This window comes from Lichenostomus cassidix, chromosome 10 (genome assembly GCF_008360975.1).
Source record: "Lichenostomus cassidix isolate B80296 chromosome 10, HeHo_3.0, whole genome shotgun sequence".
NCBI lineage: Eukaryota > Metazoa > Chordata > Aves > Passeriformes > Meliphagidae > Lichenostomus > Lichenostomus cassidix.
In genome coordinates, this window is record NC_139491.1 from 8,137,206 (window position 1) to 8,239,257 (window position 102,052).

Genomic DNA, 102,052 nt, shown 5'->3' on the forward strand with positions numbered 1-102,052 from the left:
ACAAGTTCTTTAAATTACAGTGAAAGTAAAACACGGAGCTTGCATTTTCACCACAACTAGAACACAATTTTAAGAGCAGTAATGGTTTCTCTCTCCACTTGCCAGGGTTATGGATCTCCCCACAGATCTGGAAAGGCTCAGGACAAGATACCAGGAAGCAGTGTATTACAGATAAACAGAGAATAATTCCATTAATTTATGGATTGTTTCAGGGATTCTGAAAGAGTCTGCTAATACTGCCTATTAAGATAGAAAAGATGGGGAGGAGAGAAAATCAATTCATTCCTCAATCTATTTAAGTGAACAAAGAATTATGTGCGAAACTGAACAGCTCGAGTCAACAAAGCTCACACCAAACAAAAAGAGAAAAGCAGCTTTATTTTGCATAACTGTGTCTGAATCACAGTAGATTTGACAGAACCTGTTCCATTCTAAGCCCAAAGGTCTTATTTAGGCAGAACACAGTATCAAATACCCTGTAATGTTTTCTTTCTGGGCTAATCTAACATCTCATGGGATATCACGCAAGGGGACAGCACAGGCAGATGAGTGGTTTTCTTGGTTTATATTTAGTCTTTGTGGGACTTATTCCATCTGTCTGTTGAAAGCTATGATAGTGCACTGTCAGATCTCTCAGGTTTTTTTGGGGTGGCTTCCTTATCTCTAAAATAGGAACCAAATAAGAAATATTAGTGCTTTTCTGGTAAGACAGAGATAAGGCTGAACCTCTGAAAACTTGAAAAGACCTTCAGAGGACACTTCAGAAGTGCCTAATGCTATGAATTCTGGTTTTATAAGGTATTTTACTATCATTATAGTATTAGGAGTCTGACCTTTTAACCTTTATGCATGTATGTAACCTGACATAATGGAGGCTCACAGAAAACCTTTCCTGACCAGCATTACCTGCCCAATGTGAACACCAGACTTTACAGAAATCTAAAGGAATTGAGCTATGACTGCAGCAGGGCAAGTCACTCCAAACACTGCCTTCATCATAAAAGGTAAGGGTCTAGAAAAACTGTGACCAAGATTCGCTCAAATCACAATGTTTTATCTGAACGGAAAAAAGTTGCATTTACAAAATTGTTGATATTAACAGTCTAGTATTAGCAGGGTAAATGCCTTGAGATAAGAATTAAGATTGCCTGCTGAGCACCCAAAACTCTACAGCATCAGCAGGCACTAAAGCAGTAAGACGCTTAGAAAAACAGCTCCACATCTGATAGTGAAAAGCCCAATAAATCAAAGATAAAGTAAACTTTCTAGATAACCAGGAGCGTTTAGTGCCATTCTGATTAAACTCCTCTACAGGAAATGAGTAAACACAGCCTCCATGTTTTCCCCATCTTTCTGCCAATTTACATCTTAATGGATAAACTGGTTCAGGTTACTCACTTGGCAAAGCAAGGGATTGATTTGCAACTTTTCATTTTGAGTGCTCCCATCAACTTCTGCAGGGCTGTTCAGGGCAACCGAGCACAGCCATGGGCAGGCATTTAAAGATTAACAGGCCTTTGTGGCATTCCAGGGGGATGACAAAGCCATCAAAATTCATGATTTTTTTCCCCAGTATTTCACACACATTACATGTGATTGCTGCAGTTACTACACCAATGGGATTTCAGAAATCTTGCAGTTTAATTCTGTGATATTGGGGCTTTTTCACCTTGAAGATCTGAGTTACGAGATTAAGAGAAAAATATCCAATTTCATTGAAAGTATATTTTTTTGTCCTTGTGTTTGTAATGCAAAGCCTTGAAACGTGAGCTGTTACAAGGAATCAGTTGCTCAGTTTCACTACTTAGCGTGAAAGCATGTGCAGTGTGAGGCAAAATCAGATTTTCAGAGGAATACGACCATTCATATACTCCACCTGGAGGGGCACAGAATGTCTCAGAATTTCTGGATACATTTGTACACTCGATGAGTGTGAACTCATGGGCTCCGTACCCCTTCCACCTTTGAGGGGACATTGTCACCTCGGGGAGAGGGGATGTCATTGTCTGGGGACAACACAGACGGAAGTAACATTGTTCTACTGCTCCCCTTCAGCATCCCCTCAGCTTTGGTGACCTGCAGCTCAATCTTCCCCCTCAGTTTAGGGGGCAGCTGGCAGCACCCCAACCTTCCCCCTTAGTTTAGGGGATGATGGATAGCATGTCAACCTTTCCTCTCGGCTTTGGAGGTGATGGACAGCACGTCAACCTTCCTCCTCAATTTAAGGATGTCAGAGAGCACCCCAACCTTTCCCCTCAGCTTTGGAGGTGATGGACAGCACCCCAACCTTCCCCCTCAATTTAGGGGGTGATGGACAGCACCCCAACCTTGCCCCTCAGTGTGAGAGCTGATGGACAGCACCCCAACCTTCCCCCTCAATTCACAGGGCATTACAGAGCACCCCAGCCTTGCCCCTCAGTGCCGGAGGTCCCGGTCAGCACCCCTTTCCCCGCGCTGGTTCCGAGGGCTCTGGGCCGCACTCCACCCACGGCCCCACCGCCCGCTGGCTGCCCCTGGCTCGGGGAAGTTCGCGCCCCGGGGCCGCGGGTTCGAGCCCCGAGCGGGGCGGCAGGTCCGGGGCCGGGCCGGGGCCGCTGCCGGCGGCTCTGACGGAGGGTCCCGGCCGGGCAGCGGCGGCCGCGGGCCCAGCGCACATGTGCGGCCGCCCGGCACATGCTCACTGAGCGCGGCGCATGAGCAGAGGCGGCGCGGGGCCATCGGACATCTTGGGCCGCCCCGCACGGAGCGGGCAGCGCCGCCGGTCTCGGGGCGGGAGCAGCCGCCGCCCCCGCGCCGCCCGGCCCGCCCGCCCTGGCGCCGGCCGCCTGCCCCTCCCGCGCCTCCCCCGGGCTGCTCAGAGCATCCCTCCGCCCCTCTTGCATTTGTCTTAATTCTTCTCAGAGACAAGATGGCAACGCCGGCGGCGGTAAACCCTCCCGGTGAGTAGCTGCCGTCTCGCCCCAAGTGGCCCCGCCGCACAACACGCCCCGCCGCCGGCTGCCCCCGCCCGGCCCGGCCCGGCCCGGCCCGGCGCGGCCCCTCAGCCCCTCAGCCCCGGGGCGGTCCCGCTGCTCCTCCCGCCGCCCCCGGGGGATGCGGGCCGGGCAGAGCCGAGCCAGCAGAGCCGGGAGCCCGGGCGGTTTCTCCGGACCCTCTGGCCGCGGCTGCCGCTCGGCGCAGCCCTGCAGACACCAACAGTTGTGCATAAGCATTCGCGGCACAGCGCAGGAGAGCAGAGCAGCGGGACGGGCGGTGCGGCAGCGGGCAGAGCCGAGCTGCCCTGGGCACCATAGGAACATTGCCTCTCCCTGCCTTTAGCTCTGTCAGCTCATTGTCGGCTCGTGAAACCAAAACAGGCTGTGAAACTGACCGGGGCACCTCGGCACGTGCCCCGTGTTTGTTTTCTTTCCGAAGGATGCAGTAAATATTTGCTGTTAGTTCTGCGGTTATTGACAAAAGAAACTTACAAGAATTTTCCCATTGACTTTTTCATTCCCCGACGTTTTGTTACGTGGCTGTGAGATGCAGCATCTGTTTTGCTCAGTGCGTGATGGAATAAAGTGAGTTTGGATGAAAGGACAGAATAGTGCTTTGGAGATGTACTTCGGTCAGCTTGGTGTGGATCAACAAGTATTTGACACTAAAAATACCTGGGACAATGGATCTTGCACTGGGCTCAGTACTAAGGAAGAAAATTGCTATTCAGGGTCAATTTCAGTTTTACTTGTTTTAATATGTGCTTGCGTTGTGTCATTTTTTTGTAGAGTCAGGTTGAGTTCTGACAATTAAAGGCTTGCTTGAGTAAATGCCAACTAATGTTCAAAGCTTGTTCATTAGATTAAATCCTGCTGTAGTTGGTAGCGTAGTTGTCATACTGACAGTAAATATTATGATATAAACAATGAATTTGGTCCAGTAGGCGACAATACAGTAAGCAGAAACTGATAGTTGTCAGTCAGATTAAGTTTTAATATCAGAAATCTCCATATTTAATGAAAATCAATATTTAATGGAAGGTTATTAAATTAATACTATTTAGCTTCCAGCGTACCGTGTTGTGCATGATAACAGAGTTTCACTGCATGCACTTAGAGCTACAATCAATTCTGCAGACAGAGGAGGATCCAAACAGCATTTTTTGACTCGGGTTTGGTTTGCCATTCTCCCATCTGCTCTCCAAGCTACACGCTGAAGGAACAGCCCTGTCCACTTAGAGGTCAGTGCTGAAACCACTGAGTTGCAGCAGAGCCCAGTGCCCTTTTTGCACCAACCCTTTCCACTTTCTGCATCCACCTGCCTGTGGCTGAAGCCACAAAAAGATGTGGTTGCAGGAGGTATGGTAAGCACAGACTGCTCTTACCTCTGAGTAGGGCTTCACCATTCTCCTGTGACCACTCTGTGCATTGAGGGAGTATTATGAGATTATTGAAGAAATGTAAAAAAAGAGAGGGAAAGAGGAGCCAAGTGTGCTGTCTGTGTGCATCTCTGTGCATGTGACACAGCGAAAACTGACCTGCAGTGTGGTCCTCAAACTCTCTGAAGCACAGATTGGCAGTCTGTGGAGAGGATTAGGAAATCTGTTGGTTTCCTGAAGTGAACCGAGATCACCTTCTGCGAGGCTGAGGTTTCAGAGCATCATTCCACTCCCGTCTGGGCGGTTGGAGCGGATCTGAGCTGAAAGGCAAACTTGTTGGCTGTTAATGATCCTCCCACGTTTTCTGTGCATGAGCATTGTTGTCAGACACCAGAGGCAAAGTCGAAGTGGGGAGCTGTGGGGAAAGGAGCCCCTTGCATTTCTCTACCATGGACAGCAGAAGATGGAGCTGTGCAAAGTATCTTGATTTGTACTGTGGCTTTTTAAAATCATAATTTGTTGCTGTTGTTTTTGTTTGGTTTTTTTTTTTTTTTTAAGTAACTGCAAAGCAATGAAGAGAAACAGTCAAAATCTGTAGTGAAATGACTTTAATCCTGCTATTTTCTCTTGGGGACAGATCCTCAGCTGGAGTAACATTAAAGTAGCTCTATTAGTATTGGTGAAGCTGTGCCACCTTGCGCCAGTTGACTTCCTGATCTGCAATGTTAGGGGAGCACAATAGAGAGATTAACTTGTTAAGCATCTTTAATGATGATTAGAAATTACAATATGATTAAATTTTTATTAAGCAATTGTCTGGGGTTCTAATAACAGTTGGTAATTTAGGCAGGACATTAACTTGCAGCTACCACAATACAAATACATGTGATTTTAGTCATATTCTAGATAGTGGAATGGGGATTAGCAGAGGGAGAAAAGCTGGGTGTTCTGTAACTGTGTGAAGGTCTGGGATCTCCTGCAGAACCATGCACTTCACTGCAGCAACATCTTCTCTCTTGTGTTAGATGCAGATTTATCCTTTTTTTAATGGAGAGTTTCAGTTAGGGAAGGAAGTGCATAGGAGTGGGAGCAGTTTGCATCCTTTCCTGTCTTAGGCTCATGGGAACTGCAGTGTCAGGGACCGAATTTGTGCTGTGGGTAAAACTACCTCTGTGGGCTTCCTGGGCTGTGTTAGATCTGAACTGGTAGTTCTTTATGGTGAAGGTCTTTGTCCAGAGCTGCAGCTGGACATTGCCCTGACACAGCTGTGAGGCTCTGTGAGATGAGCTGTGTCGTCTTGCTGCACTCAGCCTTGGGAGCAGCTCTGGTTAGGAGTACTTTGTTGGTTTCTCGTACTCTGGGTGATGAACTGAAATGTGAAACACAATACAGGTGTGTGGGAAGCTCATCTGCATTGGCACAAAGCATCACAGTTAATTTATTTCCTCCTGAAATAAGATTGGCATATTAAATGGGATTTAAGAACAAAAAAACTGTGGAGGTGTAACAAGCATTTCATAAATTACTGCTTGCAGCAAAGTAACTTAGTGGCATGTCTGTTTTAAATGTATTATTTTTGGAATGCAAACTTTGTCTGTAACTGTTGCAACTTTGGGGTCAAATTTTGCTTAACTTGAGCGCAATACATGAAGTGGTGATTCTTCTGTTAACCAGGTTGGGATGAAAACATTAAACTCTTAATGAGTTCAGAAATTTTTTTTTCCTAAGACATTGCTTGGTCTTGGGTGATAAATTCTAGTCTGGCTCAGCCTGATGGGTGAGCAGCCCCTTTCTGCCATGGTCAGGTGATATAAAATGAATTATTTGCATCCTTTCAGTTCTTCCCAGAGAGGAGTCCCTTGATGGAAGGGCTAGCCCTGGTAGTACACACAGATGTTTTGCCAAAATGCCACAAACTCATAAGTCAAGTCAAGAGAAATCATGAGATTGTGGAGTTTATCTAGAGTTACTTTAGAGGGAAGTTCCCATAGGATGCATTTTAGGAATCCTTAGCGTTACGTTTTTATATTTAATTGAAGGAAAAAAGCAGCTAGGTTGTTCACATAATCCCTTAAAGCTCCTTTTAGTGATTTATTTTTAAGCAGAGAGCCCCAAATACAAAGGTATGGAGAACAACATATTCTCAAAAGGGCATCTACTAGAAATGTGTAAGAGAGAGGTTGTGACATGAGAGAAAGGGATTGCTGGAGCTTAGGACATTACTATTGCAACCACAGCAGATCCTGAGGGGTACTTCCAACCTATAGCTGATCCAAGATAGAAAGATATTGGCATTTTAACTTGAAGAAAGATTATTAAATAAGCTCTCTTTACTTCCAGTTTGTAATGAGTTAACAGCAAATTTTATATCATATTTGTGAAGAGTTGTAACTCAGCTCTTCATCTGGGCTCTTGGTTTAGGCAAGTGCATTGGATTCTGGGTGGTGGTTTTGGTTTTAATGTGTTTGTTTGATTTGGGAGTTAAGTGGAGATAAATCATTCTCCTGTTTCAACTAGACATTCTGAGAACCAAATAATTTGTTACCCAGTCTTACATTTGGACTGGAGTTACTGAGGTATTAAGTGCTGTGGAAAATGGTTTTTGATGCTGCCCAATCCATATTCCCAAAAGGAATTGGCTTTCTGAATTTGGCAATCTGGCCATTCTTTTCTTTGCATTTCATCCAGCTTTGAAATCGATGATTTAAAAGAAAAAAAATCTACTTCAGTGTTTTAGATTTCAAAGTTGTTCAGCTCAAAGCCCAAAAGTTGTGTTTTATTGCTGCCTCTCTGTCCTTCATTACAATACAGACTATCCAGTAAACTAAAAAATCAATTTAACAGCTTCCTGGGGAGTAAATGGAGTGTTGAAGTGATGGAGGTTATAATGAGCTCTGATGTTTCTGGTATGCAAAAAAGTAGTCATCATTCTAAGATAAAGTTAGAAAAAAAGGTTTCAAAATTAGAACACTCATTAGCTAATGGGAGGTTTACATTGCAGATGTTTTTCTTCTTGTGTTTTCATAGCTTTTGTCCTGTCCAATTCTGCAGAATTGGTCCTTAATTCAGTCAAACTGTGGTATGAGATGCCAATGTCTCTTGAATTGTGCTCTGGTAATGTTTTGTCCTTCAGGACTGTGTACTGAACAGTAACTGGAATTGAAAAAATGTCATTATTCCTATATTTCTAATACATCGGTATAGGGCATACAAAAGACTTTGGGATATCTCTTCAATCACTAAATAGTTATTTAAAATTTGCATATATAGCTTGTGGTTAGTTCCAAATATTTTTTCAATAGAATAATGTTTCCCCATGCTGCTAATAAAAACGCAAAACAAAAGAGATATTGCTGATTTCTATAATACCATATGGTGCTGCTGATATTTCTTACCAGTAAGGAAAATTGCAATAGAGATTAAGTAGAAAAGGAAAAAAAATAGCCTTTTCAAAATAGTCAAGGCAAAATAACCCTGTTGATGTAGTGATTATTGTTATTAAGAGGACAGAAATGGGGCTGTCATTATGAAGATGTATTCAGAGATTATGCTTAAATGGTTGTGAAGATCAGATATATGTGTCGTTCAGAGTAATTTTGGGGGGCTTACTGCTTCATAACTGACAAGCAAGAATGGAAAATGCGTTAATTCAGTGCTACCTGCAGAAATTACAATGTTATTAAAATCTGCAGTGGAAAAGAGAAAGAAGGGTCTTGAGTTTAAGAGATGGGAATTTAGATCGCGGCTCCTGCTGTAGATCTCTGGCAGATTTTCTGGTCTATCTATAGCAAAGTGTCTTTGGCTGGCCAGCAGTATTTAGAGATGGATGAATCAGCTCAGGATGAGCTGTTCTGTCTCGCCAGCCCTGTGGAGAGCAGAGATGCTGCCCTGGGTGCAGAAGTGTGCAGATGCCAACCCAAGCCACTTCTCAGACTTCTCAGACTCAGGTAGGGGTATGCTCAGTAGAGGTTATGTGGGAAAGAAATCTGCAAAGTCAGAGGTGCTCCTTCACCATTCTGTAACATAATTTGGGCAAAACATTACATTTGCTGGACGACACAGGCAGAAAATGTGACATTCCAGGAATCGTGGGTGGGTCTTGCTCTACAAACCATTGGTACAGTTTACTTCTTGCTAACAGTGTTTTCTTTGTTCAGCTCTAAAGCATTTCCTGTCACCCCATCTGCATCAATCATTCTGTCAAGTGAGGAAAAAGAAAAATTTTATGAGGCTTCATTTTTACGTTTTATTTACCTTCCAATTATAACCCCAGTAAGACAGATGCAAAGAAAAATCTTCAGAAAAATAATCCTTCATCATCTTCCATTGTTTCAAATAAAAATCCCCATGACAATTAATTGAATAAACCCACATGGACTGTGCACTTTTTGTCTGTTCCAGGGAGAGCTACTTTGTCACAAAACGCTACAGGATTTTGGCAAGATCTGGCCTTTAATGTGCAGAAATTGCATGATTTAAAAATGCAGGATGAAATGGAGAATGACAGTTTTTTAGCAAGAGCTGATTCAGAGTTTATTTTGGATAGTCAAAATTTCAAATGGATCTCAGTTTTATTGTTTGCATGAATTAGTGGCCATAGTCATGCGATGTGCAATGAATTAGAAGCTGTTTTCAAGATAGATGTAATTTCCTTTTTTTTGTACCCAAAGCACGCTGGTCTTCCTTGAGCAAAGCCATCTGCACAGGGAGAAAGAGGAATCCTTTGTTTTGGATACTCTACATATTGATGACCGTTTCAAAACTTTCTGCTTCCTCTGTCTTTTTTGTCAGTGTGTTTCTATTTCATGTATCTTTAGTAGTTCTGTCCTATGGCTTCAATCCTGCTTTTCACACTTAGGTGCCTCTACCTTTCTCACAACACTTGTAACTGCTGTATTTTCTCTGTGGAGCTGTGCTGAGCTGTGTATTGACTTCTCAGTGTTGTTTAGATGTAAATGAATCCTGGCATTCTGCTGCTGCTACTCCTAAGTCTTTCAACAGCTTATAAATTCAGATTCCATTCTGTAGGGAGCATCTGAAGTCCCCCTTAGAGAAAAGTGGTACTTTTTCCTGTTTTAAGTAGCAACTCTGCTGCCTTCCGTGTTACCCAGCAGGTACTGTGAGGTGTAATCAGCTGGGTCAAATTAGGAGCCTCAATTAGCTTGCATCTGCCCTGGATGTGTATGTGTTGCTGTTTTGTTCAAGGACAGCTCGCAGTATTCATTTCAAATACTTAGATTTCGGCTGCTGCAGATTTTTCCTCATCTAAATGTCAACTGCATGTGACAAGTAGAATAATATAAAATAATTGTAATTTTTTCTCTAATCAAGCAAAAGGAGTGTTGAATTGTTTAATTACTGGCTTTGCCAGCATGCAGATGGAAAGGCTTTTCAGGTAAGTTGCTCATACAAAATGCCTAAAATGGATAGTAATTAACAACTGGCTCTTCATTGGTATGTTAATTATGCTGCCATTTGTCCTGGTGCCTGTCGTTCTTTAAATGTTCAGTTACACTGAACTGAAGCGTTCACTTCCTGGCAAACACAGAATGTATCAGAACAGTTTGACTCTCAGATATATGCAAATATTTTATGGGAAGAGGCATGCCAGTAAATCACTGAGCTGCAAAGAACAAAAACACTGCATATTTGTATTCCTCAGAGGTAAAAGCAAAACCTGTTCCTGTGGAACCTGCAGGCCTGATTTTGAAAAATGGTCTCTAATACTTTCCCAGTACTAATCCAGAACACAATTCCATGCAAGTAGATGATTTTAGGATACTTGTTGGCTGTCTTTGCTGGCTGTTTCTATTAGTGAAGGTAGGTGGACATCTGGGTGCTGTTAAATGCCCTTGAAATGCAGATATTTTAAAGCTGTATTTCCTTTAATATCTGAATGGAAAATTCAAAGTGAACTGAAAATGCTTTGGGATAGAACCGATTATTTTGAATGCAAGAAGAGTTAAAGTAACTTGTTATGAATAGATCACAGCAGTAGTCTCAGATCTTATCCAATTTACTGTTTAATGCTTTTGAGAACAGAGACTGTCTTCTGTTTTCTGGACTGTGCTTTGCAAATTTTACTGCAATAAGAACAGGCTGCCTCTGGTGTGTCTCCAAGTCATTAAGTCATGCCCTGAAGAGGGGCAGGTTGCTAAAGTTATGTGGCAAGTTTGCTATGGACCAGCACGTGAATGTGAGGCTGGTATTTTAATTTGTTGAGCTGCTGCCACATGGAAAGTGGTTAATGAGCCCAAGACACAGTGATCCTCAACATGTGGCAGAAGTCAGCCCCTGAAATGAGGTGCTGATTGTAACAGTAGCCGTGGGAAGTGGATTATAGCCATAAAATTAGCTATTAAAGGCCACTAGCTACTGTGTGTCGCTGCCCTCTGCCTCATGTTTCGTCCTTTCATGGAGAAAAAACTGCGTTTATGTTGGTACTGCATGGCCATGGATGAGCTGCATTTCCATTGCATCGTGTCCAGTGAAGGTGCTAGCAAAATCCCGAGCTCAGTTTTGAGCCCAGCATTAAACACCTAAAGTACTGATAGCTAGAAAAGCTTCGTTTGAAAAGCTGAATTCTTGTGTCCCCAGCCACTGAGAGGTGGCTCAGTTAGCATCAGTCCTTGGAGGTTGCCTTGTGAGAGAGTTTGGGAAATGAGTGGTTGGTCTGTTGACCACTCCTGTCAGTCATGTTCATGTTCTAGTATATGAGGACACCAATGTTTTCCTTGGATTTAATTTTGTTTTAAAGCATCTTTAAGAGATACCCTGGCCCTCTGCATATAGATGACTAACCCTGAAAATGTTTTGCACTTTCTGTAATAAGTAGTGGTTTGACCAGTACAAAACAAGGCTGTGTAATAAAAACTTCCGTTCATTTTAATGAGATTTTCAGTGTAGGAATATAATGGCAAATTATTGGAGCTATGTAAGGATTTCAGTGTTTCAGAGATAAGAGTTCCTCTGCTAATTTTTGTTATGTTGTCATCTAAAATAGGCAGTATTTCTGGTTTATTGAAAAAAGAAAAAGTAGGTTTATTTTGCTGTGCAACCAGGTCTGTGGAAACAGCAATTGCAGTGTTTTTTTGCTTGCCAGTGGAGGCTTGAAATATGCATTTTCATTGTTGAAGTTAAAGTAAATGAACCATCACTAAGAAAAGTACAGGAGCATTCTCAAACTCTCACAAGGACTGGAAAAAAAGAATACTAACTGCTTCTCCAGTAAAGGGGACAATGGACTGCTGGAATTAGGACTGTCTTAAGTGAATATAATCTTCCTCAAATGCCACGTGTTGAGGCCTACAGAATCCAAATTTCCCAGTTTTCCAAAACAAGTCCTTAAAAATACGTAATGTCTCTGTAGATTCCCTGCCATCTATGAATTAGGGTTGGTCCAAGTGAAACTATTTCTCTGGAACTGGATTCTCACTAAGAACAAAACATTCTAGATCAGACTACATGGAACATCATAAAAAATAGCCCATTACAGACATTTTAAAATTAAGTGTAAAATTTCCATTATGGATACTTACAGAATAAGACACAATAGGGAATTTTCTTCCTTCTTTGTTATTGATAATCACTGTGAAGTACTTGGGTGTATATGAGTCTTTGGGCTCCTTTTAATTTATTCATACTTGAGACTTGGTTCTTGAATGATCACAGATGTTGGGTTGTTTTTCTTCTAAATAAAACTTGAGTGTTCCTGGACGTTCTGTACTCTCTGATGTCTTCCTGATACACTCAATTAACATGTGCCTTTCTGAGATGCATAAGTCTTTTGCTTAAATGTATCTTTCACTCTTCAGGAAAACTGACATTATACATTTCCAAACTGTTTCCTGACTCAAGAGTTAATCATATCTTGTTTTAGTGATGTCCTCTTTCTGCTTCATAACTCTTTGGTTCTGAACTGAAAATGGGACTGAGGCTTTTGATGGTCTTTAATGTTTTAGTGTGAGCTGCCAGTCTCGGGATCTTTGCTCTCCAAAGTGTTGCCTTTTGTCATTTGTGTTCCTCCCTCCGGGTTCCATGCATGTTTGAAAAAAAGGAGGCAGGTAAATACATAAATAATTGAGGTTAGGCAGCTGTAGGATGGCACTGTAAACTGAAATCTTAGTGCTGGTGTGCAGTAGCTGAATTAAAAGGTGTGTGGTTTTACTTGTCGGCATTTTGGTTGAGTAGTATCAGCTGGAGATGTGTGAGTGGGTGGAAAGAACAGTAACGTGAAGTTCATGCTGAATTATGTTTTGCTGGAGGAAAGCTATTCATTAGTCTCATAGCTGGCACATGCCTCTTTATTCCTTCTCTAAAGTAGTATCTGACGACTTTGATGAAAAGGTTGATATGACATTAAGGAATTGGTTCTGCCTCATCTACTGATGTGCAAAAGCCTTTCTGCCCTTGGCAGAGCTGAGTGAGACACAGGCAGCATGCCAATCCTCACTTTGCTCTAGGAAGGGCATGCATGTGGTAAATGGTTCAGGGTTTGAGGAGCCTTGGCTCCATCTCTCACTGTTCTGTGTGGAGGTTAATGATGTTGTATCAGAGTTCAGCTCTGGAGTTCACTGTGTCTCCACTTATGCCCCTCTTGGTTTCCAGGATGGTCCTAAGGACAAAATACTCTTTCGTCATTGCTAAATTTAAAATGAATGCAGTAATTATGAATAAGAGTTTCAGAGCCCAGTAAATTGTCGCTGTGCAGGAAAATTCCTGGCAGTTGCACGCTGGCGGAATATTTCTCATGTATCACTGGCTGACTGTCTGATGTCTGAGAATGGACCAGGACAAGAAGGCAGGCTCGTGGCACAGGCACTGCACAGGGCTCAGGTTTATTACAGTCTTTCTACTGAATCTCTGATAAGTAGTGTCCTCATGCCACAATTAAGTCATCTGACTTTTGTTTTCAATTATCTTACCAGCAGTTTGCAAGTCCTGTTTATAAGATTGCTTAGTTTGAGATGCTTTTTTCTTATACGTCTTTTGTAAAAATCACATATTTGTGAGAGAGTGTGAAATGCCTTTGCTGTAACAAGCAGAGAATGTGTTTCATAGTGATGTACTAATTGATAGTGTTTTATTAATAGACTTTTATTGCAGCCGCGTTTATGTTGGATTAGCAAAAAAATTTTCTCCCTTTGGGAAGAAGCAGAGGTAGAAAAGGAAAATATACAGCTTCTTTCTGTCTGGGAACAGCAGTTATTATTTATTCCAGGCACATGAACAACCATTAATTTGTATTTTCTTTACAGAGTAGGGGTAGGATATTTGGATAATGTGCTTTTTAAATGTCTTGAGAGAATATATGCGTGATAGATAGTTATTTCAGTGCTGAAGGAGCAACAATCTACCTGTCTTTAAAGTATTAATACAGATTTTAAAACTTATTTCCTCTTGTCTTATGGTTGCTTTTGGCACTTAAATTTGCCTTTGAAAATGCATTAGTTTATTCTCATCCAGTTACAGTTTGTATTGAGATTAAGAGCAAAATGTACATTGTTTCATACACCAAAGAAATGATCAAACTATATGAAAAACACAGTTGCAATGAATGAAAATTATGAGATAGTTTTCAGGTGTTCATTGTGCTTTTGCAAGTTGAATTTAAAAAGTAGGAGAACGTATTATATGGGGGTATTTGGTTTGTGGGTTAACTCAAACTGCTCTTTAAATCAAATCAATGAGCTGTCCCTGGAAGTAAATACATTTTCAGAAATAAAATCATGATTCTTTCTAATGTTGAAATATAATGGTAAAGTATTTTTAGTGATTTCTTGGTAAATGCATGTAGCTGCCACTGGCTGTTTGCTTTTTTGGGTAGAGTCCCTGTAGTAGCTGGAACCTGATTGCCAAGTTTGGAATTCAGACTAATCTCGTGTGTCCTGTGTACTTGCCTGTGCTGCTCTTCAGTCAGCAAATAGCAAAGCTAAAACCTTACTTTGGTCAATATTTACAGACAAACAATCAGCTTGTTTTTTGACAAACATCCAGTTTGTTTACAGTGAGGTTTTTTTCAGTATCATTCTTCACTTCTGCATTTGATATATCCACAGAACTGTCTGTATGCTTTTGGGAACAAGTGGCTTGTAATGGATGTCAAGTCATGTTTAATATGAATGTGGGGACACAGAAGAATAATGCTTTGTTGTTATATGCTTTTTTTTGTTTAGTAGTTCACTGGTAGAACATCCAGCGAATCTTATATTTTGTAATTCTGAAAAAGCAAGTAAGAGCATAGCCATTACTGCTGATCATTTCAGAAAGTCTAGCACAGCCTACATGGAAACAGGATTTTCTCTCTTATTTTGAAACTAGTAATTTTAAAAAATGAAGTATGAGATTCAGTTTTATAAAATATGTTCAGGAAGTAGCTCTGGGAAGACGTTAAGCAGAAAAAGTGTCCCAAAATTAATGACAAATTCTTGGGAGTGTAGTAAACCTAAAGTAACACCAAGGAATATTCTGCAGCACAGCTTAGTAGTATTTTGTACTTTCTACATGCCTATGAAGGTTTCCCTTATGCCACAGGGTGCCATTTGGAACATTTGTGGGAATGAGAAATTCTAGCAAGTAACAACAACAACAAAAAAAAGCAAATGCAGTTACTTTTGAGCACCCAAAAGCCTGTGAGCTTCTGGTTTCTGTTTTTTTGGTTTTTGGTTTTTTTTTAATTTGCAGACATGAAAGATATAATATGTGAAATTGCCTAAAAGGAAGAATGTTCTAAAAAACATTTAGTGAAGTGAAGGAGCAGTGAAAAGTAGAAGAATCACTAAGATGTGTATTTGAAATGTTGGGGGTTTTTTGCTTGCAGAAGAATTCAGGGTTTGGGAAACTCATCTGCCAAGGGGAGGGTAACTGCTAATTATATCAGATCATATCAGACATCAGAAGATATTCTGAAGGTTGTCCTTGCTGGGGAATTAAACTGAACACGTCCAGATTGGTGACAGGTGCCAGATGCCATTGGGGGAAGACTGGACTACTCTTTTCAGGTGGCTTTTCAAGGCTTAGTTCAATTTGAATCTAGAATTTTCTTATCCATAACCCTCTTCCATGGTATAAAGGCTGGACTGCAGTGTTTCATAAACTAGTTGTGGAGTTTGGAGAAGTAATGGCTGGATTACCTGAGCAGCCTGTTCACTTACACACCTCATTTGAGTAATATTTTTTGATCCTTGTTGCTGCTATGGGAAAGTGAGGTTGGCTGTTTTCTGCGATCTTTAGAAAAAAAATTTTTTTTAGTTAGAAAATCTCCTTTGACTTAGTGGAATTTCAGACAGGTGTAAAATGAACTTGGTATTTACCATGCTCAGGTTCATGCTGGATTTTTGAAATGGAGTTAAATGTGGTTTTCTCCCCTGTGGTTTTTAGGCAGAAAATGTTGTATTAGAAATTGTGAGAAAAGGAAGAAGCACTAGACCACACCCTATTTTTAGAATGTGTTTTGTGAGGAATACTGATATTCTTTTTAAGGTGTTTCACATAAATATTCTTAGTAATGAATTGGGGTGTGGAAACACCTGAAAGGCCAATTAATTATCATAACATCAAATAAGCATCATTTGCTTGTTGATCAAGCAGAACTGAAGCCATTAGTGCTATCAATAGAATGCTGTTTAATGAAAACAATAGCATTCTGATTACCCAACAGTGCCCAAGGACACTGTAAATTTACTGATAATTAAGTATTTGGTAATGCAAGTTGCTGTTCTGAATGAAATTTAAAATTAACATACCCTTCTGAGGCACACTTAAAAATCTCTGTAATGAATTATAAAGGCATTTGAAGGACATGAGTCAGTAATTTTCAGTGAATTATTTGAATCAGAGGGGTCCACATTTTACACCTTTGTAGTTGGACTGTGCTCTGTTGTAATAGACAGGTCGGGGCAGGATGACACTTCCGTTTTGGTCTGACTCCATGGATTTTCAAATTTTTACCTTTAGGATAAATTGTGTAACTACTTGCACCTGTGAACTTAGACAGTGCTTTCTCAATGAAAATGCTTTATAAGAATATTTTTATGGAACAATTACAAGAGGGGACCAAGAATTTATTAATTCACATGAATATTTCTGCTCATTATTTAAGAAATAACTTGTCAGATTTCCTCGGATGTGAACCAGAAGTTATAATCATAAATACTGCCTCGCATGCTCATGAAATCTGATAGTTGACTTCTGTAATTAATAGAAAATATGGACAAGTGATGCTGGCAATCACTTTCATGTGGATTTTGTGCATTTTTGGGTAGAGGAGAAACAGAAGTAGTTGAGAGAAGACATTGGATTTTTGGGAAAGCTAGGCTGCCCCTCATGTGCATTTAGTTAAAATCCATTTTGGTGAGTGTTCTGGACAGATTTATTACCAATTAGCTTTATTTCTTTGCATTTATACAGCTATTGACTGTGTTTTATGTAGTTGATAGGAGTTTAGTGTGCTGTCATCTTTTTATGTAAACTCTGGAGAACCACAGTATTGATCTCAGTGTGTTTTTTTACTTGTGTATACCATTGCAAGTATTTTAATAGCAGTTTCAAGATAATTTCCATAAATTGGCAGTTGCACTTGCACATGAAAAAAATAGATTTGTGATCAAGCACTGAAACTGCTTGAAATCTAAACCAGCTTCTATGGCTGGAAAATAATTGCTAGGTAGATAGTGAGAAGCCAGACAATTGATAGAAGATTGCAGAAATATTATTTTAAAAGAAATAGTTTGAAGATGAATGAGCAAAAATGAAGCCTCAAATGATGCCATAGTGCAGATAAACTATTGAGCAGTTACTGTTGTTATTATTTCTTTATCATAAAACAGTTGCATAGGAATTTATAAAAGGAAATTTGCTTGCAAGTGTTATTTGACAATTATAGAAGAAGGAAGGGAAACCAGATGAGTTTAGGAAAGCATAAATAGCAGTGATGGTATAAAACTAATAATTGGTGATCTAGAGCAAGGACATACAATGGAAAATGCTTGATTTCATTGTTAATGACATAAAGTAATAGTAGTAATTGGCTAATTTCCTGTCTTTCTTACCTTTGTAGAAGGATCACACTTAGGAAATGCTGTATCTGCTGCTCCTGATGTAAAAAAATGCTGTCTTGTCCCACCAGCAAAATTTTTCAAGCCCAACATACCTTTTCTACCACTGACCCGAAGCAGGTGCTTGAAGGAGTATAAAATCAGAATAAACACTTGAGGTGCTTCCCCTGGGTACTGTCCCACCCTCCAGCCATGTGTGACTCAGAGGCTTCATGAGCCAGGGATGATGTTTGATTCATAGAGCTCACTGAATTTCTTTCCCACAGTTTTGGATAGGCTCTGCATAAAATCCATATAGTCTTTTGGCATCCACAGGTACCCATTGCAGGGAGTTTAGGGCATCCAGAGGTAGTTTGGTTGGTCAGGAAGGCCTGGCAGAAATAATAAGGGGGGAAGGTGAGAAAGATGAGAAGGGGAAAGCTGTGAGACGGTGTGGCTGAAAGAGTTTGACATTGCCCTTGAGGAGTGGACTGGCTTGGTGTGGCTCCCAAGAGGGGACAAGCACTGCAGTGGGAGACAGAACCCAGGCTTAACTCTACTTTTTTGTGTGTATATATATGTATATGTATGTATGTAGTCATGAGGGTGGCCAGCAAGAGACTCAATGCTGTGCAAGGCAGGAAATGAGGATTTGGATGAGAGGGTTTTCCTTCTTATGTTAACACAGCTCAATCTCAATAAATGGTAGGAATGTAGAGGCAGATGCAACAAAACACATCCATAACTGAAGTCACAGTAAAGCTGATGGTGTGGTGGTGCAGGTTATTTTTCTTAACTTGCATTTCCTAGGTGAGTAACTCTCAATTTGTTCTCTTGGCTTGTTTACTGAGCAACAAATCTTATCAGGTCATTTTAACAGTTAGTGATAATCCTGTGGGCAGGGCCATGTGTGGATTTTTTGCCTAATTCAGTAGTATTGTGCCTGGCTTTAGTGTAGCTTTAGCTGGTCATGCAGCTTCCACTTTACCTCCTGATGTTTTAATGGACGAAATACAGCAAGTGCTCTGTTTTAAAAGGGAAAAAGTTGTCATGTACATGAATTTCTAATTGAATGCCAACCAAAACAAGCTAAATGAAACAGACTTGTTAAATGAAGAATTAATGGACTGAGCATGATCTGTCTCTGAGAAACTTGAAAGAAAGTCATTAGAGTTTATTATTTTTTTTCTGGTGTTTGTTTGCCCAGGCTGGGCGTGTGCTTGCACAGTTTTTGTGAGTTCATTAATGGGTCAGCTGTGGGCATTTCTACATAACAGAACAGCCATATATGCTATTTGCTACGTCTGATGCTAAGTAAAAAGTATGGAAAATAACACTGAATGTTACCTTCTGTTTCTTGCATATAACTTATAATTATGCAGTTACTTTTGGCAAATACAAAATGTCAGAGAAGGAGGGAGAATCACCATTCATTTCAAATGGAAATGATGCATAATTTGGGGGGCCTTGTTTTTTGGTGATTTGCTTAGTACTTTTGCTATATGTCACTAATATCAGCCAAAATAATGTTATTAAAACCAGGGCAAATTAATGCAGAAGACAATTAAGCGTGGAATTATGTTGTAAGAGTGCATTATCATGTCTATAATGGCTGTAGACCAGGTAGGGTCACATTCAAACACCTTAAATGGTCCTGCTGCTCTTGTCTGCTGTTTTACTGTGACCCTACATGTAAGCTAGGCACCTGCCTCTCTTCTTTTAATAATGTTTACATCAATCCTGAAACAGCCTTTCAAAGTCAGATTTTCACCCTCTATAAACTGGCCTTTTACAGTAGCTGCCCTACTTCCCTGCCCAATTTTTATATGCACTTTCCCACTTGTAACTATTTATACCTGAGACATTTGCCAAGTGTTGGAGGCTCAGGTTGTGTTTTCAATGTGAGTCTACCCCAGGTCCTTGGATTTGCTTCTGGCTCATTCTTCCATGCACTTTCAGACTTTGGATGTGAGAAGTACTTTTCTTCTAATGTGTTGGTCAGTCATAATCCTGGTGGAGATCTGGATGCTCTTCTTGAATTAAAGCCCCCACTTCTGCAGTGGGGAAAATTACCAAATTTTAGAGGCTGGGTGCTGAGGTTCAGGTCAGTTTTCACAGTTGTTCTGCAGTGCAGATACAAGCCTTGTTTTCATTCTGAGAGGATTCATAATTTTCCAAGACCTGAGACATGCTTTCAGAACAGGAGCCATTAAGGGTTCTTTTTTAACCTTTCCTCCCTGTTTTGCATTTCAGCAACCTCTTTTGAGGGAAATGGTCATAGTTTGGCAGGACTTGTCAGCAGCTGGATGTATTGGCTTATTAAACAGAGTACAAGAAATAGTTCACCTCAGTCAGAGGTTGAATAGGTCAAGAGGAGATAACAAGGAAGTATGAATAAGAAGTGGAAAAATAGCCAGGGAAGAATGCAGGGGTATTGGTGCCATGCCATTTGTCAGGAAGATAGGAAGAATGAAGAAGCAGCTACCCTTTCCCTGCTTCCCAGGTAACTTTAAGTAGCAAAGTGTATCTTCTGTCTGTGCTTCAAGCTTAATTTTTTGTCTATAACACCCTCTGCAGTAGGTGCAGACGTGTGACTCCAGGTCTTCTTCTGGACTGTGCTAAAGAGCATTCTGAGTTTATTCAGTCATGTATGGGTTGTGTTGGATGGGCAGTGGATATGAATGTAGTCCACATTCTTTCCTTACGCCCTGATGTCTCTGGAAATTTTTGTGCCTTGGCCACAAGTAGATACAGATGAATGGAATTACCAACACAACTGGAAAGAATAAGGTGATTAGCATGAAAATTGGAAATGCAAATAAGAAGTACTGTCAAAATAGCTTTCAAAATCCTATAGTAATATATGAAATAATTTTTTGGGTTTACAAATCATATGACTGATGTTTACACAATGGGGTTTTTAATACCATGGTTTCTGTATGGCTATTTTTGGATGCTTCAGAGGATCCTGGTTTTCAGTGTTGGCTGCTTATCCTGCAGTGACCTGTCTCACATTGTCCCTCAAGCTGAGCACTTGCAGCAAGAATTCCCCTAAAGTAGACCAAAACTCTCTTTTGTCACAGTTTACTTCCAATTTTGTGTCTGCATCCCACCTTCTTTTGCACATCCTGATGGTGTTGAACTATGGGGCACACAAAAAAAGTATGGATTGCAGCGAGATCCCTGGGCATCCCACATGGATGAGTTGTGTGAACACAACAGTCAAGTGTGGAGGCAAAGAGATTTCACCTCTTTGACTTCAAAACCTGCTCTTGCAGTCTACTGATGGGGCATGTGGTAAATACCTCTTATGTTTGTCACTGCCTCTGGCATCTCCTGCAGAGTCACATCAGAGAAGGCAGGGAGCAAGGTGGCTTTTGGATGTGGCCTTTGAAACACCAGTTAGGCCACTCTTAAATGCTTGATCTCAGTCTCTGCTGAACAGACAGTGCCCCCTCAACTGAGCAGCTGAATCGTATCATCTCCCCCCCTCCAACTTCAAGTGTGCTTAACATTCACCTGTGATGCAGACAGAGGATAAAGCTCTGATTTTCATCTTAAAAAAAGAGAACGTTTCTCTGGTAACTACTCACCATATGCCCTAATTTATCTTCAGGATGAGGGGTGGCCCCTGCACACACCCCAAAGCACAGGGCGTTGTGGTGGAGGGGAAAGTTTTTAGTTAATTAGGATTTTTATATTATTCATAAAAACCCTTCCTGTCTTAGTAGCTCTCTCCAGAACCTAAATGGTTAAAGTAGAAAATGTTAGTAATTTTGCTGCAAATAAATTGATCAGTATGCAAGACGGTTGTCACCGGCTGAATCATGGTCCACAGTTAAGGTAAACAGATCTGTGATGACATTTTCTGAGCAGAATACCAATGCTGCTACATTTCTTCCCAGAGGTTTCTGACTCTTCTTATATGCGGATAAAATTTCTCTCCAAGAAGGTTTTGTTCCCAGGAAAGAAATAGCATCTTTGTAAGAGTCTTCCTCAAAGGTGGGATTTCTTCTATTTTATGATTTATTTGTAGTCGTAATTCTGTCGAGAGCGTGGAAAGGAATGTTTTTGCTTTTCTGAAAATCCTCTCTGTACAGTAGATGTTTTTGATGTGGAGTCTATTTAAAGTGTCTGGCAACGGAATGCAAGTGAAACAATATTAACAGAGTTATCAGGAACAATGAAAAATGTTTTTTTTTTTAAATATTCTTTGAGAGTGAGCTCTGTTTTATGATCTCTGTAGTTAACACATAAAAACAATGGCTAAATATACAGCTAGTTTTTTAGCATTAGTGTTTCTGTGAAATATTTTTGACTACATGATGGCTTCGTATTTTTGTTGGCATATTCTAAAATAAGAACTATGATATAGTTTATTCTTAAATGTCTCTGTGCTAGGCAGAAAATCCCCGTTGCAATTGACTGCAATCAAAACCATTTAGCTGAGATGCATCTAACTCCCGTATGACTTCAGGGTAATGAAAAATACAGTTTCTGAAGAAGTTTTTGAAATCTGCTTTCTTAGAATTTTTAAAAGAACATTTTGAAATCATTGTGTATGATACTGTTGATGGTATTGGGCTCGTTTGTAATTCTGTGTTTAGCCTTAGATCCACATTTACTTGGAGGTGATTGACATCTCAGTCGTTCTATGGATTAGTGGCTGGAAATCTGTCGCATTTGTATTGATAAAAGTAAAAATTTCCTCTTGTTTAGTCAGTTGTTGGTATCTGACTTTAATCATGTTTATTAGAGTAGACGCTGAAGGATAAAAGAGCCCTGTGGAGAGCATGCTCAGTGCTACCTGACATGGAATAGCAAACCTGCAACTGGTCCTTGCAGCTAATGTCAGGGATTCAAAGTCTCTGGGAGTCGTCAGAAGCATTTCTCCAGTAGAATTTAGGTTTAAACCTGGCCCTGTCCATGTCTGCTGTATGTAGGTGAGGGGAGTATAGCTGGAGTGCCTGAAAATAATGTAGTTAATTGAACCTTTTGGGGGATGGACTGAGAAAGTCTTGTCATGCACAGTATGTGGTTGTATTTCAAAGCTTCCCAGCAGGATGCATGGCTGTGGTTTGTGGAGAGGAGCAGAGCAGGGACCACCATCTCGAGCTGTGTGATGCTGCCTGTGAGGATACCTGGCCAAAGAGCTGCCCTGCTCTGGGGGATACTTCAGCAAGTCACAGATTTGTGCCAGAGACAAGAAAGAGCTGCATTTCAGGCGGTGGATCTCGGGTGGGGCCCAAACTTTAAATCTTGGGCTTCAGAGCTGTGGTTTAATAATTCCCTGACACAAAAGAGAGGTCCAGGTTCATCCTGGCATGCTGCACTTTCTGGTAATTCTTGCCATGATTGGTGTTCTCATGCACTTCCATGGGTATCCTTGTGCAGCATTTAACTTGCTCTTTGTGCTTTGCTTTGTGAAGTGCACAGCAGCTATTTCTTTTGCAGATCTATGTAACAGCTTGAGATGAACATGGATTTTTTTGGGGAGTAAATCCCTGTATTTTATCCCAGCATTTTTAATGTACATTTGCAGATTGTCCTTTATTACAGAAACATCCATGAATATTTTGGGGTTGATCTACATGTGGCACTGAAGTCAAGTGTAATGTCCAAACTTGGGATGTTCAGCAGTGAAATTAAACTAAGCCTGGACAGAAATGAAGGGACTAATTCTGCTTTTACATTGAGTGCTGACATTGTTCCTGGATTAATGTGACTCCTCAGGGTTTTCCCCAGATGAACATCAGTATTAGTGCAGGATCTGGCCTGTGTGTTGTCCAGCTAGAGAAATGTTCACTAAAGATTGTGAGTGTTGTGCTGGTTTTTGTCCTAATGACATTTCTGTGTTCTTTGGCAGATCTCTAGGAGCTCTCTAACCTCCAGATTAAATACTGCATGCATTTTTTCAGCAAAAAAGTAATTTCTATTTGACACTACGGAACACCTTTAAACAATTTTAAAGAAATTTGTTCAGAGCACTACCTTGATCATTACAGATGATTTTCATGAATGCTCAGCCTGGCCTCGTTTTACTTCCTGAGAATTATACCCTTATGTTCATGTTGTAATTTTGGGTAAAGTAAGCAACAGTTGTTTTATTGCTGTTGGCAGAAGGAAAGTCCACTCTTTGAACATTCAATCTCAGAAAGAAAACAGCTTGTTTCCCAACGCTTGTTGCTGCTGAAACACTTCTGTGAACATCAGTATTAACATGTATCTGGGCATGAGTTTAGATAAGCCTGAAAACACCATCTTTGGTGCTCCAGCATGTCTTTTTTTTTTATTTTTTTAAATTTTTAATATATCTATAACCAACTTGACACCTTTGTCTGCAGCTCTGGGCTTCCATACTAATTTATGCTCCAACAGAGTAAGTGGGACTGCCCTAAATTTATGTAACTATACACAATTGTGGGCTACTCTTAAGACTGAAGATATTTTTTTTCTTTTGGTCTGTGTCTGATGCATGTTTCCTTTTTTTGTTTTGTTTATGCTAATAGGCTCCCTGGAATGCCTCTCTACCACAGTATTTCTATCTGAGACTCTGGTTTATGGGTGTCATTTATCTCCTCTCTTGTTTTCTTTCCAGAGCACACACAGACAGGTAACTTACAGATGCTTAGTCAGAGAAGCAACTGATTGTTCTATCAGATATTCCATTCGGCTCTGCTTTCCCAGGCTGGCCCTTGTTTTTGAGATAATGTCAAAATTTTTACTTTTCTCACTAGGTATATTTTGTAAATGCAAAAATATCATCAAGATCTGCTTCTTTTATATCCTCATTAATGTATAGAGATGAAATTAATTTGGGAAGCAGTTCAGATCCATGCATCTTGGTTTCTCCAACTGCAGAACTTTTAATTCTGTTGTGTCAGGAGAGATCCTGGGCTGCTGACTGCTTTTCTCAGCACTGTGTGCCCACCTTTGAGCACCTCACTGGAGCTGCAGTAGCAGCACCCATGGAATGGGTGGTGTCTGACATGGGAAGCTCTGAAATGGAAGGGCAAATTGGGTGTCTTACACACTGATACTTGTGCAGGTCTGTCACAACTTCACCACCCTGCTGTGAACCTTTCCTCCCTCTTAGCTGGGCTTTCATGTTGACGAGTGTCAGTGCATCCCTTGATCAATTTTTTTTTTTCTTCATGTGCCTGTATCTTGGAAATTTTTGAAGACCTCCTTTTAGAGCAGTCAGCACAGTGAGCTTGGTTTCATTCTCCCAGGACTGTAAAGATGTATCTGAAGGCTGATTTGTCTAAGAAGTTACCTTCTGTATTGCACTGTTTTTGATGTGCCATTCTGTAGCATCAGGATATCAACACAGTAATGCTTTAGCTTATACCCTGACAGACAGATCATCTGTTTGCTGTAAAATGTTTTCTTTCACATGTTTTTGGACACTGACTGAACCTCTGGAATGACCATTCATTTAACACTTTTTTTCCTCCCATATGAAAGATTCACAGTAGGAAGATATGTCCTTCCTACTTGAGACTTGCTAGCTACCCTTGCCTCTTACAGCTTCATACATGGAAGGCTGAATGTAAATGCAGAAAAACAACTCATTCTGCCTATCCACAACCACCTAAATTGGACAAGGATCAAAGCTGTGTCCCTGACTTGTCAGTGGGGAGAACAAGGACCCCACAGAAAGAGGTTTGCTCAGCGTCTTTTGGGTGTACCTCTAAGCATGAAATGCATAAAGGACGGCTAAAGGCTTTGTTTCCTTTGCTATAAAGTTACCTGAAATACTTAGCTTTGGCTTTTGGACTTCTAAGAGTAGATGAATCCAACCCTTGGCCTGTTTTTTCATCATCTTTGATTTAGATTGAGGAAAATGAGGATACAAGAATTTCTGATTACAGTATCAAATATGGTATTGTTCTTTCTTGCTTAAAATACTGCTCAGAGATTATCTGAAATTTTATTAGAGTTACTACTTTAAAAAAATCTGATCTCATTGATGATCTATACCAAAATGTGTTTCTGTGTGACGAGGACACTTCGCAGGTAGATTTATTATGGTTTTTACCATCTGCTTTAATAAACGAGTGAGCAGAGCATTTCAAAATGACCTTTGGTTCTCTCCATGAAAGATGAGTTTGAATGTTCTGAGTGAATTATGGGCATTATACGGCTAAGGGTACTTATTCTGGAAATAGTGATTTACCAGTTGTTTGCATGCTCATGCTTTTATTTGTCTGGAGATATGCTAATGTGCATTAATGTTGTGTTTCCACATTGCTCCAGCTTTAGCCACTGTGGAACTTTCTGTGGTGTGGGGTTGTAGGCAGAGGTCTTATTGTTTGGCCTTGCAGACTTTGTTAAAAAATATTGGATTGCTCTGTTGCTTTTTAGTTGAAAGGGAGTTAATAAAACTAAATGTACTAGAAGAAATACATGAAATCAGTGAACAGATAAAATGTTATTATTTGAAATGCATAATGTTGCATAATGGATGTATATAAAGTGTGGCAGAGATGGAAGTGCTCTCCAGACATAATGAAAGAGCATGGATTCCTGTTTCCATAATTGAAGCTATTTCATACTTATCTGTTGGGGAAAAAATAGCAGGATTTTTTTAACAGATTTGCTTTCCATTAGTAATTATATTTAGCTGTAGCTCCAGATACCTTGCCAAGTTTTTTTTTTTTCTTTTAAAGAAGTTGGAAAGAAGATGCATTTTCTTTCAAGATAATTAAATGTTTTGACTGTAGATTTTGCCTCCAGAGTGAATAAAGTATATGAAAAAGTTTTAATTGCTCATATAGTTTATAGGAGTTATACAGAGGAAAAACATTCTTAATCCCATGCTTAATAATGGGAGAGAAGAAAAAGGTATAAATATGTTATATTCCACCTTTATTTTTTGAAGTGTAATGAACTGTTATTAATAGACTTTAGAAGTACTTGCCATTAGCAGTCTGAAAACCATTGCATAAAGTGAGCTTTTGCAGTTTCTCACATCAAAGTTTTGAGGTTTGAGGATCTCATTAACCTGTGGCTATACCTCGAGCCCTGGCAGAGGGATGAATATCAGCCTGGATTTTGGGCTCAGTTCTGCTCCACAAGACACCACACAGAAATGCAGGAAGCCTCTGAGCTCTTCTAAGTTCAGTCTGGCCTTCTGAGTGCCTCCAGAATATAAATAATAAAACCCTGTATCACCTGATAATTCATCTCTACTCTCAATTCTTGGCCTCTCTGGCGAACTGAGTGTTTGAACTTTTATTTTTCTTGGTACCCTGGTACCATGATCCACAGCTTCATTTGTCTTGGGAATTCAGCTCTGCATTTCTGTACAGGGCACTTTAACTGCTGAAGGAGGTTGTTGGCCTTCATCTGACAGCCCCTTTGAGACTTAAAATGAGAACCATTAGGTCAGTGGAATTACAGAGGTACTACCTGCAATTCTCTTGTCTCCCAGGCACTGTAATGCTATTGACTCAACTGGGCTTCTTGTAAAGGGTCTGTGAATCTGCTGGGTTTTAGTAGGAGAGCTTTACTTTTCCTTAGAAATAAAAAGGAAAGCTTGCTCTGTTTATTTTGGGAAGGGCATGTGTCTAATGTTATCAGCAGAGGTTTCTCCTTGAAGGTGATGGATTAAAGGATTTCCCCCACCTTTTTCCCTACCTCTGCCTTACAGAAATGGCATCAGATATTCCTGGCTCAGTGGCCTTGCCAGTGGCTCCAATGGCGAGTGGACAAGTGAGGATGGCAGGATCCATGCCTTCCAGAGGAGGAAAGCGTCGCTCTGGGTAAGCCATCTTTTTATTTTTCTTTTTTCAGGTCTAGAACTGGAAGTTACATGTATTGTAAAACCCAAAATATACCTATATATGTGTGTATGTTTATTATGTAATGTTTCATTTGTGTAACTGCATTATGACATTAGTCACTGATATTTTGTTTTTCTCTTCAATGCATCTGTTCTTCCTGCAAGATCAAACTTGCTGATAAGTGTATGGCTTGCTGTTTTGCTTGTTTCAAAAGACTTTCAGGTTTGGCAAAGCATCCAGAAAGGAGTTTGGATCCTGTGGCTGTTGTGGATATAATGAATGCATATTGCCTACATCTGTTTAATCTCACAATGATTTATCATGTGAATAAAGATAGCAAGACTGCACATGCAGACTTATTCAACTTCATCTAAAGGTTACACCTGGAATCTCTCAAAGGGAGGCCTGTTAGTTAAAGATGTTTTCTTTATAGTTCCAGGTACAGAAATAGCACGAGCAGTCACTTTCCAGAGATTATGGACTACGATATTCTAGATCTCAGTGGAAGTGCAGCACAGTCTTCTTCTGGGAGAAGGGCCTGAATCAGGTTCAGCCCTTACACAAGCTTGAGGGCTCTGCTAAAGAAGAAAATCTGTTTTATCTATTTTCAGAGGCTGATGTGGTGTTGGGGTGGTTTTCCACATCAGATTGCTCTGTGGCAACTCCTGGTAATTTTCTGTGTTAGAGGAAAAGTGTAGCAAGAGCTTGAGAAGAGCAGAGAAATACTCTCTGATTTTGACAACCCCCCCTGTCTTTATCAAAGGTTGATCACAAATAAGAATGGTCTTTGGTGATGCTTTCTCAGAGATACCTGATCTGAGAGTGTCTTCAAAAGAGAATGATTAGCCTTATATTTAGCCCTAAATAAGACAGTGGTAAGGCTTGACAGGATCGACAGTGGGAGTAAAATCTTCACTGGTGAACACCTAAGGAAGGCATTATTCCTTGCAAGAGCTACTCTAGGGATTGTTCACCAAGGTACATTGCCAGTTTTATGTGTCTGCTCAAGGAACAGTGCTGGAGTCTCAATCTTGGAGCGAATTAACAAGGGAGAAGGTTGATCTTGCCTCAAATGCAGAGTTAAATTGGTGTGGCATGAACACTCTGGGTGGTTGTTCTGAGGCGTGTTCCTTTGAACAGAACAGTTTGAGTATCTCTCCCCACTGAGTGCCCTTCTTATGCTGAGCTAACTGCATGAAATTGGTTTGAGGAACTCCTGAAATCTGTCTTTGACAGGCATCACATTTTTATTTTCAAGCTGCTCAATGAAAAATCCTTTTTAAACTTGCAATCAAAAGAGAAGACAATGCATTAATATCTTTTTATTGCTACCTAACACAGATAAGGTTTTGTACTTGAGTTGCAGGATATTTGATCTCTTTTTTGATCATAAACCATGTCAGCTCTGAATATCAGTTTGCAATTTACTGTTGCCAAGGGTTGATGCTGCTGACTGTGAAATATTCTGATTATATTAAATACTGACTTGATATTAATTGAAATGCTTTAACTGTTGCATTTTAAGCATTGTCATCTGTTTGTGAGAAGGTGAAGTGAGGGGAGGGTGGGAGGAACATAAACTCAAATTATTTTAAATGTATTTAACATGCAAATTCAGTATAAATTCACTTTATACCCGGATGGTGTTATTTCATCTGTGCACCATAGCTCTGAACTAATAGCCCTTCTCCAAGCCTGAGCTGAGAGTGCTTTTTTTTTTGGTTTTTTTATGTTCAGTGTGTGTGTATTCAGACCTTGAGGGAAAGAATGCCTCCTGTGTCTAATTCCTCCGAGCTTCTCTTTGAACAAAGTTGCGGCAAACACTTGGTCCTTTCATTGCTGTTCTGGTGATACATCTTCCTACACCTCATTCCTTGGGCATTTTAGAAATGAATATTTTGTATCAAACATAAAGGAGTGGAGCTAGTGTACACAGCCAGCTTTCCCAGTTTTGGTTATCTCTGAAAATTTGTTTCTTTTCTCGTAATTGCTGAGGCAAGCTGGCAGAATAATTGCTGTGTGGACTTGAATGTAGATCAGTTTAAACTCATTGGCTACCCAGAAGGTGTTTCTGCCGTGTCGGCATTTGGCTTCATTGACAGCTTGGAAAAATATTTTTCCTTTCTATAAATTATACCAACTACTTCATAGAAAAAAAGTGACAGCGTAAGATAATACACTGCAGTGGTCAATGGCTATCTTAGATAAATGCACCCTCAGTTCTTTATTTAATGTGGTTTTAATTTAGGCTTTGCTGTTTTAGAGGATAAGGGGTTCTTTCACATTCCTGGGCTATCTGTACTTGGGCAGGGAGGCTTAGGGGTTTTTTTTTCATGAGTTGGTTTCAGTTGCATTGGTTTTGTTTTGGTTCACTGTACAGTTTTGCCTTTTCTCTGAACCAGAACTATCAAGATCTGGAGAAGAGAGACCTCATCCCACCATTCTACCCCCCAATACTGTGCTGAATAAAAGGCTGTAGTGTACATCCCCATCTGCCTCTCAGCTGCATTTGCTCCTGATCATTCCTGCCTGCCCTCTTCCTACACTGTGTAGTCATGGCAAGCATCTTTTGACATTTCTTGGGAATTTTACATACTAATTTTGCTGTAGTGGCGAAATCCTCTTGCATGTCAATTTTTTAACCTGTGCAGGTCCACCTTGTTGAAGTTGTTTTGGTTTTAGTGTGTTGGATTTTTTTTTTAATGAAAATGTTTCTAATTGAAAATAATTAAAATTTAAAAAATATTTTTATCACTGTATTTATGGTAGCTGCACATCTTTTAAGGAAATTACATTTTAATAAGTACCTCATGCATCAGGCCTTTTAACGATTGATGTGAACAGTATGAAAGAGGAAAACAAGATTTATGCTGTCTCTTCAAAACAAAAGAGCATAGTGCAGCTCTTTTTTAAAGCCTCTTTTTAATGGGAATTTTAAATGAAGATAAAAGATAGTCTTTCTGAATCTTCTGAAATGATGTCATTTGTCTTCTTGGAGGCTGCTTCTACTGTTTTACTAATGTGCAGTATATTCTATCTAAACAGAAGATCTTATCTGTCAGGCTATGAGGAGGTTGATGGAATATTATTTTACGTGTTCTGCTGTGTTCTGCTAAAGGTTACAACTGATTCACTGTCTTTCCCTGTGCCTAGCAGTAAAGCAGACACGGTGGATCAGGCAGGACATTGGAATCAATGACTTTATACCTGAGGGGTTTTTTTTAATGTTTCAGAAGGGTTTTTCATTTTGCCCAATGAAATTAGGAAATGTGTTTATTAACAAAGATGGGATAGAGATACATTTGCTGTTGCATTTTTTAAAAGTCTTGGTGTTTTTTATTAATTTAACGTTCAATTACTTTTTTAATAAGCTTTCATATGGAATAAAGAGGTTTAGATAGTTTGACAAAGCAAAGGCAATATTTAAACATTTAGTCTGGTGCAGACTGATGTTTTACCCTATGCACTCAGGTTCTGCTGTGATGAACCCACTGTACAAGTGGGAGGTGTTACCTGTGATTATTAACCCATCAAGACTCTCCCAAGGAGAGAAGCTGGTGTCCAGCCATCGAGATAAATAGGTGTGTCAGCCCCCCTTGCTCCTTCAGAGCTGGGGATACTGTGCAGACAGCAGGATCAAGCCTTAAACTGTCATCATCTCTGTAATTCTCTGCGTTGTATTCTAGTAATAATAAACTAGATAAAATGCAGTACAGTTAATACTTGATTTTGGGGAGAAAATCCGTGCCTTAGCACTCAGCTGGGGTATTTGGCTGGAAGCTAAAAAGTCATAGAAACCTGTCCACCAAGGCATGAGATCTCAGTGCACTGGAGAGGAGGGAAAGGAGTCACAAAATTAATCTGTCCAAGGTTAAAGCAGTGTCTCTTAAAATCCCTGAAGAAAAGGCTTTCCCCCACAGGTGTATTATTTTTTCTGCATCTGTTTCCCTCAGTTTGAAACTGGGTGTTTCTCTCAGCTGTGTTTCAGTTGCCAGTGAAACCAGGTAAGGATGTGCCTGATCTGATGCTTTTTTTGAGTGCTGCCCTCCACTTCTGAACAAATGGCTTTCCTGTGATACTGATTTTCATATTTTCAGCGCAGGTAGAAACATTGCTATTAAAATAACTGGGAAGTTTGTTCTGGAATGTCACCTGCAGGCACACTATTAATGTGGGGCGGAAGCAGGTAGGTGAGAGGAGACCCTGGGCTAGGCAATGGTGTGTAAATATTGAATTTCTGGGCGTGCCAGAGGTCAAGGGGGATCCAGGCTCCTGGTGCCAGCACTGAAGGCCACATTTGGGGTGCCAGCAGCAGCTGGGTCCTGTCTCAGCTGCAGCCCTGGGACAGAGGCGAGGGCAGTGGCCACTGGAGGTCGGTGGTGTTCTGCACAAGGCAGCTCAGGGGTCATGGACCTTGGAACCGGATTTGGTGGTAATTAGGTGGGAAAAGATGTAATTTATAGTGAAAATGATGATTGCATCAAAGTTAAGCAAGTTAAATACACAGCTTTTCTTAAAGCTCTTTGGGGAAAATGGTTTTCTCTTTGCTTCCTCCAGAAATGAATAATCACTGTTACCATCTGGAAAATATTATTGTAACTTTGCTAATGCCATGTCCCATTCCTGTGCTGACTTGCTGCCCTCATCCCAGTTGTACAGAGATTGCTGTGACTCAGACACATCTTTTATGGGCCAGTCTGTCTTGGTTCTCAGAATTTAGGAAGGAAGGCACTGACTGACTGGCACTCCTACTTCTCTGTGCTGATGTAGTTTTAGTGTTTTTGCATCTTTGTTCCCACACTCCGGATGTAGAAATCTCAATTTGTCATTGGTAGTAATTCTTTTAATACTGAGATAAGTATCATTGTCGTTTTGAAGGGGTTTTGCCTTTAATAGGATGTATGCCTGTTAATATGAACAGTGTTAGAGACATGGAATCTGTAGTTGTATGAATTTTTATTACACTGAAAGGTTAGAAAGCTTAGAGTGTTAAAAAAATGTGACAAAATATTTGCAAGACAAAACTATGATTTACTATGTACACAAATTAAAAGTGATCAAGGTCTGTATATCGTACTAATGTATTTTTTATTAAAATAAATACACTAATACAATAATTGCTTGTGATAGTTTTATATCAGCTTAATTGTCTACTTTAATGGCAGAGTTACATCCTTATAATTGGGGATATATATTTATCCACCTCTTCTAAGAGGTATAAAAATGTCTAAAACGCTTTGTAAATTATACTATTGTATAACTTCGTAGTGGTAATATCTATGAGAATGAGACAATCACACTGCCTAATATAGGAAACTAATTTAGTTGTCTAAATCAGGAAGATAATCTTCCTAGTCTTTCTGTGTAAGAAGTGAAGAAAGAGGTTCCTGCTTTTTGTGGCTCCCTGGAAGAGCCAAACTGGCGGGCTGGGATTTGGCCCAAGGAAGAACTCGTCTCTTCCACTGCCTTAGGAAGGTCTGGGACATAAATCAGCTAATGAGCTGCTCCTAGGTCTGGAGAATATTGAGCAATATGAGCAATATGATCTGGAATCCTCAGTCATTAACACCTCGAGTCAAAACACAAATCTAACAACATGGGGGGCCAGTGGCTTGAATGTTCATGCCACCATTGCCAACATCTTGATTGCTGATTTGGAAATCTTGCTTTTACAGAATGGACTTTGATGATGAAGATGGGGAGGGGCCCAGCAAATTTTCAAGGTGAGCATTTACAAAGAGTTGGCTGCATTACTGACTTTTTTCAGTGGAGAAAGACAGCTGTCTCACTAATGATGTTTTAAAATAAATATAAATATGAGTGAAGAACTTGCCAACAACTTGACCCAAATACTAGTTACTCTTTTTATCAGCTTCCTCTGCAAATTGGGCATTCTGGCAGAAATCAGCCTAATGTTATTGGTTTATGAAGCTGACAGCATGAGTGTCACAATTTCACTCTGCAGCTATATCAAATGAGAAAATTTAGCTTATTATTTCAGCTGCTGTAGGTGAACTTTGGTTATTTGACATTGCTGAAGTTGTCTTTCAGCCACTGAAAATAAAGTTTCATTTCTAATTTATTTCAGATGTTAATTGCTTATTAAGACAATGTGACAGATTCTAGAGGTGGATTGTTTTTTAAGGTTACTGAGCTTTACATTAAGTGCCATTAGGTGTAACTGAACGGTAAAAGTTGACAAAAGAAAATTAATTAACATGGAATATTCTAAGCTAGAAATTAACAGTAAAGCCTCATTGCCATTTTTTCACTTTCCCTTTTTTCTTTCTGGTCACACTGTTTGCATTTTTTCATTAGAAACCAAGCAGCTGCAGTGAGGGGTGTAGATACTTTGAGGCCTGTGGGTAACTGCTGATTATCCAAATTGTAATTGCAGCTCTGTAGCAGCAGCCATGTTGAAACACAGCTGTCTCTGTAGGGTTTAGCAAGGTTATCCCAGTCACTCTGCAAGAGAAGTGTGTTGAAGATGCACTGTGACACTGAATTGTAATTTACTGCACGAGACCAGCAGCACTCCTGTTTGGTTATGTCATTTACAGAAAGGCTGTTGCAGTCCCTGGTGTTAAAACTGGTGATTTGAGGGCTTAGTCCTAATACATCCTACGAGACACGTGTTAAGGGAATAAGATTCATGAGGAATGGGACCTGATTTGTGCCTGCACAAGCATCAGGGTTTCTGGGCACATGTGTGCTCTTTTCTCTCCATTCTGGCTTTGGCCTTTCAAAGTTGATCCAATAATTGTATTGTTTTTAATGGAGAGGTATGCTGTGCTGTCCTTAGACTGAGTTGATTTTAGGTGTCAGATCAAAATTTGGTATTTAAATCTTAAATGCTGTATAGACCTCAGATTGTTCTCTTTTTAGAGAGTACAGAAAAACCATGCAGAGACACAGAGAGCTATGGTCAGACTTCCTCTTCTAGTTGGTCCCTTCTCCAGATTGCTCACACGACTTATTCCTAGCTTGTCTTGGTCACAAAATTAGTTTTAATTCATTCGAGACAGAAGGAAGAAAAAGTTCATTATTGATTTGTTAGAAGAGAAAAACGTTCTTATTTAGGCTTTATTACTTTGTTAGCTAATACATGGGATATTCATAGGCTGTCTGTTGTAATAAATGACATCATTTTGAAAAGGTGTAATTCTAATACAAAATCTCATTTAATTGTTCTTGAGCTGTTTTACTCTTTACTTCTAGAAAAGCCATTACCTTATTTATGTGTTTTCCCAAACATTAATTTTCTGTTTTGGAACAAGGAATTTTGTTTCAAACAAGTGAGTCTTCCTGTAATTATGCTAGCAAAATCTAATTTCAAATGATTAGTATGTTTTTGAGAAAAGGCAAAGAGGAGCAGCGTGTAATTTTTTCCTGAAACATCACATTGCTGCCAGTCTTTGGGACAATGCTTCAGAAACAGTGAAGCTTTAGTCCCACAGGACAAAAGTCCAGTTGGTCTGGATTTCCTCCATAAAGGTGCTGCTCAAACACAACACATACATGGTTGGGCATCCAACTTTTGCTGATTTGCCTAGGAATGAGGTACCTGTTTACTTCTAGGGAATTAAGCCAGTTTAAATTTTGCTTCTGTTTACCCAGCAGTTTCACCTCCCTGCCTGCCTTTTGCCAGCCTCCACAACAATCAGTACAATGTGTGTACCTACAGAACCTTTTCCTGAAGGCTCCTTTACATAAGGCATCACACTTCAGCCGTGCCTCTGCCCTCCCGTGTTATCTGTAGACCATCAGTGCCCTCTGCTGAATGGAGGGAGCTGTGGTTGCAAGCTGGAACAGATACAGCTCATTCACTTACAGCACAGCAATGAATATTTCAGGGGCTGCTGTGGATAAAAGCTCACTGGTGTTTTCTGTACTGGTGCTGCTTGTTAAGTTTCCCAAGAAATCGGTGTATGTCAAAGTGTTTGCATAAATCCACTGAAATGTGTCTTCTGTTTTTTAAATACACGAATGAAGCTTTTGAATTGGCATGGCTTGGAAGTATCATCAGACTCTGTGTTTTCTTTGCTGTATCATTCTCATTCCCTCCGTTTTCTTGCTGTTCTTTGTAATGGTCTGCAGTCGTGAGCCTGTTTGCTTTCTGCTGTGTGTTGGCTATCATGCAATGCATAACCCCTGTTGATTGATGTACTATCTTTTGTTTCTAGGTATGATGGTGATCAAATCACTGGTGATAAGGAAAAGTTTGCAAGGTAGGCGTGTCCTGTAGAGCTCTTCTGCTGAGAGAAAAGAGGGGGATGTTCGTGTCCAAAAAGTCTCAGTACGTGTGCCTTAGCTTAGGGAGCTGGTTATTTTGTTTTAGGTGGGATGAAGATCAAAGTACTGCTGACACAGAAGGGCCAGGTAGGAAAGAGGGAAGTCAAACATGGTTTGCCTCCATTTTTGTTTTACATGATGCCGTTCATACTGATCTTTTGGTTGATCCAAAACTGCTTGAAATCAGAAATACAAATGCTAAGTGGTTTTGGATCAGCTCCCCAGTATCCCAGAATTTAATGTCCCTCTGTAATTTCCATATAAAAACAAAGTTAGAAATGACAGAATTAGGACATCATTCTGTACAAGTTTATGAATGCCAGAATTCCTAGGACACACACTTTGAAAGTGGAGCACATCCCCTCTTTTAAGGATTGAAATTTGAACTAGTTTCAGGAAACTTTTGGGGTGTTGTCTTCTTGAACATTTTCAGAGTAGATTAACATGCATTTACTTTCTAGCTTTTAAGATCATAAATGAAATTGACTGTTGGGATACTCTTTTTCTCCCAGGAAGTTTTACAGTCTCTTTGTTTACTCTCTATGATGGTTGTTTTCAGTGTCCAGAAATACTAAAATACTTGAGTGGTAGACAATGTAATATGTATTTATAAATGTAAAATACATGTTGAATATGTCTGTTATTTGTCTCTCTCTCTTTTTCTTACTCACCGCTTCTGTGAAAATGCTGAACTTAGAGCAAGCTTTCATCGTGTAAAAACGCTTTTTTCTTCCCCGTGTCCATATGTATCTGCATGTCCAAGCTGACATGTACACACGTGTGCTCTGTGTACACATGCACTGTCACACGAGTTGTTCTGCTTGGTGTGTGAATGATCCAACTCCCACAGGCACCGTTCCCTCCTGCATCTGTGCAGACCCACACAGAGCTGTCCCTCAGCCAGGTGAAATGAAATGTTCACTATTGCAATGCCATGGGCAGTGACCTCAGGCAAGGCTTGGCTGTAATTTGCTGAGCTGTCAGAGCTGGATTTCCTGTATATCACACAGTAAGCGTAGGAATAGTAACTCTGCATGTAGCCCTAACAAGTGGTATTTCTGCACAGTGCCTCATGTGTATAACACTTCTATGTGCAGGGGGTGGATACCCAAAGCAGGGCAAGCCCATGCATTCCTCTATTTCAGGAAGCAGCATACAATTCTTCCCTGCATTTTAAGAAAAGGCTTCATTCCTAAAAGTAGCCCAAGAGTGTGCCAAGCCTAGCTTCTGCTTTCATGGCCAGTCTTCATAGCAGTCAGCTCCAAAGAATGTTGCAGTTTCTTTTAATGTTGTGTTATCACATCAGTCAATGCTGGTGGACTCTCCAAGTGATCACCTCTCACATCTTGTTGGATCAGCCAGCGATCCCACAAGAAATGCCATGCACAGCTCATTGAAATCAGTGGAAGATGCTGCTTTGACAACTGAAGCATCATCTACCTGTCGTGTACTTGTATTTAGCTGCCACCTGACAGGTACAGTATGAGAAGAATTAATTGCTGGGCACTGAAGCATTCTAGGTCCTTTTGGACCATTTTAGATGTATATATTGCTGTGATTCCTTAATGCTGATCACACTATGGTGATTTCCAGAATGGGAAAACTGAACTCTGCGATCTTTATTTCTGAAAGATTCTGGTGGGTGTCCGTTTTGTGATATCTCAAATTTGACTCACCACTTCAGCCATATGATTCCTCTGAAGGATGAGAACATTGCAGCCCAGCCCAAGTTGGGGCAGCATCAAGTACTCTCATTGTTGCTTCCCTGCTGTGCTAAATTGTCCCTGAACATGAGTTCTGGTCTATGTCTGACAAGCCAGATGTTTACTTGCTGTCTTTCGTACTCATTTTATTTATTTATTTATTGGGATTTTTTTTTAGTATGTACTGTTGTAGCATATATGGTCCCAGTGCTGCAGTCTGATCCTGCAAGCATGCACTGACTCCCTGCAGGGAGGTGGGATGTTCCAAACAGCATTGTTTGAGATCTGTGTTGTCACTGAGTGGGTTTTTTTCATAAGTCAGCGCTGATGCTTCCTTCCTGACCTGATCCAGTTGTTAGTGAGAGGTTTCCTCTAAAGGAGACCTTTTATAAGCAGCTGAGAGATGCATCACAGCAAACTCAGGAGTTTGACTGGAGTTGGCAGATGTCAGTTCCTTGCATATTTCTACTTCATTTTTGTCCTTAAATCAAAGGAGATTAAACTGGTTAAGAGATTAAGGCCACAAGCCAATAAGCAGAAATACAGGTTCTTTTCACAGCTATGGGAAAATCATATTTATCTGTCTGTGGCCTGGATTTTCTGTCAGTAAACTGAGGGATAATAGTGGTTGGCTTTGGAAAGCACTTTGCTCTCCTGGGGCACAAACAGCAAAACAAGTGCAAAGTATTACGATTCATTACCTCCACTTCAGATTCTTACGCCGCTCATGTCTCTTTTCTGTTGCTTTGGTGTTTCTTTGAATGCTCAGGGAGAATCACAGTGAGATCGAGAGGCGCAGGAGGAATAAGATGACCCAGTACATCACCGAGCTGTCGGACATGGTGCCCACGTGCAGCGCCTTGGCTCGCAAGCCTGACAAGCTGACCATTCTTCGGATGGCTGTTTCCCACATGAAATCCATGAGGGGCACTGGAAACAAATCTACTGATGGAGCTTACAAGCCTTCCTTTCTTACAGAGCAGGTAGAATTTACAAAAATGTTGGTTTTTCTCTGATTTTTTTGGTCTCAGAATGTGTGAGGAAATGCTGAGGGGAGTAGAGCCTCAGCTTGATCCTTCACTGTTGTGTAGCTGCTGGTACCAGTTACATATGCAAGGTGTGAATACAGTCAGATTTTTGTGACTGTTTGGACACTTGATCTTAACACTATGACAGATCCTTCTTTTTGGAGAAGCAAATTGGCATTCTTACCATTGAGATCTGAAGAACAAGTCACTCGCTGCCTGGCAGACAGGAATTTTCACCTCCGGATCTGAGTTCTTCCCATCCCAGCAAAGATTCTCTAAAATAAGTAAAAATGAGTCTGGAAAGACCTGCCTCTCCCTCTGGGGATTAGAGGAAGGTTAAAGACATTGTTTAGTCTTAATGCTGGATTTCCCAGCAGATGAACTGGGAAAAGATGAATCCCATCTGTACTGGCTGAGGTACCTCCTTGCTTAGATTTTTGGTGGAAGAAGGAAGATGTACCCAGTGCTTGAAGGAAAACTATTGAACTGAGCGCATTTAAAATCCTACCACCTCCATTGTTTTTGAAGTCCTATGGGTGTAATGCTCATTTTTGTGGTCTGAGGCAGTTTAAGCACTTACACATGTAAGTTATGGCTGGAGGCAATGCTTCTTTCTCTTAGATAAACAGCAGCTGCTCCTGACCTCTCAGTGCTCATGGCTGCTTATTCCAGCTCTCCTGAAGTGTGTTTATGGAGGGACTGTGCTATTCTGCTAGTGGCACACCCTAGTCACCTCTCATTGCAATTTCTTTGGTTGTTTTTTAATCTTGCGGGATTGCAGAGTTTGTTTTCATCTTTTTTAATAATGTATGCAAAACTGGTCATATAGTATGTATAGCGTGGCCAGCTGTGCTGTGAAATTTTTTGTTCAGTCAGTGATTCAGGATCAATGGGCTTTTTCTATAGCAAAGCAGCAGAAGTTGACAGCCTGTTGAGTGTTTCTTGAGATGAGTTATCCATTTCTTAGTAGTTTGCCAGATTTTTTTTCTCACTATATCAACTAATATCCACCACTTGCACACTAGCCCTGCTGAGCTGTCTCCCCTGGGGCTCAGGTTGTCCAGAGCTCTGTGTTTGAATTCCAGGTGCAATATCTTAACTAGCTCTGGTGGTCACTGGAGCCACCAAAGGCTGTTCAAGCTTGTTTTCCAGAAATTGAAGTGGTAGCAATCATCCTTTGCTTTGCCATGAGATGTTTTCAAGCTCTGTTGAGCAAAGGCAATATTTCTGGGTCATGCTGTTGGCATGCGCGTTGCAAGGTAATTTAAACACTGGGGATTTAAAACCAGTGTCTGAAAGTGAGGGGCAGAAGTACCTGGCTTTCAAGACATGCAGTTCTCCTTCCAGACCCCAGCTATGCTTGGGGCCCTGGCTGCTGCATCTCTGGTGGATGTGGGGATAACTCAGGATAGAATCACTCAGGATGATGAGCAAGGGACCACTTAAAGAAAAGGCCAAAGACAGGGGTGTGTCCACCCTTTGGATCTCTGAGGCTTCATACTCAGAGGCTGGAAAAAGAAAGCAAGAAGTGATAAAGCCTTCTTGTGTAGTGGCTCAGCCCCCTAATGGAAGAATGGGCTGGGGATTCTTTCCTTGTTCCAATTACGCTTTCTGCCTTTTATCCAGTGACTGCTTAATTTACTAACAGAACTCATCCTGAGCAGGGCCAGGGGGAACCAAACTAGAAAGTGTTATTGGTTTCTTTCCAATTAAATTATTCAGAACGTTTAATTAAGGGATGAGTTTGCCACGACTTAGAGCTGTTCATTTCCTCTGTTTGTATTCTGAAATATCTTTTTATTTTTTAATGTTAGATGCCTATCTCAGAATATGCAGTGAGTATTAGTTGTTTATTTTCCTAAAGTGCATTGAGATCACCAGATGAAAGGCAATAACAGAAAAGAAAATGTTGTTTGTTATTGAGATGGGCAATTTATGCCTTGCTGCAAGTTTGGTTGTATTGTTACATCAGTGAAAATTTCTGTCTAAGTTTTGATCAACTGCTAAGATCACAAGAAAACAACATTCTCTGACAGTGACAGATGTTCTATTTAATTCCCTTTTCTTGATGGCATTCTAATCAAATCCTTTCTTTGGAAGGAACTGAAACATCTTATCCTGGAGGCTGCGGATGGATTCCTGTTTGTTGTTGCAGCTGAGACAGGAAGAGTGATCTACGTGTCAGATTCTGTGACTCCTGTGCTAAACCAGCCTCAGTCTGAATGGTTTGGCAGCACTTTGTATGAACAGGTCCATCCAGACGATGTGGAAAAGCTGCGAGAGCAACTGTGCACATCTGAAAACTCTATGACAGGTCAGATACGTCTGCTGTGTGGTTCTGTGTGTTCAGGATCCCTGCAGAGCTTTTCCTGACATTCAGAATGCCAGGTTTAAAAATCTGGTTAAAACGAAAGTCAGCAAGATTAAACTGTGTTTTCTTGCAGGCAGTGCAGTAATATAAATCTTTTGAGTGACTACATTTTACTTCCTATTTGTTTGACTTCGGTTAAACCACCTTCATGTAGCTCTGCATTCACACTCTGGTTTGGAATCTGGATTGTTCTCAGGCTTGGTCTGGAAATCTAGATTGTTTTCATTTCATCCTCCATGAACTTGTGACTTCTTTACAAGTATGTCTTTCTTTAGGGCAGTGTTTAATTTGAAGTCAAAAACCCCACTGTAGACTTTTCTGTCTTCATACAAGTTCCTTGTGGTTTGCTAATTAGAATCTTGAGGGGAAAAAATCCAGTGTTTGGCAACTGAAAATATACTGGATTTTAATCATGAGGCTCCTGTGCAGTAAAGTAAGTTATGTGTAAGTCGATATCATGTTGCATGTAAAACTAAACCATATTCATATCTCCTCTACAACTCTGGATTTTACAGTTATTCATGCTCAAAGCTGCCAGTAGGAAACTACCTTGTCTTTAACAGGATATGTGTATGTTGGAGCTGTGAGAATTAGCTAAATCCTGTCGTAACTGACTTGGAAAGGAGGAAACTCCTCTTTTTATTCTTCACGTATTATGTTTATAGCTAAAAGAAAAATGTAGGGGATAATATTCAACAAAATCCTGATCCTTGCAAAAGTCACATCATTTCTCTTTGCTTTAGTAGTTAAGAATTCTGACCTGGTTTGCTGGAAGTTTTGTTGTGTTTCATAACTCAAAGGACAGTGATCCAGTTTTGAGTGAACCTGCACACTGTTTACAGCTTCCATGTCAAAACAGTGCCAAATTCATGATTTCCTGTGGTTTGAATGTGATGTGGTTTTGGCAGAGCTTTCATGTATTCAAATTGGAAGCTCAAAGCAAAATTCTGTGGTGAAAATCCAGATGGATAGAAACCAAGTGAACAGTTAGGGGAACCTGTGCAGGGCAAAACAGCTGAGTTTCATACCACGAGGCTTGCAAAGGAGCACAGCCTCTGTTTTTATTATGTAGCCTGTGATACATTTTAATGTATTACCATCTTGCTCCAAAAAGCAATTATTCCAGAGCCTCAGTGAACAGTCATGTTTTGACTTCCAAAAGTGCTCAGTTATGGGACTTAACCTGCTCAAACTGGAGCTGGACTAGGCAAATGCAGAGCACTTCTGAAAACCCAACTCTGTGTTTTTTCCAGCCTGAGCTATGGGCTTTTCTTCTGCACTGAATTGATCTGTAGCCAGTGGAAAGAGAAGTTCAATAGTATTTATAGAGCTAAATCTTTTCTCTGCCCAAGTCTTTTGGAGTTGTCAGATTGACTCAGAAGGCCTGTAAATCTGTTGTGCATGGGCAGCTGAACATTTTCCCAGTGTGAGGAAAGCAGGGTCGCCTGCTCAGCTTTTTCAGTGGTTTTGTTTTAAAGGTGTGGCTGGTGAAGTACAGTTATTTAGCATACTAATAGTTCTGTCAGTCTGTGGAGCATATAGATAACAAGAGAGCTCTAGATTTATTATTTTAAATTTGTATTCCCTTGACTCCATTAGGTACCATTAAATAATAGGAGCAGTCTTCTGTAAGGACTGTCAATTCAGGCTCAATTTGTTTATAAGCAGCTCGCAGCAGGACTTCAGCATCATCACTCTTGCTCCTTTGAGATATCTTTCTAGGAGAAAGATGATTCTAGAGTCCATTCAGCACCAGTTACACTTCCCTTGCTGTAACACAAGCCATACTGGGAGTAGCAGCTTTGTAACAGGTACTAAATGAAATATTGCAGTGACCTGAAATAATGTGTGCCTTAGGGACATTTTAAAAGACGTCAAGGAGACAAGTGCATTTCCTCTAATTTGTTGTTTATTAAACCCAGTTTTCCTTGGCTTTCCAAAGGCATGTTTCATGCAGAACAAAGGGCAGTGTAGAGGTTGAAAGTGATGGAAACCACAAGCCAGTCAGCTGCATTTGAAATTTTTTTTGCTCAAAGTGAAGTTCACTTCAGGCGTCAGAAGAATCCTCATCTTTTAATGACCTTTGGCTTTTGAGCACAGGACCTACTTAGGGAAAAGAAGAGATTTTCAAATGAAAATACATGTTATGAGTTTTAGTTTTGCTCTCTTCCTCATTTTCTCAGCGTCCATTTTCTCAATGCTATAACCTCCTCCTTCAGCCCTTGAGCTTTGGGAGCAGTGACAGCATTTTGACAAAGGAGAAACTTCACGTGCCTTGCAGCAGATAGGAGCAATGTCCATGGGGTGTATTTGTCTTGCTGGGAGTGCTGATCCTTAGTGCTGTGTTGCTGGGATTTTCCCAGCACCACTTAGCAGTCCTGCTACCCAGAGATGCTGCTCCAGACCCTGAGAACTTGGGAGGCTGCCACTGCCAAAGGGGAGGGACAGAGAACAAGCCAGTGGAGGAAAGCAGGCTCCAACTCACATTTCTGCCCCCAGGAATAAGACTGGGACTGGGGCTGTGCTCACATGAGCATTTCCTTGGCAGTCGCACAGCTTATGCAATCCTCACCTCATTTCACCCTCTCCTCCTTTGGCATTTCTGTGGTACTACATATGAGTCACATCAAGGGGCTGACCCAGCTGAAAGCTAAACGAAGCTAAAACCCCTTGGTTTTGGTGGAGACAGCTCTTTGGCCCACCTTATCATGGGTTTCTTGAGCTCTTCTGAGTGCTAACACCAAGGAGAAGCAGGAAGTGAATAGTTAGGAGGAGACAGGACTTCAGGAGCTGTAAAATGTATGTCAAATTGAAGTGCCTGTGTAACCACAGCCTCAACCATGTGGTATGTTTGGGGAGTTAATTGCTTGCTCTTCTTCGAAATCTTAGGATATGGGGAAGGATGGATAGTTTCATTTTGTGTCCTTGGAGATTTTATTCCCTGGAAATGGAACAATTGTGTGCTTGTTTCCTGTGCATTAATTGCTAACACATTGTAGCAACAGGAAAGCTGAACCGTGAAGTGTATGAATGGTTTGAAGTGATCTAGAAAAGAGCAGCTGAGCTGGGATGGTGGCAACAAATTGAGCTCCCAAGAAGTCTTCATGTGCGTCATGTGCATGATTAATCAGAATGGGGCAGATACTCAGAGTGATAATTCATTTTATCTCGTTGTTCTTGAAAATCTGCAGATGTCAAAATAAATCACTTCAGATATGGATGAAGATCAGATCCCACAGGAGGATCCATTAGCAAAGATCTCTTTGTTCTTAGGGTGCACTGCTGGAGCTTGGTGGATGTTGGGTTCAGGTGCAGGCTCAGCCCTAGTGCAAGTGAGAGCCTCTCAGTTGCAGACAGCAAATCTGTAATGGTGCAGGGAACAGGCAGAACTTAGATCTGTGTAGAGAAAAACCACTTTTGAAGAGTTCCTCTGCTACATTAACTTTCAAAAAATGACTGAGCAGGTATTGTAGTAGACTGTCCTTCTGTTAAAGTACAGTGTTCCAGAGCACTTTGCAAGACTGATTTCTACAAATCTAATTCTCCACAAGTAGTTTATGAAAGAGTAGAGTGATGAATACAGACACCTCTGTATGGTTGCCTGAAAATACTCACAGTTATTTCATGATGTGCCTAAGGTGTGCTTGCCAGGGCTGTGAGATCCCTGTTCCTGCACCCACATCTCCAGCAGTGCATGTGGGAAACACCCAGGTTTGTTATCTTCAATTCTGAGCTGCAGGCAGCGCAGCACGTAAAAATCCAGCTATCACATCTCCCTTCAGCCTCACCCTCTATGCTTAGGCAGGCAGGGAGCAATATGTGTAATCCCACCCCTGAGACCAAGGCTCCTCAGGGCAGCTGGGTTCCCTGGGAGTCCTTGCAAACTGTTTCAGCTGAACAGTTAAGGGGTGCTGAAAGTGCAGAGCAGCGACTGCAAGAAAGTGATGAGAACCAGAACCTCTACAGCTTTCATTTTCAAGTGATTTAAAAATTACTAAGTCATTTCACTTGCTAGCTGAAAAAAATTAGTTGAGGTTACTTCTGGACAGAACTTGTATGCCAAGTTTAGTCTTGGCGTGATCTTTTATTGCCATATTTTATAAGTGCGACAAAGTAGAACTTTATGATGGAAATGGTGACTGACCACAGCAAAAGTTGAGCTGATAGGTATCCTTTGGGAAGAAAAGAGCATAGTGTGACAATTTTCTGTGGTTCTGTATGTTATGGAAGCATCACTCCATGTTCTAAAAGGAGATATTTGGACTGGGGATCCTGTCTCACAGAACCTTTGACTAGCATGTTGTCTTGCAGTGATGATTTCAGCACATGCAGATTTCTGTCCAGCTGTAAACCCTTGTTACCGAGCAGTTTGTAGACAGCCACAAAATCCAGATGTTGTAGATAAGAGTCAAATTGTAAAAATGAGAAAATTGGTGTTCAGCTTGAAAGAGCACAGTGCCAAGGACCAGTGGCTCACCAGTGGAGGCGCCGAGTAAGGCATTCCACAGCACTGAACAGATGGTAAATAACCATGAGAAAGAGAAGATTAGGGATAACTTTTCTCCACAACAGATACTCTTCCCAAAAACCAGCACAGGATTTTTTGTGCTGTGAGCTGCCTCATACTGCCATGTCTATTTTTCAGTTCTGATTTTCGCGTGATCTTTCTTAGAAGAAAGGGGGTGGTTCTCATATTGACTACCAGCCAAGTGAATGCAAATGTGTTTTGAACTCTGACTTTCTATGAATTATTTAGAACTCCAGATAAAACAGAGAAGAGCTGGATGAGACTCCTATTTGGCTTCACATATGAAATTCTCCAAAGAAATTCAAAGACTGAGTTGAGGCATGACAAGAAACACAACCCTGGCAAATATAATTCTGTCCTGCCTTAAATGTTATCATCAGTAGTAGCAAAACTCACATCTAATGGAAAAGTAATATATTATCGAAATAATGTATGATTTCTGCACTATATTGGCAAACCACCATATTCGTTTCTCCACAAGCACTTAAAAATTGTATCAGCCTATTTATTTAAAAAAAAGGGTAAAAAAGTCTATTGTAGGTATTTGTGCCGAAAGTTCTATACCAAAAATATATTGTCAGAAGGTCTGTCTTCTGTAGACATTAAGATACTTGTCAAAGATTGATGCTTTTCTACTCAGAGCTCTTAACACTCCTTGGGAAAATAAAAATGAAAAGAAATAAAAAATCCCTTTTTTCAGGGAAGTGTATTCCTGCTGAGACAGTTGACTAAACAAGAAGCTGTCGTAGAGCTCCTTTGGGGCTTTGTTCTGTAGCCTTTGGTTCTGAAGAGCACATTTATCAGAGGTTTATGCAGCAGAAAGGTACTCTGCGTGTGAAGGGCTGTTTCAACTGACAGCATTTGATTTCTTTATTATTATTATTTTTTTACTTCTGTCTGTGAGCTCTTCTAAGTACATGAACCCTAAAGAACCATCTGTCTCTGAAACGTGCCCAGCCCAGCAGATTAGGAAGTCAGAGAACAGAGAATTAAAACCAGATCCCAGTATTTTTGATTTTAACATCTTAGTACAGAATGACTGACCTAGTAAGATTGTTGCCTCTGGGCAGGTAGGGGATGAGTTATATAATATTTTGTTTATAGAGAGTAAATAGCTACTTGTGCTTTTTATCCCAGGATGAAACAGAGATTGCTCATCAGCTGTTTCCACTGAATGTCCACGAAGTATCACAACCTGTAGAGTGAAGACAAACAGGCACCCAGTAAACACCACACAGCAAAGCTGGTGGGATGGGGAGGATGGAAAGTTTCCATAGACATGATATGTCCTGAATTCTTTTTTGTCTTGTCAGAATTGTCCGAGACTTGGCTCAATATTTTATGGGATTTTCCACCCACCCACACATACCCACACAGCCCCCACTTTATTCCTTGGAAGGATGGAGGCTGGAGACAGATGTGTCAGGATTATTGTACCTGAAATGGAAGGTAACAGAGATTTTTGAAAATAGATACTTCAGCACTGTGGTTGCCCTGAAAAAAGGGGAACAATTATTGAAACATACTGCCATGTATGGAATATATATGAGTGATTGATGTGAATAGAATATTTCACATCAATATTTCAGGTTCCAGTCTGTTTTTACTGTGGAAAAAGCCCATTTTGGCAAGGCATCTTTTTGTCTTTTAAGTGTGAAATCTGGAGAGAGATTTGCCTTGTTGTTGACAACTACCAAATCATCATGTGATACCTGTTTTTCCGTGAAGTTATGTGGTCCCACTGGCATTGCGGAGAGTGAAGAAGATGTTTCAGATGTGAGACTTTCCATCCACACCAGCCCATTGCTGTGCTGTTGTTACCAAGGAAAAGACCTGCCCACATTTTTGTGGACTGTTTGTTCTCATAGCAGGAAGGTCTCAGTGCCAGCCAGAGATGGCCTTAGAACTTGGGCAGTGCCAAGCACAGAAATTTGTGTATTTTCAGCTTCAGTCTGTTCAGCTGGCAGGTTTTTTACATGCAGGATGGAGGAAATGAATGTCCTCCTTCTTCCATCTTCATTCTGTCTGTGAGTAAATGAATTAGTGTAGGAAATAAGGAATTTGTGACTGTAGGGCATCCTAAAGTGCCATTCCTGGCCTTTGACACACTAGACAGTAACACAGAAGTAAGAAAAACATGGTCTGCTCTCAAAAAATTGGTGTTTTCAAATGATCATATTTTAAATGTATAGCACATTTAATCTCTCAAACATTCCAAGAGAATTTTGTTTTCCTTTGGTCTCTAGGGCTGTTTCTGGGGGAGAAAAAAAAATCCCAAATGTTGGGAGAAGCCAACTATGTATAATACAGTTCAAAAGCAACTCCTACACAAACACAGTGGCCCAGGGGTCTCCTTGCTGCTGACACATTCCATTTGGGTGGATAGTACTGGAAGGAAAAGCAGTGATAATATATTGCATTTTTTAAAAATTACTTTGGTAATTATAACGGTGGTTTAAAGAGGTCAGTACATTCTTTTACCAAAACAAGGAAAAAACTTTAGCTAGCACTCTTGAGATAAACTTACTACACCTGATTAGCATTAGGGAATGCTGTTAGGGTGAATTTTCAGGTGTTTGGACATGCACGTGCAAGTGGGTTTTGTGGTTGCTATTTCTATTCAGTCTTCACCTTGAGTTTTCCACTTGGAAACTGCTGCATACTCAGGTCTGTTATCACAGATGTTGGACTGGATCTCTTTCACTTGCTGGGTTTCAAGGGTGGTGGGTACTTCTTTAATGTTCAGTATTTGTTCAACCTGCTCTGTTTTGTTAAACACGGTGAGATATATGGAGTTAGTGGGGTTTCTCCCCTCTTTCAAAAAGACTGGTGTTTTAGAAATATCTGAACAACTTCTTTGGTTAGCACAGTGGCAATAAAACAGTCCAAGTGCCAGTGCTTTGATGGCAACACATGCTGGGAGAATGCAGCCTTAACATCTGCCCTGTGGAACAGGAGCTTTTCCTTTAGCCCCATTGGAGTGTTGAGTTGTCTCAATGAAGTCAATGCAAGGCACTAAAATATTGTATTATTTGTGCTGAGTTGTAGTGACAGCCTAGGGAGGCACTGGGAGGAGAAGGGTGCCTTGTGTGTAGTAGTACTCCACCCATAATTGGTTTATCCCCTGCTACTCTCATGTCTCCATCTTTAGCTGAGCCTCAGCTCTGTGGCAGCAAAGACAGGATTTGTTGGTCTTTGATCCTTCCCTGGCTTTCCCCCAGCTTGCTGAGCCCATGGCTCCTCAGTGATCCCCTGCGTGGAGGGAAGAGCTTCCCTCCTCATGTGGCAGCACAAAGCCAGAGTGGGAACATGGCCCACAGGCAGTGTTCTTCAGCTTGATCTGTTTTATTGCAGCCCCTGGCATGTGAACCTATGTCATCAAGCATTCTTCTTTCTGTTTTCCTAGTGTGGAGACTCCTGCCTGTGATTTGTGTCTTGAGTCTTCAAAAAGAAAATGAAAACCTATAATCATGTTTTTCCCTACATACCTTATTTTAATTGAACTAAAGAAGTAGCCTAAAAAGCAGTCAGCATCCCTGAGCCTTTTTCTTCTCCCTCTCTTTCCTTTCTCCTGTATTTAAATTTAATTCTGTCCACAGCAAAATATCTTACAAGGTCATCTTGTGGTCATTATTTATTATCTCTAATGCACTATTCCATGGTGTGTCACCACAGCCAGATTTCAGAACCAGACAATACTATTATTTACTAATAAAACGTAAATCCCAGTTACCTGAGTTTGATAATGAAGTACAAATTATATAGAATGCCAGGAGCTGAAGCTTTTTTGGCAAAAGGGCTTTCCTGTAAAGCTTCTTGAGCATCCAAGTGAAACAAATAGGTTAATTTAGAAGCTACTTACAACCTTTATGTATTGATTTAGTATGCAGCTGTGAATGGTAAAATAATAAATTACATATTCCAGTGTTATTTTGGATTGTGTCTCTGTCCTGGGAGTATCTGCTGATGGTGCTTTAGAGTTTCTGGGGTTTCCATCCTTTTTCTAGTTACAGTAAGTCCAGCTTTCTTTTGAGGAGCTGTTTGTACCTTGGGTCACTGGCAGGCCTTAGTCTGATAGTTTTCTCCAGCTCAGTCTTTTCTTCAGCTCCATCTGATATTTGTGACAGAAGGGCTTCCCCAGCTCCCCAAATCATGGAACCATGGACTTTGTCCCAGGTACTTGTTTATGGACTGAAAACACCTGCAGAGATCACAGATGGATGCTGTGTGTTTATGTCTGGGGAGAGCTTACACATCTGTCTGGGCTTCTATAAGCTATTTTATTAAGTATCCTGAGTGTGTCCCATACTTTAAGTAACTATTCTTGAGAGTTCAAAATACATTTAGTTAAAATGTTATGTGGGTTGATTTTTTTTTTGTGTTACAACTTAACTTCCAACATATGCTTTGAATTATTTGCTCCAGTTTCAAGTCCAGTTTTTCCAGGTCCATCAGCAGAGAGACTTGCATGTGATCTGTAACACTATCCCTTCAGATAGTCCCTTAAAATTAACTGAATAGCAAGGCTCAAAGGCTCACATAGTTTCCTTTTTAATTTAATTAAAGTGATGCATATTTGCCCAACACTGTGGAGAATGACATGATGCAGTCTAGTTAGTCGAACGTGAAGACAGGCACAGCAGGGACCTTTTGGCCTCGTGAGCTTTTACAATAACAAGTTGTATTAAGCAAACGACTGTGTAACATGAGGGGTTTCTTATTGAAAAACAAGAGGGGGTGAGAAAGCTTTTCAATTCCTCCTTTGTGGGTCAGTGTCTCCAGTTGGTAAGTAGGGAACAGACAGATATTTAAAAATAGGTGCATTTCAATTGCATTACTTCTTTTTTTATTTTTTAACTTCGCTGCTGATTGGATCAACTCTTCATTCTCTTGTAGGAATGTCATAGCTTGACTCTTAACGCTTATACAACGCCTTTTGCAATTAGATGATGTAAACCTTAACATATTTAGAGAGCTTCAAGTAATCCCCCTGAGAAGCTAGTCTGGTGAGGGGAGTGAGCTTTGATGGTTTATATTTATAATCATGGAATAGTTTTGCTTGGAAAGGATCTTGAAGATCATCTAGCTCCCCCCCTGCCGTGGGCAGGGACACCTTCCATTAGACAAGTTTCTCAGAGCTCCAGCCAGCCTGGCCTTGGACACTTCCAGGGATGGGGCATTCACAGCTTCTCTGGGCACCCTGTGCCAGAGCCTCACCACCCTCAGAGTGAAGAATTTCTTCCTCATATCTAATCTAAATCTGCTCTTCTTCAGCTTGATGCCATTCGCCCTTGTCCTTTCACTCCATGCCCTTGTAAAAAATGTCTCTCTATCTGTCTTGGAAGCTCCCTTTAAGTCCTGGAAGGTGCTCTAAGGTCACCCCAGGGCCTTCTCTTCTCCAGGCTGAACAATCCAGCTCTCCCAGCCTGTCTCCATAGCAAAGATGCTCCTGCCTTCTGAGTGTCTTCATGGCCTTTGGGCTAATTTGTTTCAGGTTTTATACTCATATATCAAGAGATTACTGCTGCATGTAAAGATAAATAAGACACTCAGCCTGTAGTCTTCTTTTGGAGGTATAAATTTAAGCTGATTATACCTATTAAGCATATAGGTGTCATGAGATTTGTATGGACTTTCTGAGGATCACTGTGCATTATATTATTAAGTATTTTTATCTACAGCTACAGCATGTTGAGAACTTGTATTACTCATGAGCTTGGACCCTGTTCCTAGCTGCACCTCCATTGCTGATTGACTGCAGGCAGGAGAAATCATTCCTTTGGGTTCAGTGTCCTCATTTTAAACTAAGAGTAAAGGTTTAGAAGTCCTCTGGAAGTTGCTGAGATGTCTGCTAACAGCAAATACAAGCTCCAAGCCAGTTATTTGTTTTGTATGTCCATACATTTATTTATCAACATATTAGCAGTGCTTTGCAATGTAGTGTGTGCAGTGGGGTAGAACTATGGGCTGCTTGCTGCTGCAGGATAAAACAAGCACATGAGGGCAGGGAAGCCCCAGCCTTGGAGAGCTGAAGCAGTCTCATAACATTTGGGTGGAAGGCAGTGCCAGCTTTGGAGCAAGAGCAACTGCATTTTATCCCTGCCGTCCCACAAGTTTCTTGGTTTGTATGTGTGCAGTATAATCACAGCTGGGAAGTCCTGTGTGGTCCCTGATGTTGTTCCAGGCTGTGTGAGGCTGACTGATTTTACAGTTCTACTGTATTCACAAGGGATGTACTCTCAATGTCCCCTTGACTGGAACCTTGATGTGAGCAAGAGAAAGCTGTAAAAATCAGCATGGGTTCTGGGTGCCCTGGGTAACTGGTGCCAGTTGTGTGGTTCTGCTCTTAGTTTGTAGTTTTAAGTTAGGATGGTCTTAAGTTACTTGTGTTGTGAGTATTGGTGCTACTCCTGTTGCTCATGTGTTTGCTGTCCTGTCGATGAGGGGGCAAAGAGATGCAATTTTTGTCAGTACATTTTTATTAGGATTGTGTTGTTTGGTGTGTACTCTGACATGGGTGTGTGCATGGAGGGTAAATCTTTGCTTTTATGAGCCTTGCCCTTATATCAATAATAAACCCCAGAATGCTAAGAAAATGTATGTCCATGTTTTGGGGTTTTTTTATTTTTTATTTCTATATTGTTCTATTTGTATATTGCCAGCTTATTCTGGTTTATGTAAATGTGAATTCCTGGAAGGAGAGTCTTCAAATACTGTGTTTGCTTGGCAGCTGTGATTCTTAATGTATTCAGTAATTTTTCTTATATTGGAAACCACAGGGTGGATGTATATTTATTACACTTAATAGAGCTTAAAGCACTTGCTGAGCTGCACTAAACACAAGATAAAATTCTATCCCTTACAGTTGTGAGGCGTACATTGTAAAGTTTCTTTATTTTGTTTTAATTGTTGAATTAATGTAGAATAATTGCTCTGGCATAAGCTTGTCAAGAATAATTATTAATATAAATTGTTTGAATTTAGGCTATTTAATCTTATTGCAGACATTTTGTTTATGCATTTGTAATGCATCTGTTGTTTTGAAGAGGAGCTGTCAGCTGAGCACCTCAGTGTAAAGCTGAATGCTCAGCTGTAGTCCGTGCATGTGTATAAACTGATAAATGGCAATTTCAAGAAGAATTTCACATTGTTTTCTTGAACTTGACTGTTTATCCCAAACAGTGATCTGTATCTTGATTCTCTACAGAACACTCAAAGATCTTTAAGCTCATATTTTCTGCTAATTTCTGAAGACTTAGTGTACCAACACAGAGCATCACCACAGAAATCCTTTGTTCCCTGACCCTTCAGTTCAAGGGTGAGCTTACATTTGGAGCTGTGTTCAGCAGCAACAGTACCTTGACCATCACTTTGTTTTTATTTTTAATTATTTCCTCTTGTTTTCCCCCATCTCTGTCTTGCTTGTTCCGGTTTTATAGTAAGATAAAGATGGTTTTAGTTTTCATAAGGATTTTTGGGTGCAGTATTCCTGTGTTCTGTTTGTCTTCCTTGAGCAGCCTGTGGAGTACTTTTGATGAGCACAAAGTCATCTTTTGTTATCTTGTCCAAACCAAACTTAGTTTATCCTTTATTTCATTTTGCCTGGAAAGAAAAATATGGACAATCGGTGGCTGCGAATAATTATGAAATATCTAACTTGTTCTTTGTAAGACAAGACATGATCATCTAAAAGGTGGAATTTGCTGGGTTGCTGAAGGTATTAAGGTCAACGTGAGACTCCATGTATTAATTCAGACTGTTTCCCTATTGGGTTCATGATTCTGTGCAAGACACAAGTCCATCTACGGATGAGTTAGAGGAAAATGGAAAATTGCATCATGTACTTTGCCAGCAGTATTTTTGTGCATATGAGACCAAAACAAATTTTTGCCCAAGATCTGAGAGCTGGGTGTTCCCATGCTGCAAACTGGATGTGAGCACTGTACAGTTCTTTTAGACCTAGCCATTTCAACTTGCACTGAAATTTTTGCAGAACAATGCTCTTATATAACAACTCTTCTTTCCAGTTACAGACTGCAGAATGCTTAAGAACTGGAAATCCAACAGAGACAGTGTTTGTGTTAGAATTAGGTGTTGAAGGCTATGGAGTTTTGAATCCACCAAAAAAAAAAAAAAGAGCTGAAAAAAGTAAAAAGAACAGACTGTGTTTGATTACCAAGCTATAAACCTTAGCATGCAGTGCATAAACATGGAGGAACAAATTTTCTAACAGACTGCTGCTATTGTGTGAAAATGGATTTGAGCCAAACTCCCAGATTTGAAACCCCATGAACTTCAGTAGGCTCAGGCCAATCCTTGGCTTAGGTTCATCTCAAAACATTGTGAGCACAGAAAACAAGTTTGAACATTCTCAGTAGCACCTGGAGATCCGAAAGGGGAAGGTTTGTGCATAATCCGCTCAGTTTGCACACACAAGGGGCACATCAGTGCCAGCATGAACATTTGCCACCTTGATCATCATGAGAATGTTTTTAGAGCATCTTTGAAAACACCCTGCAGGGAATGTTTCTGGCATGTGTCCTTGGTACTTGAGTCTCTTACCAGCTTATCTCTTTAGTGGACAGAGCTTTATATGTTTTCTCTAATTTTACCCAAATGATGAACTTGCCCATTGTCCTCACCACTGTGTCCCTGTGTGCCAGCCCTTTCCTGCCACAGCAGCTGACACCACGTCCCTGGATCACACAGTGGTTTCCTGCTCAGACAACAACTGGTTTATTACAGGTTGAAGCAATACTGCCTTCTGGATGGGGACTGTAGTGGGGAGATTTCAACAAATTACCAATTAAACCCAGGCCAGCCTGAGAGATTTATATGTGGATTTTAATCAGCATTGTGCTCATTTGTTTGCTTTCTCCTTCTCAGCAGAGCTAACTCTGGTTTCCTCTGAGTTGTGCAGCTGCTGAAAAGGGCAATAAGACAGCAGTGGCAGTCACAGCAGTGCTCCTGCACTTGCTGCATCCCAGGGTTGTGTCTGGAGCTGGAGAGGGGAAAAGTTTAATACGAAAATGAGCTCTGTGCAATTACCAGTTTATGGGGAAGCTTGTAAGGGATCCAGCTGGTGGTAGCACTGGGTTGTTGAACAGCTCTTCTGAAGTGACTAGAAGAAGAAATTTTAAAAATACACACTTGGGTTCAGTCAACAGAAGTTGTCAGATCATCCTGGAATATTTCTTATTAATATGAATATAATTGTCAGGTTTAACATCAGATGTTCTTTGTTCTTGTCCCATGGAGAAACCTAAATGAGAATTTATCATTGAGGATCCAGGAACACACAGAGATAAGAATATTTTATGGTTCTGTGACAGAGCTACCATCAGATTGAACTGAGCTGCCTGGGTGACTGAGGTGCAATTTATGCCAGTTTGCTTGATTTAGTCTATTAATCTATAATTAATTATAATTCCATATATTTGTGTTTAGCGATGATTAATGTATAGTTCTTCCTCTTTTTAATATAATTTGATCATAAGATTCTAATAACAAATGAGACACAAAGTGCTTGTTCTCTGTCAAAATCTGTAGTATATTGTTAGAGCTCTGCAAGGTTGACACATGCATGTTGGACTATTGAAACAAGCTGCTGAGAGAGCTTTGTCATAATATCAGGACAGCAAACATTTCTCTGACTCACATACCCCCTGCAGTGTTTTTGTAAGTCAGGGCAAAATTTAGAACTCTGTTTGTTATCTGGTACATATTTCAAAGACATTGCCAAACAAAAAGCTAAATTTAAAAACTCTGACTTTTGTTATTGGGGGTTCCAGACATACCAAAGGAACATGTGTCAGCAATTTTAGACTTAGTGGCCACGTAATTGTGAAATATCCTTCTTTTTAATTTTTTAATAGATGCTCTTGGATGCTAAAATCAGAATTTTTAATTAGCTGTTTGACTTACATTTACTGTCACTGCTTTTTCATTAGTATTAGTGTGTCTTCAAGAATTTGTATTGGAATGAAAAAAGAAAGTGCAGAGAAAACAACTTTTCTTTTTTTTATGTATATGACAAAGTTATTGCACCCTGAGAGAAAATTGCTTTTAATGGTTTGATTTGACTGGCTTACTCACATGGACAGCCATTGGGTTCTGCACATATATCCTGTCTTTATTTGCTTTATTATATAGGTAATTTGTGAACTGGTTTGCCTCCTGCCTGATGGTATTTTATTTCTCTAAATTGTCTGATTAGTTGAAGGGATGGGGAAATAGACTGTGACTTTGGCTATAGAAAATGAGACAGAGAGACAGACTGTCCAGTGCATGGAGGGGAAGTTTGTTAGAACTTCACATCCCTCCTACACCGTGGGGTCAGCGCAATTGAGCTGGGAAATGTGGTGTGATTTCTTCCCAGCTCACATCTGACCAGGATTAATATATGGCCCAGTGATTTCAACTGGAGCACCTTTAGGAATTGTTCTCAGGCTTGGTGACTTCTTAACCATCTGGGATACACCTCGGAGATACACCAAATGAGGTCTGACCTTCTTTTGGCAGGGGTGGCTTTCCTCCAGAAAGAGTTATCTGGAGTATACCTTAAAACTAAAGTGCTGCTGCCTAGTTCCTTATCTAAACCATTAATCTTTAAACTATTATGTCATTATTTCATTCCCATTCATGGATGGAAGTAAATATTTAGAGGTAGAGGAATTCTGAACTTAGTGTTTGGCAGTAGGTTTATTTCAGAACTTAAGTTTTGGACAGAGACTTTTAGGTCAGCCTGGTGAGGGAGACTTAGAATTTATTCTGCATGTTTTCTTCATTACAGACAGAATAGGTACCTTCTATTGCTGGAAACCTGGCTACTTATATCACAGTGAAGACTTAGGCTTGTGTATTGTCAATTACTGAAAGATACCCACTTTAAACATGTGGGTTTGCTCATGGCCATGTGTTGTCAGCACTGGTGGCTGTCATTTAATTGCCTGGCAGCTGTTCCACTGCATTTCTCTTGCCCACTGTCACTTTTGTGGCTGCAGCCAGCCCTTGAGCATTGTGGATCTGGGCCAGTGATTCATTTCTAGTCTGTGCTAGATTTTGTAGTCATCTCTTAGCACTTGAGCTGTAGATGTAAAAATCCATTCTCTGGTGATGAGCTGAAGGATTCTGGGTGATACCCAGTGTGCTGCAGTCACTGATCTGAACCTGTCTGTAGTAATTAGTCTTCTGTTTTAAATTAAAAATTAATCTGTTGCCCTCTTCCTACCTTTGCACTCCCTGTGTCCTGTCCTCTCTGGAGCTGGCTTGGTGGCTGTCTTGCCTTTTCTGAGCTGTGCCTGTGGTGTGTGACTGTGAGGGTTGTAGGGAGCAGGGTCTGACCCTGGACCTTGCATAGGCTTGTGTTGCTGTGTGGTGGATCAAATGATCTCACTGATCTGTCTGAAAATTAACTGTAGAAGTGCTCTTGACATGTCAGTTTTTTATCAACTTTGAAAGGCCCCCAGCACAAGTGCTGTTGTGACAAATCCTGTAACTCATCAGCAAGGAGAAAGGTTTGGTCTTAGTGCATCTCATGATCCTGACAGCTCTGACTGCAAGGTGCTGCTGTGGTGAGAGTGTTCTGGATAGGCACAAGCACGGGGGAAGAGGAGCAGCTGTCAGGGGATTGATAAATGTTGCTTTATCCACAGTTCTGGTGAAGAGTGGAGTGAGCAGATCAAGTCAACAGCTATGCCTGCTCTCATTGCCTTGTTTGCCTGCAGGCATTTGACTCTGCCCTGGAAGCTGGTCTTGAGCCAACCAAGAAAAGAGCCATCACTCTTGTGACTCAGAGTCAGCTTTGCTGAAATCGTTGGTTAAAGCAGCTCATAGCTGATCCTCCCCTGTGAGACAAGCATCAAGATTTTTTTGTTGGTATTTTTTCCCCCTAACTGGGCTAATGGCATTCAGCTCATGAACTTCTTGTTATCTTAGTTTCTAGTAAATGGAATTAAATTCATGTGCTGAACACCAGTTGTTCTCCCTGGCATTTCTAGGACGAATCCTGGACTTGAAGACTGGGACAGTAAAGAAAGAGGGTCAGCAGTCCTCCATGAGAATGTGCATGGGATCCAGGCGCTCTTTCATTTGCAGGATGAGGTATGCATTTACCCTGTGTTCCTATGATGGCTCCAGATTAGACTGCAGACATTTTCTTGCACTATAATTTGACCTTGATTCCAATCCAAAGCTGTAATGACACACTGCCATGAAGCATTTCTAGAATACTTGCTTTTGGGACTGGAGTGAAACTAAAACCAGTCTTCCTTCACAGTTACTGACAAAACAGCCCCTCATTTGTGTGCTGTAGCTACTCTTACCAGTGTGGGGTCTAGGTTGCTTTTCCCAGAGAACTTCATGACAGCTTCACCCCTAGAATGTCAGTCATTGTCTTTTCTAGTAAAGTTACTCAAATCGACACTTGGGGAACAAAGCTTTCGCAAGTGTAATGAAAGCCCAGCTCTGTGTATTTTTTCAGCAAACCAATAATACTAAAAGAATCTTGAAGATAAACAAAAATTCAGTTGCAGACTTGCCAGCTACGTAGGAATTAACCTAAGCCTGGTATGAATTAACCAGATGTCAGCTGGCTGATGCTAGATAAGTGAGTAATTGTTAGAGAGTTTTTAATTTGCAGTTTTCCAAACTCTCCTTCATTGTTTGGGCTTCTTTAAAGAGATTTAGATGCCCAATGCTTTTTGTTGGGGCTTGTGAGCACTTCTCTGGTTTCAGTGCTAACAGGCTAAAGTGCCTGTTGCTATTGCAATAAATTTCTGTCTGTGGTTAGGAGGGGAAAGTACATAATTGCACCAGTAGGCTATGTCCAGTATACATGGTGAAAACTGCAAATGCAAAATTTGTTATAGAATGAAACACACAAAGCAAAATATTTGACATGTTAAAGTACAGATACCTGTACTTTGGTTATATGGTGGATTTTTTCCAGTCCTGTGAGGATGGTGAGTGTATGGTTCTTGGGTGCCTTTGTAAGGTGTTTATATGCTTTATACCTGCAAGATCAGTCTTCAGAGCTGTAGAACCTTTTCCCCCTTCACTGGGAGGGAGGAAATACATCCCAGCAGAGGAACACGGGGAACACTGCTTTTTCTTCCTCCCTAGCTGCACATCATGTTAGGAGAACTTGTTTGTGCAAAGAAAACCAGGCCTAATGTCCTGTTTGCAGTTGTTGCCCAGCTTTCAAAACAATTCAGATTGCAGTTATTTCCTAGCACCCTGATTCTGTAAATTCCAATGCATGAGAGTGATTTTACACATGCCAGTAACCTCACTGTTTTTGTATTTCTAAATCTTATTTTAGTTGTTCATTCTTTCTCCTTGGCAGTGACTGATAAGAAAAAAAAGGAATAAAAAGAAAACCTTCTGGGAAGAATAAGCCTCAGATAATGTGAACATTCCTTGTGTTTGTTTCTTTCATTGTAGTTATTATTTCTCCATTGAGAATGAACTGCTTTTACCCTTCAAACTATTTACTCAGCTTCAGATGGATTGTTGAAATTATACAGTTAGGCATACTTATAAATATCACAAAGTACACATGAAAAAGTGTTAAACAAAGTTACTTGACAGTGTAAATAGTTTGATCTTGCAAACATTATCTTAATGTCTACAGACATTGTAGCTGGTGTGTGGCAGTGGACTTTCTGTGTCCAGGGAACCTACAGGAACACTGAGATTAATTTGTGTGGATATTTGGCAGCCTGACATATTTTTCTTTAGTTTTTGCCCTTGTTTTGTGGCATTTTGGAGTGTGTCTATTCTTCAGTCACCCTTGGGATATCAATTTCAAATAGTCTTTGGGTTGGGGGAGTGTGGAAGGGGGTCTTTCTCTAGTCTCTTTTCATTTTTCTAAAATAAAGAAAATATTTGTAGTACACCTTAAAAGCTCGCCCTGTGGAAGCAGCACGTTCTGAGAAAACATGAGTATGCAACTTTTTGCCAGAAATAAATATCCATTATTGACTACTTATATATGGTAATAAAGATCTCAAAATGCATTTTCATCAGGTGTGTTTATATTCATTTTTGAGCCCTTTAAAATATTAATTTGCTTTTAGGTGTGGAAATGCTCCCCTGGATCATTTACCTCTGAACAGAATAACCACCATGAGAAAAAGATACAGGTAATACATACTACTTAATTTACCCTGAAGCACTCTCATTTGCCACTGGGCTAATGCCCACTCCTGGTCCTGCCCACACTGGATCTTCTTGCAAACAAAATCTCTTTGCACATATCACTCCAATTCTTAGTCTTACACCAGCTCCATCTCTAAGTTATCTTTGGTATCTTTCTCAGAGAAGTATTACAGAATACAGGTACAGCTTGAATAGCAACATAATGGAGCTGGCAGTGTACAGAACCCTAGGTTGGCACTTGGGTGTTTCCAACATAACTTACAAATACTGGTAAATCATTAGTAGCCATAGTTTAAAGGCATAAAGCTATTCTGCTTTCCAGTCAAGGTGATGTTTTTGTTTGTTGTTCATTTAGGAATGGCCTGGGCCCGGTGAAAGAAGGTGAAGCACAGTATGCTGTTGTCCATTGCACTGGCTATATCAAGGCTTGGCCACCAGCAGGTTTGTATCCCTTGTGGAAGGGGGTGTGCACCAAACTGTCCTCAGGACAGCTGAAAACCTGGCTCAGCTTTCCTTGCTGCTAGAAAAACAGGGAGAATTTTGGTGGGATAACCAATTAAAGCTCACCTTGAGAAGCTTTAGATAAGAAGAAATCAGCTGTTGTTACTCTCTCAGGGCATCAACGTTTTTTGTGTGACACCTTCTCAATTTCATTGTCACAGAGCTACTGGAGAAACTGTCAGGAATAAGGGTTCCAGCAACTGGGGCCAAATGTTTTCAATCTGATAAACCAACATAAAAATGGTCTGATTTTAAGAAGGTGGACACAAAGCATGTGTACCTCTAGAAAACACCATTTAATGCTTTTGTACTTAAGCACTGAGCTGCAAGTACCTGTGTATGAGAATGTGTAATTTCAGTTTAGGCACATGGGTGTTCACAGTGATGGTGATGCTTGAGAATGTTCAGTATTTGTGATAAATTCTGTTCTGAGGCTGTTTTTCTGGGAATCAAGTCTTGGCATATTGCTTTGATTCTACAGAGAAAAACATTTACCTGCTGGAACTCAGTATTACATATGGGAATATTTACCTTTGAAAAATTCAGAGAGGAGACAGTAGAGCTCATCCAGACCTCGTTATGAGTGGGGTTACTTGACCTTGGCGTTCGCAGGAGTTGAAGAGGTTGTTTGCAATGTGACAGCGCCTGCTGGCGTGAATCAAACCAGGAGCCGTCCTGCCCTTTTGTGGTTGTACACCATGGCCATAAATCACATTGATCCAGGGATTATGAGTCCTAAGAGGTGGTTTGTACCAAATGTGTGCAGTGGTGTGCAGACACCAGCATGCAGATGTGAAATTCTTGTTGGTTTTCTTCTGAAATGCGGTTTTGGAAGCAGAAGAAAACTTCCCCTCTTGTTGCTAATAGGAGTCAAGATGTTTCAATTTGGCTTCTATCTCAAAAGAGTGAGAGCACAGTGTCTGTAAAGTGCTCTGAAAATTGATGTTTTTTTCTGTTTTGTTTTCTTCTTCAAAGAGATTTATTTTTCTATTGGTAATTTCAAACGTAATTGAATTCAACCTTGATACACAGGATGTCTCCTCAGGAAGGTGTAGGTCAAATATAGCTTGAATAAGAAGCTTGCTGAGTGTTATGGGATGTTTAAGGAGATCTGACTCTTCAAGGGTGTATGTTGCTGATGCAGAGCTGCAGATGCATGAACTCATATCAGCACTAGATCCTGGAATTGGCAGTGTGTGCTCTTCAGCTACCAGTTCTGCAGGACAGGAGCATGGGGTTAAAAGGGTCTTCTGGATCTTTGAGTGCTCAGGTATCAATCCCATTGCAAATCCCAGTTGGCTTTAACGAGGTCTTTTCCCTGTCTCAGCTCTTCCAAAAACCTCACTGTTTTCACATGCCTAACAACCTTTTTAATTTTCAGTCTTCATTGCTTTATGGGAAGTTTTTATTTTGCTGAAGGTCAAATGGGAGTTTTCCTGCCTTGTTCATCTGTCCATCTCCAGTGTTCCAGAAGGAGGTTATATCCTGTCAGCCTGGACTTTGCAAAGACAATCCAGCCCACTTCTACTTTCCATTCTCACAATGCATTGTCTTTAGCCTTGTGACTTTTCTCTGCAGTTGTTCACGTTTTCATCTCACTTCTCAAAATGTAGGTCACTGGCACTATACATTCTTGTTTCAGATGAGATTGTAGTGATGGATAACACAATATTTCCTGTCTTGCCTGGCAGTGTAGGATACAACATCCTTCTCTTTTGTGTGGTGCATTCTGCAGGCATCCTAAGTTGCCTGATATAAATATATATATCTACCAGGCTGCCTTTTTCTCAGTTGTCAACTGCAGATCATCTTGCTTTGAATTGTGTGATGTTTCAATTAGTAATATCAAGTTCCATCCTATTTCTGTTGGTTTAGCTTATGACTGTTACTGTTCCCCAAGTGCATGCTTATGCATTTAGTAATGTTGGATTTCAGCCCATTTCTATTACTCCACTCCTCAAAATCACATGGTGCTCCCTTATGATATCCCAGTGCTCCTCCACAATGTTAATGTCTCCAAACTATAGCACAATCCTAAGGGATGTTTTTGATTTTGACAGCCTTATGTGGAATTTCAGTGGTCTTTTCTGTTGCCATCCAAATTGTTACTCATATTAGTCATGTCTGAGTGCCTTTTTCAGGGCACATAGTATTGAATTTTGGCCTTTTTCATGAGTGTTTATTTGCCCTCCCAGTCTTCCCCACTTTGTGTTGGTGATTGTCATGTATCCATTGACTTTCAAAGCTGAATGGGAATATCTATGGGCTGAACTGCTCCTCTATATGTTTGAGTAAATAAGTGACAACATCACTGCATTTGTTCTCATTTCCAGTGGTAATTCAACCATAATCTGCAAAGCAAATGGGATAACTACAGCAGTAATGGAATTTGCCAAGGCTTCTCTACCCTGTAATAAAATTACTTTGTTCGGATCAGCAAGCTCTGCATCATCTCTGGCTTCATGGGAATAAATGGGTTTATGCTAAATCACAGCTGGTTGAAAATTCAGTGATCAAAAAGATACTTTTCATTTATTTTGCTATTGCCAAGTGGATACTCTAATATAAACTCCAGATCCCTTTCTTTCAAAGCATGCGCTATGGCATATGCACTATATAGTTATTTCACAATACAAAGTGTACTTTCATAAACCAAAGAATTAATATTATCAAATGCCCTTAATCTGCATGTAGTCCCATTTGTTTAGCACTTGGTATTTTCTCTTTCTGGGTTGAATTACATTGTCTGTGGTCAGTGTTCAGTTTTTTTAGTCGCACACTGAATAAAACAGTGTTGATACAGAAGTATCCAGAGAAGACTTGCTCTGTGATCATTATTGGTGAGATAGACAATTTGACAGTGCTGCTGCAGGGAGGAGTCTGTGTAAAACTGAAGTAATCTGAGTACTTCAAGCAGGTGAAAATGAATAAGCTACAGACAGCTGGTGGCGAAATAATTTTAAAGAAATGGTTTTGTTGTGTTAATGCTCAGGTCTGTGCTCAGCATGAAAACACTTTTGCATATCCAGCCTACCTTTGTGGTTTTTCTCACTTGTATGGAACAGCAAGGCACATGTACTGGCAGACTGTCTTCAGCCCCTTTTTCACTGAGAAAGGAGGGAGAAAACACAGGAAGCATCATGCCTTGCCCTCCATTCAGGCTGTTTGTTAATGTTCTGTTCATTTCCCTCCATGGTATCTAAAAGGACAGGTAAAATTAAGGTCAAGTGCAAAACCAGGCATCATATACCTACACACTTACATCCTCATGGCTTATATCTGTTATTCTCAAATAATCAGGGTAAATGTGGTGTGGAAGTCAAAGGAAGAAGGAGTCAGATATTTCAGATGGGTGTTCCAGCCAGTCCTGTTGTATGTTTAGGTAAATAATGAGAGTGAAGTGTTGGGTTATTTTGAATGAGGTAAAAAGGACCTCTTGTTTGAAACTGTCTGAGCAGCAATTCCAGCATTTGTCCCTCTGTTCCCAGAGAAGCAGCACAGATAGAACTTGTGATCCTCAGCCGAGACAGTGCTTCAAGTTCATAACCAGTCATAAAACTGAGAAGTGCTGACCTTCTCCTGGGGTTTTTTTTTCCCATTTTCAACTTGAGCAAGATTTGCTTTTCTTCTATGTTTTTTCCCCTCTGAATATCTCATTCCTGGAAGGAAATGAGTCTTCTGTGGTCCGTACGATATTTTCCTAATAGGTTTGTTTTGCTTTTATTTTGATGCCATCAAATTTGGTGGAGAGAGAAGATAAAGTCTGTCAGGATGTTGGTAGTTTTCTGTAAATCAAAGCCAGGATCTGCAGAAAAGCACTTAGTGCAGAAAAGACTTAGATAGACACGTTTCGAAGACTTCAAATAAAAAGTCACAGAAAAATGTTAAATTCAGATAATGTTGAAATCTTTTTTCTCTCTTCAGTTAAAAAAGAAACATTTTAGTCTTCCAAGTCAGACTTACGGTAACATCTTAACCACAGCATGCCAAAGCTGTTAGGTTATTTTAAAGTTTTGGCCAGAATCTGGACGTTTGTGCAAAGTACTCCCTCTTCCAATACAAAACAAAATAGTTGCTTGAATATTCCTTGCAGTGCTGTCATTTTTAAGGCTTTATTTATTTTTTTTAAAGAAAGATGAATTTAGTTTTTATTGGGATTTTTCACGAGATTTTTATCCTTGGTATGCTGTCCACAGGCTTTTTTGTGCAAACCTTTTTCCATTGTTTTGTATGGGAGATAAAGTCACACAGTGCAATTCCTTCCCTGGCAAGTAACAATCAAAAGTGGTTGTGGTGGAAACAAGCATTAACAGGGGATTGCTAGTGACCACTGGACACTTATATTCCATCTTTCTAAAGAATTATAAATAATGTGTTTTTCAGTGTAGTGAAATAAAACCATAAATCCACTAGTGTTATTCTTCGACAGAAAATAAGGGGCAGAGAGGTAGAGAAAGAAGGCAGAAAATGAAGCTTTTCTGTTGTTAGAGCCAACTGGAAGCTCATTGGGAAAACTAAAAGTTCCTTATGTCCACACCAACACATGCTGTTGCCCTGTGGGAAACTGTTTGCTGGTATAAAGGACACTTGGAAATTAAATATAACCTCTGACAGCACAGCATTCTGTTTGTGATGCTCAGTTGCAGCTTGACTGTGCCAATTGTTGATATGAACTCAAGCAAGCACAGCACTATATTTATTATTCAAGAGGGATGTATATTTGGTGTTGAGAAATAAAGCCTCTCACAGGGTTACACATAAAGAACATGAATAACTGAAGTATGTTTATTTTGTTGATGCCCCCTAAAGATCTGTTTTGTGGCTGCTTTCCTCCAAGCTCTAAGAACTTTTTTTAGACATAATAATGGTACTTGATGATGTTAAGGAGCAATATTACGTTAAGAGCTGGACAAAGTGGTATTAAGTGCAGTGCACATCTTTATTTCCCTGTCCATACTGGAGTGTGTTCAATAGGAAATGTGCTAAAGGAGATGTAAATCTCATCTATGAATGCACCCTCCCCTGTAAGCACACCCAGAGTTGAATCTTTGGAAACACCAGTTAAGAATAAAGAAAATAATTTCTCTCTATGGAGTGCTGCCAGTAATAGCACTTACATTGCAGAGAAGCAGACAAACATTTTATCATATTTTTTCTCTAGGCACTTTAGGAAGGGGTTAGCAATCCACAGGGTCATGTATTGATTAATTCCAGGCAGATTGGTTCATAGTGTCTTGTGTCATAACCCAACTAACACATTTTCAGTGTGCTACACAGACCAAATTTAGTCCATCTTGGGCAAAAGGAAAAAAAATAGTTGAAAATTAGAACAACAGCCTCACTTTGTCAACAGAGTGACATCAGAAATAATGTTTCTTAGCTAGGTTTAATTTTGGATGTTGTTTATGTTACTTTGATTTTATTTGAGCAGTAGCAAGTATGGACCAAGTTCCTAAAAAGGAAAGCATTGTTGAAAACTGCAGAGAAAAAAGGATTATGCAGAGTGGAAACTGTCCAGCTGTATCTTTGCTGTCCTTTGCAATACTCTGTGCCACTAAGGAAATGATTGGAAAAGCTTTTGAAGTCAAGGGAATATACTTTAAATTTGTTCTTCTGAAATGGAAAACTCCATTTGAAAGGGATCTTTTGGTTAAGGTTATCCAACTACAATGCCTAGAGTTATGTCCTTAAACCAGCACTTGTTAGGTGGGACAATAATGCCCCTTATTTGTAAAACTCTTGAGACCCCTTGATGAAATTCTAGTTATCAGTAGGGGGCTGCAAATAATGTTGTGCTCCTCAGACTGGGAAATTAATTGAACAAGTTTGAATGTATTACACAAGAGCATGGGGGCTTTTCGTTCCCACTTTGTATATTTTATTTTATTACATAGTTCAGTGAGGGCCAAAAAATACCTGTAAAATGCTATTTGGAAACTGTCAGGTAAGATTCACTTATTTTCCTACAAAATGACATCTTAGAAATGACTCCAGTTCATTCAGCAGCATTCTTAGTTGTTTTTCAGAAATGTCATTTAAGAAGTTGGTGTGCTGTCATCATCTGCACTGTCCAAAGATTGACTTACATTGGGGATTATAAATTTAGAGAATAAAGTGACTGTTGTTTGGGAATTGGTAGCTGCTTTACAGTTAATTGGATTAATGCTTTTAAGTGCTTCTTAAATGATTCACTGCCTGTTATGATTGAATTCCTTAAAAATCGTTGTGAAAGAGTTCACAGATCACTTAAAATAGGTCAGTGGTGTCACTCCTGGAAGACATTTTTTCACGTGTTTTATACGAAATTGGTATCTCAATAGTGCAGTTGGGAAATAGCCTTAACTAAAGGCTTAGCCAACCTGCAAATAAACAGTGCTAATCTGAATGTTCCTATTTGTGAAACACTGAGATGGAAAATAGTGCACATGTATGTTTTGAAATTATTCCTGTGTTTATAGGAGTTACTCATATTACACAACTGGAACGAGCAGTGTTAGCAAAGCATCTGCATTTTTTTCAGTCTTTCGAGGTAACGACGCAGGTTTAGTCCATTATAGAAAAAAGTAAAACCAGCTGTTAAAATGAGCACAGAATTAGTGATAAATTTAGGCTGTGCCTTGTTTTTAAGGCTCATTATAAAACATTATTCACAAAGAAAACTGAACATAGCGTGCATTGACTGACAATATTAAGTGACCCCATGGCTCCATAACATCCTGGTGGAGCAGCACTCATGGAAATATTGCTGTCCATCCTGGGGAATAATAAAATTTTAATATCTACTTTATTTTCAGCAGCCAAAGTTGCTGCCATGGGTATTGTGTATACACATATGTAGGATTGAGCACAACTGAGAAGGATCATCTGATCTGAACCCAGAAATAATGAGTGAATCCTAGAGAAGAAAATAAGGTTATTTTGTAAGACGTGGAGCATCTAGAAAAGTCCAGAGCCAGGACAGCAGCATCTCTGTTTATCTCAGTTTCCTAATTATAACAGTATTTGTTATCATTTACTCCAGGAATGACTATACCAGAAGAAGATGCTGATGTGGGACAAGGTAGTAAATACTGCCTCGTGGCAATAGGAAGGCTTCAGGTAATGCCAGTCTTTCCATATACAAACTATTTCTGAAAGCATGATCACTGTACTGGTTTAGTTATAAAAGGTTTACACAATGTTTTGCTACTAGAGTGTAACTTTTAGCATGCCTCCAGTTTATAAAGTGCCTTGGTCTGTGTAGTCGGTGACTTGTTTAAAACATGTTAACAGGGCAAAATGAAACTCTGATTTTGGTGCATATGTGTGTTTAATGCAGTAACAGCAGCAGAGATGCTCCTGCAGATGTGTGTGTACAGACCTGCCATTCTTTAGGGTGTGTAGGGCTGGGATATTGTAGGCACTGAGAAATGTGGCAGCACAGGTGCTGCAGATGGTGGGTTAGAGTGGCTCCCAAACCAGTGATATGCTCCTTCCTATTTTTCCATTCATTCTCCCTCTGGCTAATGAACTGCTTGAAAAACTGTGATTGCAGGAGTTACTCTGAAAATGGTAAAGATAAAGTAGTCAAGAGGCACTTCAGAAATCAGGGATTTATTCTCAGCATATATTGTGTTATGCATTCAGATGAGCTGTGAGCTGAAGGAACTGGGAGAATAAAATTTTACAACCTTTCTATGCAGACAGTTGCAATTGTAGTGCATTTCCTTCCTTTGTGCATTGCTGAGCAGAGTTCAGAGCTCTGAGCTAGAGCAGTCGTGGTGAATCTCCTTCACCTCAGCAGGGAGACTGATTTTTATATTCCTGGTCTGGGAATTCTGCCATGGGTGAACATGTTTGAGCCTCTTGCATGATCTCCTGCTCTCGTTGCCATCTGCTGGGAGGGGAGCTCTCCTCCTGTCAAGGTGGAACAATCCTTTCACAGGTGCCAAAGCCATCTTACCTGAGGTGAACAGCCTGCAAGTGTAAGCACTTCTGCAGAGTGGCTCTCCATGGCCATGGCAGAGCTACAGAAGTACTGCAGGATGGTTTTTAGGTTAATCATGCTTTCATAAGAATATATTACTCTATATATTCCACTAATGGAAAGAAGGAAGTAATGGGGGATTCATGTGTTATAACTTCCAAAGAAAGATGATTTCCAAGCAATGTCAAAACATCTGTTACATTAAAAGAGTCATTGGGGCATGTGAGGGAGGGCAGGAGAAGGCTCTGTGGTGAGCTAAATCACAAAGGAGTCAGGGTGTACAAATTAAAAACTCTTGTTCTATAACAGCAAGTTGAAATATAAGTTGAAATATAAGAAATATAAGTTGAAATCTTGCATACAGTTAACTGACTAATCAGCTCCAAGTCATCAAAAAAATGAGATTTTTTTGTTAGCAGCGATAGCAACTCTGGAAGTTGTAAGAAAATCAGTGGTCTCATTTGAAGCTCCAGTAGGAAAGAACAGGTATGAAGTGGCCTGATAGCACAGATTTCAGGCGGAGAGCTGAAAACACATTGTTCTCTCTGATGAGATTTTAGAAATATTTAGAGAGCTGTGTTGTTCATTATGACAGCCACTTGCTGGTCTAGTATCCCCTACCTCAGCCTCTGGAGGACTATGTTCAGATTCTGTGGATGTTTCAGGTGAGATTCATGTCACCTGAACCATGAGTGTTTAGTCTGAGCAGCCCTGTTGGTTATGTCTACAGATAATGGGTTTGGCTTCCTATCCTAAAATGAGTGGACTGCACTGTCCTCTGCAAGTCTCTCATTCTTTGTTGACAAAGATAGGAACCACGATGCCTGATGTGGTGCAAAGTGAGATGAATCCAGCTGGATTTACATCCTCACTGTATCCCTCCTTGGGACCTTCTGATGTGTTGGTTTTTCTGCTGTGCAGTTAAGCCTCGATAGATGCCATGAGGTGAGATATTTGCCCTGCAAACTGGACTAAAGGCTGTTCTGTCATTTATCTGCGCTGTTGCATTATTTATGATTCCCTTCAGTAGTCAGCAGTCTGCCAGCAGGTTCTATTCTTCAGCTGTGGAATTAAATTGGCTTGAGGTGACTGTTGTGTGGACTTTCTTGGCCGTAGGTAACCAGCTCTCCAGTGTGCATGGACATGAATGGCATGTCAGTCCCCACGGAGTTCCTGTCCAGACACAATTCTGATGGAGTCATCACCTTCGTGGACCCGAGGTGCATCAGCGTCATTGGCTACCAGCCCCAGGTCTGTGACCACTGGCAATGTAGAGAATGGGTTGAGCTAATGAAGAAAATCCCATTTTGCAAACATGAAATATTGGTAGCTGGTAATTCATACATCGTGCACTTAATGCTGTTTTTCTTTGCTATCCATGCCTCTGGGTGGGGTGTCTTTTTATACCTTTAGATCTGATTAAAATTCTAACAGCAGAGTGCTCTGAGCCTTGCACAGCTTTCCAGTGAAGACATTTCTGTGATAGAAAGTTAACAGTGCTTGGAGAGAGTTTTAGTCCTGTAGACCTTTGATTCTGCCAATCTCTTGAACAGTAAGCAAACATAATTTACAGCATCTATTTTCCTTTAGGCTTACATCTGCTCCTCTGAACAGGAGGCTAGTACAGAACTGAGTAGAATAGTAAATGAACCACAGCTCTCCCTCAGATGACTCCCAGCAGTTGCAATTTAGAGGCAAAAGTAATTCCTTGTTCATTTGCTTTTTAATATTTTTTGATTTTAAATAGGTTTATAATAACTACTTTTGCAAAAATTAGTGCCATAAAATGAGCTGTAGAAGTGGATGTCACAGGTATTGGAAAATAATCTAAACTTTTTTGTAAAAACATGATGCCTTGAAACCCTGCTTGTGTGAGTTGCAGTCCCATTAAGGGTGGTAGAGCTGCATGCGGATTTGTGTTGTGGTTTGGTTTTTCTTACACATCTTTATGTTTTATTCTAGGATCTTCTGGGGAAAGATATTTTAGAATTCTGCCATCCTGAAGATCAAAGCCATTTGCGAGAGAGTTTCCAACAGGTGCTGTGTCCTGCTCCTTTTGTTCTGCACTTTATTATTTTGTTATTATTTTGACCACAGAAGTAGTTTTTATTTTACAGTTCAAGGTATTTTTTCTGCTGTGCAGAAGGAGTGGCAAGATACAAATCAATTTGTTGGTCAGTTAGTGATTGGTTAAGCTGCATAATAAATGGTAGTTTGAACTGCAGCATGTGTTGACAGTATTTTCAGAAATAAATCTTCTAGATATATATTTTGTTTTCTTTCTACAAAAAAATTGAGTTTTTGCTGCACAGGCTGAGCTGTTTTGGAGATTCCTGTATTGATCCCACTATGTTAAGTGGTAACCAGAAGTGTTTACCTTCCAAGATGGGCTGTTGATTTGGAAGTACATCCCTCTGTGACACTGGATTGTTTGTAACTGAGTTCTCTGCTAACATAGATTTGTTTTTTCATGTACTTTAATGGAGTTACACCACTTTACATCAACATGGAATTTGGCCCTTTTTTCCTATTAGAAATTAAAATGTAGAGGGAAGTAACAGAAGAAATACCACACACAGGAAGAGTTACTGGTTTGGATTAATTTTTACCATGGGTCACATTTACATCAGCTGTATCAATGACATTTATTCCATTGCAGAGCTCACTGTTTCAGCTTGCTCTGCATTAGCAGTGCTTTCCCTGAGCTACCTCCTTTTTGCTGGGCTTTTCAGTGCCTTTCCTGCTGCACCAGAACACCCAGCACAGGATATTTAACAGATTACTGAGGTTCAGTTGATCTAAGTGGTTCCAGATTCTCTGACAACAGCCAATAGCTCAAGCAAGTTGTGTTGATCCTTCTTGCATTGGATGCTGAGATGTATTTTCAGCTGTGAAATGTGGATATGAAGTGACTTTTAAATAATTCGTATAGCCAACTGTTTGTTCAGGCATGGCATGCACAAACAGAGCCTCTCTGGGAAAAACAACTAAATGCTGTGTCCCTCGAACAGATTGTGAAACTGAGGTTATGGTCTCTGCAGAAGTGTTGGAGATAGTGTAAGATATCAGTACTTCTGAGCTGTTTCTCACCATCTCCCCTCCAACAGGGACTACCAGCCCCGTGGCCAACTGTGCCTCCACTGCAGTTCCCTTGCACAGACTGAGTTCAAACAGCAGACAGAGGCTTTTTAAACTCAAAATATGGATTCACAGGCTGTGAGAGTTCAATACTTTAAACAGCTCACTACACCCAGACATCTCTCTGCCCCGCCTTGGCTGGGGATGTGATGCTGCCGCTGAATCTACCTGACAGTTATCTGTCATCAGGAGTCAGGTCTGCTTCCCCTCTGCCCTCCTGCCTGCCCTCCTCCCCACCCTTCTGCTGCCGTGCTGCTGGCACAGATGGACTTGCTGGGAGGGCTAAGGCACTAATTCCTTTTGCATGGAACTTTCAGCTTGCAGCCAGTTCAGCTCCCTGAGCTGGTGCCTGATGGCGTCAGCGGCACAAGAGCAGTGAGAACACATATGCTGTTTTTCACTGGTGCCCAAATGATTGATTCCACTCATCTGTCCCAGAGACAGTGACAGAGAGCTGCTGGATAATGGCCCATCAAACATCCATCTCCAGTGAATGCATGCAGGGATTGCCTGCTCTCAGCAGGGCTGACTAACGAGCATTGCAGTTAATGACTTGGTCCTGCCTGTGTTCAGTGGGAGGGAGATGAGGCTGGGGGAGGCTGCAGTGTGTCCCTGGACTCTGCTGCTGGGGACTCCACTGTCACTGCTCACTGCTGGACATGTGCATCAGTGATTTGCTGGATCAGAGACCAATGTGGTTTGCTTGAGGTCGTACAAAACGACAGTGGGGAAAAAATGCAATTAGAAGTGAGAGTGTTCACTCTGCTGTTTCTGTAGTAGGCAATGCCTTTTTTTGGTGTATTTTTGTTCAGTACAGTAGCAGTGTGATTGGAGCTGTTATTCCCATCATGCAATAAAAGACTGAAGTAAACAGTCTTTGCTTTGACCAGGTGGTTTTTATTTCCAAAGAATATAAGAAGGTAAAGTTTAATCATTGGCTTTGAAAATTTTTGTGCTGGTTTGTTTGTGTGCTCTGTCTTAAGACAGTTCAGGATTTTCCCACCAGCAATCTCCGTTTTTATTATATATTATTACAGAATTTATATATTATTACAGAATTACTGTTTGCTTAATTGAGGTCTCAGGGTAATAGATCACTGCCATTTGTTTTATTATTGTTTGTTTGGACTTAGAAATCACTTAATTAAAAAGGTAACTGTGATTTCAAATAAACTCATTTCTTTTTTTTCCTAAAACCTGAAAACTTGACACTTCTAATTTGCTGACAGTATCAGAACCAGGCTGACACATAACAGAAGAGGGAGGGAGGGTTTTGCAATTTTTGGTCGATTGCCAGTGTCTATCTCAGAGCTTTACTTCCTTGGGAAGATAAATTCATTCATCAGGGTGGGAAAAATCAGGCCAGAATAAGACCAACAAATCCAGGTTAATATCAACGGGTCCAGCATACAGCTATTGGATACCCAGTAGGATACTATTCAGATTGCACACTTCTACACCAGCTCTGTGGTTTCTACCCTGGGTGTGGTGGTAGAAAATTGCTGATAAAAGAATGTGGCTCAGTGAACTCTGAAAAACCCTGTAAAAGCATTTAAAAAGACCCCAGCAAAATCAACCAAACATCATTTACTTTAGTATGATTTTTCACTTTCCTGGGCTTTGCTAAAGCTTTTTGTGTCTTCTATTTGCATTGTCTTCTGTTTGCATTCTTTCCATTTAATCCTATATCCAGTTGATTAATTTGAAATGCAAACCTCTGAAAATCCAGGATTGGAACATTTTTCTTAATCCAATTGCTTGTCTATAAATACAGAGGGTAAATAGTGGGACTTCTACTTTTAGAGTATACAGGCTGCAGATAGCTAATAAGAAGTAAATTCCAGATGTTAAAGATTAAGAATCTGCAAGATGTGGCATTTATTTGCAGTAGACCTTCCCTTTCCTTCCTCAAGGCAGCCCTGAGATAGCTTGGTGGAAAAGCTGTAAAATATAAACAGAGATAGGCCAGGTAAGTGCCAGCTGAATGACTTAAAACCATGAAAGTTTTTTTTTTCTGGCTTAACCCCAGGTTGTTGGATAACATGTGAAATGCAGTTGCAGGGCCAGTGTGTGAGGATTGCTTTGAATGTACTTTAGTTGGCTGCTTCTTAATCCTCACTTGGTGCCCAACTGTTGACTTGAACAAAACTTCAGCTACCAAACCTGACATTGGAATTTTTAGTTATAATTTAGTTGTAAATAGGCTGTGCAAGCAAAGAATTTGCTCTGTGTTTTCATTGATACTGTTAAAATGGACAGTGGCTTAAATGGTGTTCTCTCCATTTGAACACTGGCTCACTCTTTTTTTCTTCTGAAAGCCAGAAGCAAGTGTTTCTTTTTAGCAATTTGCCATCCTACAGAGTCTTTTAATGTGTTTGGGGCAGGAGTGGGGGAACCAGCCCCTGATGGATTCTAAAAACCCAAAAAATAAACACCATTGTGTTTAAGCACTGTCCTAAATTTTGATGGTGATTTATCACATATATCAATTTTATAGCTGGGTATCCAAGGAGAGAAGCAGATAGTCAACCTCAGAATGGCTTTTCTTGTAGGCTTTGGTTTAGCTGCCGTGATTGGTTTATGGTTTACAGATAGACATTTAGAAGATCCTCCATTTGGTTTCTGTCAATCTCTTGGTAAGTGTTTCACATTAAAACATTCCACAAGTTTTGCTGTTGGGTTAACAGCACAACCTGATGATTGTCCTGATTCTGTATTCTTATTACAAGCAATCTGGAAAATGGCATTTTATATGAGAAAGCTGAGGATTTAATTCTGAAGGAAATAGCTGTAAACATGGATAGGATTTTGCTTATTCTCTCCAAATTAGGAATTCCTCCGCTGTGTCCATAGCTTTCTGTAACTCAAGTTTAAAATATACCAGTTGCTGCTGTTGACTGTTGATCTGCACAGCAGGTAGCAATCTCCTTTTATTAACCTTTCCAAATGGCTTTGCAGGTAGTAAAACTGAAAGGTCAAGTCCTGTCTGTGATGTATCGTTTCCGCACCAAAAACCGGGAATGGATGCTGATCAGAACCAGCAGCTTCACGTTTCAGAATCCTTACTCCGATGAGATCGAATACATCATCTGCACCAACACTAATGTAAAGTATGTGCCTTTCTGGGTGCTCACCTCCGTGGTTTTGAGGGAATTTGTAAGCGTTCTTTTTCGCTGTAAAGCACATCCCAGTTTTTTAATAGATACCTTCGTTTCTCTCTAACAGTGCAGGCTGTAGCAGGATTTTTCTGCATTAGGACGTCTCCCAGTGTAGCTGTTTCTCTGTGTCATTATCCTGTGATGCTTCCAGGGCCTGGCTGCACTGGGAGGGAAACGTCACTTATCTGTTATGTCATTAGACAAGGCCATTGATCTCAGTCCAGGCTGCCTTGAACTAATGCAGAGCTTCCAGCAGCACAACAGCTGTCCTGATACTGGAGGAAGGTTAGCCTGACTCCTGAGCCAAGAGAAAATTCCGTGTCCATCTTCATTGTGATCATGCCATTCTGTAAGTCTGGGCTCTTCTGCTTGAGCTGTGTCCACTCTTTATGACTTAATGAAGCTGGCAAAATTATTTCCTAGTAGGTTTGAGTGGGAAGGGTTCCTCATAGTTTAGATCTGATAGAATCCCTTAGTATGGGGGTGATCCAACTCCTTATCTTAAGGGGGAAATGAAATCATCCTGTCTTGGTATTAATACTTCCAAAAATCATTTGGCCTCCTAGGAGAAGGTCATGCTCAGAGTGAGGTGGAGGTTCATCGCTGTGGACTGAGCAGAGATGCTTTTGGAGCCTGCTGAGTTCTCAGCCGAGAACTTCAGAAGCTAATCTGGCCTTGATTGCTTTATAGTGTGGGGTTTTTTTAATAAATGTTTCTTCTTTCCAATCTATTATCTTAATCTATTCCTAAGACTAAATCTGCTTCTGGTCTGACCAAAGATTTTTTGCCAAGTCTTCAACTGAGAGGAAATGATTGGATTTGAGATTTCAACCTGTTAGACCGTGTGTTGGAAATGCTGAATGAGCAGTGTGCTGCTGGAGGTGCCTGCTGAGAGCTCCACTGCAAAACCAGACCCCTGGGGCTTTGGCAGTGGAGTTTGGAAGTGCCTCTGGGTGCTCCTTGTCTTGCTTCTTTGGGCATGGCACATACCTGGACTGGAAGGGTTGTGCATTCACTTACATGAAACCAGGCATCATAATTGTTTTCCTTTTTTTTTTTTTTTTTTTTTTTTAATTGCATACCGAAAAAGTTGGGCTCATTGAAAACAGGCAAATGTGTCTTGAAATCAGACAGCTTCTCTGCACTGTGCATCAAAATAGCTATTTCCACATTTCTGCTGTCCCAAAATACTTCTCCAAATAATTTGTATATGCAAAAACAGGCCTGCAAAGTGAAAAAATGTCTTCTGAGGTTTGTCCCAGGCTGGCTCAATTGTGCTTTGTTCCCGAGAGGCCACAGATGAAAAGTGGGGCTGGAGGCTTATGCAGTGTTGACTCTGGGAATGCTTTTTTCTGAGCCTGCCCTGTGCAGTTCAGCTTGGCACTCTCTGTGATGAATTGGACTGTGCCAGCTCCTGGCTCTGCTTCCATCTCTCTTGCTTGCTTTCAATAACAACCCAGAAATGCTGACCTAATATGGAAGTTGCCTGCTGCTACTTTGACAGAGGATGTTCCCTCTTTTCCTGTCATGTTGAAAATGTTCTGAAATGGGCAAGATACAGCCCATTATACTCCTGCTTTTGAATAGTAGAAAGAATGCATTATTCGGACTGGTTTTGTTTTTCCCCTTATTCTCTCCCAGTTCTCAGATTTCCAAAGAGGACTTACTGTAAAGTACTGCAGTTCCTGCCTGTTTCTGGGGGTTTTTTTTCAGTTGTTTTTTTTCTTGCACATTTTGGGTCATGTTTTGACTTCAGATTTCCTAGCTGCTCTGAGGAGTTGTACGTCATGGTGTAGCTGGTGATTTCCAACTCCTCATTAGTCTCCTGCTGGGACTGGTGGTTTGGCACCAGCCCTGGTGTCCATGGCCATCCTTGTGTGTTCCTGGATGGTGCTCTGGGTCCAGCAAGGTGCTGCCCATGCAGACCAGGCAGGGCTCCCTTCCTCTGCCCAGCTGAACGCACAGACACAGATTTGATCTGCCTGTCACTGTGGTAACCTATGCAGCCCCATAAAACACAGGCTTGAGGTAGTTAAAAATTCAGCATGAAATTGTAAGACAATGTAGCCAAAAAAATCTTAGGTTTAAATCATTTTTTAACTTAGGGTAGTTTAAAGCCACAGTACATACATCTGTGTGTGTCTGTTAATGGAATAGCTCAAGCTGGCCAGTGAACAGCATTTTCCCAAAAGACTGTAGAGGGCAGTGATGATTCCAGTTGTGGAGGGATTAATTGATTTTTACTGTTATTTGTTGGCTTGGTTTGGTTGTTCTGTTTCTTTTTTTGTTTGTTTCTTTTGGTTTTTTCCTTTTTTTTTTTAAATAAAGATACTCCTTTGGAGTTTCAAACAGTCAAATGTCCAAACTTGCTTTTGGTACAGAAGGATAAGGAAACATTAGGTTCAAATGTTCAATTAGTTCTTTGCTAAAAAAAAAAAAAAAGAAAAGAAAACTTCTCTCAGTTTCACTTGGGTGTAGTCATCCAAGAGAAACTTCCTGGAGAGCTGAAGCATTTAACGTTTCACATTTGTGCTGTGTTAGGCTGAAAAGAAGAGTCCCCTGTTTGACCACGTCTTCCTGTGTAGTTTGGACTGTTTGATTTCCAAAGAGCAAAAATAATTGTTATCAGCATTTATTTCATATACAGATAAAGAAATGTTTGAATAGCATAATGTTGTGGTGGCAGATTATATAAAGGTCTTACATATATATTTATATGTATACACATCAAAATTAAGAAGAGACATATTTTTCTGACCCTTATCTGATGTTTCACTTTTGGAAGCCACAAATCCTGTGTTGCACTGTGTGAATTTATGGATCCTGTGGTTGTCCTGAGTCTCAAGACTTTATGTCAGATGGAGCTGGCTCAGGTGACTGCGGGAAGCAGCCTGCTGGATGAATCAGCCTGTGGGAGAGGTGTTTTCTGGGCTGGATTCTCGTGGGCCAAAATACTGAAGAGATCAACTATCCTGATAAAATTCCCTTTGGTGGTAGTGGTGGTAAAGACTTTCTCATGCTCTTGTGCCATCTGTGGTCTGACAGTGGTGTTAGACAGATCCTTTTGCAGGGGTGAGTGGAAGCTCTAGGCCAAAAGAGGGAGATACTGAGAATTTCTGAAAGAGGATTTTACAACCACAGCCTCAAGGCTTTTACTCCTCTGCTTTTGTCCAAACCAGACACAGGAAGCACGTGTGCCTGTATTACATAAAAATAGCTTGGTAGGGATGCAGAAGTATTGTTTTTTTCTCACCAAACAGCGTGGTAATTTTAAAGTTCAAATCGTGTTTTGGTTACTGTGATGCCTGAAAAGGGAACCAGTGATTTCAGTTTTCATAGAGAGAGCTTAACACTCTCACAAATGTCAAAAGAACTTTCACTTCCTTTTTCCTCCAAGTATATTTACTAAAGTAAATTTGAAATAACTGTCAAAGCCTTCAGATTTGCTGAACCATTTCTTGTCCAAGCCAAGGGCTTTCCCAGTTTAATACAGAACCTGTGGGTCAGTACAGACAGAATCCTCTGTTGACCCAGACAATACCTTACTTGCTGTGTTGGGGATCCTGTAGAACCAGGAAATTTCTTTCACTCACTCCTTGAACCCCTGAAATTGAAACCAAGGACAGTTTTTGGGTTCAAAGTCAGAAGGCACTTTGAGTTTTGCCCAAAGAGATGATAATCCCTTGTTCTGTGTAATCTTTACTGTCCAGCAGTTGGGTAACCAAAGGGACCTGCCTGTGTTAGCTGTCAGGAGGGCTGGTGAGCTGGCAGGGTGTGAAGCAGCCACAGCAGCAGGACTGAGCTCTCCCTGATCGGCTGCTCCATGAATTGCTGCATGTTTTCTTTCAGGTTTCAAGCACCATTTAGACTATTTATACAGCAGCAGCCAACAACAACAGAAGATGCTATCCTGGCTTTGCATTTCAGTCTTAATTATGGGCAGCGTAGCTTTTACAGAGTTCAGTAAAGATGCACACAACTATTTGGTTTTTATAGGAAATGGATTTTGGGAGGTTGTTCCCAAAGTTCAGTGCTGCTAACACGATGTGGTGTTTATGTTGTACTGCAGCCTAATGAGTATTAGGGATGAAAAACAGAGAAGGGCAAAGGAGCACCAAGTTAGAGAAGTGCCTACAAAACAAATAACGAGTGAATGTGCTGTTTGGTTTGGCTCATTTGTATGTATATGGCTGAATCAAGAAAACATACTTTATAAGGAACAGAGGAGACCTAATGTGCTGTTTATTGACACACACACCGAGTCGGTGGTAATAAAAACAAATGAAACAGTGTAATTAGCTTTCACGTTAACAACGGGATTTAATGGGTGTTTATTGTCCACGGGGTGGTATTTAGAAACTTCCCCATAGATTCCCATGATTAAATTGCCTCCCATAGTTCTGTTGGAAAAGCATGCATTTTATGCTTGTGAACAAAGAATGTCTTTGCATTCCAGAGGTAATTTTTAGGAATTTTCTGTTAGCTAAAATAACAGGGAAAATCCATGTCTCTCTAATGACCTGGAGGGCTGCTTTTTTTTTGCATGTTAGTCCTAGGACAAAAGTGATTCCCTGTATTATGTGTTCTCACACTGTAAGGCTTGCAGAAAGCTTTTGGCCACTTACTCTGACCTCCTGTTTGTTGCAGGAGCATAGTAACTGCACAAAGTGTTTTCTGGAAAAGCTTCAAGGGATGGCAAAATCTGTTACTTACTTCAGTAGCTTATTTGAGTGATAATTTCCACCAGTTTGTGCCCAGTTTGTCATTTGACTTTGTCTGCAAGTTTGTCTCTCAGTCCCTTGGCATTTGAATCTACCTACTTCAAAATTTAAAAGATTTGGAGGAAAATTTAGGATTTAAGTGTGTGACTAAAAATATATTGTCATTTTCCAGAGTTTCAAATCCATGATCTTGCTGTTTTGCAAAATCTCATCTATTCCTGCCTATCCCAAGTATTGTGTCTGTCTGGGAAAAGACCCACATGGTGTGTAATTCCCATTCATTGGGTGATTTGTCCTTCAGAGAGAGGCCAGAAACACAGACAAACTGTGAGCACTGTCAAGGATCATTAACAAGTAACAGATCCAAGTATTTTATCAGTTCAGTCTTATCCCAATCTCTGAGCTTTAGCATGACTGGGCAGGTTTATATCTTCTTTGCTAACTGAGCCAAGAGCCCCTCAGAGATGAGTGTTCTACCTGTGCATCTCCAGGCCAGAAGTCTTCTTGCTTGTTGTGACCAAGCAGCAGAAAGTGACTGTTAATGGGAGGTGCAAAACATCTGGATAACTTTGCAGCTGCTGAGGTGTTTTGTCATTAGGCATCTTCCTGGAGAGCAAGCTTGCTGTTCCCTTCAGCAGAATCAGCAAGGGGGTCTGGTGTGTTCATCATTAATGTGAGGAAGACAGTGAAATAGTGAATTTTTAAATCCTTTATAAAGAGATCGTGTTCTGTCCTCCATTACTTACCCACCTACATTTCTGTGCTATCACAGCAAAATCCTTCCTGTGCCCTGATGTATTCCTGTGGTGCAGGTTTTCTCAATGAGAAAGCTGTAAAAACAGATGGATCTCACAGGCAAGGATTTAGTAAATCACCTGAGTGAAAAGGGAAACCATGACTGTTCCTTTTTGTATCTTAATTGGTTTTTCTTAGAAAGTAATTCTGTCTCCCTTGCAGACAACTTCAGCAACAGCAAGCAGAACTGGAAGTACATCAAAGAGATGGGCTGTCATCCTATGACTTATCTCAGGTGAAATTTCTCGGATTTTTCCTTTTGTGCCTCTGATCATTTAAAATGTAAAACAATAGCAAATTTCAGCAAAATGAAAAGTACGCAGTGACTGTCCCTGAATTTCTTTTTGTCAAATACAATAGAGGGAATTACCTTCCTCTATGTATCTCAACAGGTGCCTGTTCCAAGTATACCAGCTAATGTTCACGAGGGTGGAAAGTCTGTGGAAAAACCTGATGCTATCTTCTCCCAAGAGAGAGATCCTAGATTTGCTGAGATGTTTGCTGGAATAACTGCTTGTAAGTGGATGTCCTTGATGTTTAATTTTTAATACTGTGTTAAGCTTGCTTACATGATGTAGAGCACAGCTTCAAGAGAAAGAAGAGAAACTGCAACGTGGCAGGGAATTTTCTAAGCAGCATCAATTTTTGGGACATTTCCTAGCATTTGTGATTAGTTGGTGTTCCCCTGAAGATAATAGCAGTAAATTCAAGGAGGGAAGGATGGCTTTTGTGTCACCAGAGCCACCTAGTTTTGATTCTCTTTTCATTTCACAGGGACACTTTAGGCAGTGCTCCTAGATATTAAACATACTGAGCAGAACTTTCCATTTCTAAGTACTTATTTTCTTTCTTAAACAGCATATACAAATTCATTTCTCTACGTAGGGATGGATTAAGAAAGTCACCATATAGTCTTAAGATAGGCTGCAGTTTTTTGTCAAATTACCAGCTTTTGTATCGATGCTTTCAGAGGCATATGCTGCCTTGAAGTGTAATAATATTCTTGTTCTCTGGTCAATGGAGACATCTCCAGTCATGTTACCTGGTGATGAGGAGTCCTTACTCTTTTTCCCCCAACTTTTAAATTTGTTAGCAAGTTCTCCAAAAGTGATAAGAGTCTCAGAAACAGTATGTTGTTCTGTATTCCTTGGAAATTACTGTGAGGACAGAGTCCTTACTGGTCTCCTCCCCAAAGGATTTCCCAGCCCTGTTCCAAGAGGTAACAGCCACCTTGTCAGTCAGACAGATGGAGCTGTCTCAAAGTAGTCCCAGCCTGTGCTGCCTATTGCCCTAACAGACAGAAATCACTAAGACTGGCAGCTGAAGGGTTCACCCAACATATATCTGTAGGGAACCAGACTTGTGAATTCCAGTGCTTGTGGAAGAATGCATTGATTGTTTATTGTTCTTAACTGTCCTCGCTGAAAAAGAGGAATTTTTACATTTGTTTTAAATAAATCAATGTGCAAGTGTCTTGCAGTGCATGGAGGAAACAACCCACAGGGTTTGACTCCAGGGGTGCTGGAAGGTGACCTCACTCCGTTGGTTTCTTATGTCTGGATTGGCTTTTTCAAATGGAGAAGACACTGTAGCTGCAATATATACTTGATATTCTGTCCTCCTGTTGCTAGGACTTCTCTGCTATTCCTGTTCATCCTTGTCTGTTTACTCTAACAGTGCAGTCAACAGCTGAGGCCATAAAAGGGGTCCATTAGAAGGTAGCAAGACTCCAACCCTGAGCACCAGAATATGTTTTTCCAAGCAAGAACATCTTGCTTTTTGGCTGCCTTATTGGCTCTTTTTCAGGCAGCTCTCAACTGTTTGTGGGGAGGGGTTAGGGTTAAGGGTGTCGCAAGCTGTGAGGTAGCTGGGAGGTTATGTTCTTGGAAATGCCATTTCTCTCTTCATTCTTATCAATTTACAGGCTGTGCTTTTTTTGGGACATTCTCCCCCTCTGAATTTCTCGTGGGAGCTGTGATCAAGGTCTCCTCTGAATGACAGAGGATGGTTCACAGTTTGGGATGAGATACCCTGTCCAAAACCAATATTGACAAGCCTGCATGCTGCCTTCCAGACATTTGCATTATGTTGATACCCGATCTCATTCCCTAAAAACTTGGGTTGACACAGGGAGATTTCCCCTATAATTGCATGTAGTGGCCACACATAATTAAAACCCCAAAATTTGGGAGAGGAAGCCTGGCTTTGCTGATTCATGTAAGTGCTTTGAATCACAGGATGATGCAGTTCTTAGATCCAGTCTAGAGGCAGAAACATTGGAAATACTTGTCCTGTTGGGAGAAGGGACATCACTGAGCAGTACAGTCTTACAGTTAGAGAGAAACAGGTAAAACACACACAAAAAAAAAAAAAAAAAAGTGTGTGCTGTAGCAAAGGTGAGAGAAGAGAATTGTGTAGAGCCCTGAGTAGGAATGAAGCTGGGAGAGATGTGGGCCAGATTCAGAGGCTAAAGAGCATTCAGGGTAACTCAGGAAGGAGAATGAGCTGCTTGCTATTAGTTTAGCTGTTCCCTTTGTCTTGGCCTCATCCTGTGGCACAGACCCTGGTAGCTGCCATGGCAACTCTGCTGCACTTAAGGAATTCCAGTTCATTTGGGGCACTCTCAATTTTTCTGGTGAGTTGTTCTCAAATATCTAAAGCACCCGCAGGATTTTGGCTCAGTCTCTTCCAGCCCTGAGAGTTTGGTGTCCCTGCAAGGGGTGGCCTTAGAAAATGGGACATCTCATGCAAGAATGATGTTACTGCAGAAAAAGACAAATTCATCTGTCCTTCTTCTCAGAGATATCCCAACCCATTCTCAGTTCTTCCTACTATATACACAACCTTCTGTAGACCTTCTCCCCATTTCTACTTTTTTTTTTTTTTTTTTGAATATGACAGCATAGTTTTGCAGCACGGCCTTAGTGTCTATGCTGGGCAGTAGGTAGCCAGTGAGGAATTTCTACAAATTTCTACAAATTTCTACATTACAAAGGACAAGCAATGACAGCTTGCATCAGTGGCATCCACACTCCCTCTCCAAGGCTCCTGTGAGGGAATTTGAGGTGACTTTTTTTCTTTTGGGAGGCAAGCTTAGATTCTTGTTAGGAACATCATGTAAGAACAACTTAGGTAACAGAGAAGAGCTGGTGTGTGTTGGAGGCCTTTGGTGAGTCACTCTCAGGAGGTCTCTAAAAGCTAGGGAAATCTAAAAAAAAGTTTAAACACCTAAAAAATACTTCTGTTACTTGTGAGCTGAGTGGGCCTTTTGTCCAAGAGAGCATCTTGTGAAATGAGTGGGAATCTGAGAAGAGCAAAGGGGAAAATGAGGAGGCAGACTTGATTTCTAGGCCTGTCAGGTACACAGCAACAAATGGTTGCAAAACCATCAGTGAGTTGCAAGGAGTTTTGTACTTGGAGGGCAGATGGAGAAAGTGAATAAAGGATGGTGTAGCAGACCTGTGAATTATTTTAAGAAAAGGAGTAGGGAGATTCCAGTGGGCTTTGGAATAATCCAGTGCCAGAAGATTAAATTAAGGGACCAAATGGTGCTGTTCACCCAATCTTGTTTCATTCAATTAGAGATTGATCTCCAGTTGCCACATTAGGAGTAGACTATAAAAGTTAATGACCTCTCTCAGTGCATGTTATTCACTACACTCATTTGTCTTCCACCCCTCTGAGGTGCTTCCATCCTATTTCACAGTTCCCCCAAGCCACATGAGGACAGCAGATTCCACCTGTGTTTTGCCTTGCCACAGCTCAGGTGTGCAGGTCTTGTGGCACTCAGAAGCAAAGTGCCTGCAGCCACCTGTGGGATGGGGATGCAGGTGGGGCTGCAGGTTCTCACCCCGAAGTCAGCAGGCAGTGCCACCAGGCTGCCAGGTGCTGTTCAGGCTGTTCTGGGGGAAGCAGATTACTTAGCTGGTTAGGAGAGGAGCTCCTGGACACCTTTTTTGGGGTTCTTTAACCCAGCAGGGTTGGGCCCCTCAGCTGCCACCTCAGTGCAGACAGTCTGTGTAACAGCAGTGGAGCTGGAGGGCTTTTCCTGGTGCCAGAGATGTACCCTAAGCTGAGCCACAGAGGTGTACAGGCATCACACCTTCTTTAGCCCAGGCTTGTTCCGTGTGACATCCCTCCATCCCCCTGGGCACGCCCTCACACCTTTCTTCCAGAAAAGCTGTGTTCCCCTCTCCAGTCTGTGGCTGGGACCATGCACCCCTCACTCCCCACGCTCTGCCCAGTCAGGAGCAGCTTCCAGAAGGTCTGGGCTGTGTGGCCAGAGGGCACAACCAGCCCAATATTCCATGCAAACAATGGCATTAATGAGGCACAGCCTGTGAGGAGGGTGTAAAGGAGACACAAACCAGCTGTACCCCTGGTTTCACATGGAATTGTCATGCAGCTCTTCTGTGTCATTCCTAATGTGTTCCACAGGGCCTCTTTGTGAAGTTTGAAGAAGGGAAGAAAACCTCCTATATGCATTGCAATTGTCTTTAAATAATTTTTCCTGCATTATCTCATCCCCTAAATTAAATTTTTTTTCCGTGATTTGTTTTTCTCTTGTAGCAGATAAAAAAATGATGGCCTCTGCATCCACAGCAGGAAACCAGCAGCTTTACTCACAGGGAAGCCCATTTCAGCCAGGACACTCGGGAAAGACTTTCAGGTATTTAGTCCCAATCCTGAATGTATGAGTTTCTGTCTGAGAGTGGAGGACTGTCCCTCTTTGGTCTGGTGGAAACAAAACCAACCCAAGGGCTTTCTTTGCATGAGTGAATTTTACTCTGTACATTTCACTGCTGGTGACGTCTCAGCACTTACTCTGGGCTGACAAGCTGAGATGATTTGGGTATCTCTCTTAAAAATATTGGCTGATAAGTAGGCACTTTTTACTGTGATAGTGTAATTAGGGAAAAGCTAAGAAACAGCAACAAATCCTGAAGGGAAGTAACTTTGAGAGGTGATGGGACAGATTCAGAGGTCTAATGAGCATTCTCACCCCTGCCTTACTGGAGTTTGATTCTCCTGTTCAGACCAGCCAAGGCTGTGAAAGTGAAGGAACAGCCATTCAGAACCTCTCAGTCCTAGGAACTGGAAAACACTGGCAAACACTGATTTTATTTAAACCAATGTGCTCTTAAAGTTGTAATTGCTAATAATCTCAGTGGGAATAAATAAAATCCATGTGAGAGTGCTTTGTCAAATTAAAACCAAGTATAACTTGGGGAGATACGACAGTAAATGAAAATGTCTTTTAATTGGATATTGTGTATTATTGGGTGGCTGACTTGCCATCTTGGGGTTTGGCATGTGTTCTGTTCGTTTCCTGTGTTAATTCCTGATGTTTAACTATAGCTTTTTTCCTACTGCTATTCTGTTACATCAAGTAATGGCTTGCATTTCTGCCAGCATTTCCAGTCTCACAGAGCTGTCCTCTTTGAATAATCTCCAGCCTGGCCCATTCAGTCACTGAGCCTGTGCAGCCTCTAGGCACTATTCTGTAGAATCCTGGTTTCAAAGGACATGTTCCAGATACAGTCCAAGCTCCTTAGATGATGGGACTTGCCAGTCCTTGCCAGCTGAGAAGGTGTTGGCCAATCCTCCCCAGCAGCTGCTGTGTGCTCCAGCTAGATTTAGATGGACTTTCTGGTCTACATTTCCCTCTTTGGAGACTCTGTGATAGTAAAAAATAAAAATAAAATTTTTAAAAAATTAGGAAAACTTTACAAAGGATTTCTAAATATACACTTTGCTTTTAGGCAGTTTAAGAAAGCCAGGACAACAACTCCCACATTCAAATGCCTGCCACGTTTTGCTTACACTCTGGGAGGGATTCTGTCAGCCTTCTCCAAAGATTCAGATTCCTGCTTTCTCTCTGTTCAGCCTTGTTTACTTCTTTTCCCAATCTGCTCTCTTCTTTCTTTGTAAGATTGTGAAAATAAACAATACGGAAGGGATTGGAGAAAAGAACAGGCTGTTTCAGTGGATGCACAAAAGTGGTTTTGTGTGCTGTCTTCATTTATATTCATTTATATATGACATGTAAAAAATATGTTTTTATACATAAAAGTACAGTCACAATGTGTGGTTCTGTAGATTCAGTTGCTCAGGACGTCCATGAGAATAAAATGGTGAACTGGAGTAATTCCTTCATAAAATTTTTGTTATAATCAGGAATTTCTGGGTATTTCTCTCTAGTGAAATTCAGTAATTAGGAAACTGCTAACATATATAAAATTACTATTATTGTTATTATTATTATTACTATTATTATTATTACTACTACTACTGCTACTATTACTACCACATTAGTTTCACTTCCTGTCTTGATTATTCTTTTGCCTGGGTATATAACTGCATGTTTCTCTTTAGCATCAGTTGGTGAAAAAATTAATTAAAAGCCCACATTTTTAATATGTAGCTCATACTTCCTCATTTCCCAGGCAAGAAACAACTAAGGAAGTGCTTATTATAATTACCATCTTTTGTGCCCATCTTTATTTAGAATGGCATTTAAGCAAATGCCTAAATACTGTTGACTTTAACCACAGATCTATGATGAAGTATCTTCTTGAATACTCTCTGCAAGTAGGATTTTTAATGTATTAAATGTTACACTGCTGTAGGACTGAGTGTGGATGCACCATGTGTGAAATTGTTTTTATTCTTAGAAGCCCTTTCCAAGGGATTATTGAAGTCTAATTCAATATAATTTTGCCCGCTGTGTCTATTAGAACTGACATTTTAGCATGCTAATATGTTTCATAGTTTTGTGATGGTTTTCAGTCATTTTTTATCAAGATAGATCGAGTAATTAGCTTTAATGTATTGTCAGTTCTTCTGTCTCTGGAATACAATTTGAGCATTGTGAATATGCCCTACACCTGAGGCTCTGTCTCTGTTCTGGACCCTTAGTTCATCTGTGGTTCATGTCCCTGGTGTCAACGACATCCAGTCCTCCTCATCAACAGGCCAGAACCTGACACAGATATCTCGGCAGCTGAACCAGAGCCAGGTGGCCTGGACAGGAAATCGCCCACCTTTTCCAGGACAGGTATTGATGTAAAGTGCTTTATTTTCATGGTTGTTAAAGATTTGCAATCTCTGTGCTTTTTACAAAAGAGTTGGTAAACTCCATTTACAATGAGGGTGTAATTAATTTTAAGTTTGAAGCTCTGTTAAAGTACAAATAATATGAAATAATCAAGTTTGATCTTAATAATGCTGCTCGTAATCACTTCTGACTTCCCATTGTTTGGCAGGCTGGAATGGCATGTTTGAGGTGGTCACTAAATAATTTTTCAATAAGTGAATTTTTTCCACATTAATCACTGATTCTTCCCAGCCCTCACTCTGTCATGGTTATCTGTCATACCTGGTTAATGAAATCCAGTCATAACATCATTTCTTTTAATGCTGTGGAAGGTGCTGAAAATGACTAAAATAAATTACTCATCCTCTTACTGCACAAATTCTGTCCGAGTCAATCTAGTTTGTATGTGAGTGTAAGGAAATTGGGATTCCTTCATCCATCTTGAATAAAATGAAACAGAGTTAATCCTTGCAGAAGTGACATGCCAAGCTCTCACTGCCATCGTGGAAACCTTCAGAAATGTACAATTTCTTAGCTTGGAACTGAACTGAAGACTTAATAACATCTTCCACATGTTAAATGCCTGTTGGGATCTGTTTTCCTTCCCCAGCTCATCTGCATTTTCCCAAAAATCATAGAATCATTAAATTTGGAAAAGACCTTTATGATCACTGGGTGCAACTATTAACCCACTGCTGCCAATTCCACCACCAACCCACATCCCCAGGTGCCACATCTACACCTCTTTTAAGCATCTCCAGGGGTGGTGACTCAATCTCTTCCCTGGGCAGCCTATTCCTCTTCTTGACAGCCCTTTTGGTGAAAAAATTTTTCCTGCTGAGAAATGATGGGAAGTGGCTCAGTGAGCACTTCTGCCAGTTCCCTCAGTGCCTTTGAGTGGATCCTGCCAGACCCTATGGATGTGAGTGTGTCTGAGTGGGGTAGAGAGTCACTGATCTTTTCCCCTTGGATTGTGGAGGCTTCATTCTGCTCCCTGTCCCTCTCTTCCAGGGCAGAACAGCTTCGTTTGTGTGAATTGATTGCCAATAACAGTGCATGTCATTACAGATATCCAGGGATGTCATCACCGTTAATTTCTTTTGGTGGGCTTGGTTAGGCAGTGAGTTTTTCTTAGGACTGCTGGACTTACTCATAATGTGGGAAATGGTCTATAATCAGGTTCTGTGTGTTGCACCATCCATCAGCACATGGCTTTGGATGGAGCACTGCTCTCCCTTCAGTCTCAGTGTACAAGCTGAACTGTCTCAAAGCAGCCTTTGCAGGGTTTAATCATTTGTGTAACATTCTGGGAGATCCTGCAACAGGGGCATTGTGGAGGTGAAATGACAGCAAGCTGGATTTTAGTGCCTTTGAATTAACTCAGCTGCCCAATTAAAGCAATGTTAGACTGTTTCTTCCCTTCTACCAGGACTCGGTGATTTACTCTTCTAAGCCTTTTACAAGGCAAAATAACTGCTGCCTGTATTTCATAGGCAGGGAGAGAAAACAGCTCATTAGCTTTGAAACTTCTTTGGTCATTTAGTCCCAAGCCCTGGAGCCTCTGATCTGAGACCTGCCTGTGTCCTGCAAGACATTCAGATAACTGATTTTACTGTGGCACTGCAAAATCAATACACCTGGAAGATGAATTCTTTATACCTGTTCAGTTTGAGATTAATCCTCATAACAGTGGTGAAGGAAATCCTGGTTTTCCAAATAGCTCTGATACAGAGTATGTGTCAGCTAATCAGCAGGAGAGCAGTAAGTGTTGGTTTATAGTCTGTTGTATTCCTTCTGCAGCAGTAAGCTGGCTTGGACAGAAATGAAATATGGCTGAGACAGGAAAAACGTGCCTGTTGGCATCCACAGAGTTTATTTAGTCTTTCCTTTATGTTGTAAAAAGTGATTCTGCTGTGCTGTTCCTCAACAACAAAACCTTTTCCTTCTTTTACCCTTTATTCCTCAGCAAATTCCCTCTCAGTCTGGCAAGGCTCAGTCATCTCCCTTTGGCATTGGAACAAGTCACACCTACCCAGCTGATCCATCCTCATACAGCCCCCTGTCCAGCCCAGCCACCTCTTCTCCCAGTGGGAATGCCTACTCCAGCCTAGCCAACAGAAGTGCAGGCTTTGGTAAGTTTGGAATGAGGTAACACAGAAATAAAACTCTGGAGTGTTTACTGCATCAAAATTCCTCCGGCCTGTTCTTTTGGGTCAGCTGGGGAGCTCAGGTGGTGAAAGGGTTTTGCTTTCTGCTACTGAGTAGAGAGGACAGAGCTGACCTGTTAGCTCCATGCTGCATCTCCTCCACATCCAACACACTTCAGAATATTGTGTTGTTTTATGACGTGAGGGAACTCTTACTTTTTTCCAGTAAATGGTGTCATGAAAGGTTCAGAAGTTGCTTGTATCACTAGTAACCATTCTCCCAAATTGTGGTCAGCTTGGTCAATTTCTTTCCGCGTCTCAGGAGAACACTTAAAAAGCACAAATTTGCAACTTTTTTTCCTTTTTTATCTTCTTCATGGCGATGTCCTTTTGCATAGAAATTGCATGTTGGAGTTTGGGTAGACACAGGATTTATTTTGTACCCCCACTGCTACTAACCTAATGAGAGTATGTGCCATGTTTTGAAATGGTTTTCTTTTCCTATTTCATGCTAATTTAGTGGCTTTCAGACCGTGACCCAGTAGGTAACCCCTCGGTAAGTTTTCTTCACTCCACCAGAAAAATAATATTCAAGAGTAAACAAATACAGTGGTTTCCATGAAAAATGTCACTAGCTGATAATAATGTGCAATTCCAAACAGCACAGGTAGCAGGGTGCTAATGTGTATTGTTCTCTCCTGTCCTTGGGGAGCAGATCTGGCACAGACCTGGTGCAGACCCCACTGGCACAGACCTGTGCCTAGAAAAAGAGCACTGAGATGGATCTCTTCCCACACAGCTTATTCCTGCCTCCATTTCCATTTCCACCAGGCATTGTACATTTGTTTATGAGACAGCCTTGTATTTCAGGCTTAAGCTACTTGGCAAGAGCCCTTTCACTTAATGAGAAACATCTCCTGACCTACATCAGTTTGGGTGCTATTAATAACCCAGCCTTCACGGAGACGAATGGCTTCGACCGCCGGCTGGCAGGAGCTGTGCTGCTGAAAAGAAGCATCGTTTGCTTCACTCTGTTAATTTCAATGTATTGTTCTGAGGGAAAAAAAAAATACCAAAACAAACATGCAGCTTTTTTTTTGAAGGGTAACTTAGAGGAATTTTATTTTGGCCCTTAAAATGTCTGCAGGGTTTTTGAGTCAGCTGAATTACTGGTTGTGGTAATATCAGTCAGGGAAGAACTGTAATCATCTACTTTGGATGTGATAGAAGTGCATCACTGCAGACTGTTTATTTTCCTGTAAAACATTCCCTTTATCTGTTTTGCATGGCTTAGCTGGTAGCCAAAGGGCCTGGGTTAAACATGTGTTTCTGTGTTTTCTGAAGTCCTGACTGAGTAGTGGCTGATTTGATGTGATTGAGTCTGGCTATCAAAGACTTGGCATAGCACAGGTGTGGAAGTTTGGCAGAGGAAATTTGGCATCCTTGGCAGAGGATGCTGGTGATTGGGAAGAACCAAACACAGCTTGATCATCTGCTGTGGGAGGGAAACAGGCAAGAATAGCTGGAGCAGTTATAGAGAAAAACATTTAAAACATAAAGAAAAAGAAGAAGAAAAAAGAAGAGGAAATATTTGGAGGAAAAGCATAAGCCTGGTGGCAAGCTTTCTAAAATGCTAACTCTTAGGAGATACTGTAACTAATGAATGGAAAATTATCTGAAGATGTTATAATTCAGTGGCAATCTGTAGAAATGCAGGGTATTAAGTGTAATCTGTTATTGTACTTACAAAAAATGCATGTGTAATAGGTAACCAAATTAATGTGTGGCAACATGCTTTTTTACTATTTAGAAGAAATTAATCTCCTTGAAATCATCATTTTAAGTGTATTTCCCATAAAGCCTTGCTATTCATGTTGCTGTGTCAAATGTAGATGGCCTCAGACTTTTTGGAAAGTATCACCATATTGACAGGATAATAATTGGCTATGAAATGCATATTATATAAATCACTTTACAGATGTATCATTGGAGGACAAGACAGTCCAGCAATGCCTGTATTTAATCAGCAAGGCTGTTGTCTGTTGATCATAGTGTTCCCACATCTGCTTAAAAAATCCTGGATCTGCTTACATGCTTCTTAGATGAGTAGCAAACTGTGCACCCACTGCTCCACAAGAATTCAGTCCTTTGAAGACAAAAAGCATTCAGATGGTGAAGTTTACTTTTTGAGTGAAATGGAAAATACTTCCTTATTGCTGATTAAAAAACAATGGGGAGATGCTTGAAAATTGCCTTCCAGTGCCTGGTTCACTGTGTCTCTGTGTTTTGCTCTGGGCAGTTCACCTGCCGTGGCCCTGAGCTTTGCTCTGGGGCCAAAATTCCCTCCAGCTCCCTCCCTGCGGGGCTGGTGTCACTCAGGACCTTTCTCCTTTGCAAATCCAGCACTGATGGGTGGTGCCCCAAAGCAGGCAGCTGTTTTGGAGGAGCTGCTCTCTGACTTGTGCCCTCTCTTGCCCCACACAGCTGAAGGTGGCCAGAGCAGTGGGCAGTTCCAGGGCAGACCCTCCGAGGTGTGGTCGCAGTGGCAGAGCCAACACCACAACCAGCAGAGCGGCGATCAGCACTCGCACCCCCAGCCCAGCCAGACCGAGGTGTTCCAGGTGAGGAGCGTTCAGCGAGCCCAAAATCCCTCTGACAGCCCCTCAGTTGTGATCTAGAGCTGTTCCCCTCGAGAATCAGGGTGCAGCAGGGCCTGGAGCACCTCCCTCCTGCATGGTGCCACAGGTCTGCACTGCTCTTAGCTGCCCTTAGCTGCTGAGGGGGTTTGGGGTTTTGCCACACAACAGCATCTTTGCTGAGGTAAAAGGCTGTTTTCTCTTTGCACCCTATACTTAGGGCTTATGTCTTTTGCAGAGAACCCATGAAGTGATCCCAAGTGGAGAGTGTTTCTTGTCCTGGTGCTGGCCTCTGACAGCTCAAATTCAATTAGATATCAATGTCATTCTCTTTGAGAGTTCAAGCAGGAAAGGAGTCTGATGTTGCATAGAAGATAGTGGCCAATAATTTTTTAATTTTAAACCCAGTCAGATATCAGCTAAGTGGTAAACAATCGTCTTCAACTACCTAATTAAATATAATTCTGAGCCTTCACTACAGATAGTGAGGACTTCATAAGTTGACTAATAATGTATCTGTCCTTGTAGAACTTGTTTTTAAATTAGACGAAGAAGACAGTTTGCAAGAAAACAATGCAGATAAATGCAGGAAAGACAGTTGAAGCCCCAAGCAAGGTTTAGAAGTGGGGCACCTCCTTATCTTTTGGGGAAAGTAAGTTCACCTGCAAGGCTGGGCTCATGTGCTCACAGGAATGCTGCAGAAGAGATGTGAGCATGGGAATGCTCCTGTGTGGATGAACCATTGCTTTCACACAAGAACAGCCAACAGCACTTCATCTGGAATAACTGCCTGTCTGTGTGCTCTTAGCCCATGGCACAGGCAAGATTGGTCTGTTGCATCTCTGTGTGTTAGCAAATTTTAATTGCTGTCCAAAAGGATATTCAGGGTAATTCCAGTGGAGCTGATGGCAGCATGGTTTGATGGCCACCAGAAAAACAGCGCTCCAAGCAGTGTCTTGCTTGTGTCTTAACAAACTTCTCATGAGGTTAGTGGAAAGAGTGACCATGGGATAAAAGGAGAGCTGGGCTCACCTGCAGGGCTCTTGGAGGTGAGCATGCATTTGGAGGGAATTAGGAAAATAGCTGGATGCGATAAGAAACTTGGATGAGTTTAAAGGCTTCCAAGAAGTTGCTTGGATTGTTTGTGCCCCAAGCCAGCCCTGGGTTAGCTGGGCTTCAGGAGAGAGGCAGACTTGAGAGGAGACCTTGCTTGATCTCTGCCTGAGGAGACTTTGCCACAGAGGCCCCAGCAGCAGAAATGCTTCAGAGATGTGAATGTAGGCAGGAGGGGGCAGCTACAGCTTCCCTTTGGCTGGGAGAGAATGTAGGAAAACATCAAATAAGTACAAGTTTTGGTCAGAAAACGAAGGCTGGCCCTGGGCAGCTCAGACACTGCTAGTTGTGTTCACAGTCTCTCTCCCCACATTGACAGGGATGCTGTGAAGACCTCAGATGGATTTTAATCAGTCTTTATTTTGGGGGAACTTCCCAGTATGCAGCAGTTCGCAGTTGTTCTTTCACAGGGCAGATCCCGTGAGCTTTCTTATTTGTTTTTTTGGTTTTGTTTTATTGTGAGGATAATGAGCCATCCCTGGCAAGACTTGGCTTTGCGGTAAGAGCTTATTATTGTAAGGACTAACAGGAAAAGCAAGCGTAAACTCTGGTTTTCCCAGCAAGGGATATCTTTTCCCTGTGGCTTCAGTCTCCGGCTGAGAGGAAAGGTTGAATATTTTTTGAAGCCTCCTGCAGAGACCTCACTTGGCTCAAGACACGTGAGAGCAATTACCACAAAATGCCATTTCTCCTGAGAAGTTCCTCCTATTTCCTCTGCCACTGTACATTCCCAAATGCTGCTGGGGCATCTTGTTAGCTGGGGTGGATGTGCAGTCTTGGGTCTTCCACAGAGCACTGTTCACCTAGAGAGTGCTGGTGGGGAGGTGAGACCTTCCCCAAACCCATCCTTACCCAGCAGGAGCTCCAGGGGATGAGAGGTTGCATCCTTCCTTCCCATGCAGTGAAACCAGAGAGTTTCCTCCTCTCCATAGGTAGCTGCCCATTCCAAGGGGAACTATTTGAGTATGGGAGGAGCAGGAGGCAGCTTAAGTGTGTTTTATTCAGAGGGGCAATCCAAAACTTCTGCCCTACTTAAATCCCACCTCTTGTTCAGAAACAATCCAGCAAAAGATAAGTAGCACATAAACCTTAGCCCAGCCCTCTGCACAGGTCTGGTGTTCCCCTTATTTATCTCAGCTTGGCCTTTTCTGGTTTTACACTGAAAAGATGGGCAGGAAACAGTTTGTGTCTGGATAATGTGTTAGCAAGTGACTCTTTGATTTTTCCTTATCATGCAGGACATGCTGCCAATGCCGGGGGATCCAACACAGGGTACTGGCAATTACAACATTGAAGATTTTGCTGACCTGGGCATGTTTCCACCGTTCTCTGAGTAGCTTGCGAAGCAGAAATGGAAGTTCTTCTTCTCCAAGGCCATTTCAGTGTAATTTTGGCACTGCTTTTTCTGTGTTGCATTTCTGTAGAAGCTACTAAACCAGAAGACACGTTTCTCATGTTTCAGATAGTGGTGTAGGGCTTGCTCTCTCCTCCCTGGGGTGCATCAGTGCTGACAGAGGAGCTCCAGCACTTGTTAGTGTTCATTGACAGCTCCATTTTTTTTTTAATTGTCATCTACCTCAGAGATAAGAATTTTGCTTGTTTAAAAAAAAAAAAAATCTCTGAGTCTCAAATATTTGAATGTGAATGATACATAATATTTCCTTTGAATGGTAATTTTTCAATAGATAACAAAGTAACAAAGACTAACAGAGAAAAGGTAAGGTCATGTCTCGTTACAGTGCCTACCGCTCAATTTCGATGCCTTGCTTTAAGCTTAAGTTTCTGAAAGCAGACACAATATTCTGTTTTCTTTGATTCTTGTAGATTTTAGGTCACTTTGAATGTTGAGATTAAGCAACATAATGTAGGCCTCTCTCACCAGAAGGTTCAGCTCTGCCTTTTCTAACTTAAACTTGAATGTGTGTACATTTTGGTACTTTATGTATATCTTGTGCTGTACGAAGTGATTTCCTGTACTGGTTTCTTTTGCCTTTACAAAGGGTCCATTCTGGAGTGTACTGAAAAGGTTGATGATGTATGTGAAGGATCTGAATATCGTGGGAGTCTCCATCACTTCACATAGATGTTCTCACTTTTAATTCAGGTGGTTCTCTATTCAGAACAAACATTTACTTACATAAGCTATTAGTCTGGTTTTGCACTGAATTGAGGCCTATAACCTTGTACATTTCTCACTGGCTGCTTTAATTATTATTGTTCTTGCTTTCCCAAAAATATTGCCTCTTAAAAAATGACTGTAAACACATCGAGATTGCATTTTCTATATTAGCTGCATTTCCTTTCTGTGAAGTACTTTTTTATACTGTGAAACCTCACATTTTAACAGTGCAGGGTGGTGGCCTATTACTAGGAAATCATTCAAGCTCATTTGCTGCAAGCAGTGAGATGGTTTTGTAGTGTATAATTTTTTTAGAGTGAGTTGGTAATAGATATTGATTGGACTATTGTCCACTGCAGACACAGTGATAACTTGAATTTTTGCTTGGATTCCCAAGCAAATGCTTCTGTTAACCCCTGTTAACCCTCTTCCATTAAATATGGGATTTTCAGCTTTCCAAGTTTGTTGAGGACTCTTGACTGCTCTGAATGCTGTTTGCTTTTCCACAGAGGTAAGTTAATCACCTTCCTCTTGGGTGAGTCACCTGCCATATATCTTTATCAGAGATGTGGTAGGAATCTTTTTATTCAGTATTTCATATGCTTGATGAGTTACAGAGGTTGGATTGTAAGGATTTTATCCTGACAGTTTCTTCTGTGACAGGAGGAGAAAGAATCACTCATGAAGCCCTGAGTTCCTGTGTGCAGGTAGTTCATAGCCTCAGAGGTTGGGTGGTGGTAGCCAGCCTTGCAGAGGAGGAAGGGGCAGCTTTCCTCAGCTTTTGTACATTCAGGGGCCATCCTGGACCTTGAAAGAGCAGCCCCAGGGCAGAGCCTTCCTCCAGAAGATCTCATGTGCAGCGATTCTTAGACTTCACAGGATTAAGCTCTGCCTTCTCCTTGCAATCTGGGGTGTCTCAGAGGGGACATGGTCTGTCCCACAGTCTGTCTTGTTGGGATGATGTCCCGGGGAGCAGGCAGGCCCTGCCCCACAGCTCTGGCCACACAGGGTTCATGGTGAGCCAAGGGACACAGGTGGCACAGCTGGTGCTGTGCCCATCTGACACTGCTGGCACAGCCTTCTCCCTGAGCAGCACGTAGTGTTCAGTAGGCAGCAAGAGTCCTTCTTACTATTTTTCTCACTAAATCTGGGACCAATCTCTCACCCTATGTGCAAATGGGGCTAGGGACTCTTTTTTTAGGACAGTTTTGTATATCTCCAGATGCAGTACTGGAGAGGCCTCAGATCCCCTGGTCCGTGCTTGCCTCAAAAATCACACTGAGAACAAACAAAAACCCTCATATATCTCTTCTCCCCCAGAGATCAGGAAAATACCATCTTAGGTGAGCAAGCCATGTGCTTACATACTCTTCTTTTAAATACATGGATGTTTATTCCTTTGAAGCCCTTTCCCTTTGCCTCCAGGCTGCTCAAATGAATGACTGCTCATGGAATTGGACAGGCAAAGCTCTGCTGCCTCAGAATAAAATTCACTGGTGTCTCTGAGAGGTACCTGGATGCTGCTCCAGTGAGTGAGGTGCTCAGTGTGTCTGCAGGGTTTTGAAAGGGGCTGATCACGAGGGAGAGGGCAGTAGGTGAGCAGTTTGTGTCTCTGCACAGAAGATGCTTGACATGATAAATGTCAGTTCTTCTGAAATTTTTATAAATTTCTCCATAAAGTGAATAATTAATTGAAAAAGTGTTGTTCCTCTGTTTTGTTTTACCCAACAAACTGCTTTAAGTATATTTATAATTTATTTTACTTCCTGAATTCAATTTAAAAATAAGAGTTTTAAAGGAAATTTTTTTTCTCCTAACATCAGCAAAGATAACTTCCTCAGTGTGTTGTGGGTTTTATACTACTGGAGAAGGCTTCCCGTGTGCATATTTTGGTTGTGCAGTTAGAATTGCACTGTTAGAAGAATTTTAAGCACATCTTTTCTTGTTGCATTTTTGAAGTCAGTATGCCTGAGGGATCAGAGCATGGACTGCTTCTCACCTTGTGGACTCCTCCTGCCTTGCTGGTGGGGAGAGGCGATGGCTGCTCTGTGAAGGGCAGTCTGGATAGTGCCAGGTTTGGCTTTTCCCTGCCAGCCATAGCCATCCACAGTTTCTGTCATGCCATCCCGAGCCAGTGCTTCATTCTTGGCATTTCCACCCTTCCTGGCCATGCCATCTCCCCAGCCCGGGTGGGAGGCACTGGGTTGCCATTCCCGAGGCAGAGAGGAGGGAGCACTGAACGAGTTGGGCACCTTTGTGCTTGTGAGCAAACAAATGCTGCAGGTAAGGCTTTGCTCGTGCTGCTCCTGCCCTTGCCCTGCTGTGTCCAGGGGCTTCTCCTCCCAAACAGCTGCTCCAGGTCTTGTGGCTGCAAAGCTGTGTAGCCTTGGCTGTGCTGTATCTTTGTCACGTGTTTGGTTACTAAAGCCACTTAACTTATCCTATAGCTGCAGTTATAAGGTGCATTGGGAATGCTGATGTTTTTATTATGTGCTGTCAGTGTAGCTTTGCTGGCACTTTGGCTTCCAATTTCCAGAATTTCATAGGTGGTGGATTTCTCATTTCTTTTGTGTTTTTTTTCTAAGCTGGAAATAAAGTTGTGATTTCTGATCGAACTGTTGCGAACACAGTGTTTCTTGAAACTGAATATTTTGGGTTTTAAACTAATGGAGCAAGAAACTGCAAATAGTGATGGTTTGGGTGAGTTATTGCAAGGAGCAGACATGTAGACTGAGACAATTTTAGATACTAAAATATTTATATTCATTTATTTAGACAAACAATCCAAGACTCCATCCCATTGTACAAGTGCTACTGGCAGTACCTACAGTGATGCTTTAACCAGATAGTTCCATTTGTAGCTTTGTTGCCTTTTCTTTTCTTTTGAAGTACAGTATGAAACTGTAAATACTTCTTGCAGAACTGCCTTTTTAACTCTTAATTCCTTTTGGCACAGTGTTAAATAGTGTTGGATTTACCCAATTGCTATGACATATATTTTTATACATAGGTGTACTCTTTTTTCGAGAATAATACAGCCATTTTTCATTAATGCCTTATGGGTGTCATACTGCTGTTGCTCTTTATTTGCAAGGTATCGAGTGGACTAATTTCTAGTTCAGATATTTTCACTTTTCCTGGCAGTGCTCAAGTTTGGCTTCAGGTGATTTTTGCCAGATTCCCATTTTTCACAGTTGTTAACTGTGAGAAGAAGAGAATGTGGGCTTGGGCTTGTTGCTGTTAATGGAGCAAAGAAAAGGTGATGGCATCTAATTGTCTTTAAAAGGTCAGTCTTTTCCTACTCTAAACCAGAGTGCATTTCATGAAACTGATGACTGTGGGCACTGATTACTTTGTGTAGATTAATGGTCTTAAAAAAAAAAAAAGGAGGAAGAGGAAAAAAAATAAAAAGAAAACAACTCCAAAAATGGGCTTCTGTCATTGTTAGGCACTTGGTTACGTATCTGTTTAAACTCTTCATATTGATGTGAAATTGTGCTGTGGATAAAGTGTATTTTGTACTTCTGAATGTTCTATATTTATGACTAACAAGTACAGAATCAGTTGTGTGTATGTATAACTAATAACTGCCTTTTTAAATTTCATTAAAATAAAAATGTCATGAGCTGTTGTTAATTCCTGTCATTCTGTAAATAAGTAAAATATGCTGTTGGGAATTGTCAAGTAAGAAACAACCCTGAATTATAGGATTCATGCCAAAAATCAGAAGATGAGGCAGTGATCTTTGTCTTTGAAATCTCCTCCAGTGGTGTGTGGTTGGGGACAGGATGTTCCCCTTTTATGTGTCTTGTAAGAGCTGTCCAGAGGGAGCAGGAGAGGAATGATAGTTTGAGAACTCAACTGTTAAAAGTGTTCCAGAAAAACATTAATTACCAGCCTGATCTACTGATGATGCTGAGGTGTGTGAATTGGTGTCTGTGTTGTAGAAAATTTCATTAGAACATGATTGGTTTGGAGTTAGTTCATGGTGTGGGGCAGTATTTATTCACTCCCTGGGGTGGTATCACAGTGGTTTCCTTGTCCACCTTTAGGTCTCATTGTTCAAAGTTAAAAATACTTGTATCCTTGCTACAAACATTCTGGTGACCTTTTCAGATTGCCTTTGTAAGGCACATTTGCCTTCCACTGTGGGTCTTCATTGCATTTATATTGTTACTTCTTTGTCAACTTGATAGTTTGCAAGCAGGCTTTACCTTGCTCATGAATCCAAAAAGCTGGTGACTTTAGGCAGGAGCTGAGGACAGTGTGCTCCAGGGCCTGCATTCCTGGCACAGGGTAGGTGGTGTTTTCACAGCTCATATTCCATTTTCAGGGCTCTGCTGGGGAGAACAGGCGTGGGCTCTGCTGGGACCTAGCTGGGAACTGGGGCACTGGGATGGATTTAATCAGATACAGCCACCAGCCCCCCTGCTCTGCTGGGCTCTGTCATCTCACAGACACAGGCTGGTCACTGAAAATGGGCCATTTGTGCTGTTCTGCTGTGAAAATTGGGTTTTCAGCGAAGTGATGTTCTTTTGGCATTTGCTCAGGTGCTGCTGAGCATCTCTGATGAATGGGCATTTGCCAGACCTTGAGCCCCATTTGGAAGCTCAGCCACTTTCATCCTGGCAGCTCTTTGGTGCTTTTCCAGTGCAGTTTAATAGGCTTGTAGTTGCTTTTGAAGAACATTATCCAAACAGAAAGGCACACAGAGAATGGGTGTTGCACCCATGCCAAGCAGGGTACAGTGTGGTTGGGCTGTTTGAAGATCCCTCCTAGCACTCCTTTCATGTGGGTCATCATTAGCTGTGCTCTCACGTGCTAAATCAAGGGTACTTCTGGGCACTGTGGTGACAGCTGGGTGTGGGAGTGCTGGGAGATGCTGATTTTGGTGTGGAATCTGGGTTTGGAGATGCTGGATGTGGAGTGGAGCCACGTGTTTGGTGACTGATGGTCACTGCATCTCAGCAGGACACCGTGGTAGAAATCCACCCAGGCTGGCACAGGGAAGAAATGCAGCTAAAGCACTGTGTCCCTGCACTGAACCATCTTTACCTGTGAAAATTGGCACTAATGACTCATTACAACAGGTTGAGTCTTCATTACGATGGTAGAAATACATTTTTCTTAATTTTTCCATGGGAGTTATATCTTAGCCACATTTCCATCAAAATACCATCATGGCTCAGGAAGCATTACTCATTCAATTTTCCCAGTTTCTCTCCAAGTTGTATATAACAGGGAGAGATACAGGATGAATTCTTCCATCCCTTTTTACCAAATTTCAGCATATTCCTGGTAGAAAATACTTGGCAGCATCTTTCTTCAAACTTCTTGGTCTGTCCCACATAAAATGAAATGGAATTGCTTGAGCTGTATTAATGGATGTGGGATCAGATCCAGGGGTTGCTAGGGCATCTTTTCATTAGCTCTGGAAAAAATTATCTTCTAATTATAGACTGGCACTAAATACTAATATACAAAATGTGCCACTTGGGACCCAGCTGAAAAAAATGCCACTGCTAGGCTCACCCCTGGACAGTGCAGCAGTGCAGACGTGCATTGCCATGGTTTTTGCAGACAAAAGTAAAGGACACTGCCCTGGCACATACACAGCTCACTGCCTTGGTTGCAGTGTGTGTAGCAGGGGCAAAGGCTGGATAAAAATACTTCCCACTCAGGGAAGGGGTTTGTCCTGTGGAATTGCCTCAGAAGCAGCTTTCTCTCCCTGCATGTCATTTCATCCAGGGCCAGATGTGTGTGACAACCCAGGGATACCAAACGTGACTCACGGAGGGGATGTAAATGCTGTGGGATTCCTTCCTTCATGTAAATCACACCCAAACTAATGTTACATTGTTTCTGGTTCACATAATTCAGAGCAAAGTCATCAGGAGGCAACACTGTACAGTGCTGCTGTTGCTGATTTAAATTATTTTTCACTTTAAAATGGGACTGTTAATGAATAAGTCCCATCTTCCTTCTGTTACCTGCTGCTGCCTTCTCCAGACACTGAGAGAGTGCAGAGTACTCTAAAAATTTGGAGCTGGTTGAGGTAATTCAGGCTGGTCCCTGGATGTGAGGGACAGATGGAGTCAGCTTGCTCCAGCGTGCTCTGCTCTGGGAAATGGGAATGAACATGGAGCTCACCTGCATGAGAGGAACCTGGAAACACCATCTCGTGGTGTCCCCACAGTGTCCCCTTGGCACAGCTGGCAAGGTGGGATTGCATTCCTGGACCTCCCTGTTCCCCCCAGTGCTCTCCAGTGTGTGACTGCTTAGCCCACGGAGCTCCTGCACAGCTCCTGGTCCAAAATGGAAAAAATTACGCTATGGTGAAAGAAAGTCTGGGTTTGGACAGTGATTTTGTGCAGTGTCAAGGAGTCATGGCCTCTTTAATACCAATTCCATGTGTCATCGTGGTTGTCGTGTGCAGTCGGGAAAAGTTCCTGCCTGATGATTTATTTGGTGACGTAGGAAGGGATCTTTGTCATTGTACCCACAAAGCTCAAACACTGAGTGTTTACATCCATTCTGATATGGCGTGGAAAACTACCAAACCCTTTGACTGACAGATGTCTGGATTTTGATCTGTGAAACCCTGAAAATAGATGGTTGCAGTTTTATGAAAAAATTGCAGTACTTATACCTTGGTAACTTGAATTGCTTATCTTTGTCACTGTTTCTGTAAAAACTGTATTTGGTGGGGTTGAGGAAAGAAAGGTATGCTTTGGTATTTTTTAAATTCCTATGAAAAAATGTAATTATTGAGAAAATAGAAGGCATTGTGCACTTCCTTTAAGCCATATTGATGCCCCCACTGCACTGAGATGCTTGATCTAAAGGAGTTCTGAATTGGAGTTTATTTAGATTCTTCACATATTTTTTGTGACCTCTGTGATTTAAGGTCGGAGACCTCAGCAGGGAGTCAATGGAAGTTGTCACTTTAATCATTTTAGTTCTAAAGGTTCATCAAAGTTATGCGAAGTGACCTAAATTTTCAGATCCTGCTGAGGGAGTGGGGTTCTGCACTAACCTGCCAAGGCTGACCTGGATATATCAGCTGGTAATGAAATACTGGAGCAAACCCACTGGAGCAAGTGTCAATTATATAAATAAGGCTACTAAAAGGTAAAAATCTTAACTCACTGAAAGGTAATATTTGATATTTATAGATCACTATAGATACACAACACTTCATCACAGAGGTGTCAAGCTCAGGCAACAGATTTCCTTTGACAGGTTTGTAAAATCCCCACTTAGTGCCTTGCACCACCGTGTTGATAAAGGGTGGGTGGATTTTTGTACTAATGTTGATAAGGTGTCAAGGCAATTTCACAAGACTCTTTTTAACACCAGCCATGACTCCAGCATTGAATAAGAGAACTTTATTAGCAGGGGTGG

At 41.0% G+C, this 102,052-nt stretch overlaps 1 protein-coding gene across 3 annotated transcripts; it reads left to right on the top strand.

The window, feature by feature from the left end:
* Positions 1 to 2,726: 2,726 nt before the first annotated feature.
* Positions 2,727 to 98,284, top strand: ARNT2 (aryl hydrocarbon receptor nuclear translocator 2). Of its 3 annotated transcripts, XM_085070473.1 has the most exons (21): positions 21,237 to 21,390; positions 27,044 to 27,155; positions 32,852 to 32,899; positions 34,454 to 34,471; positions 35,360 to 35,404; positions 37,941 to 38,154; positions 40,300 to 40,513; positions 57,098 to 57,200; positions 59,177 to 59,242; positions 59,614 to 59,699; positions 66,781 to 66,857; positions 68,842 to 68,976; positions 69,688 to 69,762; positions 73,822 to 73,973; positions 79,700 to 79,772; positions 79,930 to 80,053; positions 84,107 to 84,206; positions 86,456 to 86,594; positions 88,600 to 88,765; positions 91,265 to 91,401; positions 93,768 to 98,284. In XM_085070473.1, the coding sequence occupies exons 2-21, from the start codon at positions 27,046 to 27,048 to the stop codon at positions 93,864 to 93,866; spliced, it is 2,181 nt and encodes a 726-aa protein (XP_084926599.1). In that variant the 5' UTR covers positions 21,237 to 21,390; positions 27,044 to 27,045; the 3' UTR covers positions 93,867 to 98,284. The 3 variants fall into 3 exon arrangements, with proteins under 3 accessions (XP_084926600.1, XP_084926598.1, XP_084926599.1); XM_085070472.1 differs by lacking the exons at positions 21,237 to 21,390; positions 34,454 to 34,471 and adding an exon at positions 2,753 to 2,939; XM_085070474.1 differs by lacking the exons at positions 21,237 to 21,390; positions 34,454 to 34,471; positions 35,360 to 35,404 and adding an exon at positions 2,727 to 2,939.
* Positions 98,285 to 102,052: the final 3,768 nt, after the last annotated feature.

What these genes read in the sequence shown, in the direction of transcription:
- ARNT2 (XM_085070472.1), top strand. Translation starts at nt 2,909, where the DNA reads ATGGCAACGCCGGCGGCGGTAAACCCTCCCG. An exon ending in ACCATGAGAAAAAGATACAG is followed by an intron (nt 59,243 to 59,613) that starts GTAATACATACT and finishes TTGTTCATTTAG; the next exon opens with GAATGGCCTGGGCCCGGTGA. An exon ending in CATCCTATGACTTATCTCAG is followed by an intron (nt 79,773 to 79,929) that starts GTGAAATTTCTC and finishes GTATCTCAACAG; the next exon opens with GTGCCTGTTCCAAGTATACC.